The sequence below is a fragment of the Ascaphus truei genome, chromosome 5 (assembly GCF_040206685.1).
Source record: "Ascaphus truei isolate aAscTru1 chromosome 5, aAscTru1.hap1, whole genome shotgun sequence".
NCBI classification, from domain to species: Eukaryota; Metazoa; Chordata; class Amphibia; order Anura; family Ascaphidae; genus Ascaphus; species Ascaphus truei.
The window spans coordinates 283,843,679-283,987,857 of record NC_134487.1 but is presented as its reverse complement, the minus strand read 5'-3'; the positions used below and the strand labels follow the sequence as shown (position 1 = coordinate 283,987,857).

Below are 144,179 nucleotides of genomic sequence, written 5' to 3'. Positions count from 1 at the left end.
AGGAAAAAAATTCTCCGTATAGGGCTATTCTTCTGCACTTCTTCCCTTCCAAGTATTCTACAATACTTTCACTCCGTTTGCCCCCCTCGGCCTCCTCTGGAAGGCTACTCCATGTATCTAATACTATTTTAGTAACACAGAACTTGTCTCCCTGATTCTGTGTCCTGCTGCTGTTCTTTCTCTGAAACGTGCTTCCCTCCTGCACTTTATTATAAAACCTCTAGCAGAGGTGTCTCCCTCCCAGAAGACGACGGCCCCCTGTGTGTGGCTGAAAGCTTTGTACACATCACAGCATGTTCTGCTTTATTTGCCCTAATTGCCCAGTTCCTGTGCAGGCGAATAGGGCTTTTAATATGGTAATACTTATTACTGCTGGGGGAATGTAACACTGCAGGAGAGCCCTACAGAGCAACACTCCACATACATACAGACACCACTGCACAGTGACAGAGACACTCGCGCGCACACTCACAGTGACAGAGACATGCACACACACATACAGTGACAGAGAGACATGCACACACATACAGTAACAGAGAGACATGCACACACACATACAGTGACAGAGAGACATGCACACACATACAGTGACAGAGAGACCTGCACACACACATACACTGACAGAGAGACCTGCACACACACATACACTGACAGAGAGACATGCACACACACATACAGTGACAGAGAGACCTGCACACACACATACAGTGACAGAGAGACCTGCACACACACATACAGTGACAGAAAGACATGCACACACAATTGACAGAGAGACATGCGCACATACATGGTGACACCGAGACGCGCACACACAGTGACACGGAGATATGCGCGCACACACAGTGACACGGAGAGACGCGCACACACAGTGACACGGAGATATGCGCGCACACACAATGACACGGAGAGACACGCACACACAGTGACACGGAGAGACACGCACACACAGTGACACGGAGAGACACGCACACACAGTGACACGGAGAGACGCGCACACACAGTGACACGGAGAGACGCGCGCACACAGTGACATGGAGAGACGCGCACACACAGTGACACGGAGAGACGCGCGCACACAGTGACACGGAGAGACACGCACACACAGTGACACGGAAAGACACGCACACACAGTGACATAGAGAGACCCACACAGTGACACGGAGAGACATGCACGCAGTGACACAGTGACACGGAGAGACATGCACGCACACACTGACACGGAGAGAAATGCACACACAGTGACACGGAAAGACACGCACACACAGTGACACGGAGAGACCCACACAGTGACACGGAGAGACATGCACGCACAGTGACACGGAAAGACACGCACACACAGTGACACGGAGAGACCCACACAGTGACACGGAGAGACATGCATGCACACACTGACACGGAGAGACATGCACACACAGTGACACGGGAAAGACACGCACACACAGTGACATGGAGAGACCCACACAGTGACACGGAGAGACATGCACGCAGTGACACAGTGACACTGAGAGACATGCACGCACACACTGACACGGAGAGACATACACACACAGTGACACGGAAAGACACGCACACACAGTGACATGGAGAGACATGCACGCAGTGACACAGTGACACGGAGAGACCCACACAGTGACACGGAGAGACACGCACACACAGTGACATGGAGAGACACACACAGTGACACGGAGAGACACGCACACACAGTGACATGGAGAGACGCGCACACACAGTGACATGGAGAGACACACACAGTGATATGGAGAGACACGCACACAGTGACATGGAGAGACACACACAGTGACACGGAGAGACACGCACACACAGTGACATGGAGAGACACACACAGTGACACGGAGAGACACGCACACACAGTGACATGGAGAGACACACACAGTGACACGGAGAGACACGCACACACAGTGACATGGAGAGATACGCACAGTGACACGGCGAGACACGCACACACAGTGACATGGAGAGACACACACAGTGACACGGAGAGACACACACACAGTGACAGAGAGCGATTTGCTAAGCATTACATTAATGTGCATGGCAATTCTGTTTAATATGCTAATTGCTGGGGTTCTCTGCAAAGCGCTATATCTGCATCATGCTGAGACTTGGGTAGGAACGTTTCACAGGGAGGCACATTTTGGGGATAAACACTACAAATGTCACAACTACATTTTAAAAAGTTTCACTCATCTCGAAACAAGAAACACACAATGACAGATACACTTTCACAGTGACAAACAATGGCAACTAAACACATGCAGAATACAACAGCGAGACACACACACACATACACATACGCAATGACAGATGGGCAAACGCGTGCACTGGCACAGACATGTGTCCCTGTGTCTGAGTGACACTAACACACACTCTGTCAGACACTGTTATCCACAGCAGACAGATTAGCGGGATTAGTAGCTATTTAACCTAGTTTCAACATGAAGAGACCTATGTCCCACGGTCTTCCCTCCCCCCTGCAAGGTGACACAGGACAGGCAATATGACAAACATTGATGCTGTATTAAACGTGTGCGTGTGCGTGTGCGTGTGTGTGTGTGTGTGTGTAGAATGGGAGTAAAGGCATTGATATGGGTAAAATTAATGATTCCAGGTAATTAGCCAGGATATTAATGAGCTATGATTATAATTGCAATTAGCTATGATATTGATAATGATGGTAATTATCTGTGATATTAATGGACATAGTAATGAGCTGAGAGTGCTGATGAATGTTTGACACTTGTGCTTGTGGTTATTGGCCGTGATCTTGATGAGGATGATGATGATGATGATGGTACCTGACCGTGCTCTTCCTCCTCTTTCTCAGGCTGTGTATAAACTGGCTGACGTGGCCTGCAAGTGCCACGGGGTGTCGGGATCCTGCAGCTTGAAGACCTGCTGGCTGCAGCTCGCCGACTTCCGCAAGGTGGGCGAACACCTGAAGGAGAAGTACGACAGCGCGGCCGCCATGCGCCTGAACCGGCGCAGCAAGCTGGAGCAGGTGAACCAGCGTTTCAACTCCCCCACCGCCGAGGACCTGGTGTACCTGGACCCCAGCCCGGACTACTGCCTGCGCAACGAGACCACGGGCTCGCAGGGCACCCAGGGCCGGCTCTGCAACAAGACGTCGGAGGGCATGGACGGCTGCGAGCTGATGTGCTGCGGGCGCGGGTATGACCAGTTCAAGACGGTGCAGGTGGAGCGCTGCCACTGCAAGTTTCACTGGTGCTGCTTTGTCAAGTGCAAGAAGTGCACCGAAATCGTGGACCAATACGTGTGCAAGTAACGTGGCACCACACCCCTCTTCTCCTCCTCCTCCCCCCCACCCCTCCACCCACGTGCATCCTAAGACACCCCCCCCCCCCCTCTCTGTGCACAAAGAGTGCAGGTGCCAAAAATATATATATGTATAGGATATAACAAATATATATGTGTAGATATATATATATATATATATTTTATATGTGTATAAAGGAATGGGCACCCTGTGTATTAGAGAAGAGCAGCAGGTGAGGGGTTAAGTGACGGTTATAATGTAAAGGACTTGTTGGGCAGGATTGTTGGTGGAGTGGGGGTGGCTGTTGGGGGTGAGGCCCGGGGCGGAGGATGCGGGGAGTCTGTGTTGCCCGGGGCTGGCAGATTGGAAGGCGTTGTTCCCCGCAGACGGGAGCCCCGCAGAGCTGCTGGGAAGAGGGGGTCGGTGATGGGAGAGCCGGGGCTGCTCTGTTTAACGCTCGCCGGCCCAGCACTTTTCCCCGTTGGTATGGCACATCACGAGAAGGAAGATGCTGCAGACATTGCAGCCAGAGCAGCGTCTGTGTGGCTGAAGGATTGAGCCACAGACAGGCGGACTATGCGTGGCAGCTGGGCTTTCTCCTGCCCACGGACATCGGGCAGAACCTCCGCAGGGGTATATTCTGGTGCACAGGCCTCGTTGTGACTGACATAAGCATCACTTTGACTTTCTTGTCGAGGGAAATGAAATGGAAACAGCTTTGCTTGTTTTGGGAGGAATACAGCTCCCCCCAACCGCCAAAATGACAGCATGTTGCACTGTATAATGATATGGGGTATCTATAAACACCTCCATCCCCTTTAGAATAAGCTATACTGCATAATGTTATAGAGTACCTCTATAAGCCCACACCCCTTCTACAATGGACATGCTACACTGTGTAATGGTACTGAGTATCTCTAAACCTCCACCACCTTCAGAATGAACGTTCTGTACTGTATGGTACAGAGTAGCTTTATACTCCCACCCCCTTCATAGTAAGCTTACAACCCTGTATAATGACGCCGAGTAGCGCCACACTTCTACATCATTCACAACAAAAATGCTACATTGTATAGTGATACGCCGTATATTTAAACATCCCCAGAAAATGTAGACATCAGCTAGCTTCGACAGGCCCTTACCAGGTCTGCCATGGTGAGTCCGTGTGCTGCGCACAGTAATAGTCAATGGAGAGCAAACCTTAACGGCGGAGGCTTCTCTGCTGGTCTTTAATGTGGGTAAAATATCTGTAGGTGTTGGGGGAAAGCGGCTGTAATTATTAGTGGGTTTCTGCAAATGTCTTGAGGAAATTTGGCTGGTAATAATGTGCAGCGTGTCGCGTTATGTGGGAAGGGGCTAAGGTTAGGCAAAGCTGCTTATTAAAGGGGCAATTATTGGGGGGGGGGGGGGAAATGCCAGTGACGAGCTTAACCGCATCACTACCACACAGGCCAGCAATGGACTGTGGATCGCTGTGTTCCAGGCTGTGACACGGGGTGACGTCTCCCACATATTTCCCCTGTATCTGTTCATTTGTAATGCTTGGGTTTGCTATTTATTTCACGAGTGGAAACACGGAGACTCATTTCTCGCGCTCTCCGGAGGAACAAGGCTGGATGTGGGAAGTTGGCGCAATTGCGCGCGTGTAAATATCTCTGCTGTCCTCAGGATTGTCACAAGGCCGCTTCCTCTCTCCTCCGCCAAGGAGGAAACGCAGACAACCCCCACGGGGAGAGGCTGGGAGAGAGGAGGAGGGACATATGGCGGAGGAGGCAAATTGTGTATAATTCATCTCTATGCTTTGTACGTTTGAAAATATTGTATCTTAAAAGTTTTACCACAAAAAAGACGACACACAGAGATAGAGTTGTGTTGTGCACTTTGTGTAATGTGTCCTGCGTTATTCACAGCGGTGCAAACACACTCATTTCACTCCTAGGAGGTGCTGAAAATGCTAAGCAACATAATAGCATGCTATGCACCATCATAACACGCTAAGCATAATAGTAACATGAAAAGCAACACAATATTATTAAAAACACCATAGTAACACTAAGCATCATAATAACACGATAAGCAACATCATAACATGAAAAGCCATATAATAACACGTTAAGCAACATAACATGCTAAGCCATATAATAACACACTAAGCAACATTATAACATGCAACGCCAAATAGTAACATGAAAAGCACTATAATAACATGCAACGCCACATAGTAATATGCAAAGCCACATAACGTTCAAAGTCATACAAGAACATGCAACGCACTATAATAACATGCAAAGTCACACAATAACATGCAACGCCACATAGTAACATGCAACGCACTATAATAACATGCAAAGTCACACAATAACATGCAACGCCACATAGTAACATGCAACGCACTATAATAACATGCAAAGTCACACAATAACATGCAACGCCACATAGTAACATGCAACGCAATGCACTACAGATTCATAAAAATAAAAAAAGCATTGCTCCTGGGTTCCACGATACATCATCTCTTGTTATTTTGTGGTCAGGTCTGACCGATTGCAGGATATGAAACAGCAGAGAGACTTTAGTGTCCAGTTAAATCTGAGCCATTTAAACCTAACCTCTAGTAAGGTAAGTCAATTGTCATGAAGATATCCCCAGCTAACTACCTGTTTAGCAGAAGGGTTCCGGCCCACCGTGCTCACACTGTTCTCCGCAGTACTCCTGTGTATCCCGTCTCGTTCTCCGGGGAAGTGCACATAGAGATACAGCAAGATTGAAAATCCCCAACAGGGCGGCGCTGCCCCAAGATCCAAAGGAGAGGCCTCGGATCAGTAAAAACAGGAATTTATTGGTCAAGTTACTGAACAACGCATCCAAAAAGCACAGGAACCTCCTTGAGAAAGCACCGTCAGATGCGAAACCATAGGAGGTTCCTGTGCTTTTTGGATGGGTTGTTTAGTAACATGATCAATAAATTCATATTTTTACTGATCCGATTCCTCTCCCTTGGGTCGTGGGGCAGTGCCGCCCCGTTGGGGGGGGATCGTCTATGTTGCAATGCATTAAAGACTGCTCTGACAGGACACTCTCCTCTCACAAGCTACACATACAGTAACAATCGTATATTTAAAGCAGCAAGAATTGGTCAAACTTGTCCTTTTTTTCCCCCTCTGCCAGACCGCACTGGTCTGTCCAGAAATGTCAAACCCCACCAGCCCAAATCAGTGAAATTTCAGGGTTCTAGACTAAGCAGTGGCAAATGAGGAGAATCGGGGGGGGGGGGGGGTTCTGGAGCCGAACCGTGCTATTTTCAGGTCTGGGAGACCGCCAGTTCCGATCCTGTAAAAAAGAAAGACGAGAGGGAGGATTGCTGCTTTGATATGGAAGTACTGACCTCTGTAACGTGTAAAGGATTTATGTATCTAGGCAAAACCAATGCTCTTCTGGGTGGGCAAAAAAAATGGCTGCACGTGTATCAAAGACATGAATTCCTTTTGCTTGGGGTCGGATTTATTTTGACACATATAGTGCACATTTTCTGCCCCTGAATTGCACGATTTTTGGTGTGAACGTTGTAGGTTATAAAACTGATACTTCAAATCTGTGAAACTCGGAGAACATCAGAGCGGAGCAGGCGGCTGAATTCAGAAGGCCCAAGTGTGGAAGACCCTAAAAAGAGAGATGTGCTGTCCGTGTTCACATTAATGTTCAGAGACATGAAGGTTTTGGGGAGACCTTGTATCCCGGGACCTGACGCCTCAGAGACTTTTCCAAATGTCCTTATCTCCTGCAGCTTATCCCACTTCTCGTCACAATAAAGGGGCTTATTCTGTATCTGCTGACCGGGCTCCTAAATGTGCTTCTTCAACTGAAACTTTTTACAATAAAGCCCAGGAGTATATTCGAGGACGTATACAGTTTATAGGTGTACACACACATACATATATATATATATATATATATATATATATATATATGGGCAATAGGAGGTGTTATATGGAGCAATAGGAGGAGTTACAGGGAGCGGTTATATGAAGCAATAGGAGGACTTGTAGGGAGTGGTTATATGGGGTTATATGGAGCAATAGGTGGTGTTATAGGGAAAGGTTATATGGGGCAATAGGAGGAGTTACAGGGAGCGGTTATATGTGGGTATTTGGAGAAATTATAGGAAGTATTAGGTGGGGTTATATGGAGAATTAGGGCTGGGACCCGCTGCGGCGCGGGCGGCCGCACGAGCGTTCCCCACCAGCAGGGGAATCCTCCCGAGCCGGTCCCAGTCCCCCCTGGCTGCACAGCTCACTACACGCTGTGACGCGTCAGCCGCCAGGGGATTCAAGAGAATTGTAATCCCGAGCGGCGACGCATCACGTGGTGTGGCTGTGAGCCAATGAGGAGGGGAGGCTTCGGGGAGCGGGGAGGAGAGTGTGGGGGGAAAGCAGCGTGAGTGCCTGTCTGTGTGTGCCTGAGTGCCTGTGTGTGTGTATGTGTGTGCCTGAATGCCTGTCTGTGTGTGTATGTGTGTGCCTGAGTGCCTGTCTGTGTGTGTGTATGTGTGTGCCTGAATGCCTGTCTGTGTGTGTGTATGTGTGTGCCTGAGTGCCTGTCTGTGTGTGTGTATGTGTGTGCCTGAGTGCCTGTCTGTGTGTGTGTATGTGTGTGCCTGAGTGCCTGTCTGTGTGTGTGTATGTGTGTGTGTATGTGTGTGCCTGAATGCCTGTCTGTGTGTGTGTATGTGTGTGCCTGAGTGCCTGTCTGTGTGTGTGTATGTGTGTGCCTGAATGCCTGTCTGTGTGTGTGTATGTGTGTGCCTGAGTGCCTGTCTGTGTGTGTGCCTGAGTGCCTGTCTGTGTGTGTGTGTGCCTGAGTGCCTGTCTGTGTGTGTGCCTGAGTGCCTGTCTGTGTGTGTGCCTGAGTGCCTGTCTGTGTGTGTGTGTGCCTGAGTGCGTGTCTGTGTGTGAGGATTTGAGGGGCTCAGCGGTTGAGGGGCTAAACGGCTGAGGAGTTGAGGGGCTGAACGGCTGACAGGCGGCCCCGCCCCCTCACGTCATGGCCGCGCCTCCCACCCGTTTTGGCCACTCCCCCCCCGCTCGCAAAAATGGTCCCTTTGGACCGGAAAAAAGCCCCAAGTGCCTCTCCACGCGCCGCCTGTCTGCAGTGCGGGCGCGTGGTCTGAGGCAGCGGGGCCTTAGCCTTAGGAGTTATAGAGAGCGGTTATATGTCTGCATGTAATATCTTTATTTATATAGCGCCAACAGTGTACTCAGCTTTACAAAGACAATACAGTACAGGAAATTATAATAATACAATTCGCACAGCAAAATCAGACAATAGGAAAGGAAATCCCTGCCCCGGAGAGCTAACAATCTAAGAGGTATGATGGGAGACTTACAGAGACAGCAGGTGAGGGAATACGTGCTGTAGGTGGCAGTGCTTGGCCACAATAGTTGGTAGGAGTGACTGGGTGTGGGACAGTACCCATGAGTGCAGGCTATTGGGCTGCTTCTTTCAGAGGTGAGTTTTAAGGTTGGTCAGGATTAAATTAGATGGGTTAACACTATTAGCAGGGAAAGAGGTGGTAGCGAGGTATGGGCGAGAGCAGGTGTGTATATGGCTGGGTCCACGATTATGAGGGATATCCCCAGCAGCAAGAAGGGGGAGTAGAGCGAGAGCAGGTGAATAGAGGATTTGTGGGGTTTTTTTTTATTAAGGGGTGTAGAAGTTGTTGGGAAAGAGGTGTAAATAGTGGTGCATTGTATGGGCAGAAGCATAGGTGGAGGGGAAGGGAGATGAAGAAATGTGGATAGGAGGGGAGTGGGGAGAACAGAAACGTTTACAAAGGAGTGAGGAAGCGGCAAACAAAAAGCAATAGGGAGGGCACAGTGAGATGCAGGGAGAGAAAGGTATGAGAAGAGAGCTCCCCGGTATTGGAGGAGAGGAGGAGTAGAGGTTGGAAGAGAGGATGTATAAATCAGGCCTGGGAGGGCACAGTGAGATGCAGGGAGAGAAAGGTATGAGAAGAGAGCTCCCCGGTATTGGAGGAGAAGAAGTTGTGAGGATGTATAAATCAGGCCTGGGAGAGCAGCACAGTGAGATGCAGGGAGAGAAAGGTATGAGAAGAGAGCTCCCCGGTATTGGAGGAGTAGAGGTTGGAAGAGAGGATGTATACATCAGGCCTGGGAGGGCAGCACAGTGAGGTGCAGGGAGAGAAAGGTATGAGAAGAGAGCTCCCCGGTATTGGAGGAGAAGAGGTTGGAAGAGAGGATGTATAAATCAGGCCTGGGAGGTCAGCACAGTGAGGTGCAGGGAGAGAAAGTTATGAGAAGAGAGCTCCCCGGTATTGGAGGAGATGAGGAGTAGAGGTTGGAAGAGAGGATGTATAAATCAGGCCTGGGAGAGCAGCACAGTGAGATGCAGGGAGAGAAAGGTGTGAGAAGAGAGCTCCCCAGTATTGGAGGAGAAGAGGTTGGAAGAGAGGATGTATACATCAGGCCTGGGAGGGCAGCACAGTGAGGTGCAGGGAGAGAAAGGTGTGAGAAGAGAGCTCCCCAGTATTGGAGGAGAAGAGGTTGGAAGAGAGGATGTATAAATCAGGCCTAGGAGGGCAGCACAGTGAGATGCAGGGAGAGAAAGGTGTGAGAAGAGAGCTCCCCAGTATTGGAGAAGAGGTTGGAAGAGATGATGTATAAATCAGGCCTGGGAGGGCAGCACAGTGAGATGCAGGGAGAGACAGGTATGAGAAGGGAGCGTCCCGGTATTGGAGGAGAGGAGGAGTAGAGGTTGGGAGGATGTATAAATCAGGCCTGGGAGGGCAGCACAGTGAGATGCAGGGAGAGAAAGGTGTGAGAACAGAGCTCCCCGGTATTGGAGGAGTAGAGGTTGGGAGGATGTATAAATCAGGCCTGGGAGGGCAGCACAGTGAGATGCAGGGAGAGAAAGGTATGAGAAGAGAGCTCCCCGGTATTGGAGGAGAAGAGGTTGGGAGGATGTATAAATCAGGCCTGGGAGGGCAGCACAGTGAGATGCAGGGAGAGAAAGGTGTGAGAAGAGAGCTCCCCAGTATTGGAGAAGAGGTTGGAAGAGAGGATGTATACATCAGGCCAGGGAGGGCAGCACAGTGAGGTGCAGGGAGAGAAAGGTGTGAGAAGAGAGCTCCCCGGTATTGGAGGAGAAGAGGTTGGAAGAGAGGATGTATAAATCAGGCCTGGGAGGGCAGCACAGTGAGAAGCAGGGAGAGAAAGGTATGAGAAGAGAGCTCCCCGGTATTGGAGGAGAAGAGGTTGGAAGAGAGGATGTATACATCAGGCCTGAGAGGGCAGCACAGTGAGATGCAGGGAGAGAAAGGTGTGAGAAGAGAGCTCCCCAGTATTGGAGGAGAAGAGGTTGGAAGAGAGGATGTATACATCAGGCTTGGGAGGGCAGCACAGTGAGATGCAGGGAGAGAAAGGTGTGAGAAGAGAGCTCCCCGGTATTGGAGGAGTAGAGGTTGGGAGGATGTATAAATCAGGCCTGGGAGGGCAGCACAGTGAGATGCAGGGAGAGAAAGGTGTGAGAAGAGAGCTCCCCAGTATTGGAGAAGAGGTTGGAAGAGAGGATGTATACATCAGGCCAGGGAGGGCAGCACAGTGAGGTGCAGGGAGAGAAAGGTGTGAGAAGAGAGCTCCCCGGTATTGGAGGAGAAGAGGTTGGAAGAGAGGATGTATAAATCAGGCCTGGGAGGGCAGCACAGTGAGAAGCAGGGAGAGAAAGGTATGAGAAGAGAGCTCCCCGGTATTGGAGGAGAAGAGGTTGGAAGAGAGGATGTATACATCAGGCCTGAGAGGGCAGCACAGTGAGATGCAGGGAGAGAAAGGTGTGAGAAGAGAGCTCCCCAGTATTGGAGGAGAAGAGGTTGGAAGAGAGGATGTATACATCAGGCTTGGGAGGGCAGCACAGTGAGATGCAGGGAGAGAAAGGTGTGAGAAGAGAGCTCCCCAGTATTGGAGGAGAAGAGGTTGGAAGAGAGGATGTATACATCAGGCCTGGGAGGGCAGCACAGTGAGATGCAGGGAGAGACAGGTATGAGAAGGGAGCGCCCCGGTATTGGAGGAGTAGAGGTTGGGAGGATGTATACATCAGGCCTGGGAGGGCAGCACAGCGGATAAAAAGCAGTTTGGAAAGTGAGTCTATAGATATATAAAAATTGTCAGCATTTACAAAGTCCAGTTCTCACAATTGCCAGGTTGTTGATAAAGGACTGAGTACATGTGTTTGTGTAGTCTCCACCTCCAATTCAACATTAATCTTAACTCTGTAGACACTTTATATGTGACACTTTAGATGTTACACAGCCACGATATAAGGCAATAGGAGGCGTTATAGGGAGCAATAGGAGGACTTATAGGGAGGGGTTATATGAAGCAATAGGATTAGTTATAGGGAAGGGTTATATGGATGCAATAGGAGTTATAGAAGAGATTATATGGGGCAATAGAAGGAGTTAAAGGGAGTAATAGGAGGCGTTATAGGGAGCGGTTACATGGAGCAATAACATTTCCCTCTCTGAGTGTAACAACTACTGTACATATCCCCCTCTGTGTGTATATATTAATTATGTCAGAGTATATACACACACACACACACACACACACAAACACACAAAAACAAATCAGATGCGCACGCTCCAAAAATAGGAAGTCCATAAAATTGAGGAACATTTATTGAACAACAAAGACAATGTTCACTCTGAAAAATTGGGAGGTGAACAATAGAAATAGGGCATAAAAAAAACAAATAACACTGTGGTCGTGTACGGACCAGGACAGTCTCATATGTAAGCACACCATAGATATAAATGTCAATATTCCAGTAAGATGGTATAGATATAGAATACACAAAGTCACTGAAGATGTAAAAACAGCAAACCAGGCGGTATCAAATATCTGGAAGGACTGCAGAGTGGGTGCCAGAGTGGGTGCCAGAGTGGGTGCCAGAGTGGGTGCCAGAGTGGGTGCCAGAGTGGGTGCCAGAGTGGGTGCCAGACTGTATAATGTATCCTGCCCAAATAAGACAAACAGGTATTTTTGTGGACCTGGATGTTAAGAAATCAACCACAATGTGGCCAAATGGGAAAATGTTCTTGCATATAGCAGAATACACGCCATAGTGAAATGAGACCGGGTTCTTGTGTCCCTTGGCATCCCAAGTTGCAGAGCGACCTGTCTCCCCTCCAGACACTCACGTCAACGGAGCGGGAGCTGCAACCACCAAACTAGATGAGCTGTGCGGTCCTGGTGATGTCACTTGCAGTGACTACGGAATCTCCAATAGGTCAAAAAATCCCAACGCGTTACGTTACCCGATCCGTAACTTCCTCAGGGGGGACGAGTGTGAAGCTGTTTGTACCAGAGATGGGTTTAAATACTGGTCGAAAATAGCGAGCAATCAATTGTACAGAGGAGTGGTCAATTAAGCATGATTGGATACACATATGTTTTAAGCTTATAATTTGCATGTACACAGACACCGAAATAGCAGCGTGAATAAAATAAACGAAATAATCATTGTATAGGCAGAAAAAAGAGAAAATACATGCATATAAACATCTGAATTGCAATTAAGTATTTGCCTTAATACAAAATACACGCATTTAAATTGCAAATGTCGAAAATAGTACTGGTTGAAAATAACTAGCGATCAGTTGTAAGGAGGAGTTGTCTATTAAGCATGATCGGATACAACTATATTATCAGCTCATCATTTACAGATACACAGACACCTAAATAGCAGCATCAATAAAATAAACATTCTATAGGCTGGAAGAAAGAAGATAGATTCTGTACATACAGACACACATGTAGCGCTGCTTCCCCCCCCCCCCTCATGGGAGATTGGCTAGCTACCAGGTGTGAGTTGGTGCATGGTACCTGTAGGCTGCAGGAGATCTGAGGGTCCGCGATGTTGTGGGGATAACAGGACAGGCTTTTGGATGTCTCAGGATTCATTCTTCTCTTGGTGCAAGCGCCTCCATCCACTGCAGGCTCCAGTTTCGCTAGAGACAGTCCCCGCAGTGGCACCACTCTGTCATACTCTCCCCCCAATAGACTTAGGCAGGAGGTATATAAAACAGGGACTTCTTTATTGTAGTCACTGCAGATGGTAATACAGCAGGTACATTATTTTGTCTCAGGTCCCAGACCTTCTGGATGTTACCTAGGCCCGTTATCAGACTTGATGCCTGGTGTTTTTCTTCAGCCCCCTGAGGGGCTGGGGGCATGTCTCAATCCCAAGAGGGAGAGGCTCAGACTCACTATAATTTAGAACTGCCTCTTCCTTAGTGCAGAAGGGGAGGGCACCAGGTCTGCACCCAGGATTGGTTAATCACAGGCCAAGTCCTACCTCCACTCCTGCCACTCAGGGAAGCTGCATGAGGACAGGTAAACCCAAGATAGGGGGCCTGATACAGCCTGCATCTATCAGAACTTACGTGACAGGGAGGGCAGACTGGTAGCCACCAGGCATGGCTACACATACATATTGCAATAATGTCCTTACAAGAAAGGAAAATACATTCATATACATTGCAAATTTAACATTTGCAAATTAAGAATATGCAGTGTATCTTAAAAGGAAAGAAGAATAGTTGACCAAACACTAATAGTAGTATAAAAATCTAAAAAAAACGTGAGTTACGTGAAAACCATGAAAAACACGTTAATTGAAATAAAACAGTAAAAGAGTATTACATTTAATCTATAGTGCTGGTGTCAATATATTCTTTTAAACCCTCTGCCATTAAGCAATTTAATTGGAAAATCCAAAAGGTTTCTCTTGAGCAAAGGGATCTAAATCTGTCACCTCCAAAAAGGGACGCAGGAATGAATTCCAAAACCATAACAGTTAAACCACCCAAAATTGTATTGTAACATAAAAATGTTTGGGAACATTATGAGATAAGACAGGGGTGCGTAAAGTGGGGGACGGGAGAATTTTCAGGGGGGTGTGGCGGCTACAGAGGTCCTGCGCTCTCCCCCAAGGCACTTAAATTAAGTGCCGGGGCGACCGCGCGAGGCCTCTGCCGCTTCTCCTACCTGATCTTTGGCGACACATCGCCTTGGTAACCGGCATCCAATGACACCTCGGGGTCACATGATCACGCAACGTCATTTGATGCCGGGGCCGAGCAGGAGGGGGGGCTCAAGCTGGGAGGTGAGCAGGCAGGGGGGGGGGGGGGAGCAGGGTCAAAAATTTGCGCGCCCCTGAGATAGAACACCACTGATAATGTTCCTCCTGTATTCTAAAAACCTAGTGGCAAGGGGGCGGGAAGTGCAGCCCACATATTGAAAGCCACAACTGCAGGTTAAAATATAAATCCCAAATGTAGTCAAACAATTATTAAATCCTTTTCACATTAAAAATATCCCCATTAGAAAAGGATTGAAATGTATTTTTGGTATTCAAAAAAATTGCATGTGATTCACCTGCTTCTATTGGATTTAAAATTGCCAGAGGGTTTTATGCTCCAAAAAGCATTCCTGTATGGGAAGTCTACTCGCAGCCAAGAGGTTTTTACTACAACTCTTGGCTCTTCTGTAGACAATAGAAGGTTTGTCACTTAGATTCCTCTTCAAGATCGGATCGCTGGTGAGGGCACTCCAATATTTAGCCAAAATGAATCTAACTTTAGGGGCAAATTGGCTGTACCGAGTCGTGAAAATTGTCCGATCATTCATATTATGCCCAATTTTTTTTTAGAGACAGAATCTCTTTTCATAATAATAATAATAATAGCATGTTCTTGTATAGCGCTGCTAGTTTTACAAAGTGCTTTACAGAGACATTTTGCAGACACAGGTCCCTGCCCTGTGGAGCTGACAATCTATGTTTTTTTGGTGCCTGAGGCACAGGGAGATAAAGTGACTTGCCCAAGGTCACAAGGAGTCAACATCGGGAATTGAACTAGACTCCCCTGCTTCAAACTCTCAGTGCCAGTCAGTGTCTTTACTAACTGAGCCACTTCCTCTCCCGAGTCTTCTGATAAGAACCCTGCAAAAGATTAAAATCATATCTCTTGGACCTAAATGTTTCTTTCAATACATTCAGCTTGCAACACAAAATCAGTTTGAGAAGAACAATTCCGTTTTAGTCGGCTAAATTGACTGAACGGAATTTACTTCGACCACCGCTCATGGTGACCACTTGTAGCATGTAAATAATTGTTTGTGGCCATGGGTTTTATATGTACATTTATTTTTATCGCCTGATCCTCATTAATAGATAGTAATAAATAACAAAAAACAACAACCTGTTGAGAATTAACATGTGTAAAATGTATACCTAAAATGTTGGAATTAAAATGCAAAAATAAATTCATAATATCTCCAGAATAACTATCCCAGATGATTAGAATATCATCTATGAAACGGCCATAGTAAACCAGGCTTGCCCCATATTAGTTGCCGGTCCAGACCGATTGGTCCTCCCAGCAACCCATAAAGAGATTGGCATAACCTGGCGTGAAGCTGGGTCCCATGGCCGTCCACAAATCTGTAAAAAAAAATTGGTGATCAAATAAAAAATAATGATGCTGTAACATAAAACAAATGCTAGATAAAGTAAATGCCTTTTGAATAGAGGACATAGTATCATCAAGATCTAAAAAATGTTTTGTGACCAACAAACCTGAGTGTTCTCTGAACGTGTGTAGTGATTTGACATCACACATTGCCAATGGATAAGAAGCTTGTAATTTTATCTCTGACATGGAATCGATGACGTGCAAGGTGTCCCTAATATGAGACTTAAGAGTGGTAAAAGTCCACATACTGGGATAGGTTGGATATCATCGATCCCACCCCAGAGATAATTGGCCTACCCGGAGGGTTCACCAAACACTTGTGAACCTTGGGTAAATGGTAAAATATAGGTACCCTCGGGTGGTACAGATAGACACATTTCAATTCAACCTCAGAAATGAAACCACTTTGATTAGCTTCTCTTAAAATCTGATCTAATTTAGTCTGATATTTCTTGGTAGGATCCTTATTTAAGTTGACATACAGTATGACATTTAGTCCTCCAGGAGTCGACATGCTTCACCAATATAGGTGTCAGCCTGTCTGATGATGAACTGATCCCGTTTTTGTAATTCCAACAGAGCTGTTTTTTCCCCTACTGTCAAATTATGTTTTTGTGTGGTATTCTTACATAATGATTGACAATCATTAAGAACTAAAGTATAAAACGTATCAATAAAATTGCCTTTTGACTGATAGAGGGAGAAAATAGAGATTTAGGTTTAAAGGGGCAATGAACGACTGGGTACAAGTCTCAGGCGTACCATAAACAGATAAATCTAGCAGATCCAATGTGGTGTTTGGATCTGGAAGTGACATAGATGTACTGGACAAACCTTCAGACTCCATCAATAATGATACTAAACTGTCAACATGTACATGATCTATGGCATCAAACAATAAAGAACTATCTCTTTTATATGGCTTTTAACAAAAAATGTCGTTTGAGGGTGTCACTCCGTATAAAACAATTAAGACCGACAAATAATTCAAATGCATTAGCCTCAGAGTTAGGACACAAAGAAAGACTTTTGTTAAGGAGTGTGACTTGATTATTTGTAAATACATGAGATGATAAATTAAAAATGCCAGTGGGTTCCGGCGGTATAAACTCCTTCATTTTCTTCATCTTTCTTGTTTTGATCTTTTGACCCGCCCCGGCTGCCTTCTCTTCTTTTTCTTCACAGAGAAGAGAAAGGGGGATTTGAAATACAAACATTGCTTTGGGGGGAGATCATTCTCTTAGACCGGGATAATATCTTTCTATTCCCCTTTCTAACAAAATGATGCTGGTCATCCTTGTTGGTAAATGAAACAGTTTTTTTTTAGGTTTAGTTCCAGTTTCTCTAATGAGAAGTGGACTAACTCTTTCTCTACTAGAAGAGGGATTGGGGCTCTCATTTTCTATATCCAAACTGGAGAACCTATTTTCAGATAACTATGCAGAAGGACTTTCCACTTCCAGTAGATTTCTATTAGAATGTTTGAGAAAGCCAGGTTTTTGTAATGACTTTTGTTTTTAGAACCATATCTACCACATGGTCTGTGGTCTCCCTCATGGTTATCATTTTAGGTAGAATTGTCCTTTTTGGTCTGCCAGTTCCTAATCCTATTATTAGATTAATCTTCTTTGTCTCTCCATTTTATTGTTTTTCCTATCAGCCAACTCATCTTCATAACTGACTACTCTTTTATTAACCATTTCATCAAGTTGTGACATTTTTTCACTATCTTTATGAATTTTTAAGGTCCCTTTTATTGCCTCAATTTCAACCTGAATACCTTGGATTTTGTCTTCACGATATTTAACCAAAAGCATTATGAGTGAGAGTGAACAATTAGTTAAAACCTCATTCTATTCTTCTGTAGATGTCGTGTCAGTTTGTGATGTGGGCTTCTTTAAAGCTGCAGACCAAGCAATATCCTACATGTGTGTGTTTTTTTTAATAACCCAGTTCTATACTATGAGAAAATACTTGTAGCATTTTTTTTTTTCAAAACAACTCCGAATGACATTTTTAATGTATTATAATGTAAGAAGCATTTTTTTGTTTCTATAGCAAGCATTTACAAAGTCACATCCCCTTCTTCTTCTGAAACAGGCTCTGGTACAACCCTTTTTGAGCCCTGCCCTCTCTATAGAAGTGCACCAATTATATCTAGTAACTACCTGGTCACATGATCTTCCCCACAGAACTTTGCATCTTTGGTTGCAGAGGCCCTGCGCTCTTCCCCCCCACCCCCCAGGCATTTAAATTAATGCTGGGGGATCACGTGAGGCCTCTGCAACTTCACTTGCAGGCAGGGGGGCGTATCAGGGAAAGATTGCGTACACCACCTCTATCTCATACTGTCCCCAAACATTTTTCTATCTGTCACAAAATGTAGAGGGTTTAACTGTTATGGTTTTGGAATTCATCCCTGGGTCCAATTTTGGAGGTGACAGATTTAGATCCCTTTGCTCAAGAGAACCCTTTTGGATTTTCCAATTAAATTGCTTAATGGCAGAGGGTTTAATAAAAGAATATATTGACACCAGCACTATAGATTAAATGTAATACTATTTTATTTTACTGTTTTATTTCAATTAACGTGTTTTTCATGGTTTTCATGTAACTCACTTTTTTTTAGATTTTTATAATACTATTAGTGTTTGGTCAATCTTTCTTCTTTCCTTTTAAGATACACTGCCTATTCTTCATTTGCAAATGTTACATTTGCAATGTACTGTATATGAATGTATTTTCCTTTCTTGTAAAGACATTATTGCAATTTATATATATGTATGTAACTATCTTCTTTCTTCCAGCCTATATAATGTTTATTTTATTGATGCTGCTATTTAGGTGTCTGTGTATATGTAAATTATGAGCCGATAATATAGTTGTATCAGATCATGCTTAATAGACTACTCCTCTTTACAACTGATTGCTAGTTATTTTCAACCAGTACTATTATCGACATTTGCTATTTAAATGCATGTATTTTCTTTTCTCGCAAATACTTAATTGCAATTCCGATGTTTATATGCATGTATTTTCTCTTTTTTCTGCCTATACAATGATTATTTCGTTTATTTTATTGACGCTGCTATTTAGATGTCTGTGTACATGCAAATTATGAGCTGAAAACATATGTGTATCCAATCATGCGTAATTGACCACTCCTCTTTACAATTGATTGCTAGTTATTCTCAACTAGTACTTAAACCCACCTCTGGTACAAACAGTTCCCACTCATCCCCCCTGAGGAAGTTACGGATTGCGTAATGAAACGGATATGTTTAGGAACAGATATGTCCACTGTGAGAGTGCTACAAATGTGTAGTTGCACTAACATTATTGAGATATGTGCCTTTTCATGCCAGGTGAATGCAGGTGGCCATCTTGGATTTGTGATGTCATTTATAACATGCCTTGGAGACTGAAGCACACTGACATGATATCATTGCTCTGTCTTCTGCTTATTATCCTGGAACAGCACAGACCTGTCACCTCTCACTGATTGTCTGTGAATCTGACTGGTTTCGTGTCAGTCTCAGTAACTTCAGTGACATTTCCCTTATAAAAAATCAGCCATTGAAATTTCATTGTTTGCTCCAGAAACCCCCAAATCTCATTGGTTTTGGAAATTTGATGTGACTTATTTGACACAGCGACAATGGGCTCTATTTCACATTTTAGTAGGGTGTGGGGGCACAGGGCAAGTGTCACTATGGGTCTGGAACTGTAAACCTTTGAAAGTGAAAATGTATTTTACAATTGCTCATTTAAGACTTTAAAAATATATATGTTAACTATTGTAGCGCAAACAGAGCCATTATATAATACAACGATTAAAGCAGCAATCCACCCTTTTTTTCGGTATTTATGTTTTTAAATCCGGGGTTCCTCCTGACCTGAAGCCCACTATTTTCAGCTCAGTTCCTGAGATATTTACCAGTTTATAGGCTGCTATCACTTCCGATGTGGCTTCCTAGTGGTCAGTGTGTTTTGGTGGCCATCTTTATTTTCCTAAATGGGAGCAAGTAAACCAGTAATTCTCTTGGGAACTGGGATTGCTGCTCAGGTTTAACAAGGTCTTCTGTCAGGCATTGAAGGTACTGAAAATGTATATAAACAAGTCACACATTGAGGAAAATCCTACACCATAATTTATGATGAAACATAAGGGGGGGGGGGGTAGCAAATCTCTCCCCATTCACACTCTTTTTGGCACCTCTGCACAGTGACCTCTAGCCATCTCGCGGAGTTATACTGAGTGGGTACTGTAGCACACTTTTACCTGCTGTCACCACTTTGCCGTGGATTCAATTTCATAACCAGATCTGGGACCCATTAGTAGTGCAGTGCATCTGATATTACTTACAATACAGAGCGTCACATTCATATCAAGTGAGATGCAAAGACATCCCCATCACATCACCAATTCTATACTTTTCAATGCTTTAACGAATCGTCAGGGTCATGTAGCGGCTCGTATTGTATTAATCAGTGCACTGCCTTAGAAAAGAAATGGATTACTCTTTTAAGTCAGTGGTGTCTGTGAGAGCAAAACCTCCAAATGTATTTATTTTATATGCCCTTTACCTACAGTACTAAAACCAGGTGTACCTAGTGTCCCTATTTGAGACATTGAGCACCACTGCTATAATAATTTGCATGAGTGGTGATTTATTGGTATTCACTTGCTTGTAATCTCCTGCAGTCCACACAGATAGAGGAAGTATTATCATGTGCCCAGTGTTGGAGGGTTACGTGAGAAGTTAACGGGAATTCCCTGTATTACAACATTTTGCAAATGCAGCTTTTTGACTCATCGATAACTTTATAAACTTTATTTCGTACAGCACGTTTCTCCCAACGGGACTCAACGCGCTTCACAATTACAGTATAGTCTGCCGCACATAGGAATTTTACAGACACAGCCCCTGCCCCTGCCCCGTAGACCTTACAATCTATGTTGTTGGTGCCTGAGGCACAAGGGAGATAAAAAGTGACTTCCCCCAAGGTTACAGGGAGGCCGTAACCGGGAATTGAACCAGGTCCCCCTGCTTCAAACTCAGTGTCTTTTTTTTACAAGAGTCACTGTCCAAGACTAGGGTTGCCAGGTGTCCGGTTTTCACACCTGTGTGTCCAGTATTACCATTGTTGCGGGGGCGGCGGCAAGCGCTAGTGGCTGGTGCTGAGAGGGCGGGCGGAGGCAGTGAGAGGGCGGGCCGGACGGTGGCCAGGCAGAGCAAGGAGGACTGGTGTGCTGTCCCTGATTGGAGGAGAGGAGAGCCAACCAGAGGACAGCGAGGCGGAGCCCACACCCCGGCGGCCCAGAGACATGTTCCAGTGCTGTCTGGAAATAAGGTAAGGACACAATCCAATGTGGGGGGAGGTGAGGTATATATTTTATATGTATTGGGGAGGTGGGGGTATATTTTATATGTATTGGGGAGGTGGGGGTATATTTTTTATGTATTGGGGCGGTGGGGGTATATTTTATATGTATGGGGAGGTGAGGTATATTTTATATGTATTGGGGCGGTGGGGGTATATTTTATATGTATTGGGGAGGTGGGGGTATATTTTATATGTATTGGGCAGGTGAGGGGATATGTTAGATGTATTGGGGCGGTGGGGGTATATTTATATGTATTGGGGAGGTGGGGGTATATTTTATATGTATTGGGGCGGTGGGGGTATATTTTATATGTATTGGGGAGGTGGGGGTATATTTTATATGTATTGGGCAGGTGAGGGGATATGTTAGATGTATTGGGGCGGTGGGGGTATATTTATATGTATTGGGGAGGTGGGGTATATTTTATATGTATTGGGGAGGTGAGGGGATATGTTAGATGTATTGGGGCAGTGGGGGTATATTTTATATGTACTGGGGAGGTGGGGGTATATTTTATATGTATTGGGGAGGTGGGGGTATATTTATATGTATTGGGGAGGTGGGGGTATATTTTATATGTATTGGGGAGGTGAGGGGATATGTTAGATGTATTGGGGCAGTGGGGGTATATTTTATATGTACTGGGGAGGTGGGGGTATATTTTATATGTATTGGGGAGGTGGGGGTATATTTTATATGTATTGGGGAGGTGGGGTATATTTTATAGGTATTGGGGAGGTGGGGGTTTATTTTATATGTATTGGGGAGGTGAGGGGATATTTTATATGTATTGGGGAAGGGGGAATATTTTATAGGTGGGGTATATTTTATATGTATTGGGGAGGTGGGGTTATATTATATATGTATTGGGGAGGTGGGGGTATATTTTATATGTATTGGGGAGGGGGGGATATTTTATAGGTGGGGGTATATTTTATATGTATTGGGGAGGGGGGGTAATATTATATATGTATTGGAGAGGTGGGGGTATATTTTATATATATTGGGGAGGTGGTGGTATATTTTATATGTATTGGTGGGTGGGCGTATATTTTATATGTATTGGGGAGGTGGGGGTATATTTTATATGTATTGGAGAGGTGGAGGGATATTTTATATGAATTGGGGAGGTGGGGGAATATCTTGTATTGAGGAGGTGGGGGTATATTTTATATGTATTGGGCAGGTGGGGGAATATTTTATATATATTGGGGTGGTGGGGGTATATTTAATATATATGGGGTGGTAGGGGTATATTTAATATATATGGGGGTGGTAGGGGTATATTTAATATATATGGGGGTGGTAGGGCTATATTTTATATGTATGGGGGTGGTGGGGTATATTTTATATGTATTGGGTGGCGTGAGGGTATGTTTTATATGTATTCGGGGGCGTCACAAATTTTACCATTGTGTCCAGTATTTTTGGACAAGTCACCTGGCAACCCTAACCAAGACCCCAAGATGGCAGCTCACTTAGGCTGCGCTTATAGTGCCGGCGACGGCGCGTCAAAACAAATGAACTGCCGCCGTTGCATGCGTTTATAATAAGCGCAACAGCTTGGTCGCGATCGCTGGAAGTCATCTCAATTTGATTTTTCCAGCAACTGCAGCCTGACGTCGCCGGAACTATAAGCGTAGCCTTAAAAATGACAAGCCCTCTTATGTACATAGGATAAGGGAATTGGGGTTCCTCACTGTGACAATAAATAGTTTGGGGTTCCAGTGAGTCACAGCACATTAAACACCACGGCTAATTATATTCATATGAAATGACAATTAGGACGAGTCAGGGTCTCCATGGCAACCAAACGGAAAGCAAAACGTTAGCTTCTTATTGGTGGACAGTGGCCACGTGACACAGTGGTCGCCCTCGGTCTTCTGCAGTTAGCACATAGCGATAACACCACGGGCCCGTAACTACAACTCCCGGCGTGCCTCGCGTGGGGGGCGGAGGATGTTACTCGCTGGTATGCGCACTGGCGAGTCTGTGATTGGTTGCCGTGGCCTCGTGCGATGGGCGTCGTGGTGACGCTGCCAGGCAACCCGGGGAGGCGATAATAAGACGGTGCGGGCCCGGCCGCGCGGGGACACACTGAGCGGGAGAGGTGGCTGGAGAAACCGTGGGGTCTGAGCGCTGCCTGGGAAGTGGGAGAGAGTCACCTCGCAGGCCGGGAGGAGCGGTGACCTGAGTGAGTGTCCAGATCTGTGTCTGTCACCCCCCCCTCTCCCACCTCTACACTGTCTGTCACCCTCTCACTCACCTCTACACTGTCACCCCCCCTCTCGCCTCTATACACTGTCTGTCACCGTCTCCCCTCTCCCACCTCTACACTGTCTGTCACCGTCTCCCGTCTACACTGTCTGTCACCGTCTCCCCTCTCCCACCTCTACACTGTCTGTCACCGTCTCCCCTCTCTACACTGTCTGTCACCCACTACCCCCCTCTCTTACCTCTTCACAGCCACCCCCTCTCACCTCTATTCTGTCTGTCACCCCTTCTCACCTCTATACTGTCTGTCACCCCTTCTCACCTCTACACTGTCTGCCACCCCCTCCCCTTACACTGTCTGCCACCCCCTCCCCTTACACTGTCTGCCACCCCCTCCCCTTACACTGTCTGCCACCCCCTCCCCTTACACTGTCTGCCACCCCCTCCCCTTACACTGTCTGCCACCCCCTCCCCTTACACTGTCTGCCACCCCCTCCCCTTACACTGTCTGCCACCCCCTCCCCTTACACTGTCTGCCACCCCCTCCCCTTACACTGTCTGCCACCCCCTCCCCTTACACTGTCTGCCACCCCCTCCCCTTACACTGTATGCCACCCCCTCCCCTTACACTGTCTGTCATCCACCTCCCTCTCACCTCTATACTGTCTGTCACCCACTCCCCCATCTCACCTCTACACTGTCACCCCCCCCCCCCCTCACCACTACACTGAATCTGTCACCCATTCCCCTCTCTCACCACTACACAGTCTGTCACCCACCCCCTTCCCCCTTCTGTCTTCTGACAGTCTGTGTCCCCTTTACTCCCTGAGGCAGTCTGTACCCATTCTTCATTTCTCCTGGCTTTACTTGCACTCCATTTGCCTGGCCCTTGCCCCCTCACCCCCTTTATCCTCTGACCGCTCTTGTCAAACATGAAGCTTCACATACTATATTATAGGTGGGTCTCTTCACTGCAGATCAGTGCGTTTCCTTTCAGCAGTGATTGCATTAAACAAGCACACTGTCCCCCACAAAGCTTGGAACTGTTCCCTTCAGGGCCATATGCAAAGCACAGAGATCTATCAGTTCCCCCTGATGTAATACCCTTCAGTTAAGTAACCTCCGATACCTGTGGAGGTCACAGTATGAATGGTTGGCCCTGTTCTCATGGGGCTTTTGGACAAGAGGTTGTTTTGCAGAATTCCAGCTGCTAAATTAGTTCTGGAGAAGTTTGCTGCGGGCTATGACACCCTTTAATGGGTCACTAGGAGAGTTATTCATAACTGTAATGTGTTTGTACACAAGTTAAGATCTCACAGATCTCGGGTGTACTACTTGTTTTATAGCTTGGTTTTTGGACAGCTTTGTTTTCCCTAATGTTTTTGAGCAAGGCTTTTCATGAACAAGCAAAATCTCGCTGTACAAACGGTGAATAACTCCCAACTTTTACAGAAATGTTGGGACACAGGTTTTACAGCTTAACCCTTCTCTCCAACACTTTTGGATACAGTAGTGTTCTTTGCTTGGGTAAGGGCCCATGAAAGAGCTACACATAGAGAACATCCAATATCTGTAATGCCTTCCTCAGCCACACTAATTATGTGGACACAATTTCAACGCCATTAATAGTATAATCTGTTAAACAATGGTTATTTACTAAAGATTCTCGGCTGCAAAACTGTGGCAAAGAAACTACTCTTGATGAGTGAAAACCCTACTTACTTCCAGTGTGACTCTTCCTTTTTGAAAAATATGGTGGTGCGTTTTTTTTTTTTTTTTGCAGCCAGAGAACTTTATTCAGTAGAACCCATGTAGTGTTACATGACCAAGTGCTCTCATATTCTTGCATCACTTGTATAATTTCCAATTGGCATCAGGGCTCCACAAACGCATATGACAATTGTCTGCATGTGATGCCTGTAACAAACAAGCAAGCCTTTATTTGGCTTCGGGTGTATGTCTGGGGCTTCACTACAGCTTCTTGGCGACCTTCTGACTAACTTTTATTGCGCAAACTGTGTATTTAGAAGAGGCGTCTTCCAGTGTCACTCATCTCTATACTTGATGTTCTTTGAGGTGCCACTCCTTACCACAAGGCAACACCTTCACATTAGTATCTCTATATGAGGATTAGAAGGTTTATGAGACTGCAGAAAAATGACACTCAAGCCAATTAAACATTACAAGATCGGCAGGAAGATATTGCTTGTGACGCAGCTGCACGCATATAGCACAGTGCTACAGATAAATGCCCCTTGCATTGTTAAAGCCTCTGCACGCGTCTCTAGGGCAGTCGGAATTAGCTTTCAGTGGGTTCGTGAAGCAGCAGCAGTTCACGCTGATTGCTGTTTTTAATTTACTTTCAGAGATTTCTTCTTGCCCTTCGGAAAGCTGTTTTTTTTATTAAATCTGATGCTTCGTTTAGGATATATGAGTGTTTGAAATATTAAGTGTCTGGGAGGTTAAAATGAAGCCCTCCCCGGAACCAATTGCGGTAAAGGTTGCCATGGTGTGAGAGAGAGACTGAGGGGGGGGGGGGAGAGAGAGAGAGAGACTGAGGGGGGAAGAGAGAGACTGAGGGGGGAAGAGAGAGACTGAGGGGGGAAGAGAGAGAGAGACTGAGGGGGGAAGAGAGAGAGAGACTGAGGGGGGAAGAGAGAGAGAGACTGAGGGGGGAAGAGAGAGAGAGAGACTGAGGGGGGAAGAGAGAGAGAGAGACTGAGGGGGGAAGAGAGAGAGAGAGACTGAGGGGGGAAGAGAGAGAGAGAGACTGAGGGGGGAGAGAGAGAGAGAGACTGAGGGGGGAAGAGAGAGAGAGAGACTGAGGGGGGAAGAGAGAGAGAGACTGAGGGGGGAAGAGAGAGAGAGACTGAGGGGGGGGGAAGAGAGAGAGAGACTGAGGGGGGGGGACAGAGAGAGAGAGACTGAGGGGGGGGGAAGAGAGAGAGAGACTGAGGGGGGGGAAGAGAGAGAGAGACTGAGGGGGGGGGAAGAGAGAGAGAGACTGAGGGGGGGGAAGAGAGAGAGAGAGAGAGACTGAGGGGGGGAAGAGAGAGAGAGACTGAGGGGGGGGAAGAGAGAGAGAGACTGAGGGGGGGAAGAGAGAGAGAGACTGAGGGGGAAAGAGAGAGAGAGACTGAGGGGGGAAGAGAGAGAGAGAGACTGAGGGGGGAAGAGAGAGAGAGACTGAGGGGGGGGGAGGAGAGAGACTGAGGGGGGGGAGGAGAGAGACTGAGGGGGGGGGGAGGAGAGAGACTGAGGGGGGGGAAGAGAGAGACTGAGGGGGGGGGGAGAGAGAGAGAGAGAGAGAGGACTGAGGGGGGAGAGAGACTGAGGGGGGAGAGAGACTGAGGGGGGGAGAGAGACTGAGGGGGGAGGAAAGAGAGGGACTGAGGGGGGGGAGAAAGAGGGACTGAGGGGGGGGAAGAGAGAGACTGAGGGGGGGGAGAGAGAGAGAGAGACTGAGGGGGGGGAGAGAGAGAGACTGAGGGGGAGGAAAGAGAGGGACTGAGGGGGGGGAAAGAGGGACTGAGGGGGGGGGAGAGAGGGACTGAGGGGGGGGGGAGAGGGGGACTGAGGGGGGGGGGAGAGGGGGGACTGAGGGGGGGGGGGAGAGGGGGACTGAGGGGGGGGGAGAGGGGACTGAGGGGGGGGGAGAGGGGGACTGAGGGGGGGGAGAGGGGGACTGAGGGGGGGGGGGAGAGGGGGACTGAGGGGGGGGGAGAGGGGACTGAGGGGGGGGGAGGGAGGACTGAGGGGGGGGGAGAGGGACTGAGGGGGGGAGAGGGGGACTGAGGGGGGGGGGGAGAGGGGGGACTGAGGGGGGGAGAGAGGGACTGAGGGGGGGGAGAGAGGGACTGAGGGGGGGAGAGAGGGAACTGAGGGGGGGAGAGAGGACTGAGGGGGGGAGAGAGGGACTGAGGGGGGGAGAGGGACTGAGGGTGGGATAGAGGGACTGAGGGGGGGGGGTAGAGGGACTGAGGGGGGGGTAGAGGGACTGAGGGGGGGGGGTAGAGGGACTGAGGGGGGGGGGGTAGAGGGACTGAGGGGGGGGGGAGAGGGACTGAGGGGGGGGGAGGGTGAGAGAGGGAGGGTGAGAGAGGGGGGGGAGAGAGGGGAGGGAGGGTGAGAGAGAGGGTGAGGGGGGGGGGGAAGAGAGAGACACAGAGAGAGAGACTGAGTTAACCTTGCACATGCTTCTGTGTTGGCAGGGTTGGGGGGAAAAATGGTGTCAATTGCTGCTTTAAATGGAACGTTTCTCATAGGGCCAAAGTTCTAGTGGCAGTGACATGTTCAAACTGTTAAATCTGGAGGATTGATGGCTTTTTAAATTAAAATCGAAGCTGTCACAGGAGTGAAAACTTCTTTGTAGAAAACAAAGACCACTGAGGGGCCCAAAATAAATACAGGTGCTGATGTTCTGTCCTTATCTCCTTCGCTGACCAAGGGGCTAGCAGCACAGGTCAATGACAGCTTATGTCCTTTCCAAACAGCGAGAGAAATGCCAGCACTGGGAAGGACTCTGACCGTTATCACAGTGGGTTTGGGGGCCCCCGCACACAGTTTGGGCATGTTGATTTTGCATATTCTTGTAGTGTCTCCTAGAAGAATTGCCTCTGCACGTCCGGGACTGGAAGAAGACTCGGTGTTATGCAATGCACCATCTCGTGATCAGTGGTGGATTGAAGTAACTTTCACTATGAAGCTGCACTGTGCAGCAATCTCACACACTATATATATATATATATATTATATATTATTACAGCCTTCAGAAAATGAAAATATCACTTGTGAGCACACTCACATGTCTCAGACAGGCCTGCAACCCTGCTTTCCACCACCATCTCCTAGCATACAGTCCTTCCACTGCAGCAAGGGATTCTGGGAAATTGGAACCGGTGTTCTCCTGAAGGTGAACCATGCTATTTTTTTTTTAGCTCTGGGATCGTCCAGCCACCGGTTCTTAAGATACTTAACATTTTAGTCACCGGTGTTTCAGCTCCGATTTTGGAACTTTAAAATGACAGCCAAATCCTAAGGGTCTTTTGGGCCTATAGGAAGTCGCATCAGATGACATTGAGGCTTCTTAATGGATTACTGCTGGTGCCATGTTTGAAAATCCAGGAAGCAACCAAAAAATGAAGTAACTCTGAAATGGGGGAAGGAGGTCAGCTTTGGGGGGGAGAAAGGTGGTTCTCCCGGTTTGAATTCTATAAAGAGCAAATCTGCATAAAATAGTCGGGATTGCCTCTTTAAATTTAAAGTAGGCATAGCCTTGTCACAAGGATTGCCAACTACAAACTGCCTCCAGGGTAAAGTTTATCATAAGCAGCCTTGCTCTGTTCAGATTAGGTTACATGTGCAGTGTGCTATGCCAGAGCATCCAGCAGGCATCTTATTTTCCTGTTCAGTTCATCAGCCACAACTCCAATTACCTTGACAATGGGGTGAACTTGATGAATATCATCACGCTAGGCTTAAATAGTTCCTCAAGGTCACTCCCTCTACAAATATATATTCTTAGTGCTGGGGTGATTTTCTCTGCCTGAGTAGTCTCTACGTGGGGGGTGTTAAGATACAATTAAAAAAAATGTTTTTCATACATAATTCTCCCCTGCTGTGGTTTAACAGAAAGTGGATAAACACTTCTGAGTCCTTGTTGCTAAACACAAATTGCTTTAAAAGTAGAATGCATTTACTTTTGTCATGACACAGCAGTGATCCTAAAGACATTATTATGAGGAGACCTGGAATTACTTCAGATTGCGTCGGGCTTCAAAAGAGAATTTGAGTATTTATAGGTTGAAATAGAACTTAAGACAGGTTAAGTGATTACAAAATGAATTAACATAGTTACATAGTTATACTTGCAAAGCAAAAGAAAGCGCAGACAACACTCATAGTGTAACACAATTTATTTTTTAAAAAGCATCTAAAAAACAAGTGGTATCAAACTCGCATTCTGTTCACGATGAGAGAGCATACACACACTTTATGGGGAAGTATAGCATACACACTCTTTACGGGGAAGTATGGCACCCGCTACGAAAAACCGAACGTCCGATGTTGCCCGTCTCCTTGTCTCTGCTTGCCGGTGTTTGCGTGAGTAATGGTGCAGTCGGCCCATATGTCTTCCCTCGCCTTGCAATCCGTCTCCGAACTTCATGAGGCAATTCAGGCAGTAATTGGGAGTCGGGAACAATCCAAAGGAACACAGCAGGCAGCAAGTAACCCAATGCGTTTCGTGATTGAAATAACTTCATCATACTTATACTTGTTTGATCTGGTAAAGATTATTCTGACCGTGTTTTAAACATTGTATAATATATAAAAATTGTATTGAAAATGAAACTATTTAAGAATATCTATACATAGACAGATACGGCATGAATACATATATCTAGGAAAAATGATATACCAATACATGTAAGCCTAACCGACACATGAGGGAGGTGAATGGGACAAAGGGGAAACAACATAAGTGGGGGTTGGGGAAAAAACAACGGGTAAACAAAAGCCAAAAAAGGTCTATTATAGGGAGTTAATGTGGTGGGAAAAGGGGGGCAATGTTTCGGGGTTCGATGCCCTTTCCTCAGGCCCGTTCCCACGGCACCTCAAAGAGGGACACTTGTTACTTTCCTTTGACCCAAACCACAAAGGTCTCCCTCTGTAAAAATAGGGAAACTGCACTGGCATGATCTTAATTGATTCTGTCAAGCATAGTAATCACTGTAACTGGGAACACCCCATTCAAACCAGATAGCATAAATAGCCTAGAGGGGAGATCAAAATAAGGCTTCTATGATAACAATAATCCTCTATGCAGAAGGTATAGTGCATGGGAGCGCAATCGTTTTCACTGCGCCCCCCTGCCGGCTGTCCTGCTCTCTGTGCGACCCCCTCCATCCTTACCGTGGTTCCCGGTCACATGACCTCATGACGCCAGGTTGCTATGGCGACGCTTCTCTAGATGAAGCCCGAACCACGGTAAGTATGGTTTCCAGAGGCCTTCGCCTCTTCCCCTGCACTTAATTTAAGTGCCTTTGGGAAGCGTGCGGGGCCTCTGTAAACCCCGTGCCCCCCCTCCCCCCCTGCAATTAATCACACGCACCCCAGTTTGCACACCCCTGGTATAGTGCTAAGTAAACAGTTAATGGGTATAGTCAGTCTAATACCACAAGTAAGCTTTGCCTCATATATACTGGAAAAACACAAAAGCCATGCGTTACAGGAGCAGAGTTGTCAGTCTCTCTTGAGCAGCTTCCAGTTTATTCTGACCGTGCTTTAAACATTGATACCTGAAATTTACAGTTCTCCGTCCTATTTTGTCTCTCCTGAGCGTCAATAAATCTGATATCACTGTTATGGGGCAAACTAGATGACCATTGCCCTCCAGGAACCCCCAATTGGGGATCCTATTGTAAATGAACACTCCGGAAACATGGCTTTCAAAAACTGGCTGAACTTGTTCGCGATCATAAGGCGCAGTAACATGTTGAAAATACATGTAAACGCGCTGTTACTCACCTAATGATGATAGCCTGTTAAATCTAGTAAAGCAGTTGGTTTACGTTGATCCTAAACAGAATTGCACCTTAAAATGGAACGCCTGTTTTCCTGCACTGCAGTATTAGAATGAAAAGGACTTTTTTTTGCAGTCAATCCCATTTTGCATTTCACGATCCTCGCAGTATTTTTATTGTGCTACATATTGACCATCTTGGTAATTTTTGATCTGTTTCTTGGTAGTTTCTGCTGAAACATCAATTATTTTTGAAATATAGTGCATCATTCGACTAGTTTTCTCTTCGCTTGACTTGTTCCAGTTTATTTATCAGGAAGCAAACTCAGCTGTATTTTTTTTGTTGGTGTGTAGAAGTGGTTCTGTTTTTTACATTCGGTTTGTTGTGACGGCTACGGTTTCCTTCGTGAGAAATGAAACCTCTTAAAGAGAATTTAGGGCTTGATTTTTTGTTTGTTTTTTTTACACTTTATGGGGGGGTTATAGAATTCATACTATTTTTTTTTTTGCATGAAGCAGTGTTATTAGTGACTGACATTAGTCAAAAAATACTACCTCTACTCCTTTATTTTCTCCAAGGCCTGGGTTCAGTAAGTCGCAATACTGGGTATCACGCCCCTTTAGTGAATCTTCCCCCTAAATTGGCTCAATGTCACCCCATCCTGGCTCATGGTGCTTTTAATAACTTGTTATTTATGATTATTTAGATTTTTCCGCTCCAGAATTTGTTGATGCTTTAACTCCGCAGTGATTACAGACTGAGCTCCTTTCTCCTCTCCAACACGTTGGCTAGGATAATTCTGCCTAATTACAAAAACAATTTCAGGTCTCACAAGACGTTTTATTTAGCTGAGTTGGATTAGGATGTAGGTGTGTGAGCAATGGCAACCGCGAGGGAAGACTCGGAACAGAAATAAAACATTCCAAGCAGATGAGATTGCTGGATTGGGACGGGTTGGAAACATTTGCGCCCAACACATTGTAGGTGATCTTTTGATCCACATCTTCAGGTGTTTATAACTACACGGTGTAAATAAGGATCTTTGCAGGATTAGGCCGGGACCTGGCTGGATATGTGGAATAAAGCCATCTTTTCTTGCATGGGTTCTAGTTTGGAAGTGGCTGTTGCCTTGGGATGACTTTTTTTCAGGTTCTATGTTCCAGTTCCCTTTCTTATTTCTATTGTTTACTAACGAGGCATCAACATATTGAACTGCACAATTTGAGCGATAAATGAGTGACGCAGTTATGCTGTTGTCAATAGAGGTAAATGAGAATTTGAATCCTAATAGAGGTATATTAGTATTTTATCTGGTAGTGTTAGGACCTGTGAACTGGGTCTGCCTTGTTTTTTTTTTTATTCTTTTGTGAATAAATACCTTCACTGCTTCACTGAAGTGTGTTTGCCTCGGGCAGTATAACGTAGTTACGGCAGCTTTTCACTTTAGGTGGAACATTTTCTTCCCCACCCCTCCTAAGAATAAACAAATACTTTCAGCCAGTTTTAGCTGCTTTAGAATCGTGTGCTTGTGGTGAGATTGTATGGAGAAGTAGAAGTATTTTCAAGTCCCAGATATGGGGGTGTATCCATTACCTTGTTATATCGTGCAGTCAGAGCTTGCAGTGCCATTGTCAGACTTGTACGGCTGCGTCCACGCTGTCGATGAGTGCGCTTGGCGCGTTTACTTAAGTGAATGTGAATCTACAAGCTCAGGCGGCCCGGGCACGTACGCTCGGTGCTTGGGGAGACAAAGAAAATTGATTTTGAAGCACACTTAGCAGCCGTCAATGCACACACACACACACACACACACACACACACACACACACACACACACACACACACACACACACACACACACAACGCCCCGATCCACACCCCCTGCTCGCGCTTTCAAAATTATACAGGACTGCCTACACTCATGCTTGGAGAGTTGGTGACGTCGCCGCTCTCAAGCATGAGCGCGCTCAGCGGCAGCGTGGCCGCAGCCTAAAGCTTACAACAAATTTTTGAGTCCTTCTGTAGCAACAGTATGTGACGGTGAATAAGAATTACTTGGCTCACGTATTGTACTCATTCAATATAACTTTATGATCAACATTAAAATAAGCTGCCCGGTTGGCTTGATGATTATCTCCACAGTTTGAGTAGTTAAACTAGGCTTGTGGTGTCTGTGCTACGAACTGTTGTAGTGTCAATATATTTGCTTGGCACCGTGCAGGTTTAATTGGCGATGGACAGTAGAAAGCTGCCTATTTTCAGCAGGTTCCTGATAATACACATGATTGTTATCACAGGAGATAAACAATAAAATAAATTGGAGTATATAGTGTTATCTTAACTCCATGATCCCAGTAACTGATTTTAGGCCTATGATTCAGGAGGGCAAAGGTTTTGAAGATTACATTTGTGATAGAAAGGACATGAAGATTATGTTTTGCGGAAATTGTATTCATTGGTTTGCCGGGGAATAAGTAAACCCATTTCTGCGAGTGAGATTTAGTGGGATTAGGACCAAAACAAATTGCTGATACTTTTTGTGAGTTAGGATTATGTTGAGGTCATTAATGGTGAGGCTTGGTCCAGATGATGCATGTTTTATAGATGTGATATTACTCTTCAGTAATCTTCAAACAATACGTTACACCACCTCATGGATTTACATTTTTGAACAATATAAAGAAAAACGCTCACAATTCACCGAATGCATCTTGGACAGTCTACCTAAGACTGGACTGCGGGAGCTAGATTGCGTGGAGGGTGGGACTGCACATGTGAATGTCTTTGGAACGGGCTAAGGTTTCAGCGTCCTTCTCTGGTCCGGCTCACGCACGGCATAGTTGGGGAGATGTTTATTCTGTGTTGATGGCATTCACATTTGATGGGGAGACGTAGATATGGGACTACAGTACAAGGCAACTTGCAGGGTGAAAAATTTAGCGCAAGATGGGGATCAGAGCCTATGTTGAAATCCCCCTGCAACACCCCCACAACCTCCACACTCCCAACAACCATACATCTGCCACATAGTTTGAAATGTTAAAATTGAATGCACAAACTTGTCTGTTCAGTTCGTGCCTTGGACATTTTTTACTGTGATCCTGGGCAAATTGCCTTGATCAATAATAACATTCCTTTCCATTTCCACCTTTTTCGAGGCTGTCCTGCAGAGCAGTATGTTAGCAATGTGCTTCTAAGATTCCACCCCAGGGGAGGCTGCATGGATGTCCCTGATACGCGTAAAGTTTCACGGCATTGATTGGTGTTCTATATAAATACATGTTGTACATTAATCATTGTGCAGGTCTTTCTTTATGATCTGCTCATGTTGTAATTACTTCACTTTGAAATTGGCAGATGTCATTTCATGTTGTCCTCTCCCAAACCTTCTGGCTTGTCAACAAGTGAGTAAGGGCCCTTGGGATACGCAGATTACGTATTCTGTGTTTTCAAGGATGCTTCATGAGAAAGAGTCCATGTCCCTTAACGACTACATATTGGTAATCTCTCTGGAATTAGCAGTGCACATAATAAGGAAACTCATTATCTTTCCTAGAAGTTAAAGCAGTCATCACTTCTGTTTGCCAAAATGTATAGATCTATCTATCCTATCTATCCATCTTATTATACTCCCTTTCCCCACTTTTGTGAGCACCCCGTGCAGGCGACATTGATCTGTGATGGTCTTGTACTTTTCGAAATGTTAGGCCGCTGAAAGGAAGATGCTGGTTAGCCAATTGGTAATGATGGCCTTGGAAGTCACTAGTGTATTGGCTTCAAGACCTGTATGTAGTGCATAAGCATGTTACCCTGAACATACTGGGCTCAGTCTTCTTACCCACAACTGCAGATTCCTATTGTTTTTTAATGTTTGCATGTAAAGTAAACTACACATCAGGGGACGCGTTGGTTCATTTTGAGCAATGTGCATGGCAGGCGATCCCTGACTACTTGGAGCAATATGTAAGCGCTCAGTAGGGTTAGACTTTCAAGCAAAGGAAGTAGGGACACAAGTGATTATTATTGATGTCCTGAGGGACACAGTACTTGGCTGGAGCTGGAACATGGCTAGTGATTTTTATTTTGTTTAGAGTTCACCAAAGCACCTGTCTGGCATCATGTTTTTGTTCTCACTCCACTTCAAATATCTCCAATCCACACCAGCTTGTTACTAAAAGCAGTAAAAAAAAAAAAAAGCACAGATAAGCAAGTGGTCTCCAAAATTGGGCAATTTTTGCTGTTTTTTTGTCCAGCCTGTAGGAACTTCCCTACAAATTCAGGGTGCCCTGATCAATTGTGGAAATTTGGAAGAACAATGAAGGGGTTCTGCTCATATTGCATTTCAATCCGGGTATTTTTACTTGTGAAAACAGGATACATTTTTCAGCCAAACACTAGAAAATCTCTTATAATTAGGGACAGTTGGTCATTGTGGTTAGAACATTTCCAGAACCCAAGCAGACTGTTTGTCTATGAACAAAGTCAACAGGTGGGTTGGTTTGAACATGTTTAGGAAAGATGAAATTGGTATGATTATGCTGTGCATTCAATGTCTGGCTGGTGATTAGGTCTATAAAGATTTTTGGTGCAATATGTACATGTTTTATTCGATACCTTGTAGTTATTGGGTGCCTTAGTAACTGCAGGATATTTATTAACACTATATAGCAGTAGTGGTTTCCTTCTCTGAGTAATTGCCTTCTCTGAATATTGCTATGAGTTTATTAAACAAAGTTTTAGGGGTGTCCTTCTGATGCACCTATCTATATCTAGATAGATCTCTAGAAAAATCTATTGCGATATCACACACACACAACATCATAACATGGTATTATGATCTATTAAGTGAAAATTCAACCATCATTTTTTTAATTGACAGTCTGTAAAACAACAATTGGGACTGAATGCTATATCTTGCTGTTTGCTTATTTGTAGGGCAAGACCAATATAAAGATTTTTGCTTTTAGTGGATAATAATAATAATAAAAAAAAAAGTGGTTTAACCATCAATCTTTTCTCATCAGATAACCACCACTGAAGATTTAAATAATCTTTTTACAAGTTTAGTGTTTCCACGATTCGTAGGATTTATATCCTCTGAATCTAATCTCTTTCCTTATAAGACAGTGGAGAAACCCTTGGTATTTACAGGCAAGTTCTCTGTTAACTCTGTTCTCATTTTTTGTTCTTTTAGTACGTAGTATTTATGATGCTGTTCTTAAGTAATGAGATAAAAGTGTAGACATATCTGATAAGAGTTCATTTTCTATGAACTGGTAAAACAAGTGTTCGTTTTTCACAAGATACAAATAAGTAACATTTTCAGTCATTTAAAAAAATAAATAAATACAAAAAAAAGACTATTTTGCCTGGTACTGTCTTATTACATAGGGAAACTTTTTTTATTTTTTTTTGTCGTTCACCTCCCATTGTGTGGTTTGCATCTTCGTAATATTATTATTGAATTCTGATGTCCTTTCCATCCTGGTGTAGGGTTGTGTGGGTACATCACTGACTTTGAACTTTGTCACTGTCTTATCACTGGACTCTGAACCTTAACTGGGGAGCATGTGACAGATTGGGTAAAGTCACTGTTCGAAATGCTGGTCCGCCAAAAAAAAACACAGTGCATGTGCTAATACCTAATGGATTTGTGTTTCCAAGCTACCAGTCTAGTCATGGGGTGAATCATGAGGCACCGCAATAATGATGCTGTTACATGTTTCATACTGGCAATATGCAGCTATACAACAATACAATGGCGTATATTCCGTAAAGTGCCATTATCACTCATTAACAGTCATTGATGACCAAAGTGCATTATTGTTTAACATACAAGAACGGGTGCCAACCTTTGTACTCCAACATAATTCTACGATAAGTAAGGCATGTGACCCAAACCTTTTTATTGTACATGACTTGAAGGGGTGCAGATAACACACAATGAAATGTTCCAGGTAACTTTGCAGTGTGTGTGTGTCCACAAAGGGAGGTCAGACCTTCATAGTGTCGATTTTAGTGAGCTAATTAATCCAGGGTTCTCGGTAATCACAAGCCAAGTTTGTTATTAGTTAATATCTACCCCCTTATTTGCGAAGCTGTACCTTGCTCTGCCAGTTTGTTAATCGTCCCAAGCGCCTTTCCTCCTTAATGCTGTGCACTTTTTGCATGTTAAGCTCCTGATTACAGTCACCATGTGACCATGTCCCTCTGGCAATGCAGAGTGTTTGGGTATGTGTGTTCCTGCCAGCTCTGCACAATTTGTCTTGAGGTCAGACCTTGCATCTCAGATGGAGATTTCTGCATTATCTCAAAGACCATGTGTATCTTCTCCAACAGCTGTGTACAGAGAAGAGAATGCACTCTTTAGGAGTGAAGGAGGTATACTGCTGGTCACACAGACACAGCTGGTGGAGTTCAGAAAGTTTTTAAAGCCAACGTGCTGTTAAAATATCTTAACATTTTTATTTTTGTGGAACTTGCCTTTTCTTTGCACTTTTCATCCTGACCACACAGTTCACTGTCATTCTCCGGGCATATTCTCTTTTGGAGAAATAATATAAAAACCATAGTTTGTTCTTGGATGGCGATTATTCTGAAAAGTGCTTTATAAGCCGAACCACTAACTGTGGAGCTGTGCGACGTTCTGTTCTCCATTAAGTTCCTAACAGACCTGTAATGTAACTAATAGCTACTATATATCCTGTGATATCTTTTGTACTTTTTACAGTCAGGCTTTTGGGCCTACATTTGCAAAGTGAGTTTTATAAAACCGCTGTTAGAAAAGGTAAGCAAGGCGTTAAATGGCCAAGCAATTTCACTTAAAGCTGCAGTTCAGTCAATATCCTGCATGTGTGTTTTTTTTAATAAATCAGTTCTGTAGTAAGAAAAAATAGTTTTAGCATTTTCTGTTTTAAAAAACAACAACTTTGAAAGACCAATTTTCTTGTATTCTATTTTAACAGCCATTTGCTAAGGCACTGCCCCTTCATGTCCTGTCACAAGCTCTGGCACACCCCTTTGTCAGCCCTGCCCTCCCTCTAGCACATGTCAGTGCAGTAGTGCTCATGAATATTCATGAGCTTCCACTGCCAGTCAAGCAGATTATAAACAAATCCCAGCTTTTAATATGTCACCAAATTTCGACCTATCAATACATGGAAAACGAATTGACCTGCAGCTATACAGTTCTTTAGCTAATTAGAGATTGCACACATGAAACTATTGAAGTAAAAAAATAAATGTAAAAAAAAAAAAAAAAAAAGAGACTGAACTGCAGCTTTAAAGCTGCAGTTCAGTCTTTTTTTTTTTTTTTTTTACATTAATTTTTTTACTTCAATAGTTTTATGTGTGCAATCTCTAATTACCTAAAGAACTGTATAGCTGCAGGTCAATTCGTTTTCCATGTATTGATAGGTCGAAATTTGGTGACATATTAAAAGATGGGATTTGTTTATAATCTGCTTGTCAGTCAGTGGAAGCTCATGAATATTCATGAGCACTACTGCACTGACATGTGCTAGAGGGAGGGCAGGGCTGACAAAGGGGTGTGCCAGGGCTTGTGACAGGACATGAAGGGGCAGTGCCTTAGCAAATGGCTGTTAAAATAGAATACAAGAAAATTGGTCTTTCAAAGTTGTTTTTCTTACTACAGAACTGATTTATTAAAAAAAACACACATGCAGGATATTGACTGAACTGCAACTTTAATTGCAACTCCTTTATCTGTTGTTAATTGGGTGTTGAACTTCAACCCTAAAGGGAGGTTTTCACTATTGTCCTGGCTTATTTAGTGTGAGATTTAAGTTTCAACTATCAGCAGTGATGTGCAATCGTCATTTATTCATTGTAAAAGCAGGTATTGCTAAAATAGAGGGGCGGTCCTTTTTATCACATTCCAGCTGTACCTCTTTGTACTTTCAATGTCACCTGGGATAGAACAATATGAGTTCATTGCCCGTCACAGGTTTCTATACAGCACACCAGCTATTCTCAATATCCTGATGCGTTTCTATGTGTCCAGAATTGGAAGTAATTAGTTTAACAAATCCGTGACTCTTTAAAACAAAATATCTAAAAGTAAGCTTTGGTTTTGCTAAAGATGGCGGCACATTGACTCCCTTATTTCCTTCCCAGGCTATTCCTGTGACGCTGGCTGTAACTGGAACAGAGTGAAGAGTCTGACAGGAGAGTCTCAGAATCCCATGAACACACAAGAAGTTGAACAGGAGGGGTGCTGCGCCGGGCTGGAGCCTGTCCTGAGACTGCGCAGGCGACACATGCCAGTCACCTCCGAGGAAACAGACTCCCAGCATGACCAGTGTGACGATTTGTGTCCCCTCCTGGCGGACCCCCCTCCGTGCCCTGTCCAGGATAATGTAAGTGCCATTTTATATTATCTACAGCAGGGGCGGCCAGCTCCACTCCACAAAGGCCACCAATAGGTCAGGTTTTCAAGATGTCCCTGCTTCAGCACTGGTGACTTAGTCATTGCCTGAGCCACTGATTGAGCTGCCTGTGAAGCAGAAATATCCTAAAAACCCAACCTGTTGCTGGCCGGTGAGAACTGGAGTTGGCCACCACTGATATATAGTGTGAAAGAAAGGAGGGACTGGCAGATGTGATAGAAACATAAGTGACATTTAAAGGTACCAACAACAAGGCGCAGAGAGGAGGCGTTGTCCCCAGAGAGGAATGCTAGAAAATGGGTGTGAGGCACATGGTGAATGGAAGGTAGTTCTTTACTAAAAAGAAGTGGTGTTCCGTGAAGCAGCCTCCCAGCAGAGATGGGAGAGGCTAATACAGGAAAGGAAATGTCAAACTCTTTGGGATAGACATAGGCAGGTCCTAAATATTTGAAAACGTTACAAAATATATTCTGAGGATAAATGGGGGGTGGGGGAAGCAGACTAGGTGGGACGAATGATCATTACCTGCTAACGGTGTCTATGTAGCGCCTCCTAGGACACACGGAGCTGGGGTGCGTTAAATGGGGGTTTTCCAACCAGCTCATGAGCGAAGGTGTTTGGCAACTTAACAACATTTGTGTCTTCCTTAAAGCAGCAGTTTCCCCTACTTGGCTTCCTATGGACCCAGATTAAGGCAGGGAATTTAAATAACCAGGGTGTGCCAAATGCTACATTTTCCGGTATCTCGGAAACCAGGGCGAACCCCGGAACAGAAAGTAATGAGGTTCACGCCTGATTCCCTTCCATTTATAGAAAAGAAAGGGGGGTGTCCAGGGTCAGAATTGCTGCTTTCAGAACGTTAACATTCGGTAACCACTATATAACATTCAATAACGATCATTTGTACGCAGGAAGGAAGCAAGTAAGTAAAAGTTTGGCTTTAAACATAATTGTATCATTCTAAGTAAACCGATTACATTGATAAGTTCTTCCCCCTCCCCCCCCCCCCCCCATGTTACGTGGAACTGAACCTTTGATTGCAGCTTTAATCTGAAGCGACTGGTGTATGTTTTGGTTGCATGATTTGAGTTTCTAGCATCAACTCCTTCTTATTTGTCACATTCTTAGACTTTGTTGGACAAACTGTCCCTGCCTAGTCTTATCTTGACGCAGTAAAGATTCTTAATGTGTGTTCTTTAACAAGTGTATGTGTTTGGTCAAACATTGAACAATTGGAACCATGTTATCGGACATTGTGCTCATCTTGTGAGCATGTTATTTGTTCAGTGATAAGTTTATATATGTACAGTATATACAATTAGAATGATGTTTTATGAAATGCCTTTTGAAAGCAAGGGCTTTAAAAACAGTCAAACTTTTTCTTACAGGGCATTTGTATTCTGTAGGAGGAGTTATGATACTTAATCATTGGGAAAGAGACAAGAGGACCAGAGTATGAATGCTTGGGTGGCAGTATCAATATTGACGGGCGCTAACATTTCAAGCTTTGTACCACCTTGGGCAAATGCATGGTCAAAAGCATCAGTATCGCTGGTGGCAAGTGGGCAGATGGAAGATAAAAATGTGAACCATACAGATTTAGGAATCTGGGGATAACTACAGAAATGCAGGCGTAAGACCAAATGCCCCCAATGGGCTGTCCATTTCTGTGTAGATACATCCAAAATGCTATATTTGTTTGGTCTGATGAATACATCTTTGCCTCTGGGTAAGTGACTGCTATGCGTATAATTTGTTAAACTGGGTTTCCTCCATCTGATGCACCATTGCTTTCCCTTTTGCAACGGTTGTGCTGCGTTCTTACCTGATGTGGTTTTGCAGTCGTCTCCCTGTCAGTCACGTGCCAGCGACACATCTGTGAATGAAAGCATAGCTCCCCTACAGATGTAGTGGGACTCGTTGTTGAAGAAGCAAAAGTCTGTGGTGCTGAAGTCTGTGACTGCCGTGATCACACTCCGGGGTGCGAGGGGGGGGGGGGGGGAGGGTTTTTTTTTTCTATGATTCCGATAGGTGTCCTCTGCTTCCAAAAGGTATCCCTTTCAGCATTCATCCTCTGGTACCATGACCTCTGTGTGGCAGCAGCACCAAAGACGGTTAACTTGGCTACATCTGTAGTAACCTATACCACTGTGCTTTACAGGCAGAGCATTCTCCGGTGTCATTGACATTCGTGTTCTGAAAATGTATATATGCGGCTGGCAGAAAGATCCACAATTTCCCTGTTAATTCTAGTCTTTGAAGTTGGCCAGCAAGCCCCGGGCTAAACTCTTCCCTCAAGTGAAACGTGATTTAATAATAGGATCCTTAGTGATCTGTGTCTCCCTCCACATTACATCCATTAACATATGTTATGGGCAATGTATAGCCCCAGGTGTACAAACATGGAACTCAATTGTTTTTTTTTTAAACTGAAGTTTCTATATATCCTAAAGTATATTATGAACTATGATGCGTATGTATTATATATGTAATATCGCTGTATATATCCATGTATTGCCCTAGTTCATGAGTATTATGTTTACATCAATACCTTACCATTTAACCCTTAAGTTTCCTTTAAAAACCTGAAAAGGACAATTTCCACTACGCATTGCCATTTTCCCCCAGATCACATGCATTACTGAAAGTAATATTCTCTGCCCATCTGTTTTACACAGTATGGAGAAAAGGGAGAGGGCGCAATATTATTATTTCATAATCACGTGGGTCATCCCAGTTCTCGCTCCATTTACCGTGAATTGGTTTGATTGAAGCACCTGCTGCTTTGTCAGTTACATAAATTCTCTCTCTTAGATGGGAAAATTACTGCTAATAATACCTGTAATTTGGGCAGTAAGTGTCATGTAGCCGGTCTCCAAATGTGTAGTGTAGTAGTCACAGTAGCTTGATTTTATTAGGAAGGACTGTGATTTTGCCTGGATCCTTTTGGAAAGCTCCCCCCCCCCCACAACATTTCCCCCTCTTCCCATGGGACATGTACAACAAGTCACTAGTGCATTAAATGAGCACTCACGGTGACCTTCCCCACCTGACTTCCGGCTATCCGTCTGCAAGCAGCCAATGCATATTTTGCGAGAGAAAACTTTGAGCAATCAATTTGTGTCCTGAAATGTGCACGCGCACGCAAACGTCCTGTACGCAAATCTTCTGTCTCTTCAGGAACACAATCGGACTGTGAGCGTTCTGCATTTCTCTGGTGGATGTTTTTCAGGACGTAGCTGAGTGGGTTATATCATGACGAGTGTATCTGGATGTACAATGAAAGGAATATTAAACAGGCGCGCATGTGGAAGCGCGTGCTCCCCATCACGTTAGAGTTTAGTGGTAAACAGCCCTGTTTACGGACACGGCGTTCTACAGCACACACTAGCTGCTTTGTGTCTGATATCAGCATAGTAAAGTAGTGTTGTAATTTTATCAGCCTCGCTGCGCCTCGACCACTCCTTTTTTCCAGAACTGAGAAGTTTGTCCAACGTGTTAATAAGCATTTATTTATTTATTTTATTTATTTATTTATAAAAATGTTTTACCCGGAAGTAATACATTGAGTTACCTCTCGTTTTCAAGTATGTCCTGGACATAGAGTTAAAATGACAAATAATTCATGGTTACAAATAGTTACATAAGTTAACACGGTTATACATTATATAAAAGACATTTGCATGCACAGTTAAAGATAATCTATTGCCGAGTCCTGTAGATTGAAGGAGTGTCAGGGAAACAAAATTTGGGATGGCTCCTAAGTTTTATTTATTTATTTTTTCAAATATTGTCCACCTCTGCACTAATCTCCATTAAGGACACTGTCAGGAAGTAACCTAATGTTATTTAAGTCATATCCAACTGAGACAGAGATCATTGACTTGTACTCCACCAAATAGTACAACCTGTTATCCACAGGGGAGGAGACCTGTGGGACACACCTGAGATACTTGGGAAATAGGCAAAATATATTCAAATGTAACTATTTCACCGGTAGCTCTCCCTGTGGAAGGTTAAACTTTTTGGTGGTATCTGCCTCTTTCCGCCTGTCCTTCCTCTAGCAAAATACCTATTTCAGTGTCAAAATGGAAGTAAAATCGCATCATTTGAAGTCAATGCAGCATTAACCTAAAATAATGTGACAAGGAGCTGAATTATTGCTGTTGTTTTTGCAAATTTTTATCTTGGTGATTAGGGCATTTACTCTGGGAAAATAACATGTGTTCTGGTTGTAGGTTACGTTATGTGCCTTTGTCCCTTCCTGACCCCAGAAATGGCAATAGAATTTATCTCTGGATCAATGTTATTACTATGTTGTATTTGGCATATCCCTGTATACTGTACCTTTCTGAAAGACATCTAACCTTTTCTCAAAGAAATCTCTCTTGTATTTGCCATCACAGCCTCCACGGGTGAGTCAAGGACACATTGTCCCTGACCTTTCTGTAAAGACTCATTTCCCTTGATTGAAAGGGGAGTTCAAATCATCATCTTGAAGACAACTTCATCTGCATTGAAAAAGGGCTTCTGTCTGCTGTGCTCCTGATAGGCCATTTCTAATACTTCCTGTTGGGTGAATAAGAGGGGCCTACAAAGCATTGCAATGCATTACAGGTACCCCCAACCAACCAAGTCAGAATGTTCCATACATGCGTCATTTACCCTTCTCAGATTTATAAATCGAAGTATTTCAATCAAAATCCAGATGGTGGGATTCCCGACATTGGCACAATGCCTGGGCACTGTAAGGAATCTGTTAGATTCTAAAGATTTGGTCGGGATCCGCTCCCAAGTGATTCTTCTGTAAGGAAGATTAGAATGAGTATGGCAGCGTTATTTTATGGCTGCGTAATATAGGGGTCAAGGTACAGCATCTTGGTAACGAGATTAAAAAGCAGCAGTTATAAAAGACATCCTCCTAATGCCAATATTCCAAATGTGAATCATTTTAATTTACTAGGTATATAAAGGAAGTCATCATTGCTGGATCCCGTGTGATAAGAGTGATGCTGTGATGTGGCACTGCCTGACACATAAGTCTCCAAGTTTAATATGAACAATGATTATCTTTAATCTCGACCCTTGTCCCACAACATGCCAAATCATACAAGCCGCACTTTGGTTTTGAGCCACAGATAAGCTTGTTGTTCTGCGTCTGTTTCTGAGGAAGTCCTGTTCACATTCCAGTGTTTGGAACGTGGTTTGTGTGTGAAGCGTGCGTGCGCACACAAGTTTGGAGATCTGTCCCTAACCCTGTAGTGACTGCCTTGCTGCTTCCGCTTCCTATTCGTAACCCAGACAGGTCATATGCACAGCAGAATAAATTGCCTTCTTTTTTCCCCCTAGCTATTATTGCAGTTTTCGGCATCTTTTCTCTCCTTCTGCTAAACCTGTTTTCTCTGTCACATCACTGATGCTTCAGTTTCCGCAAGCGTTCTTTATCTCCTGGTTACTGCAGGTCTTGCATTTTACTATTCCGCGTGTCAGCTTAGTCTTTTCATTAGACAAACTGTCAATTTTAGTTCTCATTTACAGAAAGCTGCGCTGTTAAATAAATCTCCGGGCTCCCTACCAACCCCAACAGCAGGCTAAAAAAATGAACACTTTTTTTTTTAACACCACCTTGAAATCCTAAAGTTTAGGACAACCGCCCTATGCAACTCCTGGCTTGTGTTTTGTCTGTGAAAATTATGTTTTACAGTAGGCAACACAGCCAGAATTCATCTTTTTTAAAGCCAGAGGCCCACTAAGAAACATATGGTGGCGTTCCATCGAAATAAAAGCTATCTGCAATGTGCCACCTTTTTTCTACCATTTTAATGGTTCATTTATAATTTACGACTTATTTACTAGCTTTGCAAATTTAAGCCCAAAAGCTTAACTGGAAAGACACAATACCAAGCATCTCAGAATATACAGCTTTCATTAAGGGCTGGGTAATGTTTCATACCAAGCCGATGATACAATGCAGAGTCAGTTCCACAGCTGCAGTTATCCGACTCTGCAATAAAGCAGTTTTTAGAAAGCTGCTGTACTAAATGTTTCACATCAATAGTTCAACAAAACTGAAAACGAAAGCAGGATTTTACACTGATTAAGCCCATTTAAATAGAACTGAGTCCCTAAAGGAGTACGATCTCCCTTTTTCCCTCCCAATACCGTGCGTGTTCACACTTCTAACCAGCTATAGTTTTTTCTACCTAAAGTATATTATTGGGGCTCCCCCCAAAAATTGACCTCTACCTCATGTTACTTCAGTGTTAAACAACGTATTTACCACTCTGCCACAGTTCTTTACTATGAAACATTCAGTTTATTTCCTCTTTCCTTTGTTCTGAAATAATAATTTTATAGCTCTTTTCTCCCAATTGGGACTCTAAGCTTCACAATTACAGTATAGTGCGCGGGACGCAGCACACAGGATTGTTACAGACACAGTCCCTGCCCAGATTAGTTTATAATGTAGGATTTTAGTGCCTGAGGCACAGAGGTTGTGACTTGCCCAAGGTCACAAGAAGCGGTCACCGGGAATTGAATCAGGTTCCCCTGCTTCAGTGTCTTGACTCAGAGTTCCTTCTCCCTGAAATGTCAATATAGAAGTATTGCCTGACCTGATGATGAGAGTTGGGTTCTCAAGCTTTTCTTATAATATCAATTTTTAGTTAAAAAAATAAAAAAAAAAAAAAAAAAACAACTTTGAAATACCAATTTTCTTGTACTCTATTTTAATAAGCATGCTTGTGCCTATAGCAACGATTTACATTCCCCATATTTAAAGATGTCGCCAAACTTTGCCGATCAATAGACGGAGAACGAATTGACCGGCAGCTATGCAGTTTTTTTTTAGGTAAGTAGAGATTGCCCACATTAAACTATTGAAGTTAAAAAAAAAAAAAAAAACTAAAAAAATAAAATAAAACGGGAGCCTGAACTGCAGCTTTAAGAATATAGCAACTCCTCTTTTCTTAACACTGGCAGATGAAAGGTACCATGGCCTAAATTGCTTATCAAAAAATTTCAGGTGGCTGGATGTATTAAAATTAGTCTCCTGTAAAAGAATGACATCTGCTTTTTTCCTTTTGTAGTCCAGTAGTGCTCGCCTTCTCTTGCCTGGGCTATTCAAACCTTTGACGTTCTGAGATATGATTACTAAAGACATGTGAGAGAGGGTGTTGAACTGCTTACCCTAGCTTCATCTTATTTCTATTCAATTAAGTATACAGTATGTTTAGGCCTTTCTTCTGGAAGAATCGTCTCCAAATTTAAAGGCGGCTGTCTTTTTGTGGTTATGATAATAGCAGCGTATTGAGCCACTGAGGTTTTAATAGCTTCAATGTTGACATTAAAATGCAACAATGTCCAATGAATCACTGGTGTCTCTTATTTAAAACTGCCCTCTCTGCCGTCATGATATTAATGAAGAGCAGAGCTTCCACCATTATTGAATTTGATGCAATTGGAGATGTTCTGGTTGCCAACGTATAAAATTACCTTTAGAATCTGTGTAACGCAGCTGCAGTATCGGGTGATTTTGATGGGCACGGTCTCTGGGATTCCTTTTATTTTCATTAGTGCACAGGATTCTGTTTTTGTGTAATAGATCGGCGCTAAAAGATTATATCCATCTATATCTATCTTGCACCTTTAAGCTGTTTGAGCTAGCAGTGTGTTTCCTTATCTATTAAGGGTAGGATTAATTAACGAGTGGCCTTAAATGTATGTACACATGCATAAGAACATAGAAGTTCTCATCTATTTGTAAGGAGAATGCATATTTGGTTGGCCCGGCTGTAACATGAAAAATTCTAGTAATCCATTGTTTCTTAACACCACTCCCCAAGGCCCATCAATAGGACAGGTTTTAGGAACATTAAACTACTTGTTTATTTCTGTTTAGGTCAGATGTCCACCCAGGCTTCTGCACAGATGTACATAAAGTTGCCTTTTTGTTTTTTAAATACATATTTTATATAAGGAGGACACTACCAAGGTTTTCTTCTCTGTAAAACCTCTTTTTGGTCTGCTTTTTAACAAAAATGTGTTTAAGATATCCAGTATTGACAAGAATATCTAGTATTGACAAGAATATCTTTCTCAACAAAATGACAGGTATTAAAGAGGACAGTTGGGAGAACACTGACGCTCTGTCAAACCTTTTTTGTCTTGACTTCTTACATGATTTCCCAGTGGCGATGGGTAATGTCTGGGAAGTCTGCAATACTTGAGACAAAACACAACACTTCTGCATCCTGTGAAGTGCAAGCTCTTCCCAATAACCTGAATTCTCCCCTTTTTTCCCCCTCCACATTCAACCTGGATCCTTTGTAAATTGTGCTAGATTTTTCTAGAATATGACATAATTGGGTCTTTGTTATTCTGAGTATATTCTATACTGCTCTGTAACATATTTTTTATATCTTAAACTGATTTCCTGGACAAATGTCGATCTCTTACCTATATTGCGAGATCCCATCTCTATCTGGAGAGAGAGGGTAGCCAAACCATTCTGAAAGCAAGAGCCAGGGGTTTGATCTACACCTACAAACGCATGCTTTTAACCTTTTGTGTGGGGGAAATGTGAGTGACTTCTTTATATTTTACAACTTCACATAGAGAAGAGTCCAGACATAACTACACTATTGTTTTATTTTCTCTTTTCCGGTTTGATGATCTGCGCCCCCATATCCAAAGAAGATTTTGTGGACAAATGAAGCTGCTAAAATCCTTGTTATCCTTTCAAAGCCATAATAAGAAAAATCTTTTAAAACTGCTCCCCAGAAAGACCTGTTTACATGTACTTCTTAGGTGGCTCAGTTGTTGACTGAGCCACCTGTGCTGATGCTGGGATAGCATTAAAACCTGACCTGTTGGTGGCCCTTGAGGACTGGAGTTGGCCGCCCCTGGGATAGATATTTCAGGAAGGTCTCTTTCACAGAACATGCTTCGGACTTCCGAATGTGTGGTGAATGTGTTCATTTTTATGCTGTAGCTGACTAATCTGTAACCTTTATTACAGACTAACCTTTGTTCACATGACGTGATAACAATAGCTGTCTTATTTGGAGAAAAGGGGAGTTTAAACCAGAAAGTATTCACTCTCTCTTTTTACGTGGGTTATCCTGTGCAGTGCAGGTGTGAGACTTATTGGTCCCACAGTTCTTGTTTAAATGTGACTTGGTTATAGATGTGTTTGCATTATTTCTCTTTATTCTTATATACCACTTACAGGGTACTCTGCTCTGTACAAAAATATGTTGGTTAATCAGGGATTTATAATGTCAATAGAAGTAATGCAACAGACACAAGTAAAACCGCATTATTGGGGGAGATGGAGAAGCGAGGGAGATATCTTCATGTTCCATTCTGTTGTGCTGGGCGATCTTTCTTTTATCCGGGAGAAAGCAGAACAGTGAGGTATTTTCACCCACCCTTCTATCACTATATACTCCCCTCAAGTCTTCTGTACACTGAGAGGCCTAATACTCGTGTACTTATACAGAAACAGCAGCTCTCCCACCAATTAGATTGTAAGCTGTTCATATAAAGAGTAAAGTTATCCTACATTCTCCTTTCTTTTTGGCACAGTTTACCTCCTAGTGTATGTCAGTGTGGCACTGGGCTGTATGCACATAATAATATGCTAGATACATAGTTTGTGCTAGATAATAACATAATCCCTTAGGGAAATACAGTATCATATTTTTTAAATCCCTCTCACATTTTCACACACGGACATGTACAAACATTTCCTGCCCACAAACCGTAGCTGCCATAACTCCTGTTTCTTTGGCAAAACCTACGATAAGAAAATCCCATTGGGAGGTTCCCCACCTGTGTGAGTTGGCAGGTAGACCATGAAGAAGGGGGCGGGAGGAAGTGACAGGTGCACTCTGTGTGCTTAATAGAGACCTGCAATGACCTTATCACTTATTCCAGTGATTAGTTACCACAGCTGGTTAGACGGGTCACAGTGTCCTTTACATGGGCGTTCAATGTTTACACTCTATAATAGACTATAATGCATACAAAAAGGCGTAATAAACCCACATGCTTACAGAAGGGCTTGCAGTCCTATTTACGTGCATCTCTTGAGATGAAGAACCCTTTGACATGAAAATGCTCTTTAGCACCCAGTAAAACCGAAACTGAGGGCCATGCGTCATTCATTGGCAGTCATCTGTTTAATGAGCCAATGGCGTGGGTATCAAACCCAACACTTCTCTGCACTACAGCTTGTTCTTGTGACATCATGTTCCCCCTCAAAGCTGAAAAACTTTCCCGTGTTGGTTTCCTTTTCCAGAAGCATTTAGGACCATATTTGCTATTCCATGAGACCTCTAGCACCAGAGGACAACTTATGCACCATTCAAGTGAAGGCAAAGCTTGGTAAACATGGGCCTCTTTGTCGTTGACCTTGGCAGTTACGTCAAGGATATTAGCCGACTATTGTCTGCAAGTAACACCCCAGTTCTTTGGTACAGGGCTGAGCAATGCTATGACTGCAAAAGACAAGGTCTTTATGAAATCAGGCAGGACATCATTTAATTGAAGTTACATTGCAAGCAGATATCTCTGGAGTGCTACAACACAAAGAAAGGTGACCTTTTTAATCATATTAAAATAAAAAATGCAGTATACAGAATTGCAGTATTACTTCTGTAGTTACTGTATAACTATAGATTGCTTTCCAATAATCGGTTGCGTTTAATACAGGAATACATTTGCTTTCTATAAGAAACCATCCCCCCCACAAATCTGTGAGGCCGGTGCTTTTGTAGAATACCCTTAGTTTGGAAGGGATGGGTGATGTGCTGGACATCATCCTATTCCACCGTTTTCTCTTTGTACAGGAGCGTGGCTACAATTTCACACCACCGTGAAATATTTAACACTTTGCTGAGTACGGCTTTATTCTCGCCCTCCATCTGCTGTCACTTTGTGTGAGGAGGGGACAGAGAGCCCGGATTATGCGTGTGTGACCGTCACCTGATCACACGGCTTGTATTTGGTTTCATCCAGCTAGAAATTCTAATCAAAGATTGAAAGCTCCTAATTGCTTGTGTGTGTTTGTGTGTTGCATTCGTGTGTTGCATTCGTGTGTTGCATTCGTGTGTTGCATGCATGCATACATGTCAAACTAAGCCACCTAATTCAGTAGTTGCCATCTCCAGTTCTCAAGGGCCACTAAAAGGTCGTGTTTTAACAATATTCCTGCTTCAGCACAGGTGGCTCAGGCGACCTGTTGGTGGCCCTTGAGAACTGGAGATGACCACTCCTGGCCTAATATGTGCATAACAAGGGCGTTGGTTGTCAATCAACCTGTGGCAATACTGCAAAAACAGCACTTTTTGGGGTAAATAACGCCAGTAAAACATTGCGCAGCATTGTGTTGCTGGCTACTTTGGAAGCAAAGGGGTTAACCTCTTTAGTGCTGCATATAAAAGTTGCAGCTAATGCTGGAACAAAAGAGTTACTCAGATGGTGGTGGATGCCCAATTTTTTTTCCTGTAGATCGCCATTTCTCTGAAGCTGCAAATTACCCAAAGCTGAGCCCGTCGGCCGCCTCCTATCCCCAGCTCTCTGTAATATACATTCTTGAGGACCACAGGTTTGGGGTGGGCGGGGACGTTTTGCAGGACGGTCACTAGTTCGCCCTGTCAGAGGCCTGAGAAAGGGGAGCGTTCCAGCGGGGAGGAACCACAAACACAGGCCCTGTTTTATTGGACTTGGGCATGCTGCTTGTGCAACATTCATGTCTGGAGCCTTCAGCTGGCTGAGAATTTATTAACCTCTTCACTGCCCAACAGGATTGTCCCCGGCCCCCCTCGCACCCATAACAAATCTTCTGCACAAAGAGGGAAAGGAGCACGTGCAAAAATGCATGTATTTAAATTCTCTTTAGCCCTGGTCATCAGATTGCTGGATGAATGCCTCCCAAATGATCTTCCAGGTACTGCCGTTACATGCCTGTATTCTCCATGTTGCTCCTACACCTTTTCTGATTTCATCCTCCAATCTTCCTTTCCCTGTCCAACGATGATCATTCCTTGCGACATGTCCGGCCCACTGCCATTTTTATTTCTTCACCTGTGATTGTCCGACGTTTTTGTTTGCTTTCGAACCCATACATTTATTTATTTTATTCCTGTCTCTCCGGGTAATGCACAGCATACATCTCTCCATACTTCTTTGTGTTTCTGAAGCTTTCGAATTATTTTTGCATTTAGGGATCCACCTTGTCACATCCATACGTGCGCAGAATACACGGGGTGAAAACGTTCCTCTTGGGGCACAGTGGAAGGTTCCCTTGAAATATTGTCTTGTTTCTCCCAAATACGGACCACCCCAGCTTCATTCTCGTATTGATTTCACTCAAAGGGTTCCCATCCATTGCTGTTTGCCGGCCAAGTTAGACATAGTCTTTGACGCCTCCTAGTTCTATTCCATTTATTTCAATATTTGCCGACTTTACATCTTTGTTGAGCATTGTTTTTTTTTTGTATAATAAGGTACTATATGATCAGTAGTTTTAGCAAATTTAGGCCTGAAAGCAAAATTGAGAAAGCAAACTAATTAACGGGAGTTTCTCAAAACTGCCTCCTGTCAGAGCTCTGTCAGGACTTCGGCCGTTTCCTACTTGAAACATGTTTGTAACTAACTTTTAACATTGTGAGCTTATTTTGTGCCAAGGACATACTTGAAAAAGGATGGGTAACTTTTTTTTTTTTTCAATGTAAAATATTTCTACAGTACAGGCATACCCCGCTTTAAGGACACTCACTTTAAGTACACTCGCGAGTAAGTACATATCACCCAATAGGCAAACGGCAGCTCACGCATGCGCCTGTCAGCACGTCCTGAACAGTAATACCGACTCCCTACCCGTACCGAAGCTGTGCACAAGCAGGGAGACTATAGAGCCTGTTACAGATGCGTTATTTACATCAGTTATGCACGTATATAACGATTGCAGTACAGTACATGCATCGATAAGTGGGAAAAGGTAGTGCTTCACTTTAAGTACATTTTCGCTTTACATACATGCTCCGGTCCCATTGCGTACGTTAATGCGGGGTATGCCTGTATGTATGAATTAAACAACCAGTTAATGAATCAACAGCACGTCCTACTTTTGGTAGTGGGGGGCTGTTTAGAAATTCAGTGCAGCACAAATTTTATTATTCCCGTTATGGCTGTAGTGTTATAAATCTGGTTTTAGAGAGTCAGTCGGGTCAAAACAAAAATGTGTTTTTGCTTCAGCTGTATTTCTCAAAACCGAGAACTAGAAATGGTCACAATCTGTGACCGTCATGTGAATTAATTCTTTCTTCCCCCCCTCTTTTGTAGATTCCGGAGGAGGGTGACCCTTTAGAGGAGCCGGCTCATGAAGATGAAGGTTTTCTTGGCATGGCCCCTCTCCTGCAGGCTCACCACGCCATGGAGAGTTTGGAGGAATTCGTCTGTAAGGTACGGCCATGTCTTTTATTTATTTAAAATGTCTGCTTTTTCCCACTCCAAACACCAGTATTACATGCTCTACTGTGGGAAAAGGAGTTTTCTTCTGGCTGTTACTGTGGGTTAGAAGGCAGCAGGAAGAACAGTGCGCAGAATAAACCTGTGAAAAGCTACCTCTAAAACTTTCACTGCCCGGCGGGCCAGCAACGCTATTCAGTAGGCCCCTCTGGCAGTGAAAGGGTTTTTTTGTTTTGCTAATGAGGCAGAGTTCTGAGAATTTTACAGTTTGTAGATACTCGCCATACTCGCCATGTCACCGCCATACTCGCCATGTCCCCGCCATACTTGCCATGTCACCGCAGCTCAGTGGAGATGGGAGTTTTGTTTCCATACATGACATGCTGATTTAACCCACATATCTGACTCTTAATTCCACATCTGCCCAACGCCCCCTGTACCTTGTAAGGCGTACAGTGTCGCTCTCAGGAACACACGCATATTAATAAGGAATCAGTCAGTGCGGGTAGGACAGAACCAATAAATGCTTCTCCTCTCTTCCCAATATGTTCTAACTCCCTGAGAGACCATATAGTGGCAAACTGCCTGCCAGACAGCACAGATTACACACTCATGCAAGATTTAGCTCAAGGAGCGGTTTGGCTGGGGGGAGTCCTGGGGGATATGTCTGCGACCAAAAAGAATGGACTTAACCTCCCAGCGTTATTACTTTTCAGTATTCTAATCGCGGAGCTCAGTTCTCCCCCTTAAGACTGCGCATCGACTGAAGGATGCAGCAAACGCCTGTTGTACGAGAAGTCGCTATACATAGGATATGTTATTTAACAAGAAGGGTGAAAAGGGAGCAAAAACCTTCACAGATTTATCCAACCAAAGAAATCTCATTAAAAGCAATAGGATTAGTTTTTTTTTTTTTTAAACTTTTTTTTTTTTTTAAACTTTTTTTTTTTTGTACCGGTTTTGCAGCGTAGAGATTCGGCTAAAGCCCAGCAGGTTTGTTAGGGCTTCGTTGTCGGTTATCTCTGGTTATGATGAAATTGATAAAGGAATTCACAAACACATCTAAAATGTTTTTTCCCATTAAAAGACCAGTAGGTGTAAACCCATACAAGAGTAATGTATCGAGCTACAGGTGCACAAGTGTGGTTTTTTTTTTTGTTTTATCTGCATTAAATATAAGCAAAATCTGCTGCAGATTGTTAATAAAGTGCCTACACCAGGCCGGAGTTGTCAAGTCTTAACACCGCATGCATACGGCACTATACTAGTGTAAATTTGCACATTTATGTTGGCTTTTTTGAGATGAGGGTTGATCATGTCTCTCGAGTTTCATGGCTAAAATGACCTTTGTGTCTTTCAATGTAGAACAGGATAGACAGAGCCAGTTTTTAAAACGATTTTGTAATTTATATCACACACAACCAGATTTAATCAAACCAATTCTGCACTAATTAGGTTGGTCCTCAACGTATTGTTGTAGTTGTGCAAATATTTCCCCAAAACGGAATAAGTTTGTGATGTTTACACGGCACCTGAAGATTAAAATAAGTGCATGTTTCAGACTCGTGGGCAGAACCACCAGTCATCTTGTTTGTATCTAGATGCTGAATTGTGCTTGCACGTAAAATATTATTGCTCGTTGTTCCTCCCAGTGTGATCCATATTCCATGCCATGCTGTACGGGTTGGCATGCATGTACATCGACTCATTTATGTACATGAGATAAAAACCAAACATTTGCCTGTCTGCTCACCAGCGCTATAAAATGCGATAATCTATTAGGCCAATTACTGCTGCACTAGACACTAGAATGAAGACATACGTGCACTGCGGAAATCGTGAGCACTAATTAGCCGGCACCAATTAGCTTCAAGCAAAGTAAAGACTATCTCCCTGCAAGCCTGGGACTCTGTTCGTGATGATGCCTCCCAGGACCCTGTGCACAGAGTGTACGGAAGGCAGCTTTCACTGAGTAAGATGACACACAGCACCCTCAGTTACACTGTGCACCAGGTGCTGCGTTTCGTCTAATTGCAGGCACCTGCTCTGTTAACTGCTCCCTGCTGGAATACAGAGGGAAAGGCGCTGGCATTATAAAGCAAGCGTATCATTACCCAATCAGAATGCTCCATTCAGCAAACTTTACAAACCTCATCGCCTTGTCACGAGGTATCGCATGCATGAAACAATTAGTTGGCGCTAATTGGTACCGGCTATTATGGGATCATTAAGCTTGATCTTTAGAGCCAGCTGAAAACCTCGCTGTAGGTTGTTGTTGATCCACACATCGTGGGGGAGTTCATGTTGAATTGTAATATCATTCACATTTTGTCTTTAAATGTCCCCTTCACGTGGAGACCATGGATAATAATAACTTGTTGGGGTTTGTGGATCTGACCGCTTGCATGATTATAGGGTGTGTCCATTGGATAAATCCTATAGGTCACCTTGGCTCAGCTTCAATGACTCCAAGTAAAAAGCGCTGTTGTCAATAAGTGGAAAGTGCCAATAAGCCTGTAAACTTGCAATAACATCCCTTATCCTACGCTAAAATAAATTAAACACATTCACATATGTTGTGAATCATATTAGCAACAATTACTCGGGACGATGGGTCATTTAGAAGCGGTGATCCCAAACGAGGTCCCCCAGAGCTGAATCGTGGCACTCCAACCTAAGGGGACCTCCCAGTTCCTGAGAGATTTAATTTTGAAATTCTCCTACAAGAATTCTTGTCCGGTAGAAACAATATGGCGAACACCGGCAGCCAATAGAAAAACCGTGACATCAGGAGGGGACCGTGCGGCCTCCCATTGCATGACGCCGCAGAGATCTTTGTCAGTAATGCAAGGAAACACAAAGAAACATTAAATATGTTGGCAATCGGGGGCAGCGGGTCCCCGTAGCTTTAAGTGCTGTGCTGCCAGGGGCAAAAAATGAATGTATTTCTTCCTTTACTTTAAGTTTCTAAAGCATCAATATGTCAAGTAAGCTGTCCATTAAGATGCATATTTTTTCCCCTACCTCAGAGGTCTGTGATATATTATAAGTTAGAGTTAAACACCCCCCAACAATCATAGATAAACGGAACATTATTCTAAGGCTGCACTTATAGTGCCGGCGAGTCAAAACAAATGCGGCGTCACCGTCGTGTGCGCGTTATAGTGCACGCGACTGCGACGCAGCGACCGTGCTACCAGATTTCTGGTAGCCACTGTTATTTGATTTTTTTTTCTGCGACGGTCTCCCCTTGCGGCCAATCGGGAGCTTCTCCGTCCCTCTGCCCTCCCCTTTTATGACGTCGCTGGCCTTGCAGCCAGCGACGTCACCCGTCGCCATTTGCAAAAGCTGTGTTTTGGTCATTGGTCGCTGTCGCCGGCACTATAAACGCAGCCTAAGTTTTGCGGGGTGGGAGAGGGTTTTTCTGAAATTGTACGTCTGTCTGTCTGAGCCAATTAGAATGTAGCATAAAGTGCTCTGTTGAGCGTCCCACCAGTGATCTTTTAACTAATCTGCAAGGTCTTATCATACACATAACCACCAGGTGTGGGAGGGCAGGTGGGGAGTCATCCCACACGACGTGCTACCGGACTGGCTGCAGGACAACGATTACTTGCTGCACGGGCACCGGCCCCCCATGCCCTCCTTCCGAGCGTGTTTCAGGAGCATCTTCAGGATACACACGGAGACCGGCAACATTTGGACTCACCTGCTAGGTATGCCTACTGCCAACCAGGGAGGGAAGGGGGGGTTTGGTGAGAGACTGTGCTAGTGTGACACCCTATCTCCTTATCATACAGTATGTATTCTTTATTTTCTCCGTATAAAAGCCCTGCAGTGTGCGAAGCACTGCACCTAGAATATTCCAGCCCTGTTATTGCTTTGTAGGGCTTGCAGTGTAAATGTATGGGTGCCGGAGCGTGAGACACGGCACATTGGGTAAGTCGCTCAATGTTACAAGGAGCCGACACTGGGTTTCAAACTGCGTTAATGCAAATTGGAGGCAGTGACATTTAAAGCAATCCTCCTCCTTTGCCACAGTGTTTATCAGTCATTTTGTGGCGTCATTTAACGAAGTGGCTCATGGTTAAATTGTGCCAGAGCACTTTACTTTTCAGTAGTTATTTTTGTGACCTGTTACTGGGGTTCTTATCATAAGAGCGCAACTCCACAGTACAGGTGTATTCTACATGCGAAGAAGAATGCGTCTTATAATAGAAGTAATGTAGTAGACACGCGTGTACAGTGTTTGCTATCATTTTGTTCTGTGGCCACATAGTTCTCTAAAGCAGGGGTGAGCAAACTTTTTGCGCTGCGCCCCCCTGCCTGCTCTCCCCCAACTGCTCGTGCCCCCCCCCCCTCACCTTAGAAGCGAGATAGGGTGTTGGTTAGTTAGGGAGAGAGGCTGGGTCAAGAGGGTTTCGTAAGAATGGGCGTGATGAGCGCATGCTTAAAGGAAGATGGGGATGTGCCAGAGGTGACAGGTTGAAAAGGTTCGTAAGGGTGAAGCTTGGTGTGCTAGAGAGGGAGCGGAGGAGCTGCGACGTAATAGGATGAAGGGAGCAGGTTGTAGGATGAGATGCGTTCAGAGACCCTGTAAGCTTAGCGTAGCCTGCAAAATGCTGAAGGTTAAATGAAGTTTCCATAATGGTGCCGGGGTTAATGGTGTATTTGTTCACCATCCGGCAGGGCTTCAGTTCATGCTGATCCTGGCTTTCTTGTGACTGATGCGTCTCAGGGAAGTATCATGTAATGCAGCATTCTGAGAGGAAGAGGCTGCTGGGTAATATCTGCCTGAGGCTGATACCAATACACAGAAAGCTGGTGCTGCTGAACCGCAGGGAGTTCTAATCTAAGTGCAGGGGGTTTGGTGAGAGGCTTACAGGAAGAGGTTAATCAAGTGAAGGCTGGTTTATTCTGTCAACCTAAATCTCAAAGTTAAACTTAAGCATTTAGTTTATTTAAAAGGTCTCCTATCTCCTTTTGGAGACCTAATGTTGGGTTTACAGCATATATGGCCATATTTACTAATCGGTGCTACTCCATAAAACACCCTGCGGTACTGCTACGTACAGAAGGGGCTCTATAAAATAACACTGCTTAGTAAACATGGCCCTTTATGATCCATTCATTTGATTGGAGGGCTGTAAGGCTTATTCCAGCATGGAAGTTCTCTTATGGAGTAGCACTTAGAAAATATGGCCTATAAAATGTTGCTTTCATTACATTTTGTTAACCTCCCAGGGGTTTAGTTGGAAAAGGGGCATCATAAGCAGGTGATGGAATAAACACATTTGAAATCCTTATTCCTACTATTCTGTCATTGGTTTGCAAACCAGTTTTTGGGTTAAGAAAACCAAGTATTCAGATGTTTACATACCTTGGAGTTCAGCTTTCCATCTTAATTTTGTGAGTCCGTTCACTGTCATGGGGAGCTGTGTATAGTGTAGACAAGTTTAGACAGGGCAGCATCTCCGCCTCACTGTATAATCCTCTAAAGCCCTTTGCTCAAACATGGTTTGTCATCTTTAACCACTAGGCTACATAGTGACACTATATCACAGCTGTGACAAGGGACAGGACCGCCAGAGAGATGCTTCAGAGGAACAAGTATGACACACAGGAGGGACAGAGTGGAGATGATGGTGAAATAGGTCACCCTGCAAATGTTTTAGAGACACCCTGTGGTAAATGTCCCATTCCCTGTGGTACCTCTGCTGCACTCATCCTGTTCCACATATCTCTACACAATCCTCCTGAAGGCCTAGTGATTAGCCCAGTCAGCCTGCTCTGGTCAAAAACTACTTCACTTCATTTTCTCAAACACGGGCACAACCACACGAACATGAAAACACAGGCTGGAACCTTTTAACCAGTTAGTAAGCAGAGACTCCATAATACAGTGGCACAGTGTGTCCTACTCTGTACAAGAGAACACGTCAGAGTAATTTTCTGCTCAGATTACCAGCTGGTAATATCTGTCCATTTTTACTACGGTGGAATAAAGTGTCTGGTTTCTTAGAGAAGTTTTCCGTCTGTAACTTGTGATAGTTGGAAAGGAGTATCCTGATGGATAGAGATGACACACTGGTTCCTGGAAGGCTGGAGCACGAAGGCCTGTGTCTAATGTACAGTTGTATGTACTTGAGAGCTGCCTCTCTCTAGCTGCAGAATGTGCTGCAATTCTGCCCTTTCATTCGTGCATAGGACATTCCATACTGATCCACCCCCTGATTTCACATAAAACTGCCTCCCCAAACAGGGAGGGGACCCCACTTCCTTGTGTGAATCATAGAGAGAACACTTTTATCACAACATTCCGCCCATTACTGGAAACGTCTGCTGACGAGCTTCTCTCCCCCTATACAAGATTTCAAGGCCCAAATTTACTTCTCTGCTTTTGATGTCGCCAAAAAAAGTTTTTGTATTTTGTAATCAATTAACCTTTTCACAGTAATGGTCTTACACAGGGGATCCTCCTGGTTCAGTAGCTATTTAGCCCTCACCCATTCTACTTCCCCAAGCGGAATGAGTCCAGATGTCCAAGCTTGCCAGCCTTCTATCGTTTGGGCTGACACTCCCGTTGCCCTAACTGACTCCTGCAGTCATTTTGAAACCGTATCAATTACCTCTTTTAAAAATATATATAATCGCTGTGTATCCTCCGTTACTAAGCAACACTTTGTGGGCTTAGACTAAATATGATGAAGGGAGCCTTACGGTTAACACTGTCCTCCAAATAGGAAAACACTGTTTTAAAGGATCCACTGCCAGCCTTTGTGTGACGTTGCACACATTGGTTGTTCTCCCTTTGAATCTGGTTAAAATGGGTTAAACTGTAAGTTCTATGGATGAATGAGTTCACGGTTTCCATTGCACAGCGTACATTACAGCTGGGACCTGCACCAGGGGCCATGTTGATGTGACATTGGTATATATTGGTATGTGCAGCGTGCACGTTGCCAAGGAATACAGTGGAACAGGTGTAACATGCGGCGGCATGTTGGGACACTTCACTGCTCATTGAAATGATTAGTATCAATACACTGACAGCTTTGTGTTGACATTTTTTATTTTAACTTCCCATAATCTTAGCAGGGAGGTCCTCTTGAGCTGCCCCCCTCCCCCCCTGTATTTTCTGCTCCTCGGACCACCCAACTCACAAGAAAATGACCCTTTGTATTTGCAGGTGAAATAAAATTAAGAAAAAGCCGAGGTGGCTGCCGGGGTCATCAAGTAGTCACTATGTCCTGTTCCGCTTACACGGCACCTTGTTATTGGCCGACAAGAGGAAGACCTGGCAGCCATATACATAAAAGGGATTCCATTAAAAAAACAGGAAAATTTTATCTGGGGACTCGGAGGGTCCCCATCGCTGAGAATAGCAAAGTTCAGTTCTGGAAGCTGAAACCCCCCCTTAGTAGAGCATTTTGGCTTGTACCCCAGGAAAGCCCATTATAAGTTGTTGCGTTGAGAGGCTAGCACACTTCAGTGAAAGTATACCTGTTGTGTCTGTAAGAGGAGTAGCTAACCATGCTCTTGTTTTGTATTTCTTTCCTTTTCCCCATGCCTGCAGGATGCTTGTTCTTCCTGTGTCTGGGGATCTTCTACATGTTCCGACCTAACATGGCCTTCGTGGCGCCCGTGCAGGAGAAGGTGGTGTTTGGGATGTTTTTCCTGGGAGCCATCCTCTGCCTGTCCTTCTCGTGGCTATTCCACACAGTCTACTGCCACTCCGAGGGGGTATCCCGCGTCTTCTCCAAGTAAGTTTCCATTGTTTCTAGTTGCTCGCCTGTTGTGGTTTCTGGGAACATAATGATATGTTTGAGGTGCTGCATGTAATTGGCCGGTGCTGGTTCGTACTTGTCAACTGCAGTGCAGTCCTATGAGGATGGTCTGCACTATTTTCAGCTCCAGGGACATCCTGGTTATAGAGATACTTGCCAGTGAGGTTATCGGTTTTAAATCTCCCTCCGGGGTAACAAAATGGCTGCCAAAATTGCAAGCCGATATGAAACTGCGACAGCTGTGGCTGATTCCGATTGGACAACCATTTAAATCCCTGCAGATGCCAGCGGGCAGTGTCTCTGGAACAGGGGATGAGGAAAAGGATAGAACTTTTGAAGTCAGATCTGGTACAAAAACCTTTTCGAGATTTTCCTAAACGTGCTGCAGACACACTGCCGCACACGAACGCCCTTCAGCACCCTCTAATTCAGGGGTACTCGACTACAGTCCTCGAGCCCACCCAACATGTCAGGTTTTCAGGATATTCCTGCACAGGTGGCTCAATCAGTCCCTGCTTCAGCACAGGTGACTCAATCAGAGGCTCAGTCAAAGACTGAGCCTCTGATTGAGCCACTTGTGCTAAAACTGGGATATCCTGAAAACCTGACCTGTTGGGGGGCTCTTGAGGATTGGAGTTGAGCACCCCTGAATTAAAGTTTATGTGGGGAGCAGAAGTTAAATACACCAGCTCAGAGCAGATTTATTTGACGCAAGCAGAAAGTAAAATGTCTCCATTTCTAAGCACTCATTTTGGTACATCACGTTCTAATATTGTGCACTCTGCTCACCAAACACTTTAAATGAGCACGAAGCGAAATACTTGCAAAGCCCCTTGATACATTAACACACTGGCACAGTCACAATGTCACAATTTGTACTTGTATTTTGTTTTGGGGGAAAGCTCCAGTTTGCAATGCTGAATAAATATCTCCGTATCTGTCATTATGTAGAATGGGAGGACTTTAAAAAGAAAATAAAAAAAAATGGAAGAAATGATTTGACGATGTATCTTAGTGGCCGATAATTTGCCAATCATTATATAGTCATTAATATGGTTAGCTTTGGTTTTCAAAGTAATTATAGGGCCATCATTTGTCAAACAGATAAACAGAAGTAGCTGAAAAGCTTTGTTACAGTGTTCCCAACAAAACTGGGCTCTTCTTTATAAGATACTAGCTGAGAGCCCCGGCGTTGCCCGGGATGTTTGTGGTGTGGGGGTGGCATTTGGGTGGGGAGTGGTCCACGCGGCCCATGGCAGTGTGCGGTGGTACTGCTGCTGTGGCTGTACTGATGGTGATTGTATCGGTGTGCTGATTTGGGAGGGTTTGTTGCTGATGTGGGGGTGCGGATGTGGGTGTGCCGATGGGGAGGTGCGAAGGTGCCAATGTGTGGGTGCTGATGGTGTTGATGGGGGCTGGGAATGGTGGGGAGCCGAGAATGCCAGTGTGCTGGGGGGGGGGGGGGGGCATGGGATACCGGTGTGCTGATGTGGTGGTGCTGGGGATAGTGTATGTGTGTGTATACGTGTGTGTGTGTATATATATACACGTGTGTGTATACATGTGTGTATACATGTTTGTGTGTGTGTGTATACATGTTTGTTTGTATACATTGTGTATGTGTACGTGTGTGTGTGTATACATGTGTGTGTGTGTATACACGTGTGTGTGTGTGTGTGTGTATACACGTGTGTGTGTGTGTGTGTATACACGTGTGTGTGTGTGTATACACGTGTGTGTGTGTGTGTGTGTGTATACACGTGTGTGTGTGTATACACGTGTGTGTGTGTATACACATGTGTGTGTGTGTGTGTGTGTGTGTACACGTGTGTGTACACGTGTGTGTGTGTGTGTGTGTGTACACGTGTGTGTGTGTGTGTGTACACACGTGTGTGTGTACACACGTGTGTGTGTGTGTGTGTGTGTGTACACACGTGTGTGTGTGTGTGTGTGTACACACGTGTGTGTGTGTGTACACGTGTGTGTGTGTACACGTGTGTGTGTACACGTGTGTGTGTGTACACGTGTGTGTGTGTGTACACGTGTGTGTGTGTGTGTGTACACGTGTGTGTACACGTGTGTGTACACGTGTGTGTGTACACGTGTGTGTGTACACGTGTGTGTGTGAAGGTGAGAGCGGCGACAGCGTGCTCTGGGGGGGGGGAGCACCGGGAGAGCGGGTGAGCACCAGGAGAGAGGGTGCTCTGGGGGGGGGGAGGGAGGGTGCTCTGGGGGGGGGGAGGGGGGGAGCACCGGGGGAGCGGGTGAGCACCGGGAGAGAGGGTGCTCTGGGGGGGGGGAGCACCGGGGGAGAGGGTGCTCCGGGAGAGCGGGTGATGTTGAGGTCCCGCGGAGTGGTGATAGGGGGTAGTTCCGTTGTTGCGGGCCAGCGGCCAGGAAAGGGGGGGGGCGGACAGAGGGTGAGGAGGGGGGTGAGGGGCTCCGGAGCAGCATCGTGCGGTGGATGTTCGGGTGAGTGGGGGGGGGGGGGGGGTGAGGGGCTCCGGAGCAGCATCGTGCGGTGGATGGTGGGGGGGTGAGGGGCTCCAGAGGAGCATCGTGCGGTGGATATATGGGTGAGGGGGGTGGGGTAGTTTTGGGTGTGCTCCGGGGATGTTCGGGTGAGGGGGGGGGGGTGTGATGGAGCATCGTGCGTTGTATGTTCAGCAGCGTGCGTTTGCTGTTGGTGTGAGGGGGGGGTGATGGAGCATCGTGCGTTGTATGTTTGGGTGAGGGGGGTTGGTGATGGGCTGCAGTAGCGGGAGAGCTGTGGCGTGCGTTTGTAGTGTGCATGAGGTTGGGGGGGGGGTGATGGTGGAGGGGGGTGCATGAGGTTGAGGGGGGTGGTGGTGGAGGGGGGTGCATGAGGTTGGGGGGGTGGTGGTGGAGGGGGGTGTTTGTAAGAGGCAGTGCGGTGAGTGTTAGGTGCTTAGAAGCATTCCCAAAGGTCACTGAGGGGTGGGACAATGTGGCAGTGGTGTTGGCCAAAGGCCAATGAGAGTCAGTGAGGGGTGGGACAGTGGGGTGAGGGGTGGGACAGTGTGGCAGTGGTGTTGGCCAAAGGCCAATGAGAGTCAGTGAGGGGTGGGACAGTGGGGTGAGGGGTGGGACAGTGTGGCAGTGGTGTTGGCCGAAGGCCAATGAGAGTCAGTGAGGGGTGGGACAGTGTGGTGAGGGGTGGGACAGTGTTGAGGTGGAGTGACAGGCCAAAGGTGCAATGCGATTGGCCCTAGGGACACAGGGCATGCAGACAAACATACAGACATTTCAGAAATATATAGTAGATATACACACCACACATACATATATACACACCACACATTATATATATATATATATATATATATATATATATACACACCACACATACACACACATATATACATATATACACACACACACACACACACACACCACACATATATACACACACACCACACATATATACACACACACCACACATATATACACACACACACACACACACACACACTGCAGCCCGTTTTTCACACACACACACACACACACACACACACACACACACACACACACACACACACACACACACACACACACACACCCTGCAGCCCGTTTTTCTCACACACACACACACACAACACACACACACCCTGCAGCCCGTTTTTCACACACACCCTGCAGCCCGTTTTTCACACACACACACACACACACACACACACACACACACACACACACACACACACACACACACACACACACACACACACACCCTGCAGGCCGTTTTTCACACACACACACACACACACACACAACACACACACACCCTGCAGCCCGTTTTTCACACACACCCTGCAGCCCGTTTTAACACACACACACACACACACACACACACACACACACACACACACACACACACACACACACACACACACACACACACACACACACACACACACACACACACACACACACACACACACACACCTTGGTGCTGTCTGGTGGCTCTGCAGTTGCAATGCCGGGCAGGCTGCAGCCCCATTGGATGGGAGCGGTCACGTGACCGCTCCTCTGCTTCCCCTCAGAGGTTTTTTTTTTTTTTTTTAAATGAGCTAGCAGCCCTTGTTTCCCGCTGCTGGCGGCCCTGATCGCGGCGCCCCTCTAGCCAAGCCGCGGCGCACCAGGGCGCCGTGGCGCACAGTTTGGGAAACACTGCTGTACCTGATTCGGCAGTCTGTGGTAGCAGACGTGAAGGTTTTGATAGCTGTGAAGCGTGGCCCCAGAGCAGGTTGAGGATTAGAGTATTAGGTGTTGCAAAAGCAAAGCGTGAGGGGTGGGACAGTGTGGAAGTATTAGGGCATTGGTGTTGGACGCAGGCCAATGAGAGGTGTGCGGGGGCGGGCATTGGACGCAGGCCAATGAGAGTCAGTGAGGGGTGGGACGCAGGCCAATGAGAGGTGTGCGGGGGCGGGCATTGGACGCAGGCCAATGAGAGTCAGTGAGGGGTGGGACAGTGTTGGACGTAGGCCAATGAGAGGTGTGCGGGGGCGGGCATGGCCTGAGTGAGCAGGAGTGACAGGCCCAAGGTCCAATGCGATTGACCCTTGGGACGCAGACATACAGTGATTTCACAAATATATAGTAGATAGTAATAAGAATGACAATTACTTTGAGGGTTTTCTAAGGAAGCCAGTTACACTGATCTAAACAAAAATAATGTTTTGAGATGGCAAGTTGAACTGGCCCTTTAAGAGCTACAAGAAATGTGCATTTTTAACTGGAGTATGCGAGTCTTCACATTACATAGAGTTCCCCATGAGTTAGTGCTGTGTATGCTGCTGCACCCGGCTCTCACCTCACCCTACTCTGTGCTCCCCAGGTTGGATTACTCTGGCATCGCGCTTCTCATCATGGGCAGCTTCGTTCCCTGGCTCTACTACTCCTTTTATTGTAACCCGCAGCCGTGCTTCATCTACCTAATAATCGTCTGCGTCCTGGGGATCGCGGCCATCATCGTGTCTCAGTGGGATCTCTTTGCCACCCCTCAATACCGCGGCGTGAGAGCCGGTAAGGAGCGAGCCGCGTGTAGACTCGGCGATTTAGATGAGGTATCCCTCACAGTGGATTTGGGGGTAAACACAAAGTAAAATGGGGCTTGTGTTGCTGGCCCCTGTAGAAGTGGGATTACTTTCAGAGGGAGGGATATTTAACCTCTGAAGAGACTTCAACTCCAGCAACCCACATCTTTCATGATTGGGGCACATCATTTCCTCCTTCCTGTTTTCTCTGTTGAGTTAGTCTGGTCAGATGTTACTGCAGAAGGAGAGAGGACAGAGCCGTGTAATCAGTTTCCTAGTAATCTTGGATTCTGTTCATAATCCATGGCTTTCTCTTCGTCATATTCCTAAAAAAATCAGACAACATTGCGTTTTTTTACTGATTGACACTTCAGTCAGCGGCTGGGGGGGGGGGGGGAGAAAGAGAGGCTAGCACCCGTGTCCAGAGGGGGGAGGTGGAGAAGGCTGACACCCGTGGCCACTGTTCTTTTCTCCCAAGTATTCTTGTCCAGGAGATTAAAAATGTCGTCATATCCTGGAGACCGGGGAGTCCCTGGAGCTCACAGAAACAATTCAGCTCCAAGGGGATGGAGCAAGAGTTTTGGCTAATGTTAAAAAAAGGAAGATCAAAAAGTATATGCGCAATCACAAATACATATTATAAAAACTAGTCATGGAGTAGCACAGATTGCTGCATTAAAGTAACGGCCTTGTTAATTTGTGTACAGAATTCTTGTATGCACGTTATTAGGGCCTGGTCCTTTTACATGAACCTTGTCACATTTAACCCCTTCACTGCTGGGCAGTGACACAGGGAGCACTTCCTGTTGGTCCTGCCCATCTTACACATCCTCTCCCCTCCCCCCCCCTTCCTCTCTCCACAGGTGTCTTTGTGGGACTGGGCCTGAGCGGGATCATCCCCACCCTGCACTTTGTAATCTCCGAGGGTTTCCTGAAGGCTGCCACCATGGGACAGGTCGGCTGGTTGATGCTCATGGCTACTCTCTACATCACGGGGGCTGCTCTCTATGCCGCCCGTATACCTGAGCGCTTCTTCCCGGGGAAGTGCGATATCTGGGTACGTACCAACTACCTCATCATACTGTAATAGGGTTAGGGGGCGTACCTCCATATGAAACCTGAAAACGCCATGAGTGGGGTTGACACTAGTAAAAAGGGAAATATATCATGTAAAGGATGTGTGATTTATGCATAGACACACAAGTGATTAGTTTATTGGATGTAGCCCACCTCGTATATTCCATTTATACACTAGCACTTTTCTAAGGTTCGGTTCTTAGTCTGTAAAACGGACCTCCTAAGATGTCGCGAGTCATTGGATGGAACCTCCTTTATATATTTTATTTATATTTGAGCACTTTTTTTTTGCTCGGTTTCCCAGTTTATAGGAGTTGACCCCTTCTAAATAATAATTATACAATAGGACCGTTTTGTTGAGAATTTGTGGTTGAGCCTTTGATGTATTTTTGATATTTTCTCTGCTTTTTCCTGTCGTGTCAGTTGCTTTTTCTCTTTCACTGGTTGTCCCAGTAAAATATTTAAAGGTCTGTTATATATCCCATGCTCCCACTGGAAGATAAAGGAACCCTCAGGCAATTGGAAGAGCGGAGGGAAGACCCACAGTGACATAATATAAATGATTTCTGTCCATGCAGCATATCCGATATACTGTATGTCTGCGTAAGATGAGTCTACCCATTCGTCCCCGAGATATATTGTAATACGTAGTGCACAAGTTCTCGGGGGATAACTTTGCCCTTTTTGCGGCTGAATTGCCCTGAACTTCTGCAGCGGCTGATTGCAGTTCCAGAAACCCCCCAGCCTGCACACAGGCCATATAACCGCGACGGGAGCACAGCATTCTTTCAGACGTCACTCAGAACCCGCAGCCCTCCGTGCCACATCGGGGCCCTGCAGTACAGCTGCAGTTTGTCATTTTCTGCAGCCTGCTAAATATAGAGCTGTGATTAGAAGCGTCTGTGCCCTTTCACCAGAACGACCCTAGTTAAACAGCCACAATGTTACACGGGAGGGCTGGGTAGTGTTTCAGATCACAGCTCTAACGGGTGAGGCTACAGTGTTGCCAAAATCTGAGCAGCTTGGGCTTCAGAAATCTGTAACATTTGAGGGCATTAAATTATAAATTATTATTTTAAAAGGCCTTTCACACGCATTTGCAAAGTCCCTCTGAAAATCCCTGCTGCCTGGGATAAAGCAACATGGGAGATAGCATCAGATTTATTTCAGCTTTATTTCCAGTCTGTCACGTGAGAGGAGGCAATAAACTGGGAATACGAACAAGTAGTGGCAATCCTTACAACTTTTAATAGTTTTTAAGTCTGTAGATTTCAGTAAAAAAATTAAAAAGATGGATCCCTTTGATTAGCTTGTGGTCTTTCCCATGGCTACATTGGGGAAACACCTGTATCTTAGCATTTGAGCATTTAAATAATGTATTGGTGTTAATTGCTTTCTTTAAATACAAATCTAATTGTCTATAAAGAAAAATAAATGTAAAAAAATACATTCTCGTCACCCACACTACCTGTCCTCCAGCATTACAATGTTTGGCAGATTGTGGCATCACAATTGCATATTTATTATTATTATTAAACAAGGATAATAAATAATAATTAGAGGGCGTGATGCTTTTTGGGAAAACTGGTTCTACAGAAGGTTCCAAAATGAACCATACAAACATTAAAAGTTTCAAAATGTCTCCATTATAAAAATTTTTTAAAGGCATTAATCTGTAAGAAATAATTCTTAATCACTGATGTTTTAAATTGGATAATCTGTTCCCTTAGGCATTTAGCTGTCTTTTGTTAAAGTTTGCAAGTTGTCGTTTTTTTGTTTTAGAAATCATAAAAAGAGCAGCAAAAAATATATACAAAGTCATTGGTAACCTAGGGGTTAACTCGAATGTCCTAAATGTAACTGCATTTAACTCCGTGACTGCCACAGGTTATGAAGAAACATTAAAGGACCTAATGACCTCAACATGTACATCTTGGAGGAGAGAAAGGGGAGGGTGGATATGATGATTTAAATACATCAAGTGTTTCAGTGAGGTACAGGGAGAAGCAGATGTCTGAGAAAGAGGAGCGCTAGAAGAAGAGGCTGGAGAGTGGCGGGCGAAGGGGAAATGTGAGGATGTACTTCACAGAAGGGGTGGTGGATTAGTGGAATAGCCTTGCAGCAGAGACGGGAAGGCCCAATACAGTAAAGCAGGGGTGCACAAACTGGGGGTGGGGCGGCGGTTACAGAGGTCCGCGCTCTTTTCCAAGGCATTTAAATTAAATGCCGGGGGACTACGTGAGGCCTCTGTAACTTACCTTAATTCCGATGGCTTCAGGCGACACATCGCCATGGCAACGCAGCGCCAAATGACGCCACAGGGTATTGTATGTCTTTATATAGCGCCAAAAGTGTACTCGGCGCTTCACAAAGAATACAGTACAAGGAATTATAATTATACAATAAGTGCAGCAAAATCAGACAATAGGAAAGGAAATCCCTGCGCCAAAGAGTTTACAATCTAAGAGGTTTAATGGGAAACTTAGAGACAGCAGGTGAGGGAATAAGTGCTGTAGTTGGCAGTGCTTGGTCACAATGGGTGGTGGGAGTGACTTAGTGTGGGACAATAGCCATGAGTGCAGGCTATTGGGATGCTTGATTTGTGGGGTAAAATTTAAGGAAGGTCAGTGTTTAAATGAAAAGGTTAACACCATTTACAGGGGAAGAGGTGGCAGGGAGGCATGAGTGAGATTAGGTGTGTATGCCTGGCTTCAGGCTTAGGGAAGATCCCCAGCAGCAGGAAGGAGTTGATAGAGGGTGTGAATAGAGGATTTGTGTGAGTATTTTTTATTGAGGGGTAAAGAAGTTGTTGGGAGAGAGGTGTATAAATAATGGTGCAGTGGGGAGTGGGGATGTTGTAGAGAACAAAGGACTGAGGAAACAGTAAACAGAAAAAGAAATAGGGAGGAGAGAGTTCCAAGGTACTGGAGGATAAAAGTGTACAAACAAATCACAGATGTTAAAAGTTAATGTCTCACAGTGGCAAAGTTGTAATGCAGAGTCCAGATCTTCCTCCAATCTTCACTTCCAAAAGGTCACGTGACATCACATTAACCGCGGCGTCATTTGACGCTTGATACAAGGTGAGCGTGGGGGAGAGCAGGCAGGGGGGCGTAGGGCAAAACATGTGCGCCCCCTGCAGTAAGGGGACTGCTTGGGAAAGACACCAAGAAAGGTATTAAAGCAGCAATACTACATTCCTCTCCCCCTTTTTTTTTTTTTATTTATTTTTAAAATGTGTAAAGCATACGACAATGTATAATCCTACATCCTTACCTAGGCTGGCAATCGCTTGGTGCCCGTTCTAAATCTGTAAAAATCCTGATTGCCTAGCTAAATGGCTGCCTTTCAGTTCCAATCAATCTTTCAGTCAGTGTAACTCAGCAGCTACAATGTATCTTTATATGACTAAGGTAACATTATGTATTGTTATAGTTTGCAGCTCAAACTGCTGGGAATATTGGCAACATATTATCACAAACAGGAAAGTGTTACAAAGATCTTGCACTGCTGGGGAAGTGAGCTAAACCTGCTATAGAAATCAAAGAATACTCCGTGTATTAAAACTCACTAAAAAAGCCATTAAGAGTTGAATAATAATAATAAATAAATAAAACATCGATACTACAGAACTTTTTTTTATATATATATATATATATATATATCAGATTTCAAATGTTTTTTGCTGCTTTAAATGGGGTGCGAGGGCTTGTAGAGGGAGGTGAGTGGGTCTGATCAGTTTCATGGTTTGTCCTCTCCGTCTCTCCCCAGTTCCACTCTCACCAGCTGTTCCACATCTTTGTTGTGGCCGGAGCCTTCGTGCACTTCCACGGGGTGTCCAACCTGCAGGAGTTCCGCTTCACGGTGGGAGGAGGCTGCATGGCCCAGGAGGTGCTGTAGGGATCTCACCCCCCTACAGAGGGCGCACAGGACGACCCGAGAGCAGGAACAACACCGGGGGAAAGAGACCTTCCTCGCCGCGTGACCAGAGGAGAGACGCACAAGGAATGCTGACAAACACAGAGCCCAGACAGACTGTGCACCAAACAATCTTACCTCAACAATTCAATATGAAGTGTATGGTGTTAATTTATTCTTGGGGAGAGGTTCGTGTATCTTTAACTCTTCTAGTGCTGGGGGAGAAGGGGCTGGGTTTCTGGCCTCTGGCACTGACTGGGTTAAATAATTTTGCTGCTTGAGCTTCCTGCAGTGTAATAATCCTGCAGGTCTCTGGTAGTGAATATCTATTTATTTTTATAGTTCTGAATCCTTTTGGAAGGGGGGGGGGGGAGCTTTAATTATTTTATTTTTCCCTTTTCTCTGTTAAAATTCACTTTATTTTTTTAAATGAAGGTGACTTCTTTTTTTTTTTTTGGTTCTGGGACAGTAGGAGTGTTTAAATGGGTGTGATCCGGGGGGTTCTAATGTAAATAAATAAACCTTTCTAATTTTCTGTTAAAAAAAAAAACAAACAAAAAAAAAAAAACATTTCTATAAATTTTTGAAGTATTGGGGAAAAGTATATATATTAAAAAAAAATAATAATTAAAAATCAAACAAAAAAGCTTTCTGTATCAAATTGTTCTGTTCAGTACCACACACTGTTCCATGGAAACTTTTTGCACAAGTGCGGACTGGCTAAGGGGTTATAAACTAACAGTGAGCTCATGAGTCACATGGGCTGAGCGGTATGTGGAGATAAAGCACAGGCCTTGGTGTAGGGGCCCACGTGAGGTGTCTCTGTGGATCCCGCACTGAAGCCAGGAAGGGCAGCAGCACTGGGACAAAGTGTGTCCCCTTCCACACTCCGGGAGGGGCAACTCATGTCTCCAGATCTCTGCACTTTCACCGGACTGAGCTACCAGCAAGCAGATCACTAGAGGAACATGTCTTCTAAATGGCACTGAGAAGAGCTTGTTGGAATTATTTGGATAACAAGAGTTTCCTGTGAATTAATTTGTGCCCAGGCCTTGTTTTCTGCCATGGGCTGAAGAGGCATTGACGGTCAGAAGTCCCATCGTCCTTCAGTCCACCCAAAACGACAGTCTGGGTAAGGACCTTGCAGCTTTCACACAGCGTCTGGTAACCTAAAGGCCACTGAAGCAGCAAAGTGGGTAACCAAGCTTCCCCAAAGATTAGCAGTAATGGTTACCCGGTACTGGTTTGCACCTCTTCTCTCGGTGAGTTGCTACCCCATATGGCAGCGAAAGGGTTTAAGGACATGAGCCTCCTCGTGCAACAGGACAGAACTCTTGGACATCGCTTGCACGCTCCGATCCTTTCTACCAATGTGTATTTGCACCAGTGACCATCTTTAACTCATTTGCTGCCAGAGGGGACAGCTATGTATAGCTCCGCGTGTTATTACACTGTTATACTTCTGCGTGTTGCGTCACTCTGCCGAGTATTACATCGCGCTTTGCCGTTTCGACAGTTTTTTTTTTTTAAGTTCTCAAACATTGTGCAAATGATTATACAGACAGTCATTCTGCAGCTTAAATGCCTCTTCTCTGCCCAGCCCCTGTGCTGCGCCATGTTCCCGCACAACAGGCGTGCTCTGCTGACCCAGTATTTATAACCCCACCTCTGCCAGAGGAACGTTGCACGCTTTCTGGCAACAAGTGAATTCAATTCAGATGTTCCAAACATTTATAAATTGGGCATCAAGCTAAACTCCCAAGAATTCAGGGAACGAGGGGACACGAATTGGGACCCTAGGAAGCAGCGAAGGTCTTAAACATACAATGCCTGCAAAAATACTCCAGCAAAATACATGACGGCAAAGTGGTCTCATTCACTCTCTAGCATTCTACTTTTCTCCTGATGGTGCAGAGTAAATGAGTATATTTAGTATTGGGCGATACCTTTTTTTTATTTGGACTAGCAATTGATATGACAAGCTTTCGAGAGTTCTCTCTCTAACACGGCTATTTCTACTTAATTCAATTTCTCCCGAGAAATCTTACAATTTATGGATCAATCTCCTACAAGAGAAAATGTCCGGTGTTTATTTTTTATCCCCAAAAGGCACAAATACAACCAAATCCCTCAGGAGTGTTGCAGCATAGGAAAGGGAGATACTTTGGGGTCAATAATGTGGATAGTGTTGTTTTAGGTCGCGATTATAGTGCGGGCGACGCTGTGGTCGCTGGAAAAATCAAATTGAAGTGACTTCCAGCAATTGTGACAAGCCGTCGTGCTGCTCCTACTATAAGCACACGCGACGATGTCAATGGCACTATAAGCGTGGCCTAAAGGTGATATAGCCAGGAAATGTGTTTTTATATTGCGTGTTACAGATTTCACCTTTCAAATATTCCGGGCCCAGTGGTACATTCTGTATCCCTCCTCTAACCAAGCCATGGGTTATCTGTCAGGAACGTGTGAGATCCCAGTCTGCTGGTAAATATGCCCAGAGCATTGAACAGACACTATGAGCAGTATTACCCAGGACCGTGCAGTTAGCTGCTTAGTAACAGCTACATAGGACCCAAGACACCTGTATAAGGTCGGGGGTATATTGCACATTGGAAGGGTAACCCCCTTCAGTGCTGAGGAGACCTGCAAGGTATGGGGGGGGGGGGGTTAATGATTGTATACACCAGTGTATTTGTCTGTGTGCCGTTTCCTTTTTCTGTTGCAGATTTGCAGAAGACAACTAAAATCTCTGCTTGCCTCATTCTGTGACATCCTTACCTTATTCCATGTCCAAGCAGCTTGGGGGCAGCAGTAAAACTGTTATTGAAGAGGGTGGCATGGGTGACGTTAAACCCCTTTGTTGCCAGAGGGTTAAAGTGGTGCACAACACGTGACTTGGAGGTCCATTGGCACGGAGTGGGGTTTATAGTGGGGTCCCACTCGCTTTTTAAATCTAGTCTAACCCCTTTTCCTGCTGGAGATTGTGCTGCCCTGAGTTATAACCTATGTATAGTCCTATTGCTTTGCATCCATGTCGCACACAGCTGGCTAAGAAGATCAGAGACTGCAAACCACTTCCAGACATGGAACACCCAGGTCTGTGCACACAAAGGCGTTCAGAGCTGCTGCCATCTTTAAATGACCCCTCTCTTGTTCCTGCTGCAGTGATATCAAGGGGGGGGGGGATGTAACCCAGGCAAAGATTGAACTCAGATTTTATTGTAATCCATTACCTAGACTAGTCGGTATACTATTTTATATACTCTTAAAGGTGCTGTCCCTCTTGCGGAGTACAAAAAGGATGTACTTCGTAGCAATTCCTTTCCATTTCTCATCCTAAGCACGCACTTTCTTCTGAAATATGTTGGTTTGTTTTCTGTGTTTTTTTATTATTTTTTTTTTTATTATTCTGGTGGGACTAATTAAAAAAAATGACTGCCTGGGCAATCTGCTTGTCTTTTTTGAATCCCTGCAGTATTCTCTTGTATTTGAGCACATAACAAAAGCAGTATAATGTGTGCTGCATGTGCTTGTCACGTCTGTCTATGTTAAGTGGGACGTCACTTTTATGCACGTCAGTGTTAAAGAGCCTGCCCTGCATTACTCTTCACGTCACACACATATATACATATACACACGTTGCAGGTCTCTGCAGCACTGGCCTTTAACCCCTTGTTGCTGGAGAAGCCTGCAAAGCAATATTATATACATCAGTGAGGTGCACAGTAATGCCGGCAGTCCCCCTGGCAGTGAAGGTGTTAATGGAGCATCTCCGCTTTGCAAGGTTTTCCCCCTCCACCCCCCCAAAAAAAAAAAATATTGCATTGTCTTGAGAAATCTTCCCGGGCGGATCTGCCTGAATGCCTTACTTTCTCAGCTGTCACGGAGAGTCTCCACGCTCGCTGCGTGCGCCGGGATTTACCGTAGTTTGTCATATCTCCGCTCCGATGCTTCTTTCCTCGGTAAATGGTGGCCTTGTTACTGTATATATTTTTTAATTACGATTTACTGTGAGAAGCAGCAAAGCACATTGCGGGGGGTGGGCGTGTCTGTTTAATGCAGTTGCAGTTCCCCCTGCCCCCCCCCCCCCTTCTCGCTGTATTATTCACAAGTTCTGTTAATAAAAGAAGCAATTTGAAGTAGTCTGTGAGTTGCGTGGTGTGTTTTGTGGTTCTTTAGGTGCCGAAGGCTGCAGCACGTTACGATCATGTGATTACTCCGCGTGCCCTGACCGTGGTCTCCCCTAAGGCCGCGTCCATGGTGCAGGCGCGCACGCGACGGAGCGCATGATGTAGGGCGCGCCTGCCGGCAGAGCGATCTGTGGACTACAGATCCTCGTGTCGGAGGCGTGGCCGATGACATCACGGAGCTGGTTCGCCCTCGAACCGCTCACGTGACCTGCCGGTGCGAGACCAAGTCAAAATGTCTCCCGAAAAACGCGCCGTTCCCTATGGATGTTCCCATAGACTCAATGTGTTTGCGCAGTCGCTCTAAGAATGGACGCGGCCTTACAAGTGAGCAAAAAGCTCATGGTTTAGCTAGTACATCATGGGACCCCTAGTGTGCAACACCCGGTTATTAAGTGGTAGCCCTGTCACATGACAACAAGGGGTAAAAATAACATAATCGTAGCGGCCCGCTGGCTCGAGATAGAAACACATTACGCAGCCCCGCTACCACTTCAGCTACTTCTGTGGTCCCAAGGAGGATCAAGGAGATGCACGTGGGACTCGTGGCTGAAAAGCAAAGGGAAGTATGGCCTGCTAAACACCCCCTCACAAATCACCCCGATCTTTGGGAACCCGAACTTCCCGCCTGGGTGCTCCAAAAAGCAATTTGCCCAATTTCAGGGGCTTGGAATAAGGCTGGTTGCAGACTTGCTGAAAAATGGAGAGATTCTAACATTTAAAGAGGTACGGGACAAATACCAAACCCAACTCCTCCATCTATTCAAATACCTACAAATTAGACATTTTTTGCTCTCGCTCTCGCAGAACTCCAAATTTCCCCCACCCACCAGATTCGAAACACTATGCAGTAAAGGCAGGTATCAAAGAGGCCTAATCTCTGAGATATATAGGGGGATAGAGTCAGCATCAGAATCCCCGACCCACCACTATATGCAAAAATGGTCTGCGGACTTAAATATACAAATTGACAATGAGGAGTGGGAGGATATCTGGGAGATGGCAGCAAAAACCTCAATCTGCACAGTAACAAAGGAGAATATCTACAAAATTCTATTCCAATGGTACCTGACCCCAGCTAGACTGAGCCAGATCTTCCCCAGCACCCCAGACCTGTGCTGGAGAGGATGTGGTTAAAAGGGAGACATGGCCCATATGTGGTGGACATGTCCGGAGATTCAGAGGTTCTGGGTTAGGATCCAGACGCTGCTCTATGAGACAACGGGAATTCCTCTCCCTCTAGATCCACTGTCCCTGGTGCTGAGTAAACCCTTTGACGACCTACCCCCACCCATGAGTAGACTGGTCTCTGCAATCTTGACTGCAGCCAGGTGCTCAATAGCAGCAGCCTGGAAGCAGGTCAAAGCCCCTGCAAGAAACACAGTCATAAGGCGGGTGGACGAAGTAATGTCTATGGAAAAATTAACAGCTATGCTGCACCAAAAAATGACACAGTTCTGGAACACATGGGACCCATGGATAGGCCCCCAGGGCTTCAGATAAAGACATAAAGCGCAAACCCTAGTGAAGGGAATAACCCAGATCCCAAAGTTGGGAGACGTAGACGAGCCAAGGTGGACTTTCTCCCCCTCCCCCCCCCCCGCTCCATTTCCCACTCTCCAACCCTCCCTCCCCCCTTCCCCCCTCTGTCTGTCTACCCTTCTCCACTCCCAGTCCCCCCCCACCCCTCCCCCTCCTCCACTCCCTTAACCCCTACTATTAAAAAACAATGTTGGCTAGCATGCACTCAATAAAGTCGAACTTAAACAATTTTATGTTACTGAAAAGTATGTACTCATTCATGTAAATGTCAATGCCAATAAAAAAGATTGATACAAAAAAAATAACGTAATCGTGATAAATGCAAAGATTCCGCTTTTTGTCTTGGAAATGTAGTGTGTGTGTGTGTGTGTGTGTTTCTTTACCCTTAACACACCGTGTCTATCAGAGAATCAATAAAGCGGGGGTGGCCAACTCCAGTCCTCAAAGGCCATCAACAGGTCAGGTTTTCAAGATATCCCTGCTTCAGCACAGCTAGTGCAGTCTTTGACTGAGCCATCTGTGCTGAAGTAGGGATATCCTGAAAAACTGACCTGTTTGTGGCTATTGAGGAGTGGAGTTGGCCACCCCCTTGTAATAAAGATAAGGGGAAGGTGAGATGAGGGGGCTTGACCTGTGCAAACTCTTGCCAGAGTGATATCAGCCAATAGCCAGTCTCTGCTCACCATGTTTACAAACTAACTTGAAAATAATAACAATTTACTTGGTGTCAGATTTCGGTATAAGAGGCATCAGTGATCGAGATATGACCCATTGAACATGTAACCCTCCTTACCCAGCTCTAAAGAATGCCACATCAGGTTAACTATAAACAATGCAGAGCTCAGTCTCTCAGACCTTTGCATGGTGCAGGCTGAGTGTGGATGCATAGCAGGGCCGGCCTTAGTGCAAGGCGGTGGCCTCAGGCCCCACTCTCCCTCTCACATTGGCGCCCGGATTCAACCCGGCCGAGGGGGGAGCTGGGACGGCTGCTCTGTTGTTTATTGCGGGGGATGTGTGCATGCGCGCACCTTCTCCGCAGCTGCAACGTAACCCCTCTTGCAGTGTCACGGCGACCCGACGTCACATGAGGGTCTACACTGCCAGCATGTCGCCTTGGCCCAGCAAGAGGTAAGGCCGGGAAAAAGATGTGCACCGGGAACTTTTATAAGCAAGAAGGTGCTTTATTTGACAGCTGTCAATACCGCTCCACAGGTGTTGACATACTGGGTACTTGACAGAAACTCATGGCAAACAATATAGTTTCAATACTTCATTCCCTGGTAGTTCCCATTCAAGGGAGGCACTTGGCTTAGTGGCCCATTGCAGAGGGTATGGCGTGGACGCTTGTAGGGAGGCTATGACATGGTGAGAACCCGCTGGACAGGCGGGTTCTATCTGAATGCAAGCTGTAATGTCAGCCACTCTGAGGACAGTGGCAGTCGCTGCGGTACTAGCAACCCCCAAAAAATTCAGACAAGTGCCGTCCCTCTCCCACAACTTAAGGTCCCCGTGTCTATAACAGGCGCTATCTTAAAGGGCATGTTCCTAACTGGAAACAGCAAACGGTGACAAGGCACATCTTAATACACATAAACCTATTTACAGGACTCACAGTGAGGACCCGTGTCAGAGCACTGAAGAACCTGGTTCTAGAACATTGGGTAGAGCTATAATATACCCTCTATGCTCCTTATCGGGACGTCACAGGGTAGAAAGGGGAGAGGTGAACCCCGAGTGAACCCACCCAGGTAACCGCTTAAGGCATTAACCCCTTTACAGAACTAGTAGTCCCCAAAGGAGGCGGCAACAGACATGTCACCTCCACTAGTTAGTCCTAGGCAGGATTGTCCCTCTACATAACTGGTCTAGATCTGTAGAGTTCTATGTAATCAGGACTCCAGGTACAGCCTGTCCTTATTTTGGACATCTCATGGTCCATGGATCAGTTTTTCTGAAATATTAGTGGACCCCCCCCCAACAGTTGTCAGAAATGCTTGCCAGTAATATTTGGAATTCTGCCATGATCTTCAGCCACGTTCTGTATAAACTCCAGTCTTACATCCTAATAAGAGCCATACACCGTGATACCACCATTACAATGGGGGTTATGCATTCTATAGTTATTATTACCTTTTATTTTTATAAGTCAAGATATATCTGCTCAAATTTTGTTTTTGTTTTTTAAAGAAATCTATAAACTGGATGCCATGAGAGTGTTTTTAATTGGCATCGTTTTGCGATATGCTTGGATATAACTTTCTGAAACTATTAAACAATATAATTAGAACACACCCAGGGTGTACCCACAAGCCTCACACAGACACCACCAAAACTCCTGCCGTCTCTCACACATCATATTCTGTCTGTGTTCACACAATTAAATGGAATGCCCATTAAATAGAGAATGTGTAACACGACTAAGTGCTTTCACTTTATGGGAACCTTTAATACTTGGTGGGGTGGGACAGCACTTTCAAAGGTGGTTTCTCTCACAGGGAATACATTGTAAAATACAAACACAGCATCCCTGCATCAGTGAATGGAATGTATCAGCTTTTGCACAGATGGCGGATGGGGAGTTCTTAAACTAATTGGTGTTCTGACTGATAGGCCAATATATCCCTTTGCTGCCTGCAATGCCTTACAAAGCACTTTACATCTATAATGCACACAATGGCCTGTCCAGCAGTGAAAGATGTTGCTGTTTGTGTCAGGTGCCGAACCTGCAATAGGTTGTGTCCATTCTCTGAGATCAATTGGAAATATTTATCTGTAATCATTAATGGCCAGTGGTTAAAAAGTAGAGGTGCTGTGCCTGTGTCATCACCCTTTGACCCCCTGTTTATGGCCTTTGTTGAAGCATGTCAAATATCAGCAGCTGCATATTTCTTAGCATGCGGTTGGGCTGCAGTATGTGGCTCCCTCTGGTGTACAAAATGTATAGTGTGTGGACAGCACTATAATGATCAGATCTACGTAAAAGTCGTACAGTATGTATGTATAACTTTATTTACATAGCGCCATTAATGTACATAGCGCTTCACAGCAGTAATACACGTGATAATCATATAAATAACAAATAATATAAATAACACATAATGGGAAGGAGTGCTTTCAGACATAAAAGTGACATTTGGGAAAAGGAGTCCCTGCTCCGAAGAGCTTGCAATCTAATTGGTAAGTATTAAAGTCCGATGTGGAATGGTGCTCAAAATCACATGTAAACGCTGCAAAAACTTTTTGTGTAAGTCCTTAAATGTCCAATTGTCCATAGAAAACAGTCGGCGTGTTAGGGAGGAATAAGCGCCTAGCAGCGTCCGTCAGGTAACCACAATATGTGGCGCAAAAAAACAACCTCCTTAAAGCATATAATTGTAATCAATAATTTGAGAGGGGTAACTATTATCAGGGCTGAAGCCCATTACCTGTTAACCACCCTCTCAGGACAATCCAGCAAGTCCAAGGTGTGCAGCATCAGTTGTTTTGAAGACCCTGGAAGCAGTATGTAGAACCGGAGCGCAACCAAGACTGAAGAATAAAATGGGGATCAAAGGGCAACTCCCATAAAAAAAGATTTATTTAGCGCAAATGGATAACAGATAAAAACACGTACCTACGCGTTTCGTGCGCAAGCACTTTATCAAGGTGTGAGATATGCAGGTAAGACTGGCATTTAAGTACATATCATTCGCACCTTTCAGCGCCGGGAGTGACGCCATTGACCCGCGACTCCGAACTGAGTCGCGCTGACGTAAAGTCACCTATTGGCTGTAGAAGTCAGCTGACACAGAATAAAAAAGGGCAAAACTTTATTAAGCCCCAACACGCACAAAAAGTCAGCACTTAGAAAATGAAAAGAAAAAATGACCAAAACATTAAAAAGCATACAAGTCACTAGAGATAAAAAAAAAAAAGGATTAAATAAACCAAACCATAGCATAATCTAACAAAACATTAATAATACACGCACACTAACCAGGAATCCCCCAATAAGATTCTGAACACTACACCATCAATAAAAAAAAACAGACTTATGAAAAGTACCCAATAGGACTATGGACGATACCATAAGACTAGTGAAATAAATACCTCAGGATGTCATACAGAGGTGTATGGGTCGAACAGGAGTGGCGAAAAGAGTACAAACATACTGTAGGAGGGAAGAGCCCTTATATAAATGACTTGGTTAGTTTGTCAGAGGGTTAAAGCAGATGAAGCAAAAGCTGGGGTATACTATAAAGAGGGAATAAGTTGAAGGTAAAATGATATAACGGATTGACATAGTACAAGTAAATGTTTACAAGTTGAGTTAAAGGTTTAAGTGTTACTATATTAAAAAAAAAAAAAAAGGAAATAATGCTAATCAAATATTGTATAGAACATAAAGAGATACATGTATAAGAATCTGCTACACTATGCATGTTAAAAATATACTGTATGTACAAGTCTGCAGAATTTCCAATAATAATAAAAAAAAATAATACAACTAGTACCTAGTGCATATGGAGTAACTATATATGAGATAATTACATGTACAGGGTATATGTAACTGAAATAATATACTGGCACATTTAAGTGAATGTTAATTTATACAGGTAGTCCTTGCTATCCAACGTTTCACTTTACAACGAATGGCATATCCAACGCTTTACAATACAACCCTAATGGCCGTTTTTCGACGCCTGAATGCGTTATCCAACGCTCACCGCCACTGATTAACATGGGACTCACTTTACAACGGTTTCACTATCCAACGCTACTTCCAGAACGGATTCCGTTGGATAACCGAGGACTGCCTGTATAAAGAATCTGCAAGAGACATACTGTATGCACATATTTACATTCCATTCGGTCAGAGACAGAGAAATCCCGTTTGATCTGTTATATGTATTCCACATAAGGAACATAATACAAAAAATAGTATAATTATAAAATGACATAAATATATATTTTATAGTGGAAAATATAATAGAAAAATACTTGGACGAGATGGCTAACCAGAAAGGTCACAAAAAATGTAAATATCGAATTAAATAATGAGAATTAATTATTTATATATATATATATATATATATATATATATATATATATATATATATCACAAGAACATTTTTGTCAACTAAAAAATAATTATATAATAATTGTTCTGTGGGAACAGGCCTGAGGAAGGAGTTCCTGCCCCTGTCCTCCTTATTTCATGTTTCTATTCTCCCCTTTGTGTAGTTATTTCCTTGTTTTTTGGGGTTTTGCACTCCTCCTCTGCCTTAGTATTTCCAATCCCCATGTGCCTAGTCTCCCGATTTTCTCTGTTCCATTCCCCACCCCTCTGCCTCCAGGTAAGTATCCGTTTGAGTTACTTTTTTGAGCAGTGTTGGTTTTGACTCCGTATTTACTCGGCTACATTTACTATGTGTGTATCACACTCATATTATTAGTCTGTGTAGCTACATTATTGCGCATTATACAGTATAATACAATATCTCATTCATTCTACGAGTGCTGGGAACCATTTGTGTATGTGGCTCCCTCTTGTGGATTCACTTGAGAACTATAAATAATGGATTTTGGATTATTCCACAGTAAAATAAAATACGACTTGTGAACACCTTTCCGTCTCAAACAGGTTCCCAACCTTGCCTTTCTCATTATCTCTTAGCAGACGATACTTCCACTGCAGCCAGGAATTCTGGGTAACAACGTGTAATGAGCACTCACAGTGCGTCACCTTCTACTTCTTATCCAGTTATAACATGGAGCCTTATACAGTAAGCTTCTGCCTGCTGCTTCTCAGCACAGCCTGGGTTACAGAAGTGCAGAGCCAGTAACCCTCCTCAAAGATAGCTTTAATAACCTTTTGGGTCTTATTGTGAGTTTGGTCGTTGGCCTTATAATCTGTAGCCGGCATTGGCTGCAAACTGGGTACACAAAGTAAGTTATGGTGAGTAACAAAGTGACAGAAACCCTTCAGCGTACAGTGTACGGCAAATATAAATAGCTCTGGTGAGCACATTCACATGTCTCACTTTGGGCCAGATTCACTCATCTTTGTTAAATCAGGGGAAATAATGTGGGGGTTACCTAAATCAGTAACAGATATTGTTTTCCCTGAATTTAACGCGTTTCCACCAAGGAAATTATATACAAAAACACGTGCGCTTCTTTAACTCATTAGCATAGGTTGGGTTCATTAAGCACTGCCTCCCGTTTGCTGAGAGAGTATATTCAAAGTATATTCAAATGATTTAAATAAGCATATTTCTCAGGTGTGTTTCTTTTTGTGCACAGGCGTCTCCCCACATGTTGTATAAAGGTGTGTGTGGAGAGGTATATATATCTTTCAACTAACACTGGGAATCATTTGATCCCCTGGCCAGTCCTGTTATGCGTTTAGCGCCCAAGGTGCTACATGCACGGGACACCCGGATTGATCCACCTGTGTGGTACCTTAAGCTTTTCACCACTGTGTATGCTGTAGCACCTCACTTTTGGGTGCCCAAGTTTGGCACTTAATGCCCAGAGCACGCGTGGCTAAAAGCTTTTTTATGAAACTGCACCCTTCATTCCGGGCCTTATAGTCAGGTTGGAGGATTGCACCGTACAGTATTTTTTGCACCTTGCCGGGAACGTTTTTAACGCACTTTGCACAGCACGTGGCTGTCTTACTGCGGAGTGAGTCGGTCTGGGAGGGTTGGACATCATGGTGTGCCATGAACTGAACTTCTTTAGGGGACAAAAACTGGCCTTAATTGTCTGCGGTAATCTGAATGGCTTTTGTAAATATGTGATGTTAAAGCAGGGGTGGGGAACCATTTTTCTGCCAAGGGCCATTTGGATATTTATAACATCGTTCGCGGGCCATACAGACACAGACAGGCAGGCACACGGAAGGCACACACCTTCTCTGATCCCCTACCTCTGGTAGTTGCTGCTGCTGGGGGGATTGTGAAGGGCGGATGCTGGGGTAAGTGCGGGGGGAACTGCTGGAGAAGCATGGGGGAAGTGCGGGAAATGCTGCGGGGACTGCTGCGGGGGTAGTACGGTGGCTGCTGGGGCTAGTATGGTGCCTGCTGGGGATCATGTAGGTCTGCCGGCGCCTCACACCACCTCCTCCCTCCTCCCGATCGGGAACGCGGCGGCCATTTTTTTTAAAAAATTAGCGCGACCCCGGTTATAGCAGTTGCCTTAGCAGGGCCAGACCAAATGATTTCGAGGGCCTTATACGGCCCTCGGGCCTGACTTTCCCCACCCCTGTGTTAAAGGGATCGCCTCTTTGGCATATTGTTATAACTAATCACTGGAAAAAATGTTCCAATATGCTATTTAAAGGAGTAACACTGGTTTAACGTTAGGTTATTCCCTATAATAAAAATAATAACTTTATTTCATATAGCGCTTTTCTCCCAATGGGACTAAAAGCGCGTCACAATTACTGTATAAATGCGCAGGACGCAGCACACAGGATTTCTTTTTACAGACACACCTTTTGTGGATAAATGTTACAATGAACCCAACGGTCATCTTTTAGGGGACTTTAAGTGCCACATTGATGACATCTTGCATTCCTGGGCATCGCTCCTCTTCCTCTCTTTCTCCTTTGAATGGCCTCCAGCACTTACGAGAACGGCCACTCGCTTGATCTAGTCTTTACTAAATACTGCTGTTGAACTGAATTCTCAATCTTTTACCATTGGCTGACCATAACCTCATCTCCTTTTCCCTCTCTCCTCACACTCAGCCTCTCTTTCCTATACATGTAACCAGCGTTTCATTGACCGTCCATTGAATCCATCCATCACAACTTACAACACTGTCCTTGCCTCTTCACTTGACCAGTATGCTCCAACCCACAACCCTGGCTAGACATGTAAACGTGCTTTGTGCACTTTTGCACTCGTTCCATTGAACGTCTCCGGAGGAAGTCGCACTCCCCCGCAGATTTCATTAAGTACAAATTCTTCCTGTCCTGTTTTGAGGTAAGTGTCCCATGAGGTCCAAAAACGGTCCAAAAAATGTAGCAGCTCATCCTGTGGTGGTGCGTGCATCACGCCAGCAGAGTAGATCAGGTAAGTGTCCCATGAGGTCCAAAAACGGAGCACAGCAGCATAAGAAATGGGGGCCAAAAACCAGCAGAAATAGTTAAAAAAGTTTATTAAATAACAAGTGGGGGGAACAGGGCCACTCTGACGCGTTTCGTTAACAAGTCCCTTTGTCAAAGAGTTGTTTGTTCCCGAAACGCGTCAGAGTGGCCCTGTTCCCCCCACTTGTTATTTAATAAACTTTAACTATTTCTGCTGGTTTTTGGCCCCCATTTCTTATGCTGCTGGGCTCCGTTTTTGGACCTCATGGGACACTTACCTGATCTACACTGCTGGCGTGATGCACGCACCACCACAGGATGAGCTGCTACATTTAAGTGAGTACTTACCTGTTTACTCCATGTCATTTTACATGCAGTTTGCTTCTCTGAGTATGCGTGCATGACCCTTATGCTATATATATAGGTCTGTCACCCTCTCTGGGACATTCAATCACTGCCTACATATGTATCTGTTGACAGGAGTTCCATATATACAGGTGCTCATTAAGTCTCACGTAGCTTGGATTCTAGCTCTATTTTCCTGTGTGTGATTTCCATTTATGGACTTTATTCATGTGAATGTCATGACCACTACTGAGCCCTGATATTTGACTAGCTCCCTAGAACTCCCTGTCCTGTTTTGACTTTTTCTTGACAAACTGAGCTATTTCACCTCTTTAATAAACAGGCACGAAGCTGAACGGAGCAGAAACAGGTCTGCCGAGCTCCGGCGGCGAAGGAGAGCTGCGGGGCTATACGGCCCCCTAGATGACCGGACGCTGGCGGAACCGAGTGGCGGCACCCATCGGAGGGGTGAGGGAGTGTAAAGCGGGTGGCTAGCAGCTGTGCTGAAGGCCATGCAGCTGGGAGGGATCGTGCGGTGGCCATTTTGTTTTTGGCCACAGGGTCCTCTTGGCGCGCCGGGGACACGGAGCGCTGGGGACACAGAGCGCCGGGGACTCGGCCCCCCTCCCACCTCTCCAGAGCTTCAGAGGGGCAGAGCAGGCACCAACTTACACATATACATCTCTCTGTCAGCCTTACACATTCACCCACCATTCAATGGAGGGTGATGTCCAGATTGACACTGGGGTGTAATATACCTGCACTAATTGGAAAATTGGTAGGGGCTCAGTAACTGCTATATAAAGCAGATGAGCATTTAAACCTACCCCTATGACGTTTCAGAGATACTACATTTAAAATGCCCTATGGGAGTATGCAGAAAGGAAAAGGATTGCCTAATATTAGTGAGAAACTGTACATAATACCGCGCTCCTCCCTATAGAAGATTGCTGCAGGTAAAAAGATAGGCCTTACATATAGAAAAACAAAAAGAACGATTCCTGCGCTCCTACCAATTAGGCTAAGATAAAATAATATTCTTTTGAAAAAGGGTATTTGGTTAAACCCTTTGGCCAATGCATTTGTAAGCCTGCATGCCACGTCAAGGCAACCCGTTTAATGCAGGTACCTACACTATACCTACACTACACAGAGAGATGTATATGTGTAAGTTGTATTATATTCACACCAGGGAATTTGTGCACCCCGATTACCTTTATAGCAAAGGTAAGTATGATACTGGCATTAGCCAGATTTTAATTGCACTACTCACATAAGCTCATGCTTTATTTAACCCCTTCAGGGCTTTAACACTTTTTTCACTAGTCCATGGGACAATTATTACATATATATACAGTATAGTGTAGGTACCTGCATTAAACGGGTTGCCTTGACGTGGCATGCAGGCTTACAAATGCTTTGGCCAAAGGGTTTAACCAAATAACCTTTTTCATTGTATTGTATTGTATGTCTTTATTTATATAGTGCCATAAATGTACATAGCGCTTCACAGTAGTAATACATATCATATAAATAACAAATAATATAAATAACAGATCATGGGAATAAGTGCTTCAGACATACTGTAAAAGTAACATTAAGGAAGGAGTCCCTGCTCCGAGGAGCTTACAATCTAATTGGTAGGTAGGGAGAACGTACAGAGACAGTAGGAGGGAATTCTAGTAAGTGCGTCTGCAGGGGGCCAAGCTTTATGTATCATGTGTCCATGATTATCCAGTGCTATTCATATGCTTCTTTAAGCAGATGCGTCTTAAGGTGAATCTTAACGGTGGATAGCGAGGGGGCTAATCGGGTATTGAGGGGAAGGGCATTCCAGAGGTGTGGGGCAGAAAGTGAGAAGGGTTTAAGGCGGGAGAGAGCTTTAGATACAAAGGGGGTAGAAAGAAGACATCCTTGAGCATAACGCAAGACTCGGGATGGTACATAGCGAGAAATTAGGGCTGAGATGTAAGGAGGGGCAGAAGAATGTAAAGCTTTAAAAGTGAGCAGGAGAATTGAGTGTGAGATACGGGATTTGATCGGAAGCCAGGAGAGGGATTTCAGGAGGGGAGATGCAGAGGCAGATTTAGGAAAGAGTAGAGTGATTCTGACAGCAGCGTTTAGGATAGATTGTAGGGGAGACAGGTGAGAGGCAGGAAGGCCGGACAGCAGGAGGTTGCAGTAATCGAGACGTGAGAGAATGAGGGCATGAGTCAAAGTTTTAGCAGTTGAGTAACAGAGGAAAGGGCGTATCTTTGTGATATTGCGGAGGAAAAAGCGACAAGTTTTAGAAACGTTTTGAATATGAGAGGAGAATGAGAGAGAGGAATCAAGTGTAACCCCTAGGCAGCGTGCTTGGGCTACTGGGTGAATGATCGTATTTCCAATAGCAATGTGGAAGGAGGTAGTAGGGCCAGGTTTGGGAGGAAGTATAAGGAGCTCTGTTTTTGCCATGTTAAGTTTCAGTCGGCGGATGGCCATCCAGGATGATATTCCAGAGAAGCATTCAGAAACTTTGGTCTGTATAGCAGGTGTAAGGTCAGGGGTTGAAAGGTAAATTTGTGTGTCGTCAGCATAGAGGTGATATTTAAACCCAAAAGATGTGATTAGGTCACCTAGAGAGAGTGTGTAAAGAGAAAAGAGAAGGGGTCCCAGGACAGAGCCCTGGGGTACCCCCACAGAGAGATCAATAGAGGAGGAGGTGTTGGCAAAAGAGACAATGAAAGTACGATGGGAGAGGTAAGAGGAGATCCAGGATAAAGCTTTATTCCGAATACCAAGAGTATGGGGAATGTAAAGGAGAAGAGGGTGGTCCACGGTGTCGAATGCTGCAGAGAGGTCGAGTAATATGAGCAGAGTGTAATGACCTCTGTCTTTGGCAGCATGGAGGTCGTCAGTTATTTTAGTGAGGGCTGTTTCAGTAGAGTGAGCAGTGCGGAAGCCAGATTGTAGAGGGTCTAGGAGAGAATAGGTGTTGAGAAAGTGTAGCAATCGAGAGAATACAAGACGTTCAAGGAGTTTGGAGGCAAAAGGCAGGAGAATATTATTTTATTTTAGCCTAATTGGTAGGAGCGCAGGAATTGTTCTTTTTGTTTTTCTATATGTAAGGCCTATCTTTTTACCTGCAACAAACTTCTATAGGGAGGAGCGCGGTATTATGTACAGTTTCTCACTAATAAGAAGGAAAGACAAGATTGTACATTTTGAAGAGGCGACATTGTATTGTTCTATTATTATTTTTCCCCTTATAATCCTGTCCAAATAAAAATGTTCATTCTTTAAATATACTTTTTGGTGTGTTCATGTTTTTACTGTCTAGATACTTACAGTATGTAACGAGTGATTACCACATACTAGACAGGACCGCGGGGCTGAGGTTGAGATGTTGATAGCCACCGAACTACATCCGCGCAAGCTCGTACGGAGTGCAGGGTGGTAGTCGTGTAGCTGAGTCAGGGGAGGACAGGACAGATTGGTCGTAATAATTCGCTGTGATCTAGGATAGGAGAAATCGGATAGTCATTGCGCGGTGCCGGTGTCCAGGAGTATAGAAGGTAGAATTGTAGTTATCCGTAGCTATGGTCAAGGGGTCAGAGAAGGCAGGAGTCCAGGTACAAGTGGAGGTAAAAAAAATACAAGAAGCAAGACAAGGCAAAGGTGGGGTGGCAGGATACTGGAGGCAAGCAAGGACTACATTGGGATGATGATTTTGCAGGGAACAATGTGGAAGATAAATGGGTAGTCTTTGAAACATTGTTAGATAAGTGTACTTATCAGTGTATACCCTTAGTAATATATATAAAAGAAACAAGTCTAAACCAATGTACCTAAATAAACAGGTAGGAGAGGAAATGGAAAAGAAGAGGCAGTTATTTTGATTCTTTGGGGGTCATGCAGTAAGTGGCGGAAAATTGCAATTACCAGGGCTTTGAATTCGCCATGTTTTTGGCTTGTTGCCCTCGCTGTATGCAGGAAGGGCCGAATCTCTAGCGAATCACAGTGAGAGCAAAATTACCAAACATGGCGAGTAGCTAGTGGCGAAACAGTCTGCCTGGCGAGAAGCTGCCGAGAAGCTGTCACCTGCCGAGATGTGTCTGCAGCAGAGAGAGATCCGCCGCTCTTTCTGCGCAAACATCGGCAAAATAAAAAATCTTTTAAATACAATTTTATTCATAGTGTACATGTGCAGGGGGTCTCCGGAGCTGAACCGCATTGGTTTCAGGTCTGGGGACCCCCTGCTTCCCGAGATACAGGCCCGTTTATGAGGTGCCAGTATCCGTCTGCATTTAAATGTCCCGATCACGTGACCGCGGAATGTAAACAAAGCAGAGGGATACCGGCACCCCATAAAGGGGCCTGTATCTCGGGAAGCAGGGGGTCCCCGGACCTAAAACCAACGCGGTTCAGCTCCGGAGACCCTCTGCACATCTACACTATGAGTAAAACACACATATTAATAAAGAATAATTCCTTACCTTTGCGGCTATCTGCTATGGTAACGAAGCAGCATGAATGTATTTTTAATAATAGTGTACTGTGGGCAGGGGGTCCCCTGAGCTGAACCGCATTGATTTGTGGATGAGGGACCCCCTGCTTCCCGAGTTACAAGCCCCGGTATGTGTCATCGGGTGCCAGTGTCACCGCCATCTTTATAGCGTCCCATACCCGACGTACCCGCTATAAAGATGGCGGCAACACTGGCACCGATGCCCCAAACCGGGGCCTGTAACTCGGGAAGCAGGGGGTCCCTGAGCCACAAATCAATGCGGTTCAGCTCAGGAGACCCCCTGCACCCGCACAATATTATTAAAATACATTAATGCTTCTTCATTACCATAGCGGATATCTGCTAAGGCAATGAAGAGGTTAAGGCATAATAGCATGTTTATTGGGGACAATTGCCCCCAATAAACATTGCAATAAACAACATACACCCCCTTTGCCCCCAACAACCCCTATACCCCCAGTACATATATTACATTTTTGGGATCCACAGCAATGATACTATAGGCCGGCGGTGGCCCTCGGGTGTTCCCCGCAGGCCTGCAGTACCAATTCTGTGCCCCCCCAAAAAAATTAAACAACACATAAATACTTTTAAATAAATACACCCACCCCCCCCTAACACATACAGTATAGTAATGTGCAAAATTACTATTATCCACATAAGGATAATAGTGAATTTGCCCATTTAAAATACATAAAGCACAAAAAATACAATAAATACATATAGCATTCACCCATGTCCGGCTGCCACGATGAAGGCTATCCTCATCTTCATTCCCGTCCATGCCCCCTCCGATGCTGCAAAACATAAACAAAAATAACAAAAGCCAATGTAATGTCCCCAAACCCCTTAATCACCTTAGCGGTTATTAACTGCTACAGTCATTAAGGGGTTAACCCACCCTCACCCACCACTCGGGAGTCGTTTACCCGTGAGAAGCCCGAGGAGACCTCAGGTGGTCTCCAGAGGTCCCCGCAGAGGCTAAGGAAACAACCCTCTACGTAAAAAAAATAAACCTGTCCTATACATTAAATACATCAATTCCTTCCCCCCCAAATGACCCCGAACTGACCCGGGGCCCCCCAGACAGCCGCGGGCCTACCCGTAGAGATCCCATTGTGGCCCACGGTGACCCCCGGAGACCACCTGGTGGACCACGGCACCTGACGGGGACCACCCGTAGGCCTCCAGACCCTGTTTGAAACCTGGTGCTGGGCTACTGTGAGGTCTACGGACACCCGTCAGGCCACTTGGGACTCCCGTGGGCCTCGGGTATTAACCCTGTATGTAAAATAATAAATCATGTATTTATGGGGGGGCACAGGGGTTGGGTTTAATAAATATAATGATGTTTATTGTGGGGCTGTGTATTGTTTTTATTGTGGGTACTAGGGGTGGGGGAAGGGGGTATTGACCTCAAGGGTATGTGGGTAGGCCTCCCGCCTTGGTAGTGGGTGAGGGCGGTTAGGCCTCACGGGGTGGGGGGGTAGTGGGGGAGGTTGTATAGGCCTCCCGAGTGGTGGGGGAGGGTGGGTTAACCCCTTAATGACTGTAGCGGTTAATAACCGCTAAGGTGATTAAGGGGTTAGGGAACATTACATTGGCTCTTTTTATTCTTGTTTATGTTTTGCAGCAGCGGAGGGGGCATGGACGGTGATGAAGATGAGGATGGCCTTCATCGTGCCAGCCGGACATGAGTGATTGCTATATGTATTTAATGTATTTATTGTTCTTTATGTATTTTAAATGGGCAAATACACTATTATCCATTTGTGGATAATAGTAATTTTGCACATTACAATACTGTATGTGTTAGGGGGGGGGGTGTATTTTTTATAAGTATTTATGTGTTTTTTTAATTATTTTTGGGGGGCACTGATTTGGTACTGCAGGCCCGCGGGGACACCTGCGGGTAACACCCGAGGGCCACCGCCAGCCTATAGTATCATTGCTGTGCATAAACTGTATGTTAGGGGGTTATAGGGGTTGTTTGTGTAATATATATATAACCCTGGCTGTGCTCAAAGCTGTGACCATGCAGCAAGCTTAAGCCTATAGGGAACCATGTTAAAAATGGTTTTTGAGGCAAAAAGTGACACTGTGTGCTCATTTGCATGTCATTTCCCAGAATCCCTTGCTGCAGTGGAAGTGCTGTATGCTGGGTGATAATGGGGAAAGGCGGGGTTGCAGACCTGCCTAAGACATGCAGATGAGCATACAGTTGTATTTGCATATATATATATATATATATATATATATATATATATATATATATATATATATATATATACAGTGGTTGACAAATCACCAAAAAATCTACTCGCCACACAAAAAAATCTACTCGCCACCTAGTACCAAACGTGTGCTGCTTGGGCCAATATTTACTCGCCCGGGGGTTAAATCCACTCGCCCGGGGCGAGCAAATGTATAGGTTTGTCGAACACTGTATATATATATATATATACATTATATATATATATATATACTGTATATATATATATATATATATATATACACATTATATACAATATATATATTTATTGTGGGGCTGTTGTGTGTGTATTTTTTTTATTGTGGGTAGCGGGGGTGGGTGAAGTGGGTATTAGCCCCAAGGGTTGTTGTTTAGGGCTTGCGGGTGGGTAGTGTGAGGGCTTAACCCCTTCATGACCGTAGCGGTATTAACCGCTAGGGTCATGAAGGGGTTAAGTCCACCCGCAACCCCCCCGCAAGCCCTAAACAGCCACCAAGGGCCAAATACCTCCTTCACCCATCCCGCTAGCCACAATAAACCTGGCAGGGCTGGTTAACCCCTTCATTGCCTTAGCGGTTAGCCGCTAAGGTAATGAAGTGGGCTTTAAATGCATTTTTCCTGCCTCGGATGCATGCCGGGGTGCTCCGGTGCTGCTATTAATGGGTATCAGCTCCGGAGACCCCCGGCATCAATCCCAGGCAGGAAAAAGGCCTGATTTTTTCTAAGTGCTGTTCCGCCGTTCATCCGCAGCCTCTCCCCAGCAACTTGCCAACTTTTTGGGGCGAGACGGATTGCCGTGAAAATCTCAATTCTAGAGCGGCGAGTAGCGGCGCAAAGCTGCTCGCCGCTACTAGAATTGAGCGGGTTGGAAAACATGGCTAGTTGCGGCGCAAAGTGGCTTTTCGCCGCGCCGATGACGGAAAAAAAAAACTCGCCACAAAACGTGGCGGTTTTTTCGCTTTTTGCCAAGTTTTCGGGGCTTACTGAATCGTGGTATGCATTTTTGGCGCAAAACGGGCGAAAAGTGACTTTGCGCCGCTTACTGCATGAGGCCCTTAAAGTCAGAAGGCATCACATCAGATTTATAAGAAATGTAACAAAAGTTGCAAAAGTGCAATCAAATTAGCAAAAATTTAAACTGAAAAAAGGATTGCAATAGAAAGTAAGGTGAACCCTAAAAAGTTCTTTAAGTATCTTAATAACAAAAAAATATGAAAAGAAAATATAGGACCCTTTCAGTGTGAGATGGGTAGGCAAATTATTGGAAAAAAAGGAAAAAGTTGCGGTATTAAACACATTCTTTGCCTCTGTATGTCCCAGGGAATCAGGCAATCAATTGCAAAAATAGTGCCACAGGAGGAAGCCACAACCTCTATATTAACGGACAATTAGTTTACAGAGGAAGAAATGCATATGCGGCTTGATAAAATGAAAGTAAACAAGGCACCTGGCCCCGATGGCGTACATCCAAGAGTTCTTAAGCAGATAAGTCCAGTAATAGCCAAACCATTATATTTAATATTCTTGGACCTTATTTCCACAGGCTCAGTACTACGAGATGGGCATAAAGCAGACGTGGTGCCTATATTTAAAAACGGAGCTGGATCAGAAATGGGGAATTACAGACCTGTAAGCCTCACATCAATAGTGGGGAAGCTACTAGAAGGTATAGTATGGATAATATACCTATTGGATAACAAAATTATTAGTAATAGTCAGCATGGATTTATGAAGGATAGGTTGTACCAAACTAATCTTATTCATTTCTTTGAGAGGGTAAGTAGGAATTTAGACCAGGTAATGCAGTTGATGTAGTCTACTTAGATGTTGCAAAGGCTTTTAATATGATTCTACACAAGAGGTTAGTGTAAAAAAATAAAGGAAATGGGACTCGGTAAAAATACTTGCACCTGGGTTGAGAACTGGTTGAAGGATAGACAACAGAGAGTTGTTAGAAATTGAACATTTTCAGGTTGGGCTAAAGTTGTGAGTGGAGTTCCTCAAGGATCGGTACTGGGACCCTGCTTTTTAACTTGTTTATTAATGACCTTGAGATTGGCATTGAGAGCAAAGTCTCCATCTTTGCTAATGACAATAAATTGTGTAAGGTAGTAGAATCAGAGCAGGATGACATTTCTCTCCAGAAGGACTTGGATAGAATGGAAACTTGGCAAGGTAGATGGCAGACAAGGTTTAATACAAATAAATTTAAGGTTTGCATTTGGGAAACAAGAATAAACAGGTAACTTACAAATTACATGGGGAAGATTAGGTGAATCCTTGATGAACACAGATTTAGGAGTGCTTATAGACAGGCTTAGCAATAGTGCCCAAAGTCATGGAGTAACTGCAAAGGCAAACAATATTTGTCTTGCATTAAATGGGCAATAGATGAAAGGGAACTAAACATAATTATACCCCTCTATAAAGCATGCCCCTCTGTTAAGCATTAGTAAGACCACATCTTGAGTATGGAGTACAGTTTTTGGCAACACTCCATAAAAAAGAAATTATGGAATTAGAAAAAGTGCAGTGAAGAGCCACCAAATTAATGAAGGGGATGGACAAGCTAAATTCTGAGGAAAGGCTAGCTAAATTAGATTTGTTTACATTAGAAAAGAGGCGTCTAAGAGGGGATATGATAACTATATACAAATATATTTGGGGACAATACAAGGAGATTTCAAAAGAACGATTCGTCCCAAGGGCAGTACAAACAACACAGTGTAATACTTTAAGATTGGTGGGAAGGAGATTTCACCAGCAACAAAGGAAAGGGTTCTTTACAATAAGGGCAGTTACAATGTGGAATGCCTTAGAGATGGAGACAGTGAGGGCAGATACAATAGATATCTTTAAAAAAAGGTTGGACATCTTTTTAGAAAGGAAATGTATACAGGGATATACCAAATAAGTAAACATGGGAAGGTGGTTTAAACAACTAGGTTAGAATCAGCACTCCATGCATGTATGAATGAAACAATGTGCAATGGTGCGAAGCAATCACAGAAACACCAACATCCCTAGAGATAAAGATATATATATATCTATATATATATACTATAGCAGGGTATGTCTTTTCTGCCTGTCTTTCCCCTCCCTGCTATGTAAGTTCTGCTAGCTGCAGGCTATAAGAGGTTAATCTGTGGGCTTTTGACCCCCCCTCCTACTCCCTTTTGAGTGACAGAAGGTGGTGGTGACTCATGGTCTGGTAACAGCCTATCTGGTAAAGGTACAAACCTTGGGCCCGCTCCTTCTGGTTCCTCTGAAGGGAAGGGCCAAAAGTTAGTGAGTTAGTCTGTGTTCACCCTTTGTAAGGAGTGGACGTGAGTTCCCTCATCTCCCCTCCTGTGAGTGTGAGAGGCCAGTCAGACCGCAAGGCTTACTGGTCTGTAAGATCTAAAGGCTCCAGACTCAAGAGCATGCTTCATTCAAAAGCCTGGAATCTTCTGAGGCCCTGTAACCGCTGTGGTGACATCTATGCAGTGATGCAATAAAGTCTGTGTTCTATTATATACCTGCCTGAACTGAGTCAGTAAGGAGGTGTATGAGAGATGTGCTTCAGAAGGAGACTGTCTCTGGTATTCCCAGAACCCACTACATCACAGATCCACTTGGCTCTCCTGAACCAACAGGTATGCCTCAGCACCACACAGAGACAGTAACTAACCATGTATCTCCCAGAGGAGGGGGGGGAGGGGGAGGAGGGGTAGTACATGTGCTACATATATATGTATGTCATTTCCCAGAATCCCTTGCTGCAGTGGAAGTGCTGTGTGCTGGGTGATAATGGTGAAAGACAGGCAAATGAACATACAGTAATATTTCCATTTGCTATATGCTTTACTGTGAAGGGTTTTTGTCACTTTTTTTTTACCCCCCATAACCTTAATAATGTGTGGAATATATATCTATATTGGGATGTATAGTAACAGACAACACTACAGTATACAACAAAAGACATGGGAGCCCAATGCTACATCCAATTGACAAAACATATATGGTAATAAGTATAAAGTTAAATACCTCAATAATAATAATAATAATAATAATTTCTTGGTTATTTAGTTAAACCATTTGGCCAAAGCGTCATAAACCTGCATACCAGCGCCAAGGTATAACCAAATTTGCAGGTCCTAACACTACACTGTGAACATTTCCTTTTACCTATGTATGAGGGGAAACAACCACAGTGAGTCCTGTCCATACAGCAAAATGAAAAAAAAACTCCCAAGTTAAAAAGGTGGGGAGGGGTGAGCTCTGGTAGGAGGGGCCACTTACCTCCAAACAACTGTTGCCAGTTAGAAATTGAATTAACACACACTTTCCCAGTAAGCTCAAGCTCCAACACCCACCACATCATAAACATATATTAATGTCAAAAGGAGTGCTACTGAGCGTGGCAAATGTATACAACAAAAGACAGAGAGGGGTGCCCAATGCTGCATCCAATTGACATTCTGCGATAATCCAATTGGTTCGAGAGGTCACGCTATTTTATGTCTCTCCAGTTTGATTAAACTGATTTTATGTTTAAACTTGGAAACTCCGGTGGACCTTCGTTTTTTGTATATACTGCGACAGCCTCAGGGAAATGTGCTGTGTATACGGACGTGTCACTATGTATTTGCACATTAAGGTGACAGTAACAGGGTCAATCCCCTGTCATGTTATATGAAGCAGGAAAACTTGTGTGCAGAGCCTCATACAGGACTGAGGAGGTTAATTCTAGTGCAGGCTGTCTTAATTAATCTCCTCAGCTGCTTCATTTGGCCTCGTCCAGGGTGGTGCTGAGCGGGCGCTCGCGATGGACCCGTTGTAACAATGCACGTGGCCTGCGTGAGCGGGCGGGCGCGCCTGCTCGGCGCTCAGCTGCTTCCCGAGCAAGCAAAATTGATTTTGCTGCTCGCAAGCGCGTCACGTGAGCGGTTCGCCCAATGAGGGCAAACCAGCTCTGTGACGTCGGGGCCGCGCCTCCAGACGCGCGTGCACCTAGCCGGCCAGGAAAAGCAGGGCCGAGCAGGGTGCAGCGCCGGAGCGCTAGCGCGCCCTTTCCCTACCTGGACGAGGCCTAAGGCCTTTAAAAAGCTTGTAGCACTGACTGCAAGATTTCTCTGGTCAAGAAGGTTCTGGATCTTGGTCTGCTGTGGAAACAGACTTACAGAACCCTACCTCAGCTGAAAATAACTGACCTTGTGGACCGTTCATTTGACTGTTGTTGGTATGGGGACTAGCCCCCCAACCCGTAGATGGCGGACGGGGGGGTGTTGTTTAGTCAGTGCTCAATAACAGAGTTAGCCCTGTTTTGTATGTTTTCCTTTAACCCTGTTTTTGCTGAAACATAAGCGGTGGGTTTTTTTTGTTGCTGTTTCATGGGACATTGAACAACAAACACATGAAATCCTCCATTCTGGTGCTTCAGGTATATTCTTCACACTGACCTTTCCCAAACAAAGAAAACAAATATATAAATGTTTCCCTAATCAGGGAGGCACAAAAGATTCCCTTCTGGGTGCACTCTTTCAGATAAGTTACAGCTCGCTGTTGAGAACAAATTGAATCTCTGAGCTATAGCTCTTATACTGAACTCTTAAAATCAAAAACAATGAATTATTTAATCAACAAATATACAAAAAATATACAAATTAATGACTGTGATATATTTACAATATTGTGTATTTAAAATCCTCTATGGTGAATTGTATAGAGGCAATCAGTTCATGTATGAGAACACCGCCATCTATTGGTTGTAGAGTATAATAATGTGGCAGCTATATCAGTACACTTGTCTATATCCCAGAGGAGCTTCACCAATACATGTAATTAGCAACACTGGAAACACACAGTGTATGTTGTGCGCTTGTGAACTCTCCCCTATATACTAGGCCCGCAGGAGAGCGCAAACTTTTGAAGCTGCGCTCCCTGTCAGGCCTCGCGCCCCGCTCCTACCTTCCAGATCCATCAAATGACGCTCAGGGGTCATTTGAAGCCGGTGATGTCACGTCACATGACCCCGTGGCGGCAGTTGACGCCGCGTTGCCATGGATACGCGTCCTTGTTGCAGAGGCCTCACGCGATCCCCCGACATTAATTTAAATGCCTGTGACGACAGCGCGGGACCCCTGCAAACGCCCGTAAGCCCCCCCCCCCCGAAAAGTCTCCTGCCCCCCCTGGGGGGTGCGCCCCCCAGTTTGCGCACCGCTATGGTATAGGATCTAGTAACAGAATAATAGCTAACTCATGAGTGGTGGACACGGGGAAACAGAGCTCCAGAAGCCACCATTGAACCACAGTAAACTAGTTGGTGAAAAGATCAGCATCCCTACACGTAATGATTGATGCGCGCAGGGAAAACACCCTAGTATAATAAAGTATGGTATAGTATCAAATGGTAAGTACAGTGCCATACTCATGAGTCTGTAACACCAGGGATTAGTACCCAAAGGCCACTTGTGAGCGCTATAGAGACACACTGGGTCCCACCATACAATTAAGCAAAAATGATCACAATGCAAGTAATCGTATACAGAATGAGGTGACTACAAACCACAGTCTCCAGCAAAATGCATGAGCTTCTTGCTATTCATGGCTCCGTAGCAACATTCATGTGTGTATCCATCTATGCAGCACAGCCTAGCGCACGGATAGAGGCGCTTGTGTATGTATACACGTGTATTTGGATACAGTTGCAAGCGGGACTCGTGTGTGGTCTCTACCCTGGCTGACAATGTTATTGGAGATTGTGGTTTGGAGTCACCTCATTCTGTATACGATTGCTTGCATTGTGATCATTTTTTGCTTAATTGTATGGTGGAACCTCTCTACCTGTGTCTATATAGCGCTCATAAGTGGCTTTTGGGTACTAATCCCTGGTGTTACAGACCCGGAGCGTCATTGGACGGATCTGGAAGGGGGCACGAGACCAGGGGAGGCCTGGCAGGGGGGCGCAGCTTCAAAAGTTTGCTGTTCTAATAACCATTTGATACTATAACCATACTTTATTATACTAGGGTGTTTTCCCTGCGCGCATCAATCATTACGTATAGGGATGCCGATCTTTTCCCCAACTAGTTTACAGTGATTCAATGGTGGCTTCTGAAGCTGTTTCCCCGTGTCCACCACTCATGAGTTAGCTATTATTCTGTTACTAGATCCTATACCATACCCTAGTTAGTATATAGAGGAGACTTCACAAGCGCACAACATACACTGTGTGTTTCCAGTGTTGCTAATTACATGTATTGGCGAAGCTCCTCTGGGATATAGACAAGGGTACTGATATAGCTGCCACATTATTATACTCTACAACCAATAGATGGCAGTGTTATCATACATGAACTGATTGCCTCTTTACAAAGGACCTAGTATTCCCCATAGAGTTTAAATACTATTGTAAATATATCAGTCATTAATTTGTATATTTTGTATATATTATGGTATATTTGTTGATTAAATACTTCATTGTTTTTGATTTTAAGAGTACAGTATAAGAGCTATAGCTCAGAGATTCAATTTGTTCTCAACACCCAGCTGTAACGTATCTGAAAGAGTGAACTCAGAAGGGAATCTTTTGTGTCTCCATGATTAGGGAAACATTTATATGTTTGATGTCCATCCTTATCCACCTTTGCACCTCAGTATCTTTACACCGCTGATTAATAGGTTGAGCGGTAGCACAACTGTCTGTCCCAACAGAGAAAAGAAAGAAGAGAAAGAAAAGAGATTCTCAACGTACCGTGGAAGTTGCGGGAACATTTAACAATGACCCTACAGCACCAGGAAAACATTACAGAAAGAAGCAGAGATGTTCTGCAGCCTAGAGTAACTGGCGCAATTGCCCTGGGAAGGGCCGCAAAAGAAAAGGATGAGCAAAACAATGACGATTCCTTGAATCAGGCTAAAAATGCATTAGCTCATGCACTCCAATCTCCGTGAACGATTAGAAAAGGAGCTAGGACTTTACGTTGAGATACAGAGGTTCAGCTGTAAGATATGTCTACAACTCTTTATGATGTCACCTGTATGATGTCATGTGCCAGATATATAGCCTACCAGGTACAACAACACCCAGTTGCTGATCTGCTTAAAGAAATTGTGCATTGCGAATAGGAGGCGGCTGAGGAGACGGGCATGCCAGGACAGCGAGGAAGAAGGAGAGGTTGGTTGTTATAGGGAGGGTGGGTGTGTAAATTAGCATCTCCCCTGACCCTTTTTAGTTAGGTCTTGCAGGGCTTCAGTGAACCTGTGTGGATTTGTTAGGTCCCCAAGCACAGCTGGGAATAAATAAAGGCTCCATCTATACTAACCTGCTTATAGATAATAACGTCTTCATGGCTGTGATAGGGGGTTAAACAAAGACCCTACCAATCCCTCTGTGTGCACTTCCACCAACGGATTTATTTTTCTTCCAAATAAGTTTCTCAAAACAAAAGTTCTCTAACGAAGTCCAACAGTAACATTATTAATGTCCTTAAACAAAAGTAGAAATATATTGAATTCCTGCAGGGCTAGGGTTGCCAGGTGGCTTGTCCAATAATACTGGACACAATGGCGAAAGATGCGACGCGCATGAGAATCGTTGGTGTGGAAGAATGTTATTTATAAATGACCTGACTGTTATGTCATTGTTTCTAAATTTCACTCCAAGTATTTACCAATTTGTATCAATTTATATTCTGTTTCGTAAAACATCTGAGGAGGAGTCTTGGGAGGGAGCGCCCTTCCGATGATTTTTTTGTGAAATAGTGCAAATTGGTGCATGCTTGGAGTGAAATTTGAGAACAAATGACTTAATGGTCAGATAATTTATAAATAACTTACCTGCAGTCATACTGTACATGGCGAGCAATAGTGATCTTAATGCTGCTCCCACAAATGCCAAGATTGTTGCACCCCTCCTCATCCTCTCTCCCCTTATCCTCTCACCCCCCTCATCCTCTCTCACCCCTCCCTTCATCCTATCACTCCCCCTCCCTTCATCCTGTCACTCCCCCTCCCTTCATCCTCTCTCACCCCCTTCCATTATCCTCCCTTCCTTTATCCTCTCTCAACCCCCTCTCAGTCATTATCACTACAGTAGCTTTCAAATTTAGACTTCAAAATCCAGCGTTAAATTGCATATTGAATCATGCCATTGAATAAGTAACCTGCTCTGCCTTCTTGCCTGCGAGTAAGAAGGTGCTACAGAGATTGCATTGCTGCTGTGATAAATTTACAATGGTGGTTATTTATTTTTATTTTTGCAAACGTTTTTTTTATTGTTTTTGTGGTATCAAAACTTTGAAACAGGAAAAACAATGTACATAAATTTCATCTGAACAATAGAACTATCTTTTTTGGTATTTACACATATATTCTGACCCTAATGTCTTAAGACATTTCATTAAAGCCAACAGAAACTCCATCTTATCTTTAGAACATTAAAATACTTCTTGGATGGTGGTTATTTTTTTGTTTTTTTTTATTGGGTTTTTCAGAAGGTAGGTTACAGCATAACATATCATGACAAGCTGGTACAGAAGACATTAGTTATTTTTTTGTTTTTTTTTATTGGGTTTTTCAGAAGGTAGGTTACAGCATAACATATCACGACAAGCTGGTACAGAAGACATTAGTTATTTTTTTGAACAGATTGATAATAGTATAGCTTCCGTACAACCTGTTAGGATCCGAGAGTATCCAGCCCTCCTCTCCGTCCGGAGGGGGGGGTGTTAATGCACCCGTCTCTCCTTTTCAAGAGGAATAAGGATAGTTAAAGGGAGAGAGGGGAGCGAGAGAGGGGAGGGATGGGGGGGTTGGAGTAGAGGAGTGGGGGTATGGAGCGGCATAAGAAAGGGCCGCCTAAGGCCCGACATCCACCGATCTCTAGAACAGAGTTTGAATATTCTATGGGGGTTTAATCATATGGCCAAGCTTCCCAGGTTTTGTTGAATTTGTCTAGTTGTTGTTTTAACGTAAGTACAAAGGATGTTAATTTTTTGATCTGAGGGGGGAGGCCTTCTATAGGCTTGCCCAACAGAAACGACACCGGATCCAGCGGGACCTCCACCTCACTTATCTCCTCCACCATAGTTCAGATCATATCCCAAAAAGGGCCCAACACGGGACAGGTCCACAGTATGTATACCAGGTCTCCCTGCTGGCCGCATCCCTTCCAGCAGAGGTCTGACAGGCCAGGGAAGGCCTGGCCCAGCCTACTCAGGGTGAGGTACCAGTGGAATAACATTTTATAAATGTTTTCCTTGATGGTGGTACAAATTGAGGTTTTGGTTGCGGCCTCCCAGATATCCTCCCAATCTTCTCTGTCTATTTCTATATTGAGGTCTCCAGTTCACTTAAGCATATAGCTACGGTTGACGGGTATCAGGGCACGTGCTAGTCCCATATAAATCTCAGAGATCAGACCCTTCCGATATGTTCCTACTACACATATCTTTTCAAAGTTAGAGGGGCTTTCAAATTTGGAGTTGTGGGAGATCGTTAATAGGTCTTGAAAATGGGAAGAATGTTAGTATGGTAAAAGAAAAGTAAGGGTGATTGAGCAATTGAACAAAGTTGTCAGTACTGTATGTACTTTCTGTCAACACACACACACAGACAAGAGACAGAGAGACAGAGAGACAGAGAGACAGAGAGACAGAGAGACAGAGAGACAGAGAGACAGAGAGACAGAGAGACAGAGAGACATAGACACACACACAGAGACACAGACAGGACAAACACACAGACAGGACACACACACATACAGGATATACACACACACAGACCCACACACAGGAAGGACACATCCAAATTGAGTATTTGGCCCTTCTTACAGTGCTTGACGTAAATAATTTGCAGTGTGTGTTAGCAAACACCTTGAATTTTTCAGGATAGTTATAGGCATTATACAGCACTTCATGTGCCAAGTTTTAAGGTAACCGGGTTATGTTTTGACACCTTAATTCACATTAAGCACTTTTTTATATGCATTTTCCACTTTCAGAAAGTGTTTAATGTGCATAATTTGCAGTGCATGTTATGAAAAGCCATGACATTTTCAGGATAGCTTGGGGGAGTGCAAAGCATGTACTGTGCAAAGTTTGACTGCAATTGGTGTATGTCTTGGCACATTTATCCACATTAAGCGTTTTTCACATTTAGGGGGCTATGCACTAAGCTGTGATAAGTCGTTTTAAGAGCGCAAAGTGCTCTTAGAACGTGAAGTTCCGTCGAGCGCGATTCACAGAGCCGCGCAAACAGGCACTTTGCGCTCTAAAACTGACTTTTCCAGGAAATTTTTCAAAGTCCAATTTTGCTTGTACGATCAACTGTTTGCGCTGAATCCTGCCCTTCTGCGGGATTCACTAAGCTACGCAAACTTATCGTACTTGAAAGTGCGCTGAAGAAAGCTCACCAGCTAAAGGCAGGTGATAAAAAAAGCTGTAGTTTGAAAAATTTCTTTGTTTACATTTTTGCAGGTGCAACACCCATACAACAGGCCGACGGGTGTCCCCGGCTGACCCCGTGGGGGCCCCCGCGGGAGTCCGGGGGTCCCCGTGGGTGTCCGCGGGAGTCCCGGGATCCCCGCGGGCCTGCGGTACCAATGTTGTGCCTCCAGAAAAATATACAATATTTCTAACTAAATGCACCCCCTCCCCCCGCCCCCTAATACATACAATACCGTAATGGGCAAAATTACTATTATCCACATATGGATAATAATGCATTTATCCTTTTAAAATACATATAAATCACAATAAATACAGTAAATACATATTACACTTACCTTTTCCAGGCACCCACACGATGAAGGCCATCTTCATCCTCATCTTCATCTTCATCCTGCCCATGTCCCCTCCTAAGCTGCAAAACATACAAAACAATCAAAATAGCCAATGTAATGTCCCCTAACCCCTTAATCACCTTAGCGGTCATTAACCGCCATAGTCATTAAGGGGTTAACCCACCCTCACCCACCACTCGGGAGGCCTATACACCCTCCGGTGTCTGGTGGCCCTCGGGTGGCCCCTATGGGTCCACGGTGCCCCCACAGATGGGTCCACCGGTTCATCCCTGCAGGTGTCCCCCGTGAGTTCGCCAGCCTGGTAACCATGGAAACTCCGAGGAGACCTCAGGTGGTCTCCAGAGGTCCCGGCAAACCCAAGGAACCAACCCTGTATGTAAAAAAAATAAACCTGTCCTATACATTTAAATACATAAATACCCCATTTAAAACTCCAATTTGAGTGGATGTGTTTGCAAAATAATTGGAGTTTAGGAACAGTAAAGATAAGAATCTTGCTTCTCCTGCTCCTCCTTATTTTCCAATAACAGCCCTAAACTTAGGAATGTGATAATTGTGTTGGCAGGTGTGAGCCAAAGTGTAGTATAAAACTTTTATGGTAAAAACCTGTATTTTCTTGTATTGATCAGGTATCCGTATCAATAAAAGGCCAACTCCTCCTGGAGGGGCGTATTATTATAATTTTCTGTAAGCCAGCCCACCTAGGGGCATGTATTATACCTCAGAAGGGTATAAAGATGATGTATTTCTCACTGTATGGCAGAGAAAGCTCTGCATTGAGCTTCCTTTCCTTGTATACTCGTAATGAAATAAACTCTTACTTGATTCAACTCTGAAAAATATTGAACCCGTAACCATTGTATTTTTTCTCGCATTCACAGTTTGGGGGCTTCGTCTCGGATGCTCAGAACTCCCGGAACCAGAACATCTCGGCTGGACTGGACTTCTCAATCACTCAAACCTGAGCTCACATGACAGGTAAGGCTTGTTCCTTTTTAACAAAAAAGCCAATAGTTTAAGTGTTTGAGTGGTTAGAGTGAGTACTGTCTTGACTGGATGTTCCTCTGGGGGTAACGAGTATCTTTTTCAGTAATCAAGTAAGTTTTTATATCTATATATCGATATATATATATACTAGTTGCTGTCACCATATAAAGGTTTAAGGAGATATATGTTCACTTCCGGTGTATAAATTGGTGAGAGAAATATAAATCAAGGTATGGTCCTGTATTTCAGTAAAGGATACTCCGTCAGGAGTGACCTTTTGGTTCTGAGCGGGAAGTGTCCTTGGTTGTATTTCTTACTCATTTTTATACCAACGTGTATTCCGGAACCTGGATGGTACATAATCAATTTAATTTGGTTATTGTAAACAACGGTTGTACGTAATCCGCTTACACTGGTTACTGTAAAGGGTAGATGATGGAACGAGATTGCCATCTACCGGAAGTTCTGCGCAGTATATATGTGACAGCACTAGAAACCCATAATGTAAATGTAATAGACAGGGAAAATGACTATTGTTGGCCACAAGATGACAGTTTTGACATACGAGAAAATTCACTGACTGACATGCAGACAGATAAGGAAAAAGAGTATACTTTTGTGCAAAAGGAAATATATGCTTTAAATTCACACACCATTGTCTACCCTGTGGGGGTACCTAACAATAACAAAGAGTCAGAGCCTCTCAGTGAAGGAGAAGATTTCCTCCTCCACCAGGCTATGTCATATACACCCACTCCCTGAGACACTAATATTTTGCCCATGAGGAAACTCACAGAGGACAGTACCACATACAGATACAAGACATGGACACCTAGTACACTTATGACACTCAGAAATCAATTCCCACGACCAAAAGACGATATAGGGAGTTTTTGTGACATAAAGAAAAGTCTAATGTCTGCATGCGACCCCACTCGCGAAAATATAAAAAATGTATTTACAGTCATTATGACAAAAACAGAACAGGGGAAATTTACCAAAGCCTTTAATAACGATAGAGCTGAAGGGACTCCAGTATGGGCCTCAGTAAATTGGGAGCCCGCACAAAAAACAACACTAAACAAGGCCATTTTGGCCGCACTCCAAAAGGCATTTGCCCCAGTGATTAATTGGGAAAAAATAAATTCAATCAAGCAGGAAAAGGGAGAGACAGTAGAAGAATTTGCAAACAGGTTAATCCAGGCTGTAAAATCCTATGAAGGGATAAGGAATGTGGAGGTAGATGCTGGCCCTCTTCTAGTGGCAGCCTTTGTTATGGGTTTACACACAGATATTGCCAAAGGTTTAACCTGGGTATTTAAAAATTGGGAAAGTCTACCCATAAGTGAAATGATAGCTAGCGCAAAGCATTTTGGAAGGAAGAAACAGGAATGTGAAAAGGCAGAGAAACAGGAATCGTGGATGAAAGCTCAGACTGTATTTTTTCAGGAAAATAGACAGCGAGAGGGTGGTTACCAAGAGAAGGACAAAGGAAGTGACAATAAAAGAAGGGTTTGGAGGCAGATAGAATGTTTTAATTGCAGAAAAATAGGACACACAGCCAGAAATTGCAGAACAGCCCCTAGGAGAAATAACCAAACGGTTCCACCAGTTATTTTCTTTTCTCGACAAATTGTTTTTGTTTTAACTAAAACAGGTCTTCCCCGCCACTATTAAGAATCTCAGGTTTTCTCAAGTATACACACAGAGTAGGGAACACACTGTCTTTTTGTATGTATTCAAAATTGGGGAAAAAGTTTTTTCCCCCAAAAAATGTTATGTTACATTATATATATATATATATATATATATATATATATATATATATATATATATATATATATATATATATATATATATATATATATATATAAAAGTTTATAAAAAAGTTTGTTTGCAATAAATTACTATGGAAAGAAGTGTGAACCTAAGAGCAGCCGCCCCGGTTTTCTTATACGTAAGAATGCGAACGCACGGGCTCGTAGTGGAACATTCCGACCTTCAGTAATCCCCGTGTGTCCGTGGTAGTATAAATCTTTGGATTTCATGAGGCTTTGTGGCTACGATTATGCATGGCATGACCATCTAATCAAAGCTACAGGGCAAGGACTGCAAGCATCAGCCTTTCCCCCCATATTTCCCCACAGCAATAAGTGGTTATAAGTAATTTCCTAATACAGACTCTGGTCTCAGTGCCGTCAGTTATACTGTTATGCCTTCGACAAAAGAGCTGTAAAAAGGATCTGAATACCCTTATAAGTTTTACCTGAATGAATCCCCGTGTGTAAGAATTGAATCATGCTAAACACCAGAGTATCACATGTATGCAAATCACCATCCAAGAACTTGTAAGTGTTTACAAAAATAAGAATATCGTTAATTGCTTACAATAAAAGTTCTAAATGTCCGTGATAAATGAGAAAGAAGGACAAAAAGAATGGGTATATGTGGAAAGATCAATTAATTTTTACCATTTTTTTTTTATAAAACAGCCCAGTTACTGGTATAGTTTAAAAGTTTATTCGTTCTGGCCAGGCGGATACATATTTTTTTTAAAAATATTTTTCCTTTATTGGTGTCTTTTGATGCAGTTACACGTAGATCTTGATATAACATTCACAGCATAGCATGACAATTCGTTGTAAAATACAGGCACATGGCAGTGAGGAATTCTGAGACACACAATAAACCTTTTTTCCATTTTCAGTGGTGAAAGGAGAGGGGATTACGAGGGACTGGTGGATAGCTGGGAGCGACATGGGGAAAAAGAGGGGGAGGGAGGGGTGAAGGGATGGGGGAGGGGATTGTGGTGGGGAGGGGCGCATCGGCCCTCGTCCGCAAGGGTATTAGTGTTGGAGCAGGGCTTGCATCAGTGTCAGGGCCCCCGACCCTGGCCAAGGCTCCCAGGCTCTATAGAATTGAGGCATTCTTTGCTTCAACATGGCTGTCAGTCTCTCCATATTCATGACCCCGTCTATTCTTTTGATAACTGTTCTCCTGGAAGGGGCCTTAACTTGTTTCCAGGCCGCCGCGATGCAACATCTGGCGGCCATAAGGATCGCCGAGGAAAGTCTGGCTATAGGGGCGAGAAGGTCTTCAATTGGTTTCCCCAGCATGTACGTCAGGGGGTCTAGGGGGACCTCTAAATCCAAAGTTTCAATCAGGAGACTCTGGATCCTGATCCAGAACCTCTGGATCTCCGGGCATGTGCACCAAATGTGGGGCATGTCCCCCTTTGACCACATCCTCTCCAGCACACGTCCGAGGTGCCTGGGTAGATCTGGCTCAGTCTACTCGGGGTCAGGTACCATTGGAATAAAATTTTATAAATATTTTCCTTCGTGACTGAGCAAATTGATGTTCTGGTAGCAGCTTCCCAGATATCCTCCCAGTCCTCCAGGTCTATAGGGGTATTCAGATCAGCGCTATATTTTTGCATATAGGAGGAGTGTGTAGAGGGGGATTGAGATGCCTCTAGTGTTCTGTATACATCGGAGATTAAGCCTCTCTGATATTCCCCTTTGAGACAGAGGGTCTCGAATCTAGTGTGCGCTGGGAATTTTAAGCTCGGGGATTGGGCTCTCAGAAAGTGCCTAATCTGAAGGTATTTGAAGATGGGGAGGTCTGGGGAGGAGAACTTATTCTTAAGTTCTTGTAAGGGCAGGACCTCATCACTTTCCAGCAGATCCGCAATCACTCTGATATTTAGGCCCTGGAATTGGCCAAATTGGGTACGGGAGCAGCCGGGTGGGAAGTCCGGGTTCCCGAAAATGGGGGTGAGTTGTGAGGGGGATGAAGCTAGGCCATGTTTCCCTTTGGTTTTGATCCATGTAGGCCACGTGCACCTCATTGCCCCGAGGTCGAATCTCAGGGGCCTTCTGCTTTTGTGGGCCTGAGACCATAATAGGGCCGAGAGGGGGGTGGGGGCCACGTGGTGTGCCTCTATCTCCAACCAGCAATTGGAGGTCGGGGGGGTTATTCCAGACCCACCGCCTGCCTCAGCTGGGCCGCCTGGTAATATCTAACGACATCCGGGGCACCCAGGCCCCCTCTCGTCCTTGAAGCCAAAAGCACCGATCTCGGTACCCTAGGTCTACGTTGCCGCCATATAAAGCGGAGAATATGGGCCTGCATGTTTTGCAGTTCTACTAGTGGGACAGGTACTGGGAGGGTCTGAAAGTAGTAAAGTAATCGGGGGAGGACATTCATTTTGGTGGACACAATTCTTCCAAATCAAGAGATCTGATGGGCATGCCAGGCCTCCAGGTCTCTCTTAATCTGGCGGAAAAGAGGGGGGTAGTTGGCTTGATATAGCGAGCTGTATGAGCTTGCTATTTTTATCCCTAGATAAGGCGGATACATTTTTAAAACCAGGAGATATTCTTTTTTCCTTCTGCATCAAAGGTATGAAAGAGGGAGAATTAGAAAAGCAGCCCAAACAGGAAAAAAACAAACAAAAAAAACTCCTCCTCCCGCTTCAAAAAGTGCATTCCAGACAGGAAAGGTTAATTAGTAACTCAGAACCTTAAAATTTAGGTTTTAAAAAAAAAACTCAGTAATAATATGGGTAAAGAAAATTATTTTTTAGACTAAGTTTGCAGGATCAAACTGTTCTGTGTTACAATTTTTCATTATTATTTTTGTATCAGAGACGTGTGAAATTATGTTTGTGTATGGTGCTTTCTATTGCTTTCTATTTTCTGTATAACCGGTAAAAACATTTCAATTCTATTTGTTTTAATTATGTCTTAAGATGTTGGTAAACGGTTACAAGCACATGATATGTCATGGGACAAGGACCCATTGTTTTATTTCTAATGTAGCATGAAAAATTAATTTTGTACAGTATAGGGCTTTATGAGAATCTCCATTTTTACCTCTAAGCTACCTCAGTCTGTATAAGCAGTCAGTATATGCTAGAATCCAGCAATTTTTAACCACTCCAATTCAAGGGCAAGGAGGATTGAAGCACTGATGCACATGATCTCTACATCATTAGTGTAAATACGCATGATGGTTAGAGAATTGTGATAGTATTGGTGGCTAAAATATAATAAAGACTCTAATCAATGCGGGTGAAACATATTTGAATATTAATCAGGATATAGCATATTCGTCTACTGTGGATTTTACTCACAGAATTAAGATGTAGGTAGATACATAACCGACCTAATAAAAGCAAATTCATAATTAATAGTGGAAAATGGCAGGCGAAATTTGGCCCCGTTGAGAAGTGTGGGTAGATTCATAGTGTACATAATGTAGCTACACTGTGTCACATTTATGTACTTTCTAGAGGACCGAGGTAAGGTAAGTTAGTGTATAAAAATTAGAATCTCAGTGTGTAAAAATGGTTACTAGGTATCACAGTTCTATACACTAAGGGAGATCAAAATCAGGTAAGTGTATATAGAGGATGGAATATATAGCCCTATAAAGTAGATGGGTGAACATTTGCAGACATACATCAGTATGTAAGATATTATTGGTAGATACATACTGGTTGTAAGTACTAGGGTAGTTCTACTTAACGTGATCTTAAATGAATGGGGTGAACACAAACCCTTCATTCAGGCCCTTGGGCGATAATGTCTGTAATGTATATATCCATCTTGCCTCCTTCTGTAATAGAACAGTGTCCCAGTCCCCATGTCGTCGGTCCATTGAGAATTGGTCCATACCAATGAATTTAACAAGGGTTTGATTGCCCTGATTTACAGAGTTTATGTGTCTCGCTAAAGGTTTATCTGTCTTATTTCGTATGGAACCCATATGTTCCAAGACCTTTACCTTCAATGGGCGGCGGGTCTTACCAACATATATCTTACCACAGTCGCAAATGGCTTGATAGATAACGCCTGCGGTCTGGCAATTAATGAACTTACGGATTTTGGAAGTCTTGGTTCCATTCCAATTTGAAAATTTGCTAGTGGTAAGCATGTGATCACACGCCTTACATTTGCCACATTTGAACAACCCCGGTGGTTTAGGAGGTAGCCAGGTCCTTTTGACCTCTTCATCAAAATGGCTGTAAACCAGAACATCATTTAGATTTTTGGCCCTCCTGCTGACCATAGATGGACGGTCATGCAGAAATTCACCAATTGTGGTGTCGGCCCTTAAAATGTGCCAGTGCTTGCAAATTATGTCCCTGGCATGTTTCCATTGGTTGTTAAATGTGCCAACGAATCTTACTGTCTTATCATCCGTCTTAGTGATCTTGTCTTGTAGCAATGAGCCACGTATGGTATACTTGGCCCTTTTATATGCCAACTTCACTAATCGCTTGCTATATCCTCGTTCGTGAAACCTCTTAGCCATCAAGTCCTTCTTTACCTCAAAGTCGGTATTATTACTACAGTTGCGTTTTAATCTAAGAAACTCGCCAACTGGAATACTGTTAATGAGAGATCTAGGGTGATGACTACTGGCAGTAAGAAGGCTGTTAGTGGCCGTGGCCTTGCGATGGATAGTGGTGTCAATGATATTGTCAGTGCCTCTGGAGATGCACACATCTAGGAACACTACTTTATTACAATCATGTTCTAGAGTTAGATACAAGTTAAGTTCGTTGGTGTTGAGAATATCAACGAACTCCAGAAGTTTATCAATGGTGCTATTCCATAGCATCATCACATCATCGATATAGCGTACCCATATATCGATGTGTGATGTGTATGGCTCCATTTCTTCTGTAAGAACCAGCATAGATTCCCACCACCATAAGTATAAGTTGGCGTATGATGGGGCACACTTAGTACCCATGGCCGTGCCTTGAATTTGATGATTGTATGTATTTGCAAACAAAAAGTAGTTATGTGTAAGTAGAAACTCAATTATTCTTCCTGAGTAAAATGTAGATGTAGAATCTAGATTAATTAATTCTACTCCAACAGTCCAGAAAGAACCTGAAAAATTCAAACATACCACATTAAAAAACAAGTCCACGTTTTATCCAACATACTATAAGAACTGCAATTGGCATTAGATAGTGAGGCATTTAAAGTGAGGTTTTTAAGTGATAAATACAGTTAGACTACAGTATATATATATATATATATATATATATATATATATATATATATATATATATATGTATATATATATATATAGTTAATATACTCACTTTCTTCATGCAAGACCAATAACCAATAACCTCAGCTGATATGACATGGATCTAATTGCATTCTCTTCACAGGTATGTTCCTGATGTTGAAACCCTCTGTAAAAGACTGAATCTGGCCTTGTAGAATTGATATAAGTATGTTCCTGATGTTGAAACCCTGTGTAAAAGACTGAATCTGGCCTTGTAGAATTGATATAAGTATGTTCCTGATGTTGAAACCCTGTGTAAAAGACTGAATCTGGCCTTATAGAATTGATATAAGTATGTTCCTGATGTTGAAACCGTATGTAAAAGACTGAATCTGGCCTTGTAGAATTGATATAAGTATGTTCCTGATGTTGAAACAATGTGTAAAAGACTGAATCTGGCCTTGTAGAATTGATATAAGTATGTTCCTGATGTTGAAACCCTGTGTAAAAGACTGAATCTGGCCTTGTAGAATTGATATAAGTTAGTATGTTTGTATGTAAAAAGTTTTTTTTTTCTCCTCTTAACTCTGTGCTGTTAATTGACCAAATGGAACAAGCTGACTGATTGGGGAGGGGGAGGGTCATGTGACTGTTTTAGCTGTATATAACAAACACCTCTCCTGCAATCTGCAGGAACTGCAATTGGCATTAGATAGTGAGGCATTTAAAGTGAGGTTTTTAAGTGATAAATACAGTTAGACTACAGTTTGACTAGAGGTGACTGGGGACTGGATCTACTGCACACTCTTTTACTCAAGACAACAAACGGTAAGCTATTCAGATCACACTATGATCCCATGCTTGCTAACCTGCCTATTTCAACCCCCACCCCTTTACAACTTATTTACTGCAGTCTCTCCCAAAACTGACTGCACAATACACTGAAACCCTGAACTGACTCTAGCATTGCAATACAGCTAAACATTTGACAAGGAACAGGCACCCCTGCTGTTAGTCTGCTCACACTCACTCTGCTCACAACAGCTCCTTGCAGCACTGCCTACCTCTGGCATCATGAACCTGCTATGTATTTTAACTTTTTTCTTTCTCCTGGCCTCATGGAGATGTTACTCCCTCTATCCACTACAAACTCCTCCATCCTGGCCCACACCCAACATCACCATACACCCTGGACTACTCAAAAGCCTTGCACTATCTAGTGAATGTTGGTGGAGAACTCTAAAAACCAGCACACCAACCACTGCTCACTCTAATGGAAAACACCACAAATTTACAACTTGCAAACAACTACCCAAATTTCTACTCATACTATTACTCTGTTTAGCAGGTGATATTGAACCTAACCCAGGTCCTCCCATTTCAGCTCTGGCCCATGCCCCTGAGAATTCCACCTTTAAATTCCAAAAAGGGCTTTCTGTCGCCCATATAAACATCCGGAGCCTGCTGCCCAAACTAGATGAACTAAGGGCATGGTGCCTTATGCATAAACCCAAAGCCATCATTCTTACAGAAACATGGCTATCCCCTAAAACTCCTGATGCAAATATTGCCATTCAGGGATACTCCATTTTTAGGAGAGATAGGTCAAAGAGAGGAGGAGGGGTGTTATTTTATATTGCAGACACCTTACAATTTACACTGTTAAATTGCCCACCAAGTCCACCCTCTTTTGAAACTCTAGTTGGCAAAATCTGCCTCCCCTTTTCTAAGCCCATCTTGCTTGCTGGCATCTACCGCCCCCCTAAAGCCCCTCTACAATCCTTGACTGATATCACCCAATTTTTTGGCTCCATTTCCTCTCTGAATGAGAAGAGTGAGCTGCTAGTTCTTGGGGATTTCAACTTCAATTCGCTTGACCCTAAAAACCACAAAATCCAGATACAACTCAAGTCACTTAACCTATCACAACTCATTTCCCAACCCACACGGATAAACCTGAAATCGCATAACCATTCCTTGCTAGACTGGATTCTCTCCTCAAACACCAGCAGAATCCAATCCTCTGGCATCCTTCCTGATATTTTCAGTGACCATGCAATAGTGTACTGTGTAAGGAAAATTAAACCGCCCCATTCAAGCCCTAAAGTTCTCCTCACTAGAACATTTAAAAACTTTAACCCACAACAGTTTCTGGATGACCTTACCAACTGCCCATGGCACAGAATCGATTTAATTCCCGACCCCGATTCTGCGCTCGACTATTTCCAATCCGAGTTCTTAAAACTCTGCGATACCCATGCTCCACTACACAAAATAAGGGTACGGGGGGCCCACCTTCCATGGGTTACACCTGACCTTATAGCACTCTACCAGTTCAGGGATGCCTTGTGGAAAAGCTACAAAGTAACTGGCACTACCAAGGATCTCAATCACTACAGATGCATGCGGAACATGTGCACAAGGCAAACAAGGCACGCAAAAGCACGCTATTACTCTGACAATCTCCACCAAAATACATCAAACCCAGCTAACTTCTGGAAGGTTATCAACAATATATTCCAGCCTCCTAACCATCAACAACCAAGTAATCACTAAGGGGGATATTACTTTGACAAACCCCACTGACATCGCAAATGCATTCAATGATTACTTTGTGGGGTGTGCCACTAACTTACACAGGCGGCACACTTTATTTGAGTACGGCTCATTCCGCAAGCCGGGATATGTCCCGGCTTGCGAGCCGCACTCCCTCAGCGTGCCACGCATCACCGATGCGCGGTCACGCGTCATCGGGTGCCTGTGCCGCCTGTACGCGTGCCCAGGGCTCCCCGAGGGAGCCCTGGTGTCGCGCGGATGTGAGGACGGCGGCGGGATGTTCCGGGGGACCCGGCGGACCTGGTGAGGAGAGGGGGAAGCCCCGATCGGCGGGCCTCTCCTCCGAGGCTTCGGCGCGCGCCCGGCACCCTCCGGCGAGCGCCAGGTTACTGCTGCGGCCGAGAACGGGCAAATGCTCGAATAAACTCAGCCGCAGCAGTATTAGCGAAACGCAGCACAAACCCCAAACATGAATCTCATTCTGGGAGTATCCCTACAGTCCCACCCCCTCCCAACACTGCTCACAATTTTCAATTTAGCCCAGTATCTGAAGAGGAGATTACACAAGCGCTCCTCAAACTAAAACTAAGCAGCCAATGTGGACCCGACTTACTACAATCTAGGTTCCTACGACTTTGTGCCCCAGCCATTGCCAAACCAATTGCGTCCATAGTCAACTCTATCCTGTCTGCAGGTCATATCCCTAAGACCTGGAAAACTGCCAGAGTTGTCCTAATCTTCAAAAGTGGGGACAAAAACACTGTCTCAAACTACAGGCCAATCTCACTTCTCCCAATTCTATCCAAAGTTATGGAAAAATGTGTCCACTCCCAATTAAACGATTTCTACACCAAGACAAATTTCCCTAGCCAATTCCAGTCTGGGTTTCGTCCCAAACACTCCACCGTAACTACCCTGCTAAAAGTTTGCAATGAAATCCTGTGTGGAATGGAACGGGGACAACTCACTGGTGCAGTATTCCTAGATTTTGCAAAAGCTTTTGACACAGTTGATCATGTTATCCTGCTGAACAAACTCCAGAGCTCTGGAATAGGGAAACATGCTTTAAACTGGTTTCAGTCCTACCTATCAGGAAGATCCCAACATGTGACCATCTCAGGCTCTAAATCCAACCCTCTGGATATCACCTGTGGTGTCCCGCAAGGCTCTCTTCTGGGGCCCATACTCTTCTCTGTGTTCATTAATGATCTTCCCACAGCTTGTAAGGAAGCCTCAATACACATGTATGCAGATGACACAATCCTATATGCACACAGCCATAGCCTCTCTGACCTTCAACACATACTTCAGTCTGACTTTTTGAGACTCGAAAACTGGATTTCCCAAAACAAACTGTTTTTAAACACTGACAAGACTGTAACAATGGTATTTGGGACCAAGACTAAATTTGTAAAGCTTCCAGTGACTGAGCTCCTGATTAGAACCAATGCTAACACCACCCTAACACCTGTTACTAGTTTTAAATACCTGGGCTTATGGTTTGACTCCCACTTAACATTCGGGATGCACATTGATACCCTGACAACCAAGACCTATGCCAAACTAGGGATACTTTACAGGAACAAATCCTCCCTAAGTCTCCTGGTCAGAAAGCGTATTGCACAGCAGATGCTAATGCCAATTATTGACTATGGAGACATAGTATATGGCTCGGCTCCTCAAACCCACCTTAGCAAACTTGACACCCTCTACAATTCAATTTGTCGTCTTGTTCTCCAATGCAACTACAACACACATCACTGCGAAATGCTCAAAGAACTAGATTGGTCATCACTAGAGTCTAGGCGCAAAGTTCACCTTTCCTGTCTCACCCTCAAATACTTTCTGGGCAAGCTACCCAGCTACCTGAACAAGCTCCTCACCCCTACCACATGCAGCACCTATCACCTGAGATCAGACTCCAAAAGACTATTCATGGTCCCAAGGCTCAACAAAGTATCCGGACGTTCCTCCTTCTCCTTCCGTGCACCCCCAAAACTGGAACAACCTACCAGAGACTCTCACATCCACCACCAGTTTAAGTTCTTTCAAATCTAAGGCTGTCTCACACTTTAATCTGGTCTGTAACTGTTTCATACGCTCATAATATATATTTTCTTTAACTGTGCACGCAATGTCTTGTATATAATGTATACCTTGTTCATTTATGTATCTGTACTTGTAACCATGTATTATTTGTTTTACTCTGTGCCCAGGACATACTTGAAAACGAGAGGTAACTCTCAATGTATTACTTCCTGGTAAAATATTTTAGAAATAAATAAAATAAATAAATAAGGGCAATCATTTAGAAGTGTTTTATGATTTGATTGTTAAAGACTATGAAAATCTTTCCAAGAATAACAAATCTAAAATTAGAAATAACTTGACTAAAGAAGAAAAGAAAGCCTTGGAAGAAATCACAGAAAACACTGATTTAATTATCAAACAGGCGGATAAGGGAGGGGGAGTAGTAATTATGAATAGAAAAGATTATCTAACAGAAACCAGCCGCCTTTTGGGAGATTCGAATACTTACGAAGTTCTAAAGAAAAATCCAACTAAAACATTCAGTATTGATCTACAAAACATCTAGATAAAGGGAGAGATATTGGCATTCTGACCGAACAGGAATACAAATTCCTGTTAAATAAAACACCGCAAATACCTATATTTTATATACTTCCCAAGATACACAAATGCTTAAAGAACCCCCCTGGTAGGCCTATAATCTCAGGTATAAATTCCCTCACTTCGAACCTATCCGCATACATTGATAATTTTCTACAAGGATACGTAAAGACATTAAAATCATACTTGAAAGACACAACTGAAATACTGCAAATCTTGGAAACTTATTTGGAAGGAAAACTATATACTTGCTACTATAGATGTTTCATCATTATATACCTCGATTGCACATAATTTAGGATGTGAAGCCATTAAATACTTTTTAGATAAAGATCTAGATTTGTATGAATTACAGGCTAAATTTCTGTTGGAAAGCATATCTTTTATATTAGAAAATAATTTCTTTTTATTTGAAAACGTCTTCTATATTCAGAAATGGGGCACCACCATGAGAACAAAGTTCGCCCCCAGTTATGCAAATCTCTTTATAGGATTTTGGGAGGACCATAACATCTGGTCCAATGGCATACTGGGGGAGGGCGTTGTCCTATGGCGGCGCTACATTGATGATATTATTTTAATTTGGCAGGGAGATCAGCGAGGTTTAGACCAGTTTATTTTAAATTTGAATAATAATGTATTAAATTTGAATTTCACCTATACAACCAGCAAGACCTCTATTGAATATTTAGATTTGGTCATATATATAGAGGAAGGCTCTATATAAACCAAAACACATTTTAAAGATGTGGATAGCAACAATTTTATTTTACGTTCCAGTTGCCATCACCATCGTTGGATGGATAATGTACCTTACAGTCAGTACAGAAGAATGCGTAGGAACTGTACAGAAGATACTGTGTTTAATGAACAATGTAACATTTTAGAGACACGTTTTATACAAAAAAAGTACAAGAAAGATACATTAGATACAGCGTTAAATAAGGCCAAATCGCTACAAAGAAAAGATTTATTAGAACCAAAAAGTGTTTTGAAAAACATCACCAATAATTATGATGCAGCATTTTTAACCACATATAACAAAGAAGCAAATAATATCAATAAAATTTTAGGAAAACACTGGCATGTCCTAAAAACTGACACAATTTTAAATGATATACTTCCTGAACAACCTAAAATCATTTACAAAAAAAGCACAGAATATAAAAAACATTGTGGCTCCGAGTGCCCTTAGAAAACTAGATACAATAAAGAACGGGTGGTTTAAAAGCATAGAAGGCTTTTATGGATGCTCATCATGTAAGGCGTGTGAACACAAACAATTGGATAAAAAAAAACATTTGTATGCACTAATAGAAATGAAACTTTTAAGATTAAACAGTATATCAATTTGTATACAGACTATGTGATATATGTTCTTCAATGCCCATGTGGGCTACAATATGTGGGGAAGACCACAAGACCCATTCGGACACGCATCATAGAACATCTCAGCAATATTAGACGTGGTATTCTTACACACGGTGTACCTAAGCATTTTGCAAAACACCATAAAGATCTGAAATTTATTGCTATTGAGAATGTTCTACAGCACTGGAGAGGACGCAGCAGAGATATAGATCTGAGCAGAAGAGAAATGTATTGGATACATAAATTACACACACTCATACCATATGGTTTAAATGCTGATTTTGAAATAACACCATTCTTGGTTTGAATTTTTCAGTCTGCTCAGTGTCCTTTTCTCTATTTACTTTTGTAAATTAATTAATTATTCATTTATTCATATTTGCTCCACATTATATGTCTACCTCGCTATCCTACACTTTGCACTTTGCCTTTTAAGAAGCTTTTATATTATTATGAAGTTTTTATATACTTATAAGTCTTTTTTTATTGTGATATTGATATCTAAATGCCCTTTATTTTATTATTGAATATTAATACTTGTTTCTCTCTTCTCTTCCATCTCATCCCATCCGTACCCAATGAGCTTTTATATTAGTTTGATAAACATATTTGTACGTTACTTTTTTACTATATATTATTCTCTATGTTAGTTATTAATAAAATGTTCACTTGTATTTTACTATTTGTCTTTTTGGACCGCAGGGTTATGTGCCGAGTACGGCAAACCTGGGGTTAATTTCTACGTATATGTCACACATCAGCGTATGTTAATTGATTCCAATTATCCACACTATAAATGGATACCCACCCACAAGGGATGTTAATCTGCTCCTGAGGAAGCTGTCTATGTACAGCGAAACGCGTAGAGCTTTGTCGTCAGTCTGCTGCAGCTGCCCTCCAAGTGAAGACGTTCGAGTTGCTGCTGATCCGCTGCTATCTGTCTTCCCCGCTCCCAACCGGATGTCGTCACCCGTTTATCGGAAGTGACGTCAGACACCATCCATCGGCGGCGAGGCGGGAGCTCAAGGAGGACGGTACAGCAAGCCTTTCCACACGGGACTAGCTCTCTACTGTCTCACGATACCCCTATGTGTACATTTATTATGTACTTATTGTAAGTACATTTTTTACCTTGTTTTGATGTGATAAACCTTGTCATTGCGATCTACACTATAGTCCGTTTCTATCTTACATGAACAACACACTCCGTTTGGATCCGAGTTCACGTTACCTGTATGATCTCCGTTTGGAGTTATCTCTCATCCTGAACCTCCCTCTGCTGAAGATCCAGTTTCATATATCCTGACAGTGTCAGACCATTGCCCTTATTTATTCCACTTGTTGTAAGTAGGAATTTCTACAGAGCCAAGAATTCATTACATTCCATGATGTGTTAATATACTGCACCATTATTGTTTTATTTTTTATCTTTTTGGTGTGTTCCCGAAATCACCGCTTCCTTCCCACCCCGGACCAAGATTGCTTTGTAAGGAATCCTTACATATTCCTTGGAAGGTTGAGAAGTATTTTAGCTACACATCATTTTCACTGTGTTTATACATTTTTTCACTTTAATATTTTTGTGGGTGTTTTCAGCGCCGATTCAAATCACTTGGGCAGACTTAGTACCCATGGCCGTGCCTTGAATTTGATGATAGTATGTATTTGCAAACAAAAAGTAGTTATGTGTAAGTACAAACTCAATTAGCTCGGCCATGAATACATTGTGTGCTTTGTAGAACGTACCCCTTGTATTCAGGAAATACATAGCTGCTTTTATACCAGCTTCATGTTTAATGCTGGTATAAAGTCCTTCCACATCCATGGTGACGAAAATTGTTTTCTCTGTTCCAATAATACCATCAAGTCTCCTGAGCACATCCTTAGTGTCTCTAAGGTAGGATGGCAGAGACTGGACAAATGGTCGCAGGATGCAGTCTATGTAAGAGCTAGTGTTTTCAGTTAAACTCCCAATCCCAGATACAATTGGCCTACCTGGTGGTGGTCTCTTGTTTTTATGTAGTTTGGGGAGGCTGTAAAATGGGGCTGTTTTTGGAAACTTGACCAACATGTAGTCAAATTCCTTTTGACTAATGAGCTTAGTATTTAATCCCTTCTGTAAAATGTTCATGAGATCTTTGTGATACTGAGTCGTGGGATCATTCTGTAAGACTTCATAACAGGTTATATCCGAAAGGAGTCTAATGTTCTCTCTCTTATAGTCAATAGTGTCCAAAACAACCAAATTCCCACCCTTGTCTGCTGGTTTGATAGTAATTCCTTTATTATCTGTGAGTTCTTTTAGTGCCGTTCTCTCAGATTTTGTGAGATTATCATGTGTATGATAGCGAGTTAGTGTTTCGAGGTCGTGCGTGACCAGATCCACAAAGACATCTATATTGGCATAGCTGTCACCAAATGGAAGAAATCTGGAGTTCAATTTTAAATTAGTAAAGGGGCCTTCCCCTATTGACCTAGCTGAGTCCTCCTCCAGTGCTAGCAAAGTATTATAGGCTTCCATGTCCTTGCTTTCAAGGCCAGGGATACCAAGTGAATTAGCTTGTCTGTTTTCCCTGAGTTTAAAAAACTTTTTTAACTTGAGTTTGCGAGCAAACAGGTTCAGATCTTTGACCCATTCAAATGTGTTTATGTCAGTTGATGGTGAGGACAGCCCTTTGCTAAGCAATGTAAGGTGGGATTCATTCAAAGGGAATGTGGACAGGTTGGTAACTGGTGAATATGTACCCCCTAATACCTCTGTTGTTTCCTCCCCCTCCTTGTGCCTCGATGGGATGGTCCCCCTCTGGACTTGAGGTCCCAAACCTTTCCCCCGTCTTGTTTTTGCTTTTCTTTTGGGGCCGTCAATTGTTGCCCTAAAAAAGGAACCTGGGGGGGTTGAGTGTTGGGGGCATCATTAAGGGGGGGGGGGGGAGATCTCTGTCGTCATCTTCAGAGGGTTCCCAATCAGAGGTTGGTAACTGGTGAATATGTACCCCCTAATACCTCTGTTGTTTCCTCCCCCTCCTTGTGCCTCGATGGGATGGTCCCCCTCTGGACCTGAGGTCCCAAACTTTTCCCCCGTCTTGTTTTTGCTTTTCTTTTGGGGCCGTCAATTGTTGCCCTAAAAAAGGAACCTGGGGGGGTTGAGTGTTGGGGGCATCATTAAGGGGGGGGGGGTGGATCTCTGTCGTCGTCTTCAGAGGGTTCCCAATCAGTGGAGGAATCCTGATACTGAGGTATATTGGTGTTTTTAGGGAGGACCTTCTTTTTTTTTAGCAAATTTATAGCGGTATATTTTGTTTTCTTCAAAATCTTTAGCATCCCTGTTATATTTGATCCTTTTTCTTTCCTTGATTTCACTGGAGAATTTCTCAAAACTAGTCTGGAGTTTTAGTTCCAGTTCAGTGAACCTGTTATTAGTTTGCCATGTTTCAACTTCTTTAAGTCTATCATCAATCTGTGTATTGATATCGGCTAATCTATTCTTTTGAAAATCAACTAGAAGTTGCATTAACATTTTGGAACATTGCCCCAGCACCAGTTCCCATGAATGGTTAAAATTCTCGTCCGCAATATGATGTGCACGTGCGAGGTCAACTCTCAGCCCTCTTGGTATTAGTTCTACTCCTAAATATCTCTCTAGGCTGTAAACCTCCCACCATGTGCGTATTCTCTGTTTATGCAATGTGTCCCATTCATAAAAATATTTTGAGATATCTGGTGCTGAATTAGTCTCATCGGCCACATATTCCGGGGCAAACAAATTAGCAGCTTCCTGTTGCCACAACTGAAAGTCAGGGCGACTTGAAAGAAAGCCTGCCATAATGTATGCGAGCTGGGGAGGAGAAGGTCAAAGAAGTTAAAGTTCTATAATGGTGAACCCCGCTTCAGCTGAATATTGCGTAAATGTTTAGGGGTAAGGTGCTAGTGGGTGACGTAGTAGGTAAACAGCAAAGAAGCAAGAACCCACTGAAAGCACTCAATGCCCCCTGTAAAGTATTGTGATAATAATAAAAATAATCTTTAATGCTAAGCTAATTAAAATAATGGGTGTTAAAATACAACAAATGACACACATATATATTAACCCCCCAACCAATTGAAACACACTCGTGCATATATAAACCTCATTACGTTCAATGGGACTTCCCCCTCACACTGAGCCTTGAGAAAGCGTTTCTAATCGCGAAATGCGCGCGTCGGCATCCGTCACGTGCACGCGCACAGTCAGTATTGACGTGGCAGCCTTCCAAGTTGCAGAAACTGTGTGTTTCCAGTGTTGCTAATTACATGTATTGGCGAAGCTCCTCTGGGATATAGACAAGTGTACTGATATAGCTGCCACATTATTATACTCTACAACCAATAGATGGCAGTGTTCTCATACATGAACTGATTGCCTCTTTACAAAGGACCTTGTATTCACCATAGAGGATTTTAAATTCTGTACACTATAGTAAATATCAGTCATTAATTTTTATATTTTGTATATATTATGGTATATTTGTTGATTAAATACTTCATTGTTTTTTATTTTAAGAGTACAGTATAAGAGCTATAGCTCAGAGATTCAATTTGTTCTCAACACTTATCTGTAACGTGTCTGAAAGAGTGCACCCAGAAGGGAATCTTCCCTGATTAGGGAAACATTTATATGTTTGATGTCCATCCTTATCCCCATTGCACCTCAGTATCTTTACACCGCTGATTAATAGGTTGAGCGGTAGGACAACTGTCTGTCCCAACAGAGAAAAGAAAGAAGAGAAAGAAAAGAGATTCTCAACGTACCGTGGAAGTTGCGGGAACATTTAACAATGACCCTACAGCACCAGGAAAACATTACAGAAAGAAGCAGAGATGTTCTGCAGCCTAGAGTAACTGGCGCAATTGCCCTGGGAAGGGCCGCAAAGGAAAAGGATGAGCAAAACAATGACGATTCCTTGAATCAGGCTAAAAATGCATTAGCTCATGCACTCCAATCTCCGTGAACGATTAGAAAAGGAGCTAGGACTTTACATTGAGATACAGAGGTTCAGCTGTAAGATATGTCTACAACTCCTTATGATGTCACCTGTATGATGTCACGTGCCAGATATATAGCCTACCAGGTACAACACCCAGTTGCTGATCTGCTTAAAGAAATTGTGCATTGCAGATAGGAGGCGGCAGAGGAGACGGGCATGCCAGGACAGCGAGGAAGAAGGAGAGGTTGGTTGTTATAGGGAGGGTGGGTGTGAAACTAGGATCTTCCCTGACCCTTTTTAGTTAGGTCTTGCAGGGCTTCAGTGAACCTGTGTGGATTTGTTAGGTCCCCAAGCACAGCACAGCTGGGAATAAATAAAGGCTCCATCTATACTAACCTGCTCATAGATAATAACGTCTTCATGGCTGTGATAGGGGGTTAAACAAAGACCCTACCAATCCCTCTGTGTGCACTTCCACCAACGGATTTATTTTTCTTCCAAATAAGTTTCTCAAAACAAAAGTTCCCTAACGAAGTTTTATAAATGTTTTCCTTGATGGTGGTACAAATTGAAGTTTTGGTTGCGGCCTCCCAGATATCCTCCCAATCTTCTCCGTCTATTTCTATATTGAGGTCTCCAGTTCACTTAAGCATATAGCTATGGTTGACGGGTATCAGGGCACGTGCTAGTCCCATATAAATCTCAGAGATCAGACCCTTCCGATATGTTGCTACTACACATATCTTTTCAAAGTTAGAGGGGCTTTCAAATTTGGAGTTGTGTGAGATCGTTAATAGGTCTTGAAAATGGGAAAAATGTTAGTATGGTAAAAGAAAAGTAAGGGTGATTGAGCAATTGAACAAAGTTGTCAGTACTGTATGTACTTTCTGTCAACACACACACACAGAAGAGAGAGAGAGAGATCGAGAGACACAGGATATAGGATATACATACATACAGGATATACACACACACACACAGACCCACACACAGGAAGGACACGTCCAAATTGAGTATTTGGCCCTTCTTAAAGTGCTTGACGTAAATAATTTGCAGTGTGTGTTAGCAAACACCTTGAAATTTTCAGGATAGTTATAGGCATTATACAGCACTTCATGTGCCAAGTTTTAAGTTAATCGGGTTATGTTTTGACACCTTAATTCACATTAAGCACTTTTTTATATGCATTTTCCACTTTCAGAAAGTGCTTAATGTGCATAATTTGAATGTTTAAATTCTAGTTGGCAAAATCTGCCTCCCCTTTTCTAAGCCCATCTTGCTCGCTGGCATCTACCGCCCCCCTAAAGCCCCTCTACAAACCCTGACTGATATCACCCAGTTTCTTGGCTCCATTTCCTCTCTGAATGAGAAGAGTGAGCTGCTAGTTCTTGGGGATTTCAACTTCAATTGGCTTGACCCTAAAAACCACAAAATCCAGATACAACTCAAGTCACTTAACCTATCACAACTCATTTCCCAACCCACACGGACAAACCTGAAATCACAAAACCATTCCTTGCTAGACTGGATTCTCTCCTCAAACCCCACCAGAATCCAATCGCAATAGTGTACTGTGTAAGGAAAATTAAACCACCCCATTCAAGCCCTAAAGTTCTCCTCACTAGAACATTTAAGAACTTTAACCCACAACAGTTTCTGGATGACCTTACCAACTGCCCATGGCACAGAATCGATTTAATTCCCGACCCTGATTCTGCGCTCGACTATTTCCAATCAGGGTTCTTAAAACTCTGCGATACCCATGCTCCACTACGCAAAATAAGGGTACGGGGGGCCCACCTTCCATGGGTTACAACTGGCCTTATTGCACTCTACCAGCTCAGGGATACCTTGTGGAAAAGCTACAAAGTAACTGGCACTACTAAGGATCTCAATCATTACAGATTCATGCGGAATATGTGCACAAGGCACGCAAAAGCATAATATTACTCTGACAATCTCCACCAAAATACATCAAACTCAGCTAACTTCTGGAAGGTTATCTACAATATATTTCAGCCTCCTAACCATCAACAACCAAGTAACATCACTAAGGAGGATATTACTCTGACAAACCCCACTGACATTGCAAATGCATTCAATGATTACTTTGTGGGGTGTGCCACTAACTTATTAGCGAAACGCAGCCCAAACCACAAATCCGAATCTCATCCTGGGAGTACACATATAGCCCCACCCCCTCCCAACACTGCCCACAATTTTCAATTTGGCCCAGTATCTGAAGAGGAGATTACACAAGCGCTCCTCAAACTAAAACTAAGCAGCCAATGTGTACCTGACTTATTACAATCTAGGTTCCTTCGACTTGGTGCCCCCGCCATTGCCAAACCAATTGCTTCCATAGTCAACTCTATCCTGTCAGCAGGCCATATCCCTAAGACTTGGAAAACTGCCAGAGTTGTCTCAAACTACAGGCCAATCTCACGTCTCCCAATTTTATCCAAAGTAATGGAAAAATGTGTCCACTCCCAATTAAGCGATTTCTATACCAAGACAAATTTCCCTAGCCAATTCCAATCTGGCTTTCGTCCCAAACACTCCACCGTAACTACCCTGCTAAAAGTTTGCAATGAAATCCAGTGTGGAATGGAACGGGGACAACTCACTGGTGCAGTATTCCTAGATTTTGCAAAGGCTTTTGACACAGTTGATCATGCTATCCTGCTTAACAAACTCCAGAGCTCTGGAATAGGGAAGCATGCTTTAAACTGGTTTCAGTCCTACCTATCAGGAAGATCCCAACATGTGTCCATCTCAGGCTCTAACTCCAGCCCCCTGGATATCACCTGTGGTGTCCCGCAAGGCTCTGTTCTGGAGCCCCTACTCTTCTCTGTGTTCATTAATGATCTTCCTACAGCTTGTCAGGAAGCCTCAATACACATGTATGCAGACGACACAATCCTATATGCACACAGCCAAAGCCTCTCTGACCTTCAACATATACTTCAGTCTGACTTTTTGAGACTCGAAAAATGGATTTCCCAAAACAAACTGTTTTTAAACACTGACAAGACTGTAACAATGGTATTTGGGACCAAGACTAAATTTTTAAAGATTCCAGCGACTGAGCTCCAGATTACAACCAACACTAACACCACCCTAACTCCTGTTACTAGTTTTAAATACCTGGGCATATGGTTTGACTCCCACTTAACATTCGGGATGCACATTTGATACCCTGACAACCAAGACCTATGCCAAACTAGGGATACTTTACAGGAACAAATCCTCCCTAAGTCTCCTGGTCAGAAAGCGTATTGCACAGCAGATGCTAATGCCAATTATTGACTATGGAGACATAGTATATGGCTCGGCACCTCAAACCCACCTTAGCAAACTTGACACCCTCTACAATTCAATTTGTCGTTTTGTTCTCCAATGCAACTACAACACACATCACTGCGAAATGCTCAAAGAACTAGATTGGTCATCACTAGAGTCTAGGCGCAAAGTTCACCTTTCCTGTCTTGCCTTTAAATTCTTCATGGGCAAGCTACCCAGCTATCTGAAGAAGCTCCTCACCCCTACCACTTGCAGCACTTATCACCTGAGATCAGACTCCAAAAGACTGTTCATGGTCCCAAGGCTCAACAAAGTATCCGGCCGTTCCTCCTTCTCTTACCGTGCACCCCAAAACTGGAACAACCTACCAGAGACTCTCACATCCACCACCAGTTTAAGTTCTTTCGAATCTAAGGCTGTCTCACATTTTAATCTGGTCTGTAACTGTTTCATACGCCCATAATATATATTTTCTGTAACTGTGCACGCAATGTCTTGTATATAATGTATACCTTGTTCATTTATGTAACTGTATTTGTAACCATGTATTATTTGTCTTACTCTGTGCCCAGGACATACTTGAAAACGAGAGGTAACTCTCAATGTAATACTTCCTGGTAAAATATTTTATAAATAAAATAAAATAAATAATTTGCAGTGCAAGTTATGAAAAGCCATGACATTTTCAGGTTAGCTTGGGGGAGTGCAAAGCATGTACTGTGCAAAGTTTGACTGCAATTGGTGTATGTCTTGGCACATTTATCCACATTAAGCGTTTTTCACATTTAGGGGGCTATGCACTAAGCTGTGATAAGTCGTTTTAAGAGCGCAAAGTGCTCTTAGAACGTGAAGTTCCGCCGAGCGCGATTCACAGAGCCGTGCAAACAGGCACTTTGCGCTCTAAAACTGACTTTTCCAGGAAATTTTTCAAAGTCCAATTTTGCTTGTACGATCAGCTGTTTGCACTGAATCCTGCCCTTCTGCGGGATTCACTAAGCTACGCAAACTTATCGTACTTGAAAGTGCGCTGAAAAAAGCTCACCAGCTAAAGGCAGGTGATAAAAAAAGCTGTAGTTTGAAAAATTTCTTTGTTTACATTTTTGCAGGTGCAACACCCATACAACAGGCCAACGGGTGTCCCCGGCTGACCCCGTGGGGGCCCCCGCGGGAGTCCGGGGGTCCCCGTGGGTGTCCGCGGGAGTCCCGGGATCCCCGCGGGCCTGCGGTACCAATGTCGTGCCTCCAAAAAAATATACAATATTTCTAACTAAATGCACCCCCTCCCCCCGCCCCCTAATACATACAATACCGTAATGGGCAAAATTACTATTATCCACATATGGATAATAATGCATTTGCCCATTTAAATTACATATAAATCACAATAAATACAGTAAATACATATTACACTTACTTACCCACGATGAAGGCCATCTTCATCCTCATCTTCATCCTGCCCATGTCCCCTCCTAAGCTGCAAAACATACAAAACAATCAAAATAGCCAATATAATGTCCCCTAACCCCTTAATCACCTTAGCGGTCATTAACCGCCATAGTCATTAAGGGGTTAACCCACCCTCACCCACCACTCGGGAGGCCTATACACCCTCTGGTGTCTGGTGGCCCTCGGGTGGCCCCTATGGGTCCACGGTGCCCCCACAGATGGGGCCACCGGTTCATCCCTGCAGGTGTCCCCCGTGAGTTCGCCAGCCTGGTAACCATGGAAACTCTGAGGAGACCTCAGGTGGTCATGTGATAATTGTGTTGGCAGGTGTGAGCCAAAGTGTAGTATAAAACTTTTATGGTAAAAACCTGTATTTTCTTGTATTGATCAGGTATCCGTATCAATAAAAGGCCAACTCCTCCTGGAGGGGCGTATTATTATAATTTTCTGTAAGCCAGCCCACCTAGGGGCATGTATTATACCTCAGAAGGGTATAAAGTTTATGTGTTTGTCACTGTATGGCAGAGAAAGCTCTGCATTGAGCTTCCTTTCCTTGTATACTCATAATGAAATAAACTCTTACTTGATTCAACTCTGAAAAATATTGAACCCGTAACCATTGTATTTTTTCTCGCATTCACAGTTTGGGGGGTTCGTCTCGGATGCTCAGAACTCCCGGAACCAGAACATCTCAGCAGGACTGGACTTCTCAATCACTCAAACCTGAGCTCACATGACAGGTAAGGCTTGTTCCTTTTTAACAAAAAAGCCAATAGTTTAAGTGTTTGAGTGGTTAGAGTGAGTACTGTCTTGTCTGGATGTTCCTCTGGGGTAACGAGTATCTTTTTCAGTAATCAAGTAAGTTTTTATATTTATATATCGATATATATATATATATATATACTAGTTGCTGTCACCATATAAAGGTTTAAGGAGATATATGTTCACTTCCGGTGTATAAATTGGTGAGAGAAATATAAATCAAGGTACGGTCCTGTATTTCAGTAAAGGATACTCCGTCAGGAGTGACCTTTTGTTTCTGAGCGGGAAGTGTCCTTGGTTGTATTTCTTACTCATTTTTATACCAACGTGTATTCCGGAACCTGGATGGTACATAATCAATTTAATTTGGTTATTGTAAACAACGGTTGTACGTAATCCGCTTACACTGGTTACTGTAAAGGGTAGATGATGGAACGAGATTGCCATCTACCGGAAGTTCTGCGCAGTATATATGTGACAGCACTAGAAACCCATAATGTAAATGTAATAGACAGGGAAAATGACTATTGTTGGCCACAAGATGACAGTTTTGACATACGAGAAAATTCACTGACTGACATGCAGACAGATAAGGAAAAAGAGTATACTTTTGTTCAAAAGGAAATATATGCTTTAAATTCACACACCATTGTCTACCCTGTGGGGGTACCTAACAATAACAAAGAGTCAGAGCCTCTCAGTGAAGGAGAAGATTTCCTCCTCCACCAGGCTATGTCATATACACCCACTCCCTCAGACACTAATATTTTGCCCATGAGGGAACTCACAGAGGACAGTACCACATACAGATACAAGACATGGACACCTAGTACACTTATGACACTCAGAAATCAATTCCCACGACCAAAAGACGATATAGGGAGTTTTTGTGACATAATGAAAAGTCGAATGACTGCATGCGACCCCACTTGCGACCCCACTCGCGAAAATATAAAAAATGTATTTACAGTCATTATGACAAAAACAGAACAGGGGAAATTTACCAAAGCCTTTAATAACGATAAAGCTGAAGGGACTCCAGTATGGGCCTCAGTAAATTGGGAGCCCGCACAAAAAACAACACTAAACAAGGCCATTTTGGCCGCACTCCAAAAGGCATTTGCCCCAGTGATTAATTGGGAAAAAATAAATTCAATCAAGCAGGAAAAGGGAGAGACAGTAGAATCATTTGCAAACAGGTTAATCCAGGCTGTAAAATCCTATGAAGGGATAAGGAATGTGGAGGTAGATGCTTGCCCTAAGCCCCAAAGGTTTAACCAGGGTATTTAAAAATTGGGAAAGTCTACCCATAAGTGAAATGATAGCTAGCGCAAAGCATTTTTGGAAGGAAGATAAAGGAATGTGAAAAGGCAGAGAAACAGGAATCGTGGATGAAAGCTCAGACTGTATTTTTTCAGGAAAATAGACAGCGAGAGGGTGGTTACCAAGAGAAGGACAAAGGAAGTGACAATAAAAGAAGGGTTTGGAGGCAGATAGAATGTTTTAATTGCAGAAAAATAGGACACACAGCCAGAAATTGCAGAACAGCCCCTAGGAGAAATAACCAAACGGTTCCACCAGTTATTTTCTTTTCTCGACAAATTGTTTTTGTTTGAACTAAAACAGGTCTTCCCCGCCACTATTAAGAATCTCAGGTTTTCTCAAGTATACACACAGAGTAGGGAACACACTGTCTTTTTGTATGTATTCAAAATTGGGGAAAAAGTTTTTTCCCCCCAAAAATGTTATGTTACATTATATATATATATATATATATATATATATATATATATATATATATATATATATATATATATATATATATAGACCATACGATACCGGTTGCAACACGACATCAAGGGACAGCACGCAGGTAAGTAAATCAAAAATGTTCTATATTTGATAGAAGACACAAAAAACGACGTTTCGGTCCCCCAGTGGGACCTTTCTCAAGGTGGTGCTAAGCACCACCTTGAGAAAGGTCCCACTGGGGGACCGAAACGTCGGTTTTTGTGTCTTCTATCAAATATAGAACATTTTTGATTTACTTACCTGCGTGCTGTCCCTTGATGTCGTGTTGCAACCGGTATCGTATGGTCTGTTATTGCTTTATGGGATAAGCACCAAAACTTATTTACTTGCATATGGTGTGCCGGCTGTGCATTGGATTCTATATATATATATATATATATATATATATATATAAAAGTTTATAAAAAAGTTTGTTTGCAATAAATTACTATGGAAAGAAGTGTGAACCTAAGAGCAGCCGCCCCGGTTTTCTTATACGTAAGAATGCGAACGCACGGGCTCGTAGTGGAACATTCCGACCTTCAGTAATCCCCGTGTGTCCGTGGTAGTATAAATCTTTGGATTTCATGAGGCTTTGTGGCTACGATTATGCATGGCATGACCATCTAATCAAAGCTACAGGGCAAGGACTGCAAGCATCAGCCTTTCCCCCCATATTTCCCCACAGCAATAAGTGGTTATAAGTAATTTCCTAATACAGACTCTGGTCTCAGTGCCGTCAGTTATACTGTTATGCCTTCGACAAAAGAGCTGTAAAAAGGATCTGAATACCCTTATAAGTTTTACCTGAATGAATCCCCGTGTGTAAGAATTGAATCATGCTAAACACCAGAGTATCACATGTATGCAAATCACCATCCAAGAACTTGTAAGTGTTTACAAAAATAAGAATATCGTTAATTGCTTACAATAAAAGTTCTAAATGTCCGTGATAAATGAGAAAGAAGGACAAAAAGAATGGGTATATGTGGAAAGATCAATTAATTTTTACCATTTTTTTTTTATAAAACAGCCCAGTTACTGGTATAGTTTAAAAGTTTATTCGTTCTGGCCAGGCGGATACATATTTTTTTTAAAAATATTTTTCCTTTATTGGTGTCTTTTGATGCAGTTACACGTAGATCTTGATATAACATTCACAGCATAGCATGACAATTCGTTGTAAAATACAGGCACATGGCAGTGAGGAATTCTGAGACACACAATAAACCTTTTTTCCATTTTCAGTGGTGAAAGGAGAGGGGATTACGAGGGACTGGTGGATAGCTGGGAGCGACATGGGGAAAAAGAGGGGGAGGGAGGGGTGAAGGGATGGGGGAGGGGATTGTGCATCGGCCCTCGTCCGCAAGGGTATTAGTGTTGGAGCAGGGCTTGCATCAGTGTCGGGGCCCCCGACCCTGGCCAAGGCTCCCAGGCTCTATAGAATTGAGGCATTCTTTGCTTCAACATGGCTGTCAGTCTCTCCATATTCATGACCCCGTCTATTCTTTTGATAACTGTTCTCCTGGAAGGGGCCTTAACTTGTTTCCAGGCCGCCGCGATGCAACATCTGGCGGCCATAAGGATCGCAGAGGAAAGTCTGGCTATAGGGGCGAGAAGGTCTTCAATTGGTTTCCCCAGCACGTACGTCAGGGGGTCTAGGGGGACCTCTAAATCCAAAGTTTCAATCAGGAGACTATGGATCCTGATCCAGAACCTCTGGATCTCCGGGCATGTCCACCAAATGTGGGGCATGTCCCCCTTTGACCACATCCTCTCCAGCACACGTCCGAGGTGCCTGGGTAGATCTGGCTCAGTCTACTCAGGGTCAGGTACCATTGGAATAAAATTTTATAAATATTTTCCTTCGTGACTGAGCAAATTGATGTTCTGGTAGCAGCTTCCCAGATATCCTCCCAGTCCTCCAGGTCTATAGGGGTATTCAGATCAGCGCTATATTTTTGCATATAGGAGGAGTGTATGGAGGGGGATTGAGATGCCTCTAGTGTTCTGTATACATCGGAGATTAAGCCTCTCTGATATTCCCCTTTGAGACAGAGGGTCTCGAATCTAGTGTGCGCTGGGAATTTTAAGCTCGGGGATTGGGCTCTCAGAAAGTGCCTAATCTGAAGGTATTTGAAGATGGGGAGGTCTGGGGAGGAGAACTTATTCTTAAGTTCTTGTAAGGGCAGGACCTCATCACTTTCCAGCAGATCCGCAATCACTCTGATATTTAGGCCCTGGAATTGGCCAAATTGGGTACGGGAGCAGCCGGGTGGGAAGTCCGGGTTCCCGAAAATGGGGTGAGTTGTGAGGGGGATGAAGCTAGGCCATGTTTCCCTTTGGTTTTGATCCATGTAGGCCACGTGCACCTCATTGCCCCGAGGTCGAATCTCAGGGGCCTTCTGCTTTTGTGGGCCTGAGACCATAATAGGGCCGAGAGGGGGGTGGGGGCCACGTGGTGTGCCTCTATCTCCAACCAGCAATTGGAGGTCGGGGGGGTTATTCCAGACCACCGCCTGCCTCAGCTGGGCCGCCTGGTAATATCTAACGACATCCGGGGCCCCCAGGCCCCCTCTCGTCCTTGAAGCCAAAAGCACCGATCTCGGTACCCTAGGTCTACGTTGCCGCTATATAAAGCGGAGAATATGGGCCTGCATGTTTTGCAGTTCTACTAGCGGGACAGGTACTGGGAGGGTCTGAAAGTAGTAAAGTAATCGGGGGAGGACATTCATTTTGGTGGACACAATTCTTCCAAATCAAGAGATCTGATGGGCATGCCAGGCCTCCAGGTCTCTCTTAATCTGGCGGAAAAGAGGGGGGTAGTTGGTTTGATATAGCGAGCTGTATGAGCTTGCTATTTTTATCCCTAGATAAGGCGGATACATTTTTAAAACCAGGAGATATTCTTTTTTCCTTCTGCATCAAAGGTCCATGAAAGAGGGAGAATTAGAAAAGCAGCCCAAACAGGAAAAAACAAACAAAAAAAATTCCTCCTCCCGCTTCAAAAAGTGCATTCCAGACAGGAAAGGTTAATTAGTAACTCAGAACCTTAAAATTTAGGTTTTAAAAAAAAAACTCAGTAATAATATGGGTAAAGAAAATTATTTTTTAGACTAAGTTTGCAGGATCAAACTGTTCTGTGTTACAATTTTTCATTATTATTTTTGTATCAGAGACGTGTGAAATGATGTTTGTGTATGGTGCTTTCTATTGCTTTCTATTTTCTGTATAACCGGTAAAAACATTTCAATTCTATTTGTTTTAATTATGTCTTAAGATGTTGGTAAACGGTTACAAGCACATGATATGTCATGGGACAAGGACCCATTGTTTTATTTCTAATGTAGCATGAAAAATTAATTTTGTACAGTATAGGGCTTTATGAGAATCTCCATTTTTACCTGTAAGCTACTTCAGTCTGTATAAGCAGTCAGTATATGCTAGAATCCAGCAATTTTTAACCACTCCAATTCAAGGGCAAGGAGGATTGAAGCACTGATGCACATGATCTCTACATCATTAGTGTAAATACGCATGATGGTTAGAGAATTGTGATAGTATTGGTGGCTAAAATATAATAAAGACTCTAATCAATGCGGGTGAAACATATTTGAATATTAATCAGGATATAGCATATTCGTCTACTGTGGATTTTACTCACAGAATTAAGATGTAGGTAGATACATAACCGACCTAATAAAAGCAAATTCATAATTAATAGTGGAAAATGGCAGGCGAAATTTGGCCCAGTTGAGCAGTGTGGGTAGATTCATAGTGTACATAATGTAGCTACACTGTGTCACATTTATGTACTTTCTAGAGGACCGAGGTAAGGTAAGTTAGTGTATAAAAATTAGAATCTCAGTGTGTAAAAATGGTTACTAGGTACCACAGTTCTATACACTAAGGGAGATCAAAATCAGGTAAGTGTATATAGAGGATGGAATATATAGCCCTATAAAGTAGAGGGGTGAACATTTGCAGACATACATCATCAGTATGTAAGATATTATTGGTAGATACATACTGGTTGTAAGTACTAGGGTAGTTCTACTTAACGTGATCTTAAATGAATGGGGTGAACACAAACCCTTCATTCAGGCCCTTGGGCGATAATGTCTGTAATGTATATATCCATCTTGCCTCCTTCTGTAATAGAACAGTGTCCCAGTCCCCATGTCGTCGGTCCATTGAGAATTGGTCCATACCAATGAATTTAACAAGGGTTTGATTGCCCTGATTTACAGAGTTTATGTGTCTCGCTAAAGGTTTATCTGTCTTATTTCGTATGGAACCCATATGTTCCAAGACCCTTACCTTCAATGGGCGGCGGGTCTTACCAACATATATCTTACCACAGTCGCAAATGGCTTGATAGATAACGCCTGCGGTCTGGCAATTAATGAACTTACGGATTTTGTAAGTCTTGGTTCCATTCCAATTTGAAAATTTGCTAGTGGTAAGCATGTGATCACACGCCTTACATTTGCCACATTTGAACAACCCCGGTGGTTTAGGAGGTAGCCAGGTCCTTTTGACCTCTTCATCAAAATGGCTGTGAACCAGAACATCATTTAGATTTTTGGCCCTCCTGCTGACCATAGATGGACGGTCATGCAGAAATTCACCAATTGTGGTGTCGGCCCTTAAAATGTGCCAGTGCTTGCAAATTATGTCCCTGGCATGTTTCCATTGGTTGTTAAATGTGCCAACGAATCTTACTGTCTTACCATCCGTCTTAGTGATCTTGTCTTGTAGCAATGAGCCACGTATGGTATACTTGGCCCTTTTATATGCCAACTTCACTATTCGCTTGCTATATCCTCGTTCGTGAAACCTCTTAGCCATCAAGTCCTTCTGTACCTCAAAGTCGGTATTATTACTACAGTTGCGTTTTAATCTAAGAAACTGGCCAACTGGAATACTGTTAATGAGAGATCTAGGGTGATGACTACTGGCAGTAAGAAGGCTGTTAGTGGCCGTGGCCTTGCGGTGGATAGTGGTGTCAATGATATTGTCAGTGCCTCTGGAGATGCACACATCTAGGAACACTACTTTATTACAATCATGTTCTAGAGTTAGATACAAGTTAAGTTCGTTGGTATTGAGAATATCAACGAACTCCAGAAGTTTATCAATGGTGCTATTCCATAGCATCATCACATCATTGATATTGCGTACCCATATATCGATGTGTGATGTGTATGGCTCCATTTCTTCTGTAAGAACCAGCATAGATTCCCACCACCATAAGTATAAGTTGGCGTATGATGGGGCACACTTAGTACCCATGGCCGTGCCTTGAATTTGATGATTGTATGTATTTGCAAACAAAAAGTAGTTATGTGTAAGTACAAACTCAATTATTCTTCCTGAGTAAAAATGTAGAATCTAGATTAATTAATTCTACTCCAACAGTCCAGAAGGAACCTGAAAAATTCAAACATACCACATTAAAAAACAAGTCCACGTTTTATCCAACATACTATAAGAACTGCAATTGGCATTAGATAGTGAGGCATTTAAAGTGAGGTTTTTAAGTGATAAATACAGTTAGACTACAGTTAATATATATATATATATATATATATATATATATATATATATATATAGTTAATATACTCACTTTCTTCATGCAAGACCAATAACCAATAACCTCAGCTGATATGACATGGATCTAATTGCATTCTCTTCACAGGTATGTTCCTGATGTTGAAACCCTCTGTAAAAGACTGAATCTGGCCTTGTAGAATTGATATAAGTATGTTCCTGATGTTGAAACCCCGTGTAAAAGACTGAATCTGGCCTTGTAGAATTGATATAAGTATGTTCCTGATGTTGAAACCCTGTGTAAAAGACTGAATCTGGCCTTATAGAATTGATATAAGTATGTTCCTGATGTTGAAACCCTATGTAAAAGACTGAATCTGGCCTTGTAGAATTGATATAAGTATGTTCCTGATGTTGAAACCCTGTGTAAAAGACTGAATCTGGCCTTGTAGAATTGATATAAGTATGTTCCTGATGTTGAAACCCTGTGTAAAAGACTGAATCTGGCCTTGTAGAATTGATATAAGTATGTTCCTGATGTTGAAACCCTGTGTAAAAGACTGAATCTGGCCTTGTAGAATTGATATAAGTATGTTCCTGATGTTGAAACCCTGTGTAAAAGACTGAATCTGGCCTTGTAGAATTGATATAAGTATGTTCCTGATGTTGAAACCCTGTGTAAAAGACTGAATCTGGCCTTGTAGAATTGATATAAGTATGTTCCTGATGTTGAAACCCTGTGTAAAAGACTGAATCTGGCCTTGTAGAATTGATTTAAGTATGTTCCTGATGTTGAAACCCTGTGTAAAAGACTGAATCTGGCCTTGTAGAATTGATATAAGTTAGTATGTTTGTATGTAAAAAGTTTTTTTTTTTTTTTCCTCTTAACTCTGTGCTGTTAATTGACCAAATGGAACAAGCTGACTGATTGGGGAGGGGGAGGGTCATGTGACTGTTTTAACTGTATATAACAAACACCTCTCCTGAAATCTGCAGGAACTGCAATTGGCATTAGATAGTGAGGCATTTAAAGTGAGGTTTTTAAGTGATAAATACAGTTAGACTACAGTTTGACTAGAGGTGACTGGGGACTGGATCTACTGCACACTCTTTTACTCAAGACAACAAACGGTAAGCTATTCAGATCACACTATGATCCCATGCTTGCTAACCTGCCTATTTCAACCCCCCACCCCTTTACAACTTATTTACTGCAGTCTCTCCCAAAACTGACTGCACAATACACTGAAACCCTGAACTGACTCTATCATTGCAATACAGCTAAACATTTGACAAGGAACAGGCACACCCCTGCTGTTAGTCTGCTCACACTCACTCTGCTCACAACAGCTCCTTGCAGCACTGCCTACCTCTGGCATCATGAACCTGCTATGTATTTTAACTTTTTTCTTTCTCCTGGCCTCATGGAGATGTTACTCCCTCTATCCACTACAAACTCCTCCATCCTGGCCCACACCCAACATCACCATAAACCCTGGACTACTCAAAAGCCTTGCACTATCTACTGAATGTTGGTGGAGAACTCTAAAAACAGCACACCAACCACTGCTCACTCTAATGGAAAACACCACAAATTTACAACTTGCAAACAACTACCCAAATTTCTACTCATACTATTACTCTGTTTAGCAGGTGATATTGAACCTAACCCAGGTCCTCCCATTTCAGCTCTTGCCCATGCCCCTGAGAATTCCACCTTTAAATTCCAAAAAGGGCTATCTGTCGCCCATATAAACATCCGGAGCCTGCTGCCCAAACTGGATGAACTAAGGGCATGGTGCCTTATGCATAAACCCAAAGCCATCGTTCTTACAGAAACATGGCTATCCCCTAAAACCCCTGATGCAAATATTGCCATTCAGGGATACTCCATTTTTAGGAGAGATAGGTCAAAGAGAGGAGGGGTGTTATTTTATATTGCAGACACCTTACAATTTACCCACCAAGTTACACCTTACAATTTACCCACAAATTGCCCACCAAGTCCACCCTCTTTTGAAACTCTAGTTGGCAAAATCTGCCTCCCCTTTTCTAAGCCCATCTTGCTTGCTGGCATCTACCGCCCCCCTAAAACCCCTCTACAATCCTTGACTGATATCACCCAATTTCTTGGCTCCATTTCCTCTCTGAATGAGAAGAGTGAGCTGCTAGTTCTTGGGGATTTCAACTTCAATTGGCTTGACCCTAAAAACCACAAAATCCAGACACAACTCAAGTCACTTAACCTATCACAACTCATTTCCCAACCCACACGGATAAACCTGAAATCGCATAACCATTCCTTGCTAGACTGGATTCTCTCCTCAAACACCAGCAGAATCCAATCCTCTGGCATCCTTCCTGATATTTTCAGTGACCATGCAATAGTGTACTATGTAAGGAAAATTAAACCGCCCCATTCAAGCCCTAAAGTTCTCCTCACTAGAACATTTAAAAACTTTAACCCACAACAGTTTCTGGATGACCTTACCAACTGCCCATGGCACAGAATCGATTTAATTCCCGACCCCGATTCTGCGCTCGACTATTTCCAATCCGAGTTCTTAAAACTCTGCGATACCCATGCTCCACTACGCAAAATAAGGGTACGGGGGCCCCACCTTCCATGGGTTACACCTGACCTTACAGCACTCTACCAGTTCAGGGATGCCTTGTGGAAAAGCTACAAAGTAACTGGCACTACCAAGGATCTCAATCACTACAGATGCATGCGGAACATGTGCACAAGGCAAACAAGGCATGCAAAAGCACGCTATTACTCTGACAATCTCCACCAAAATACATCAAACCCAGCTAACTTCTGGAAGGTTATCAACAATATATTCCAGCCTCCTAACCATCAACAACCAAGTAATATCACTAAGGGGGATATTACTCTGACAAACCCCACTGACATCGCAAATGCATTCAATGATTACTTTGTGGGGTGTGCCACTAACTTATTAGCGAAACGCAGCACAAACCCCAAACATGAATCTCATCCTGGGAGTATCCCTACAGTCCCACCCCCTCCCAACACTGCCCACAATTTTCAATTTAGCCCAGTATCTGAAGAGGAGATTACACAAGCGCTCCTCAAACTAAAACTAAGCAGCCATTGTGGACCCGACTTACTACAATCTAGGTTCCTACGACTTTGTGCCCCAGCCATTGCCAAACCAATTGCGTCCATAGTCAACTCTATCCTGACTGCAGGCCATATCCCTAAGACCTGGAAAACTGCCTGAGTTGTCCTAATCTTCAAAAGTGGGGACAAAAACACTGTCTCAAACTACAGGCCAATCTCACTTCTCCCAATTCTATCCAAAGTTATGGAAAAATGTGTCCACTCCCAATTAAGCGATTTCTGCAACAAGACAAATTTCCCTAGCCAATTCCAGTCTGGGTTTCGTCCCAAACACTCCACCGTAACTACCCTGCTAAAAGTTTGCAAGGAAATCCTGTGTGGAATGGAACGGGGACAACTCACTGGTGCAGTATTCCTAGATTTTGCAAAGGCTTTTGACACAGTTGATCATGTTATCCTGCTGAACAAACTCCAGAGCTCTGGAATAGGGAAACATGCTTTAAACTGGTTTCAGTCCTACCTATCAGGAAGATCCCAACATGTGTCCATCTCAGGCTCTAAATCCAACCCTCTGGATATCACCTGTGGTGTCCCGCAAGGCTCTGTTCTGGGGCCCCTACTCTTCTCTGTGTTCATTAATGATCTTCCCACAGCTTGTAAGGAAGCCTCAATACACATGTATGCAGATGACACAATCCTATATGCACACAGCCATAGCCTCTCTGACCTTCAACACATACTTCAGTCTGACTTTTTGAGACTCGAAAACTGGATTTCCCAAAACAAACTGTTTTTAAACACTGACAAGACTGTAACAATGGTATTTGGGACCAAGACTAAATTTGTAAAGCTTCCAGTGACTGAGCTCCTGATTAGAACCAACGCTAACACCACCCTAACACCTGTCACTAGTTTTAAATACCTGGGCTTATGGTTTGACTCCCACTTAACATTCGGGATGCACATTGATACCCTGACAACCAAGACCTATGCCAAACTAGGGGTACTTTACAGGAACAAATCCTCCCTAAGTCTCCTGGTCAGAAAGCGTATTGCACAGCAGATGCTAATGCCAATTATTGACTATGGAGACATAGTATATGGCTCGGCTCCTCAAACCCACCTTAGCAAACTTGACACCCTCTACAATTCAATTTGTCGTTTTGTTCTCCAATGCAACTACAACACACATCACTGCGAAATGCTCAAAGAACTAGATTGGTCATCACTAGAGTCTAGGCGCAAAGTTCACCTTTCCTGTCTCACCCTCAAATACTTTCTTGGCAAGCTACCCAGCTACCTGAAGAAGCTCCTCACCCCTAACACATACAGCACCTATCACCTGAGATCAGACTCTAAAAGACTGTTCATGGTCCCAAGGCTCAACAAAGTATCCGGACGTTCCTCCTTCTCCTTCCGTGCACCCCAAAACTGGAACAACCTACCAGAGACTCTCATATCCACCCCCAGCTTAAGTTCTTTCAAATCTAAGGCTGTCTCACACTTTAATCTGGTCTGTAACTGTTTCATACGCTCATAATATATATTTTCTTTAACTGTGCACGCAATGTCTTGTATATAATGTATACCTTGTTCATTTATGTAACTGTACTTGTAACCATGTATTATTTGTTTTACTCTGTGCCCAGGACATACTTGAAAACGAGAGGTAACTCTCAATGTATTACTTCCTGGTAAAATATTTTAGAAATAAATAAAATAAATAAATAAGGGCAATCATTTAGAAGTGTTTTATGATTTGATTGTTAAAGACTATGAAAATCTTTCCAAGAATAACAAATCTAAAATTAGAAATAACTTGACTAAAGAAGAAAAGAAAGCCTTGGAAGAAATCACAGAAAACACTGATTTAATTATCAAACAGGCGGATAAGGGAGGGGGAGTAGTAATTATGAATAGAAAAGATTATCTAACAGAAACCAGCCGCCTTTTGGGAGATTCGAATACTTACGAAGTTCTAAAGAAAAATCCAACTAAAACATTCAGTATTGATCTACAAAAACATCTAGATAAAGGGAGAGATATTGGCATTCTGACCGAACAGGAAGACAAATTCCTGTTAAATAAAACACCGCAAATATCTATATTTTATATACTTCCCAAGATACACAAATGCTTAAAGAACACCCCTGGTAGGCCTATAATCTCAGGTATAAATTCCCTCACTTCGAACCTATCCGCATACATTGATAATTTTCTACAAGGATATGTAAAGACATTAAAATCATACTTGAAAGACACAACTGAAATACTGCAAATCTTGGAAACTTATTTGGAAGGAAAACTATATACTTGCTACTATAGATGTTTCATCATTATATACCTCGATTGCACATAATTTAGGATGTGAAGCCATTAAATACTTTTTAGATAAAGATCTAGATTTGTATGAATTACAGGCTAAATTTCTGTTGGAAAGCATATCTTTTATATTAGAAAATAATTTCTTTTTATTTGAAAACGTCTTCTATATTCAGAAATGGGGCACCACAATGGGAACAAAGTTCGCCCCCAGTTATGCAAATCTCTTTATGGGATTTTGGGAGGACCATAACATCTGGTCCAATGGCATGCTGGGGGAGGGCGTTGTCCTATGGCGGCGCTACATTGATGATATTATTTTAATTTGGCAGGGAGATCAGCGAGGTTTAGACCAGTTTATTTTAAATTTGAATAATAATGTATTAAATTTGAATTTCACCTGTACAACCAGCAAGACCTCTATTGAATATTTAGATTTGGTCATATATATAGAGGAAGGCTCTATAAAAACCAAAACACATTTTAAAGATGTGGATAGCAACAATTTTATTTTACGTTCCAGTTGCCATCACCATCGTTGGATGGATAATGTACCTTACGGTCAGTACAGAAGAATGCGTAGGAACTGTACAGAAGATACTGTGTTTAATGAACAATGTAACATTTTAGAGACACGTTTTATACAAAAAAAGTACAAGAAAGATACATTAGATACAGCGTTAAATAAGGCCAAATCGCTACAAAGAAAAGATTTATTAGAACCAAAAAGTGTTTTGAAAAACATCACCAATAATTATGATACAGCATTTTTAACCACATATAACAAAGAAGCAAATAATATCAATAAAATTTTAAGAAAACACTGGCATGTCCTAAAAACTGACACAATTTTAAATGATATACTTCCTGAACAACCTAAAATCATTTACAAAAAAAGCACAGAATATAAAAAACATTGTGGCTCCGAGTGCCCTTAGAAAACTAGATACAATAAAGAACGGGTGGTTTAAAAGCATAGAAGGCTTTTATGGATGCTCATCATGTAAGGCGTGTGAACACAAACAATTGAATAAAAAAAACATTTGTATGCACTAATAGAAATGAAACTTTTAAGATTAAACAGTATATCAATTTGTATACAGACTATGTGATATATGTTCTTCAATGCCCATGTGGGCTACAATATGTGGGGAAGACCACAAGACCCATTCGGACACGCATCATAGAACATCTCAGCAATATTAGACGTGGTATTCTTACACACAGTGTACCTAAGCATTTTGCAAAACACCATAATTCCAACCCAAAAGATCTGAAATTTATTGCTATTGAGAATGTTCTACAGCACTGGAGAGGACGCAGCAGAGATATAGATCTGAGCAGAAGAGAAATGTATTGGATACATAAATTACACACACTCATGCCATATGGTTTAAATGCTGATTTTGAAATAACACCATTCTTGGTTTGAATTTTTCAGTCTGCTCAGTGTCCTTTTCTCTATTTACTTTTGTAAATTAATTAATTATTCATTTATTCATATTTGCTCCACATTATATGTCTACCTCGCTATCCTACACTTTGCACTTTGCCTTTTAAGAAGCTTTTATATTATTATGAAGTTTTTATATACTTATAAGTCTTTTTTTATTGTGATATTGATATCTAAATGCCCTTTATTTTATTATTGAATATTAATACTTGTTTCTCTCTTCTCTTCCATCTCATCCCATCCGTACCCAATGAGCTTTTATATTAGTTTGATAAACATATTTGTACGTTACTTTTTTACTATATATTATTCTCTATGTTAGTTATTAATAAAATGTTCACTTGTATTTTACTATTTGTCTTTTTGGACCGCAGGGTTATGTGCCGAGTACGGCAAACCTGGGGTTAATTTCTACGTATATGTCGCACATCAGCGTATGTTAATTGATTCCAATTATCCACACTATAAATGGATGCCCACCCACAAGGGATGTTAATCTGCTCCTGAGGAAGCTGTCTATGTACAGCGAAACGCGTAGAGCTTTGTCGTCAGTCTGCTGCAGCTGCCCTCCAAGTGAAGACGTTCGAGTTGCTGCTGATCCACTGCTATCTGTCTTCCCCGCTCCCAACCGGATGTCGTCACCCGTTTACCGGAAGTGACGTCAGACACCATCCATCGGCGGCGAGGCGGGAGCTCAAGGAGGACGGTACAGCAAGCCTTTCCACACGGGACTAGCTCTCTACTGTCTCACGATGATACCCCTATGTGTACATTTATTATGTACTTATTGTAAGTACATTTTTTACCTTGTTTTGATGTGATAAACCTTGTCATTGCGATCTACACTATAGTCCGTTTCTATCTTACATGAACAACACACTCCGTTTGGATCCGAGTTCACGTTACCTGTATGATCTCCGTTTGGAGTTACCTCTCATCCTGAACCTCCCTCTGCTGAAGATCCAGTTTCATATATCCTGACAGTGCCAGACCATTGCCCTTATTTATTCCACTTGTTGTAAGTAGGAATTTCTACAGAGCCAAGAATTCATTCCATTCCATGATGTGTTAATATACTGCACCATTATTGTTTTATTTTTTATCTTTTTGGTGTGTTCCCGAAATCACCGCTTCCTTCCCACCCCGGACCAAGATTGCTTTGTAAGGAATCCTTACATATTCCTTGGAAGGTTGAGAAGTATTTTAGCTACACATCATTTTCACTGTGTTTATATATTTTTTCACTTTAATATTTTTGTGGGTGTTTTCAGCGCTGATTCAAATCACTTGGGCACACTTAGTACCCATGGCCGTGCCTTGAATTTGATGATAGTATGTATTTGCAAACAAAAAGTTGTTATGTGTAAGTACAAACTCAATTAGCTCGGCCATGAATACATTGTGTGCTTTGTAGAACGTACCCCTTGTATTCAGGAAATACATAGCTGCTTTTATACCAGCTTCATGTTTAATGCTGGTATAAAGTCCTTCCACATCCATGGTGACGAAAATTGTTTTCTCTGTTACAATAATAC

General features: G+C 43.6%; 2 protein-coding genes and 1 long non-coding RNA gene across 4 annotated transcripts in view; all 3 read left to right on the top strand.

The window, feature by feature from the left end:
* Positions 1 to 5,157, top strand: part of WNT5B (Wnt family member 5B) — a 155,680-nt gene extending 150,523 nt beyond the window's left edge. For both annotated transcript variants that reach the window (XM_075602370.1, XM_075602369.1), the window contains exon 5: positions 2,846 to 5,157. In XM_075602370.1, the coding sequence (XP_075458485.1) occupies positions 2,846 to 3,304 (459 nt within the window). In that variant the 3' untranslated portion in view covers positions 3,305 to 5,157. The remainder of the gene's footprint in view (positions 1 to 2,845) is intronic.
* Positions 5,158 to 23,151: 17,994 nt separating this feature from the next.
* ADIPOR2 (adiponectin receptor 2) lies at positions 23,152 to 74,830 on the top strand. The gene is made up of 8 exons (XM_075602367.1): positions 23,152 to 23,425; positions 39,105 to 39,346; positions 52,727 to 52,846; positions 56,397 to 56,568; positions 60,429 to 60,615; positions 65,495 to 65,682; positions 66,557 to 66,750; positions 70,542 to 74,830. Exons 2-8 carry the CDS (start codon positions 39,173 to 39,175, stop codon positions 70,668 to 70,670), a joined length of 1,164 nt encoding a protein of 387 aa, XP_075458482.1. The 5' UTR covers positions 23,152 to 23,425; positions 39,105 to 39,172; the 3' UTR covers positions 70,671 to 74,830.
* Positions 74,831 to 97,666: 22,836 nt separating this feature from the next.
* Positions 97,667 to 128,412, top strand: LOC142494595 (uncharacterized). The gene is made up of 3 exons (XR_012801551.1): positions 97,667 to 97,731; positions 104,264 to 104,360; positions 128,319 to 128,412. It is a non-coding gene; the product is annotated as an uncharacterized LOC142494595 (long non-coding RNA).
* The last annotated feature ends 15,767 nt before the right edge of the window (positions 128,413 to 144,179 follow it).

Excerpts from the sequence above, each read along its gene's own strand:
- ADIPOR2 (XM_075602367.1), top strand. The coding sequence starts at position 39,173 with ATGAACACACAAGAAGTTGAACAGGAGGGGTGCTGCGCCGGGCTGGAG. Across the intron at positions 60,616-65,494 it reads GTATCCCGCGTCTTCTCCAA|GTTGGATTACTCTGGCATCG; the intron begins GTAAGTTTCCAT and ends TGTGCTCCCCAG. Across the intron at positions 65,683-66,556 it reads ATACCGCGGCGTGAGAGCCG|GTGTCTTTGTGGGACTGGGC; the intron begins GTAAGGAGCGAG and ends CTCTCTCCACAG.